Raw genomic sequence first — 144,179 nt, 5'->3', positions numbered from 1 at the left:
CGTATTAAAATATCAGTAAGACTTTAGTGTTTAACTTTTGCATATTAATAAAGCACAAATTAATTATTCTGCATGAGTGTATTTTATATCTCTTTATATACTACCCCATTCCTAAACTTAACAACTACCTTACTAACTCTTAAATTATAATTTTCTTGAGACAAATGTTGTAGTTATTAGTTAATAGTGAGAATATGAAATATATCACTTGAATGAAACCAGATAATTTGCATGTTAACACAGGAAGCAAACCTCAGACTGACCTCATTCAGCTTTTATTTACAATGGAACCGAATCCGTGCATTTTCTGCCTTTTAATATTTGACTTTCTGTGGCACGGAGGACATCACATGCAGCACGTGCATCCAAACACATGCATGTGTATTATTGCAGCCTCTGCAGTTTTGTCTCCAGAAACATGTCTGGGAAAGGTTATATTATTAGTGACCTTTTGGAAACACGTTTAAGTTATAGCAAATGGCCATAGCAGGTAAAGTTTGAGGGGAGACTGAGATTGAGAGAGAGAGAGATGTGATGTATGTCAGACTCAGTGGGTCTGCTGAGAGTTTGATTGTATTTCCTGAGCGTGCTGCGCCGTGCCTAGTCCTGTCCCCTCTCTCCCCAACCACGCGCCATCTGCCTCTCCCACTCCTCATCCTCCTCTCTCTCTCCTCCAGCATCCAAACAGCATTTCAACGCACCCTCGTGGCCTGCTTAGAGCTGGGACAGGCGGTGATGGTGTGACACGAGGAGCGGTTTTCTCCCCTCTAGCACTCTTCGTTCCCTGTTGACGTGTGACGCTCTTACGACAGAACAGGGTGGATAAAAACATGCCGCACAATAATGCCTCGAGTGTGAAAAGTTGCTGGCTTTGTGTGGTGAACTGGGTAATACCCAGACTTGTTTTTGCAAGACTATGAAAACATAGTGATGCATTGCTGCTGAGATCTCATGTGTTTGAGCTGCTCACATATATGACTGATAAAATGAAAGAAGATTAGATGCACATTTTCTCACTGTGTTACACTAATAGGAGATTTGCATGGTGGAATTGACTCTCAAAACTATAATTACAGTCCATCTCTGAGCAGACAGTGGGAACACGCGTTGGCTTTTGTTTCTGCCCTCATTTAGTTTTCTACACCACTGAATTAGTATTTGTTTCAATGTGTGTCTTTGTTTTTTGCACGTCTGGCGAGAAGTTTTTTTTTTTTTTAAGTGTTTTAAAAAGACAGTCTCTTCAGCTCACCAAGACATCATTTATTTGATCAAAACTACAGTAAAAACAGTAATACTGTCAAATATTATTACAATTAAAAATGACGGTAACACTTTATTTTAGAGTCTATTAGCTAGTTTCTTATTAGTATGCATATTACTACAATCTTAGAAAAAAGGGTTCATTGGGGTTCTTTACTCAACTCCAAAGAACCTTTTATGCTAAAAAGGTTCTATAATGACAAGAAAGAACCCTTTTGGCACAAAGGTTCTTTAGACTATTATTCATTCATATATTACATTATTCTGCAACATTTTGTATTTGTAATTAAATTATTGTTTGTAGTAACTTAATATCACATTTTAATCATGCAGATTTTTGGAGAAAAACTGAAATGGCACTCTTCGTGTGTTATTGATTAACTATGTAAAATGATATAAATATATACATTTTCTAACCTCCATATCTTGAATGTTGTGATCATTCACATGCATTCACATGAGCACTAGTATGACTTCATCATGTAACTTTACATTAGCCTAGATGCGTGCACTTTTTAGGCACGATTTGTTTAGTTTTTGAATATAATTCATACTGTTAAAAAGCACATCATTAAAACAAAAAATACGAGTTCACATATCACACCTAAACACGCGTGGAAAACGTAATTAGAACTAGCTTCTAAATTAGTTAAAAATGCCTATCCATATACAGCTATGATTCGTGAACCCCAAACTGACACAAAAGATTCGCGAACCTGCTCCAAACTTCCAAACTGACTCAAATGATTCGCGAACCAGCTCCGAACTCCAGAACTGACTCAAATGATTCGCGCACCCGCTCAGAACTCTCGAACTGATTCAAATGATCCGTAAACCCGCTCCGAACCACCAAACTGACTCCAATGATTCGCGAACCCGCATTGAACTCTCGAACTGATTCAAATTATTCCCGATCCCGCTCCGAACTCCCGAACTGACTCAAATGATTGGCGATCCCCAAACGGACTCCAATGATTCGCTCACCCGCTTTGAACTTCTGAACTGACTCGAATGATTCGCGAACCCGCTACGAACTCCTAAACTGATTCAAATGATTCGCGATCACGCTCCGAACTCCCGAACTGACTCAAATGATTCGCGAACCCGCTCCGAACTCCAGAACTGACTCAAATGATTCGCGAACCTTCTACGAACTCTCGAACTGATTCAAATGATCCGCAAAGCCGCTCCGAACTCCCAAACTGACTCAATGATTGGCGATCCCCTAACTGACTCATATGATTCGCGAACTAGCTTTGAACTCCCGAACTGACTCAAATGATTCGCGAACCCGCTACGAACTCCCGAACTGATTCAAATGATTTGTGATCCCGCTCCCGCTATTCAGTCTGATAATTTCAGGGGGAAAAAGGCAGAAATGTGAGCTTTTTTTCTTTTTATTCTGTTGGTGAAACAAGCTTCCATCATAAACAGCTGCTTTTTTCAGGATTTTAGGATGAATAGAAAGTTCAAGAGGACATCATTTATTTGAAATAGAAATATTTTCTAAACATATTAACCTTTGAACAACTGCATCCATGCAGAATAAAAGTATTAATTTCCTTATAAAAATCTTACTTTTTATCAACCAGAGGGTGATGAATGACACAATTCTCTTTAAACCTTTAAATGCAACATCTTTGGTTGCAGCAGGTGGGTAAAGTTTTATCCTCCAGTCTGACCCAGTGAACTTTCTCTGAAACATTTGCCAGCTCTGCTTGATCAGCTACAATCAAAACAACACAGACTAGCCCAAAACAGACCTCATTCTTCAAGGTGACTTCAATCCACTTTTTCACACCTGCATACAAGCAAAAGACACATATATTTAACAATAAGAGTCTATAATCTATTTCCTCCACCGTCTGACAAAAAGGCCTGTTGAAAGAAAATTGCTCTCATCTCAGGAAAGAAGATGAAATGGCAGCATTCTTTTGAACAGAAGGTACTAAAAGTGATTTACCTGTCTCGTCCAATCTACACTACACTAGAAGAAAACTGTGCGATCGAAACATAAACCTTTCATCGAAAGATACTCTTCAGATGTTTAGGATTGCATGTGTGGTTGCGGTTTATCATGCACAGTATGCCTTGTAGTCAGTTGAAGAAGAACTGAACTGACGGGAACTCTTTGTGCACTTGGACAATGCCATCTAAAGCCGTACATGTAAAACCATTCAATCAGGACTCGAGTCAGATTAACATCTCTTTATTCAAATACCTGGTTTGTTAAATAATACAGGAGGATCATAGTTGTCCCTGTCATGTGAAGACAATAACCCAGTGATTTGTTCTGATGGGACCTACATTATCTTACAGAAACAGGCAGTACGGGAATCTTCTGATTAGCATTGCAGAGTCAGACTGACATATGAGTGAGCTCAAACTCACAGCCGTCCTGATCTCTCTCCCGCTGCTGCTGTGATCTCGCTGTGAATTGTTATGCAGGCCACGGGCAGCTGTTCTCATTCTAATGATGCAGTTAATGCGTCCATGACAGGTCCAAGCGCTATAAACATTAGTAGCAACTGAACCGTCCACTGTCCAGAATTTCAATCAGAGATTATCACGAGTTGCCTAATCTCAATGATTTAATTGCCAGATGATTGGCATTCTGAGTTAATGCAACCAACTGTGTATCGCATTCTTTGAGGAATGTTGACATGCGCCAATGATTCACAGTTCAAAATCATTTACTCATTATGTCGTTTTACACCTGAGGTTTCTTTTTTTCAGTGAAATGGAAAAGGAGAGGTTTAGCACAATGTTCATGCTGCTTGTTTCCATAATCACCGGGTAAGACATGTTCCTTGATCAACATCCCAATCCCTATCTCTAAACCTAACCCTACCCAAAACATTTTCCTCAAATGAGTGAGAAATTATAGCTGATTAACAAGGGTGAAGAAGCACCTAACCCTGATAGTAAGCCTAAAATAAATATTTCCTGAAAGGTTATGTCTCTATTCTTATTGGACCATAAACTCTCTCAAATCATATTTTGTGGTTTATGTAAGAAAACAAAATTGATTTGTAATTATATGAGGCAATGAGATCAAACAATGTTTGAGTAAACCGTCCATTTCAAGGAATAGTTCACCCAAAAAGTTGTGGCCTAATGGAGAGTTGGACTCCCAATCGAAAGGTTGTGAGTTCAAGTCCCGGGCCGGTAGGAATTGTGGGTGGGGGGAGTGCATGTGCAGTTCTCTCTCCACCTTCAATACCATGACTTAGGTGCCCTTGCGGCATCGAACCCCCAACTGCTCCCCGGGCGCCGCAGCATAAATGGCTGCCCACTGCTCCAGGTGTGTGTTCACAGTGTGTGTGTGTGTGTGTGTTCACTGCTCTGTGTGTGTGCATTTCGGATGGGTTATGCAAAAATCTGCTCACCCTCAGATTGTTTATTCACTTCTCACATTTGAAGAAATTTCGACTTGCTCACTAAGGTATCCTCTGTGGTGAATTGGTGCCATCAGAACGAGAGTCTAGACAGCAGATAACCCCTCTCCCCCCAAATTATCCATTCTCCATAACAACTCTAGTCCATCAATTAATATTTTGTGAAGTGAAAAGCTGTGTGTTGTAACAAACAAATTCATCATTAAGATATTTTTACGTTCAGTTTTAACTTGCTTCAGTTGCTTCCATGGCTGAAATAGTCATCTATCCAAAATATTTATTTGTCCAGTGTAAAGGTCTGAATCAGGAGATAAATATGCACAGATCAAACAAGGTTTACACGTGAAAGCAGTCCAAAACAGCTCTAAAAAATATGTTGTTTAATCTTGATGTAAGAGGACAACAGGGGATAGATTTTTTTTTCTTTTATTGGAGGAAGCATTATTATGGATTACAGGTTCATATTTTGGCCTGAAGAAATGGTTTAACGTTTTTTTTTTCTTTCAAACACGCTTCTTTTTACTTCACAAGACATTATCTGATGGACTGGAGTGGTGCGGATTATTGTGATGTTTTTATCAGTTGTTTGGACTCTCATTCTGACGGCACCCATTCACTCCAGAAGATCCAATTTGTTTTGATAAGAAACAAGCTCATCTACATCTTGGATGGCCTCAGGGTGAGTACATTTTCAGTTCAATTTGTACCACTTTGTTATTTCTATATGCTTGTTTTATGGCTGCTCTCATCGGGTGTTTTTATATGTAGCAAAGTAATGCTGGGGCATCTGTAAATGCCCTCATCTGTTTAATTCTTTCTGCTTTATCATGTTAGTAACCACATCATGCTCCTTCTGAAGCCAACACACTGAAATTCACACAGTAATCAATAGTACGATGCAATATTCAGAACAATATTACTACATAAAACTCACCTCGAGAAAAAGTCACAGACAGGGCTTTATGTTTATACATATGATCAGTAAAATCTTGCAGGCGCTCTCGACATCTGAGAACATTCTGCCCTCAGCCTAACATGAAATATAGTTATGGGCAAATTCCCAGTTGAGATGCTTAACAAACTCTGATGACAAGCTTTGATCAGTGTATATTTACAATAAATAAAACAGTACTAGCCAAAATCTTAAAAATTTATGATTGTTTTGGCACAATAAGAATATAATAAAAGCCCTGGAGGAAAGAGATCATTGTTGTGCAGCCTGTTCTCTTAAACCAATCAAAGTCCGACCTTACCTATAAAAACTCCCCGTGCTGTTTACTCAAGTTCATCTAAACATGAAAAGTCTGCCATTAACACACAGCGTTATCGTATCGCTTCATAATGCTTGATGTGTGATGCATGAGTTATATAGACCACATATATGGTGCTTTTGTCTGTTTAATGCCTTTTTGATCACCATGAATCATTGCAGTATGTAAAAAAGCTGCATAAGAGTTTACAGAAAAAAATTCAATATTATTAATTACATTATTTTTTACGACTTGAAAAAAATCTTTAAAAAAATGCCTGCTTCAATTGTTAGAGATATTTGTCATTGATCTCTCATCACATAGACACTCGAGAGACATTTGTAGAAATATTTAGAAACCACATAGATTTTAGATGAAAACTAGTCTAACTGATCATTTTGAGTACAGGGACTTATGATATTATAAATCAACTACTTACTTAATGTAATGACACAACACAACAACAACAACAATGCAATTAAAACTGGTAAACAATATATTTGTTATGCCCCAGTGGCTGCTGGGAAAAGTGCAGATGAGACTGATGAACAAAAATAAATGATTTTTTAGGCCAGTTTGGCGCAGAAAAAAGACTGTTGTGTTTGTGGATGTATCATAAAAATCTGTGTACTGTATATCATAATGGAAAAGTTAAAGATGCTAACTTCAAAATTGTAAGTAAACAAAATATTCAAGCAAATATGTGTGTCTATAATTATTTATCTTTTTCAGTTTATTAAAAATAAGTGCTTCTTGTTAGAGTTTGTATTGTTGTTGTTTGTTTTATGATTTACCTTCCTCAAAAGACATCATATAAAATATAAAATTAAAACTTTTTTAAATTAAAAGCTTGGTGGTTTGCTGTTTTTTAAACCATGTACCTTTATATGTACATTAACAGTATTAATTGGTATTTGATATCAAAATAATATAAATTTTCAATTTGTAAATGTAAAAAAATCTAACACAAACTAGTACATTTCTGTTCAGTTTTAATTATTTAAAAGTACTTTATATATATATATATATATATATATATATATATATATATATATATATATATTAGTGCTGTCAAAATTAGCGCGTTAACGCATTCGATTAATTTGAAATATTTAACGCGTTAAAAAAAAATAACGCAATTAACGCGGTTGCAGTTTTTTTTTAATTCCAGTTGTGGCCTATGTGTGTTCAACGTGCAAAGAAATATGGATAAGACCAAGGAAGGACTTTTAGACGGAAATTTTCAGTATAAAACTCTGCCGGATTACTCTTCAGTCTGCCACAAGAAACATTACTCTTCATTTAGTCTGCCACAAGAAACAGCAACATTAAAATCATGAATTCAAATGTCATTGTTTAAAAAACAAAACAAACAATGACTGTAACAGTGCGTAAATCAGACCTTTCTGTAACGCTAACGTTAATAAGCTTAAACGAAAATAACGAAATAATTCTGTAGCGGAGTATTTTTTTACACAGTGCCGCGAACTGTCAATCACTCCTGTGCGCGTGCATCACTGTCCTCCTCAGCTGCAGCAACTTGCGCTCTCTCTCTTCATCAAGCTTTAAAACAAAAAGGGGACAAAAAGATCATATTTTCTTTGTGCATAGGCTATAGATTAATTAGATAAATGAATGTCTAAATTTGTGCCTTGCCGTCTACGGTATTTTTTTAGAACTTAGAAAAAAGATGCTGCAGCCAATGAGCAGCCAGCGGGGGCTGCAGGACGACTCAACCTCCGCAGACAGTTTTTAATGTTTATCAGACAATAAATACTCAAGATTTTGCTTTAGTATAACTCACAACGAGTTTCACACACCTTCTCTGGCCACGTTGAGTTGTTGACACTTAACAGTGGGAAAAGCGACACATGCGCTATTCACTTGTATAACTTAAGGGTGAATGGGTAATTTAGTTTCTGCTCTGGGTGGGATGAATTAGGAAGCTTGCATTGTGAAGGGCGCTCTGAAAATCGGCAGTGCAGGTAAAAGATTAAAACCTCTATTAAAACAGATGTCCAAATGAGCGTACCGGTACGCTACAAGCACGTTCTGGGCGCACGGAGAGGTGGCGGTACGCTCAAGAGCTATATTTGGAAGTGGCGGTACTGAGTACCGGTGTGTACTGGCCCACTTAAAGCACTGGCAATGACTATACTTTGAAATGTTTTTGCAGTCCACTTAGAATTCAACATGGAAATAATTTTTGTTTTTTATTGGCATTGATTGTTTTGAAATTCAAATGGTACTTACATGCCTGTGTTTTTATTTCTGTAATAAATATGGCTTTCAAGCCAACAGTTAATTTGGAGGATATTGATGGTTTATTGCAGGTATGTTGTTTACATGAGAAAATCTGTGTTACAAGTTAAACAAAAATTCCAATAAACAATCATATTTTGAATTTAAATAGTTTCTTTGTCTTGAGTTTACATTAATTATTTACATTTTACATTTACATATCCAAAAAGTTTCAGTCTTTTAATTGCGATTAATCGCGATTAATCGCGATTAATTTTAAAAAAATTGTGCGATTAATTAGTTAATTTTTTTTAATCGATTGACAGCACTAATATATATATATATATGTCACGGTTTTACGCTGCCTGAAGGAATACGGAGTCGAGGATAAACGGAATAAGGTTTTTAATATATCCAACACAGGGGATATCCAACATGGAGCACAGAGGTAGACACACGTAAGTAGCAAGTGGTCACAAGTGAGCACAAGTGAGAAGACCCGACAAAACAGAACTGAAGGGACATGGCTTATGAACAACAGATAATTGGGGAAACACAGGTGGATGGAATCATTAAATTAACAGGGACATGGAACACATGAGGAAGATAATAGACACACCTGGGAACTAATCACGGAAGACAGAAACTGGGTCACTGGGGCAAAAACATTAAATGAGTCCAGGTGTGTGACAGTACTCCCCCCTCCCGGTAGGTGCGTCCTCGCACCGTAGAAACAACAGAGGGAGGCGTGGGTGGGAACTTGGGAGGAGGTTCCGGTGGAGGACGGACTTCCAGGAGGGGGCCAGCAGACAGGGACCACAGAAGGAGGAGCCAGGGAGGAGACGGAGGAAGGAGCCAGGGAGGAGACAGGAGCAGGAAGAGCCAGATGGTCCACCAGAGACCAGCCAGGACGGAGATCCAAGGTGGAGTCGACGGCGGGAGGAGCCATGGTGAAGGAAGGGTCGACGACACCAGGGGGCCGACAGGCGGAGACTGCACCGGTGGGTGAGGAGCCCAAGATGGAGCAGCACAGCCGCAGAGCCAGGGGGACGTCGAGGTTCCGGAGGGCCTAGGTGGAGCAGAAGGCTCAGGCGACCAAGGCGGAGGCAGGGTCCTGGCAGACCGATGTGGAGCCGGAGCGACCGAGGATGGAGGTGGAACCGGAGGGAAGGAGGAGCCTGACAGAGCCGGAGGGATGGAGTGACGAGGTGGAACCAGAGGAGTGGAGTCCCGAGGCGGCGGATGGTCGACGACTGACCAAGGTGGAGCCGGAGGGACGAGGAAGCCCGGTGGAGCAGGTGGGATGACAGGCCACGGTGGAGACGAGGGAGCTAAGAGCCAAGGCGGAGCCGCTGGGTCGAAGGACCGAGGAGGAGTCCAGGGCTCGGAGGCTGGAGGCGGAGACAGGGCCTTAACACGCCAAGGCGGAGCTGGAGACTGGCAGTCCAGCGGCGAACCACCGCGCCCCGATGGCGCGGACTGAGGGTGAGCTGCGGGACTGACTGGCACCAGCAGGGATGGCGAGGAACTGGCTGGTCTAGGAGGAGGAGAGAGGAGAAGGATGGGAGGAAGGACAGGAGGATCAGGACTGGACGGAACCAGCGAAAGAGGAGTAGAGGGACCAGCAGGTTTGAGAGGAGGCGGGAGAGGGAGGCTGGGAGGGAATACAGGAGACACAGAAGATTCAGAGCTGGGCGGAACCAGCGGAGACACAGAAGATTCAGAGCTGGGCGGAACCAGCGGAGACACAGAAGATTCAGAGCTGGGCGGAACCAGCGGAGACATAGAAGATTCAGAGCTGGGCGGAACCAGCGGAGAAACAGAAGATTCAGAGCTGGGCGGAGCCAGCGGAGATACAGGAAACTCAGGGCTGGGCGTAACCAGCGGAGAAACAGAAAACTCAGGGCTGGGCGTAACCAGCGGAGAAACAGAAAATTCAGGGCTGGGCGTAACCAGCGGAGAAACAGAAAACTCAGGGCTGGGCGTAACCAGCGGAGAAACAGAAAACTCAGGGCTGGGCGTAACCAGCGGAGAAACAGAAGATTCAGGGCTGGGCGTAACCAGCGGAGAAACAGAAAACTCAGGGCTGGGCGGAACCAGCGGAGAAACAGAAAACTCAGGGCTGGGCGGAACCAGCGGAAATGGAGCAGAGGAAATGACTGGAGGAGGTAGGAGTGGGAGACTGAGAGGGTATACAGGGGAATCAGGGCTGGACGGAACCAGCGGGGAAACAGGAATATTAGGGATTACCTCCGTAGACCAGTCCATCAGATCCAGAACTTGCTCCATATGACTTTCAGAGACTGTATACAGCTCACCCTCAGTCGCAGGAGTGTGGGCAGGGCTTTCCTCCACGCCCTCGATCTCCACGAGGACTCCCACGATGCACGGTGTTGCCGGCTCACACACCTGGTCAGTCGCGCTCTCGAGATCCGGCTCCCTGTCGGTGAATGGCTCGGGCTCTGCGGCTGCGGTGGGCTCTGGCTCCGTGTAGCGGGGTGGTGGCTGGCTGGTCTCTGGGTCGGGAGTGGGGCTGGCGAGGTCCTCTATGGGGCAGATGGTGAGAGATGAGCCATTTCTCGCCAGAGTCCACTCCACGTATGCGGCGAAATCCTCCCGAGGACCATCTTCGGGCGACAACGCTCTGCACTTGGAGTTCAGGCTGGTGTTGTAGAAGGTGCAGAGCGCGTTGTCCGGGTAGCTGGTGGCATAAGCTAATAGCAGAAACCGTCTGGTATGGTCCTCGAGAGAACATCCTTCCTGCTTCAGCAGGAGGATGAGGAATTCGGGGCGATAGAGGGGATCCATAGAAACTACGAAAAGAAAAGACTGTGAAAAAACGAAAGCAAAACGGAGGGAAAAACACGCAGTTTTAAACTTTCTTTTTTAGGTCGGGTCTTCTGTCACGGTTTTACGCTGCCTGAAGGAATACGGAGTCGAGGATAAACGGAATAAGGTTTTTAATATATCCAACACAGGGGATATCCAACATGGAGCACAGAGGTAGACACACGTAAGTAGCAAGTGGTCACAAGTGAGCACAAGTGAGAAGACCCGACAAAACAGAACTGAAGGGACATGGCTTATGAACAACAGATAATTGGGGAAACACAGGTGGATGGAATCATTAAATTAACAGGGACATGGAACACATGAGGAAGATAATAGACACACCTGGGAACTAATCACGGAAGACAGAAACTGGGTCACTGGGGCAAAAACATTAAATGAGTCCAGGTGTGTGACAATATATATATATATATATATATATATAGTTAATATTAGTGCAAAATTCCATCCATCTATTAACATTATTGCATAAATATAGTCTATAAATAATCATAGAGAAATATCACAGAGGATTTCAAAGTCTGCAAATAGCCATTAGAAAGAAATAAGAAACAATTAAGTGTCTGTCAATATCCATTTATTTGCTTATTACTTCACTCTCAGAAAGCTGTCTCCGTGGTGGTACCTTTTCAAAAGGCACACCTTTGTACCTAAACAGTCCATATTAGTACCTAAAAGGAACAAAAGTGTACCTCTTGAAAAGGTACTGCCCCAGTGACAGCTTTTATGAGGGTATGGGACTGTACAGCATCACTTTAAAAAAAATAACACACCATGTCTTGGAAGACTGATGATGACTTAATGGAAATATTCACATGATGAGAGAGTACAATGACTTTAATTAAAGTTTAGCGTCTTTTAAGGGAAGCTGAACAGAACGACACACTCTGTTTCACTCCTTCACACTCCTCTGACGGTTAATGTAAATTCAAGGCAAATGAGGTCATGAAGAATCAGAGAAGCACACATTGAGATGGTCAACAGATAAAACAGAGCTGTCACTCAAGTCTGTCAAACCCAGATGAAACTGCTATTTCTAATGATTGATAGTGAACACTTCGCTCTGAGGCAGTGCCAAGAAAGGCTTTGAATCTTTTACCTTGTGGATCCTATGATTAACGGGTTTGATTTCCTTCCTTGCATTTTGCAGGTGATGATTGATCCATTATCACGATATGGTGTGAAATTATGTGAGTCCACAAACTTGCAAAAGACAGGATGTCACTAAATACTGATGTGTACATGCTTAATCCACTCACAAAACTGTCCAAATAAGCAGCGTTTCGAAATATAGATGCATGTGGCTTTCTCTCGTGCCCTTAGGGTTGCACATTTTTCACTTCATCCTCAAAATGCACTTCGGCAAAGTCCACCTGCTGCCGGTGGCCCGGTGCCCACCGTCTGTTGAGTCTTATTTGTGGGCCGTGCCTGCTCCATGTGCTCATCCTCTCTCGCTCCACGGCAGGTCTTGGCACTGAGAGTGGGGTCTGTTTACATCATCTCTGGTCCAAAAAAGTGCCGTTGTACCCCAACGTACAGTTTCGGTCCGTGACTGTGGAGAACTTTTAATTGAGGAATCTGCTAAAGAAATGCTGATCACCTTGCGTCTCAACATGATACGCATTACACTGCCTGAGTGTGAACGGTGATCTCTGTTTACATAACAGTCGAACAAAGACTACATGCTTCAGGCTGTTAGCAGTAGCGCTAACACCAATAATAGGTAATTGCCTTCTGGTATCCGTTGGAGCGGTTTCATGTTTAGATTTTGAGAGTTAGTCAGCCACTGATTTTCTTAAGTCTGTTTCAGTATTTTGTCCACAGACTTCAAAAGCATTGAGGTGACTCCATCTAGCACAATGCATTAGAGACTCTGCACTGTACTCAGCAATATGAAACCTGTGAGCTGTGTGTTTACTTTGAACGGGACTGTGTGTAAAACTTGGAGACCTACCTCGCCCAAAGGCTAAAACAAAGAGAGAGAAAGGGTCCTCCAATCTGTGTTCCCGGCTGATGGTGGACGGGTGTTGGGCTGAGTTTAGGGCAGGGGGAGGGTTTCAGAGGGAGGGACGATGTCATCAGGATTGGGGAGGAGAAGATCAACCTGATTCCTCAGGGAATGAGGTGTCTCAACAGACTTGCAACTCTTTAGTCTCGTGAACATGCTAAATTAGCTGGAACCGTCAATACTGGCTTTTCTGGCAGATTTTTGCTGTTCATTATGGATGAAAAGCGATTCGATTTATTTCCGTGCTGGAATACTGTCATGCCAAAGGTTTGAGGACTTTCTGAAAAGTTTTATGCATAGCAGCAGTCGAGGACCTCAGGTGAGTTTCTGAGTTGTCAAAGGCATGCGGTGTCAGTTTGCTCAACTCCTTTGCCGCATTTCTGATCCAAAAGTGTGTTTGCTTTGTGGGATTTAATAAATAATACTATTTTGCTGTGGTAAGCATTTCTTTGGGCTGCAGTCAGGTTGTTAAGAAATGTTGCAGTTAAGCAAATGTGTTATCACACTGTATTTTAAGGTCCAATTCTTACTACTAAATTTTGCCTAAATATACTCCTAATTTTCTGTTTATTAATAGTTAATAAGGTAGTACTTAAGTTAAGGTTTAAGAAGTTTGGTCATGCAGAATAAGGCATTAATATGTGCTTTATAAAGTACTAATAAACAGCCAATATGATAGTAATATCCATGAATTGGACTTTAAAATAAAGTGTTTTTCATGTTCTATATACAATTAAAAGTATTTTAAATGTTGGTACAAACAAAAAGGTGCTAGTAATTACTAATGTAAAGACTGTGCAAGTGAATTTCACAGGTCTGTGTGTTTATAAAAAAAAAGAGTTGTTAAGGCACATACGAATATTCTTTTTATATTATTATTGTTAATTCAAATGTTCGACTTGTCGTCTAAAACACAGACAGAAGCTCTCCTCTGTTCTAATACATTTTGACTGGGGCCTAAGGTAATCTCGGTCAATATTATTTCTTCCTAAATACACAGCATTTCACATCTCATCCATCAAGGCCTTTAACGTGGTGTGCTCAAAGAGATTATATAATGAACACTGAGTTGATTTACATACTGAACATTTTGTGGTACAAGGTGGTTATAGATGAAGGTGGACAGCTTGACGATAGCAAGAAGGTGGTCACCTTAAATGTCCAGGTCCAAGTAAACTGGGTTTAAGCTATTTGTCTAAACTATCTATACTCTGAAGTCCTCCTAGCAATTTAGATAATTGCCTCCCTGTGGCACTAGGTGTGCATGTGAGGAAATTTATGTGAGGTCCTCACTTAAGAATCCATGTGACAGATGGGGAACTAGCTCACACAAGAAAATGTTGTAAAGATTTGTATTTGTATTTTTTTAAAAAAAAGGATTTAATCTTTTATCTCTGATAGAATACGACAGAAAAGGCTTGTAATCATTGCTTTGCTTTAAACAAAGATAACTGCATTTATCATAATCTAATTAGCAGGTTTTTTTTGGGAGGAAGTTCAATTCTGCGTCATCCGTACTAACAGCCGAACTAGCTCTTCTGTTAAAAGATGACGCATCTTTGGGCATGTTGATGCTTGGCTCTGGCCACAACTTTTGCAAACAATAAACCAACAGCAAGAGCTAGTATAATCCTACAGTAATCCATGCACCACAAAGCAATGATCGTGCAGGGAAAGTAACAAGAACTCGTGTAGAGTATGAAAAATTGCAGAATGTGCAATAGTTGAAGACTACACTTTGTTGGCTTACTTGTGGCTTACAGTATGCATGTTTTAAACACATGCTGCAGTTTGCTTTGGTGTGACTTTCTTGAGTGTTATTAGTACTTGCTGCATGTAAAATTTGATTTAGTACCATTAGAAGACGTCCAAGCACTGCTGAACTGTTCACAGTATCCTTAAATGTCATTAAATCTAACATAACTGGCAAAGTGAGAACTGATTGTGAAACCTGATCCGAGTGTGTGCCGCCTGGTTGAACGTGTGGCGGCAGGTATCTGTGAGAGCAGCACTACTGCTAACTACTGCTAACAGACTCACCCTGAGGGATTTCACAACTCTTACCTGTTGGATTTCATCAGATTTCAAAAGAGTTCAGATGTATTGTTCCTGAAACCCACACAGAAATGCAGGTTTTATTGAAGTCTAACCGGTATGGGACAGATTAATTCTCTGTTACTACCTCTATCCTGTTCTGGGAAATATGGCTACACCACCCCCCCACCCCCATCTTGAGAGATTTATGGCAGTTAGATCTGTTATCATACATCTACATAAATAACCAGCAGACTGACAGAGAATAATAGTTTAAATAAGCATAAAATTAGTTCAGCTTGCTTTTTAAATTCTTTACAGTCTCACACAGTGTATTGTTGTTAAATCAGGGGCATATCAATCCATTTTAGGGGGTTAATACAATACGATATTTTTTAAGTAAAAACATTTGAAATTCAAGCTAATTTAACAAAAAAAAAAAAAAAAAAATTAAAATAAAATAAAGACACGGATTTTCATGGCTCCAAAGCAAAAATATATGGTCACAATTTATTTTAAGGTCCAATTAACAAACCATTTAATTTGACTTTTGCCCAAACTCCTAAATGTTCTGCTTATTAATAGTTAGGGTAGTTTTTAATTTTAAGGCATTGGTTAGGATTAGGGATGTAGAATATGTTCATGCTAAATATGTGCTTTATAAGTACTAATAAACAGCCAATATGTCAATAATAGGCTTGTTAATACACACTTGTTAATAGTGAAAACTGGTCCTTATGCTAAAGTGTTAACATAATTGTTTTTGTGTTTATTAAAAAATAAAGAAGCTGGGTGTGAAATTAAATACTGGGTTAAATCTTGTCTCTAAAATTGCTGTCGAACAAGAGGGAAAGGGAAGCTCAATATCAGGCGTCCCCAAAATAAATAATTTTGGTACCCGATTTGAATAGCAACCCAATGTAGTTTAGTTCGTAAGTTACTAAACCCGTTTTCATATGCTAATTGTAGTTGACTTGTAGTTAAAGAAAACTGGCTCAACCATGTGAAGATGTATCACCTGGTTTAAATGTTCTGGTGTTCTTCTCACAGTTAAACAATGTAATGTTGCTTGTCAAGGCATGTCAAAACGGGACAAAAAATACCTGGCTATGGTCTTTCACAAGGTCGAACAGACAATGAGATGAATGTGTGTATGTGTTTTGTGCTATTTAGTTTCGGTATGTGGTTAGATAAAGGTCATTGTAATATTACTTTGGCATATTGGTTCATGGTAAAACCATGCTGTGGTCTACTTGGCAGTTTTTAATTTTTTTTTCCCCCTTCTCTTCAGGTCTGCGGGTCCAGGTTGACACAGTGAGAATGGCTTTCACAGACACAGCCATAATTCTCAATGTCATAGCAGTCCTAGGAATGCTAACCAGATGTCAGGGGAGCCTGGTTAAAGACAACTCTCTGCTGAGGTTCACCCATCATTTATATAATGCCAGCATTTATGAGAACTCTGCCCCAAGGACCTATACGGAGAGCCCGGTCCGAATGGGCATCATACTATCTGATCCCTTCTGGGATGTTAAGTACAAGATTGTCTCTGGTGATGATGATGGCCTTTTTAAAGCCGAGGAGGTAACCATAGGAGATTTCTGCTTTCTGAGAATCAAAACCCGAAGCAGTTACTCAGCTGTGCTAAACAGAGAGGTACGAGACATTTACACTCTCACCGTCGAGGCTACCGAAAGCACCTATGACAACCGAGCTAGAACTAAGGTATCGATCCAAGTGCTTGACACAAATGATCTGAAACCGCTCTTCTACCCTGCCTCTTATCATGCTCTAATCAAAGAAGACACACCGATTAAGTCGAGTCTGGTGAGAGTGAGCGCAACAGATGCTGATATTGGCAGCAACGCAGAATTTTATTACTCATTCACCACTAGATCACACCCCTTTGCCGTTGATCCGTTCACAGGGACCGTTACACTTATCAAGACGCTTGACACCAGTCAAGACAGGTATGAGCTGACTGTGCTGGCAGAGGACAGGACAAAGAAAATCTCTGGTGTGCAGAAGTTTGGAAATGTGGCGAAGGTTGTTGTGGCCGTACAAAATGTGACAGAAAACTTTACCCTCGTCACACCCACCATTGCAGCGACTCCACAGACGGATGACGACAAAATAAGTGTAAACATCAAAACGGAGCCCAAGGAGAAGGAAAAAGTGGCATCTTTAAGTATAGTTGAAGGGGATCCGCTGAAGTGCTTTCAGATTATTCCATCAACGTTGCATGATGGTGGCTTTCAACTGGTCTCAACACAATGGATTGATTGGTCGCAAAACCAATTTGGACTAAACATTTCCCTTCAAGCCAAAGACAGAGGAAACCCAACTTTGCTAACACCAATAAAAACTGTGCATATACCTCCTCCTTCTCAAGTTAAACCTTTGGCATTCGAGCAAGAGCTCTATTACGTCACTCTCAGTGAATTTTCTCCTCCCAAAAGTCATGTAGTCCGAGTATCTGTAGGTTTGAGTTTCAAAAATATAACCTACAGCATCAAAGAAAACCCAGATAGCTATAAATTCAAAATCAGTGGCAAAACTGGTGTGATAGTGACTTCTCAGACTCTTGACTTTGAAAAGCACTCTCACTATGAGTTTGATGTCACAGTAAATGATGGAGAAGCATTTACCCGTGTCGTTGTGGATATAATTGATGAAAACGATAATGCCCCCAGGTTCACATTGCCCTCATACCAGGCTTCTCTGCCTGAAAACATCCCGATCGGAACAAGCATCTTGACTGTCTCTGCTATTGATGTGGACAAAGATAACAATGGTTTTGTAACATACTCTATAGCAAACACAAGTCCAGTTCCTTTCAATATAGACCCACTGACCGGTGTGATTTCAACCTCTCAGGAGTTCGATTATGAGCTTATGAAGAGATGGTACCACCTGAGAATCTGGGCCTCTGATAGCGGAAGCCCTTTTAACAGAGTAAGCGAATGCTCCGCAACCATCACCATGACCAACGTCAATGACAATGTTCCAGTGTTTGAGCGGGTGGCATGCAATGCCTCCATACCCCAAGACTTTGCTGTAGGGGAAACTATTGCAGAGATGTCAGCACTCGATCTGGATGAGCTACAGCACATTATATACAGGATAGAGTCTGGGAATGATGATGGACTGTTTAAACTTAACCCTGTTTCTGGCTCTATTAAACTTGATAAGGAAATTCCCTCAATGGACGAAGGCACAGAACATCCTTTATATATACTTAAAATAACAGCAACAGATGGCCAATATAGTTCTGACCCCAACACTGTGACAGTGCGTATCACAAGCAAGGGCGAAGTCGCCAGCATACATTACGAGGAGACTGGAATTACAAGGCAGTTGACAGAGAAGCTTATTGAGTCATTTAAGCCGTCTCTCAACGCCAAAGAAGAAGAGTATATCTCAGACGTTCATATAATTAACCAACACTCTCCAAAGTTTGTCACAGGCACACCAAGCTCGATTGATATCAGGGAAGACTTTGCTCTTGATAGATCTGTGTTGCAGTTTAATGCCACTGACAATGACTCTGGCTTTAACGCAAAACTTGTCTATGCAATTTCCAGTGGAAATGAGGATGGATGTTTTACTATTGACATGGACACAGGTGAACTGAAGGTAATCAGTGCTTTGGATAGAGAGCAAAAAGAGTTTTACATTCTAAACATAACCGTGTTTGACCTGGGATCTCCACAATCCTCTACATGGAAGCTTCTTGCCGTTAACGTTCTTGATGCAAATGATAATCCTCCGTTATTTTCTCAGCCAAGATATGTTGTGAACATCCCGGAAAACACGGAGGTTGACAAAAGCATATTCAAAGTCAGTGCAGTCGATTTTGACTCTGAAGACAATGGGGCATTTACATTTTCATTGCTAACCTTTACCGATTTGTTCAAGATTGATGAAGTCACAGGGGTGGTGAAGGTAACTGGCCCTTTAGACAGAGAGACCTTTAGCAGGTACGACATAACAATTGAGGCCAGAGATCAAGCCAAACTGGACCCACAGCTTTTCTCATTTACAGATTTAGTGGTTGTGCTGGAGGACATCAATGACAATCCTCCAAAGTTTGTACCTACTATCTACAGGATCAAAGTTCCTGAGGATGTTCCTCCAGGCACAGTGCTGTTATGGGTTGAAAGCTTTGATTTAGATCTGGATAGCGGAGGTCTCATAAGTTACAACCTAAAGAACAGCGAAGCAGGGACCTTTTTCCTGGATACATCCACAGGGTCCTTGACTCTGGAGCGTGAACTGGACTTTGAGAAGCAGCAGTTTTATAATCTAACAGTTCGAGCTGTAGACCACGGAAAGCCCCGGTCTTTATCATCTTCGTGTTTCATCGAGGTTGAAGTGTTAGATGTAAACGAAAACCTGAACCGGCCCCTCTTCACCGAGTTTGTGCATAACACAGCCGTTATGGAGGATGCTACAGTAGGAACCTCAGTACTGACACTAACTGCTGTAGATAACGACCTGGGACGAGATGGAGTAGTCAGATATTACATCCATGATGGCTCAGGGCTTGGCGTCTTCACGATTGATGAAGAAACAGGTATGATTTTGATTACAACACATCTCACATGCTTTACCTAGATAGAAAAATACGTCATGGATATTGCTGACCTTTTCTATTACAGCACCTGCCTTAAGAATGTAGGATCACCAATGCATGTTCAAACATTTACAGATCAGTCATTACGCATTCCATACATATGTAAAGACAAAATGATACATAGCTTTTTCCTGCATGTTGGAGGATATTAGCCATTTAGCGTTAAGATTACATAATCACTGGGATGAGTTTTGCAGATCTTGTGCACATTGTACGATGAAGTGGTTGAACTGGCCAAGAAAAGGAAGTAAGGAAATTGTTAAAATAGTCTATGTGACATCAGTGGTTCACTGATGAATGAGATCACGTATGTCACATGGACATAAAAATTAAGGCTGAACCACAGATGTCACATGGGCTATTTCAGTGATGTACTTACTACCTTTCTGGGCCTAGAACATGGTAGTTGTTTTGGTGTTTATGGAGGGTCAGAAAGCTCTCGGATTTCATTAAAAATATCTTAATTTGTGTTCCGAAGATGAATGAAGGTGTTATGGGTTTAGAATGACATGAGGGTGAGTAAGTAATGACAGAATTGTCATTTTTGGGTGAGCTATCCCTTTAAGTTTAGGTATGGGGTAGGGTTAAGGGAGTTAAAATATGGTCATGCAGGATAAGGCATGAATATGTGCTTTATAAGTACTAGTAAACAGCTGATATGCTAGTAATATGCATGCCAATAATCAACTACTTAATAGTGAGACTTAAAATAATGTATGACCGAATGTTTAACATTATATGAAGAGAAGAACATATTTATTGTTAAATGTGCAGGGTATTGCTGTTGCTATCAGTTAGTGATACTGAAACAATTACATTTTGCAGGTGTTATTCAGACCGCAGGCCTTCTGGATCGTGAAGCCGTGCCACACTACTGGCTGACAGTTTATGCAAAAGATCTGGGCACTGTACCACTGGTATCCTGGACCGAGGTCTACATTGAAGTTTGGGATATTAATGACAATCCCCCTGAGCTGTCCCAGCCTGTCTACTTTGGCTCAGTACAAGAGAATTTGCCAAAGGACAAATCTGTGTTAAAAGTATCTGCCACAGACATGGACAAGTCCTCTGAGGGGAAGCTTGCTTTCCAGATCCTAGATTCGCAACGAGTGTATTTCACCATTGACGTAAAAACAGGTAAACGCTATATTTCAAAGGGTCCGTCAGAAAGTACTTGTTTATCAGTTTTGGCTTTTTATGAGAATGATGAAATGGCACAAGTTGGTGATTCATGTCATGCAATCTTTGATGGATTGATAAAACGTGTCTAAACACATTATTTATGTAAGTGTGGTATGCCTTGTGAAGGGCTCAATGAATAGGACCTCTAATTACTGTGAATACTGTGATCAGTGTGTGTCATTTTATGTTAAGGGTGAGGACAGTTGTTAAGCAGGCCCACAGAGTCACAAAAACCGCAACACCTCTGACCCTTTTTTGCAGCTCGACCTAGCCTTTGAACACTAGATATGAAAATTAAAACTGCATTAACCAGCGTTGCAAGCTCACACTTGTCTTCACTAAGTCCCATCTCTTTGTTGTTTCGTATGCCCCACCCTGAGCTAATAGTCAAGGATTACAAAGAAGACAGGGGGTTGGGTTGTATTATATGAAGGATCTACCACACTGAAATGTTCATTTATAGATGTTTAAAAAATTTGCATGTTTGCATTTGCATTGTTATAGTGCTGGCGGTTTGGCTGGAAGCTTGAGGTGAAAAGTTCTGTCAAAAACCCAACCGGTGTGAAGCATTACTTTTAAAAGAGATTTCTATGAATATTGTATGCACTGTATGCACCTCCTGAGTCCAGGAGGATCAAGGAGAATGCTAAATGGATATAAAAGTGTAATATAATCAATGCTACATCTCAAGAGCCAGCAGAGACCGCAACAAATCACACATGAGTGCGGTTTAGCTTGCTTCCCTCAGGGCTAAAGGGACTAGAGTTTTTTTGGCGCTCCATGTCAGGACAGGACGGACTTAGATGACTAATCACTAGAATGAACATTATGACTAAGCTAACTGCCTTAACAGCTTAGCACCACTAAAACATAGCATTAATCGAATATGAACACTTTCTAGTAAGTAGGCAAGCCAAATATTTCTTATGTAGGTTGGGAGTTTACATTATCAAAAGCCAACTGCTCTAGAGGAGATTAAGACATGAGAAATGAGACAAAAAGGCCTGCTTTGTCAATTTTTTTTGCATGTTGAAAGTGCTAAAGACGTGTTTTTAATCCATGCAATTGCCTATTGTCCCATGCACAATAAAGCGATCTTTCCACAGGTGGGCATTAATGCCAAAACCACACTTTCAGGATTGCCTGCCTAAATACAGGCTGTCATAAAAGCCCAGCAGGGTTTGTTTTGAGTGCTGCACAAGTTGATAGACACTGTGGGTCCTTGCCAGCCCTTGTCTAAACGACCCTCTTAAGTGTTTATTGCAGTGGAGTTAAACCACTGTCACTGGTGCATTTTGTCCATCCTTAGCTGGAAATCAGCTGTTGACCCTTGGAGCACACTTAACCAAGCCCCTAACACCCAGTTTATAAAAGTGTCTGAAAACCTCTTGTACTAATTCACAACACTTCAGTGGCTCTTAAGCCATTGCTCATTTTCTGTCAGTTTCTTGGCAACTGGGAAGCTTGGTGTTTTGGTCTACGTCTGCGATGGCTAAATCCTCACTGACATAGACTTAAATAATAACCATTGTTCCCATGTCTTGTACACCACAGGTTGACCTAGTATAAACAGTGGAACAAAACAAATAAAGCTTGAAAAACAAAGCTGTGGGAAGAAAAAGTTAAACGGGCAGCCTAGGGTGAACGAACAGGTGTGCCATTCATCTGAAGCTGTGGTGGCATTGATCAACCTGTCTGTTCTTCCTGTGTGTTTGTTTAGGTGTGATCAGCACCCTTGCTCCCCTGGACCGGGAACAAAAAGCAGAGCATATCATTGAGGTTGGTACACTTGCGTTCTTCTGTTTACTAGGTCGTGAACCACAGGCATGAGCCTTTCTCTGGCTGATTGCTGAGAACATGTTGCGGTTAAGTTACACATAAAGGAGAACATGTGAATAATATTCAGGTGCGTCTGTGCTACTCAACAATTCAAAGTGTCCATAAGCTCCAAAGGGACAAAAAGCATAATAAATGTACATATGACTTATTTTAAGTTTTCTGAAGCCAAGCCAAGTTCTGAGTGAAATGTATAATGATTCACTCATAATCATTTCCTCTAGTGTGCTCCTCTTAACTTCAGATCCATTGTGACCGAATCATTGACTCAGTGTTGAATCAGAGAACCAGATCTGTCCAATTTATAAACGAATCACTTTTTTTTTTTCAACAAACTGGTTTATCTGTTTCGCTTATCGTGATCAGTTTGAATCATGTGATATGGCACTGTTGTTTGTGAGGTTAAGAAATGCATTAACATTCACTTGAAATTTATCCTATAAAAAGTAACAGCATTTCAATTTGGGTGAAGTACACTAAGCATATTTGTAGTGTGGTTAATACTTGATAATAATAAAAACTATATTTGATTTGAAACGGAAATGAAAATTCTCCTTAATTTTAACTAACAAAAATTATTTATAAAAAGTTGTTTAATGGAAAGTAAAATGGATATGAATTCTGTGGATATGGTTACAGTGAATGCAAATATAAAGAATATAGCAGTTATAATATTTTATATTTGAACTTTTGTATTATTCGTTATTAAAAATCTCTGTTTTTCATATTTATTTAATGTATAAGCAAAATTTAGTTTAGTGAACCTAAGAGTCAGTTTTATTAGTTTGTCTTGTGTTTGATTAATTACTGTCACACAGTGTTACCTAAAACTATTTAAACATTTTTTTAAATTTCACAAGTGCATGCAACAAAGATTTAAATACTCTGTAAAACAGGTGTTTATTTAAAGATAGATGTGTTTTTGATTTGTGCACATGTTCTTGATGTGGTTTAGGTCATGGTATCAGATGAAGGGGTCCCTCCATTAAGCTCCACTGCTACCGTAGTCATTGAAGTCCTGGATGAGAATGATAACAGCCCTCAGTTCAGCCATAAGCTTTTCCAGGTTAAACTCCCGGAGCTGCAGAGCACGGCTGAGCCTCAGGAGATCTACAGGATGGTGGCCCGTGATGACGATGTGGGGCCCAACGGCATGATCAAATACAGTCTGGAAGACAGCAGTGAGGATCGGTTTGATATTCATCCTGACACTGGGGTGGTGACAGCTAGAGGAGAGTTTGTTCGGGGCAACTACACTATTCTGACGGTACGAATACAAACTAGAACGGTGGACTTTTAGATTGAGAAGATGTTACAGTTTGGTTCAGAACAACCATTTGAATCAGTTTTTTTTTTTAAAATGCATTAAGACAGTTCTGTTCACTAGACAAGAAATATTTCAGTTGTGTCATACTATTATTTACTCATGTGAGTCACAGTACTATCAGTTTTGGGGCACAATCAAACATGTGGTGTAATTTTTTTTAAAATAATTATACTAAGGGTCAAAAGTTTGGAATATTTACGATATTTGAAGTCTCTGCTGCTCACTAAGACTGCTTTGATTTGATAAAAAATATAGTGAAACTAAGATTGTGAACTATTATTACAATTTAAAGGAACTGTTTTCTATTTGAATGTATTTTTTTTTTACATTACTTATTACTGTAATGACAAAGCTGGATTTTAAGCACAAAAGTTTTATGGAAGATATTGTGATATTTGTTGGTATATATATATATATATATATATATATATAATTGCTTTTTTAATTCTCAGTAGTGTTATAACAATTCTGTTTTCAGGTTTTATCGCATAAAATACCACAGATTAATATGATCTTTCTTGAAATATGACTTTTCAATTGAGAAAGCTGAATTTTTAGCATCATTAAACATGATCCTTCAGAAATCACTTGAATAGGCTGATTTGTGGTTCAAGAATTTGTGGTTATTATTAGTAAATCAGAAAATTGTTGTGCTGCTTAATATTTTTGTGGAAACTGTGATACAGAAATTTCTGAAAGAATACGTGACACTGAAGACTGGCGTAATGATGCTGAAAATTCAGCTTTACATCACATCAATAAATCACATTTTAAAATATATTCACGTAGAAAACAGTTATTGTAAATTGTAATAATATTTCACAATTGTATTGCATTACTAAGTGTTTTTAATCAAATAAACAGCTTACCAATGCTGTTTTCTTAAAAAAAACCTAATTATATAAAAAAAGTTATCAGTAGTGTAAATAATTCACAATTCAAAAGTCATGTTTCAAGAATAATGCAAGAAATTTTTAAGCAACATACTCTGATAAAAAAAAAAAAAGTTGTTATAATCCTAAAACATTCTACAAGCATTAACAGAATTTACGCCAACAAAGATAATGTGATATATTCCAATTACACAAAAAAGAAAAAGATACACGTTTTCTTTTTCACGATCACAGATTCAAGCAACAGATCAAGGCAGTCCTCCAAGAATGTCTGATGCCCGTTTGCATGTTGAATGGCAGTCCCAACCTGAGCCCAGCTCCGATGTGCTGGCTTTTGATGAGCCCCCCTTTAACTACGTGGTGATGGAGACAGATCCTGTCACTGACATGGTGGGAATCATCCGAACGGAGATCCCGCAGGACCTTCTCTTGTATGACATTATCGGTAAGCCCCTCTCTATCATTAATTTAACTCAAACAGTAAGGATGTTGGCTATCATGGTACAGTACAGCAGGGGGTCTGGGGTCACTGTGATTCTATAGCGTCCCTCTCTGTGCCAGGATGCTAATCTTAACAGTGACACATTTCTTCAGATGATAAGCCAGAGCACCAGAGGAGCTGTCTTCCTCACAGCCCTGCCATCAGTCTCTCTGTGGCCGTGCAAGCAGCACATATTCGCCTGCAGTTAAGGGCTGAACCTGACCTTCACTCTGCTCCCGCATTCTTACCTTCAGCCCTGCAGACTCACTCCGAGAGAAATGAGCTTCAGTGGAAATAAATCACAAACATTCGTAGTAGGGAGGGAAAATGAATAGCATGGAAAATAGTTCACCTGTTGGCTACATATCTTGTTTTATCTCAGCGTGGTTCTGATATGATGACAGCGAGGCTGGCATTAATTTACATTCGTTATCTTACTCTTAGATACGAACACATTATATTTTAACCAGAAGACTGGGTCAGTCTGATGAAAAAGACTCTTTGATATGAGACCCAGAGTCATACATTTCAGATAACTTACACATAGCTCGGTATTCGTGATGCATCATTTTGTGATTTATTAACGTTAGGTCATAGAAGTGGTTTCACTTTGTGCTTTTAATTATGATTTTTAATTCGATTCTGTACTTGATAAATGAAGCTAGACAGTTTGAAGTGATGTGATTACATAAATGTATAATTAAAAGTGCTAGTCTGTAAACCCCACACTTATTTAATTAGGAAGAAAACCAATGACAAAAAGAAGTAGCTATTGTAATAAGTTATGGATTATTACTTTGCATGGCAGAATTAACTGGGCAAAGTTGATTTGTTCATTAAAGCATTAAATAATCTATAATGGTTTTATGTTAGGACCATTCATGTTAAAAGCAATAATTTACATAAACAGCAGGAAAAATATAGAGAATATTATAGGTCTGAATCTTAAAGCAGTGCTTAGAAGTTGAATGATTGCATCTCTAGTGTGCTTAACTTTAACACTAACCCTGACTTGTCATCATCAAGTTTCAATGCTTTGTTTCACTGTAGCAGCCCATGAGAAGCCAATTATGTGTTCATCAAAAAAGATCAACAGACAGCTTTTCAGAATATATCTCAAAACCTCCATCAAGGCCAGTATTAGAAATCTTCAGCAAAGAGCTAGATCCATTTGAAAGCTTTGTAAAGTTTGGAAATAAACACAGCGAACAGACACCTGAAAATATAGTTATATTAAATCAGGACCGGAAAATGGGCCTTCAGTAGGTGGAATTTTTTAATAACCACCATCTGTTAAAGCAAGCGTGAATTTACCCCCACTGAGTAAGAAGTCTGGTCTTTTTATGCATGTGCCAAATATTGTCCCTTAAACAATAGTGCTGATCTGATGAATAGTGCCATAGGAGTGCCATTGTTTTCTGTCATTATTGTAACAGGATGGGCATAACAACAAAGTCTCATGTGGGTGTTAGAGAGAATTTGCATGATTGGTACCCATACCCTGAAATGTGACATCTACAGTATGCTGGTGCTTTTCATCAAGGCTTTTTCTTTTTTTTTAGAGGATTGTACGTCTATTACAGTTCACCTGAATCTAACTGTCACAACACTTCATGTTACTCAGCCCTAAAGTAATGCATACGGGTTCACCCACAGAGGTTCACTCAGAGGTGTTGATGGCAAACCATCAGATGTGCTTAACATGTTATTTTCTAATGCAGCAGATTTATGTTGGACAGTGATTGTTGACCTACAAAGAACAATGCAAAAGTACACAACAATTTTCTTAAAATCATACACTATAATGCATTAATCTTCATCATATTAATATAATATTGAATTATAATATTATTAATATTAATCTTAGCAGTCAGTAATACAGAAAGCATGCATATAGTCCAAAAATGAAGCTACATTGTTACATACATTTATAATTAAAAGCACTAGTCTGATTACAAACGTAATAAACTATTATTTTTATGGACTGTTGTAATTATGTAATATTGAAATGCATGCATTTAAATAATATTAATTGAATAGTAATTAAAACACATAAACAATGATTAATAGGCCAGCTAGAGAAGCAACAAATAAATAAGCACCATAAAGTTTGTTCGAATACATGCCCTTTGATGAGTATAATACATGGTAAGTGTTTTTAAAGTTGACAAGCCTTTTTTGTGGTTGCATGTACGTTGTTAGTTCAGAACAAACCTCAGACCGATGGGTTGAGAACCACTGATCTAACCAATAACTAATGTTATACTTTACTTTAGGTGGTGATGAAGAGCAGGACTTCTACATTGAGAAGAACACCGGAAGCATTGTGAAAGCTAGACGTCTGGATGCAGGCAGAAAATCTCATTACAACTTAACAGTCAGAGTCACAGATGGATTTCAGGCCATAACCACTCAGGTATGAGCACACATGCTAAATCCATCACACAATTAATGCAGAGTCAATAAATTCATAGTGTGCAAACAGAATGCAAGATGAAAGATGTATCATTGTTATCAGATCAGCATATTAATATGTCTCACTTTATGTCAATGGACAACTGAGAGTGTATTGGTTTGGCTTTCTTCTCTTAGGCCTACATTCAAGTAGTGGATATAAATGAACATCGGCCCATGTTCTTGAAGAGCCTCTATGAGGCGAGAGTGCCAGAGGACACATCTCCATTGATGGAGATCCTTCGCATCAGTGCCCATGATGCAGATGCCAACAGTGGACTTTATTACTCCATCCACAGCAGCCTTAACCCAGACAGCCTCACATACTTTCACCTGGACCAAAGGAGCGGTGTGCTTGTCATTAAAGAGGAGCTAGACTATGAGACCATCTCCACTCATACTCTGATCGTGATGGTAAAGAGACGCCTGACATGACTCATCTAGACTCATCTCAATGTCTTATGTAAATAGTAGCCAGTGCAATCTGTTTCAATTATAGACAAGCTTTGATTAAATGGGCATGAAAACATTTGGTAAATTTTCCAGTTGAATAATATTAGAATTCATTTAATCATCTCGAGTCCCCGACATAATGATATAGATGGGGTCACAGCACAGGGAAGACCATAAATCCACATTCCTGAAACATTCCTGACCTCAATTAAGCACCTAAAAAAAAAAAAAAAAAGTAGGTTATCTAAGGTCATCTTCTTGACTCTTGCACCACACACATTAACCCGTGTACTTTATCATTCCAGGTACGGGATGAGAAGATCCCAATAAAAAAGAACTTTGCGAAGGTTGTTGTGCATGTAGAAGACTGTAATGACCACAACCCATCTTTTCTGAGTACTCATTACGAGGGGACCATAAATAATATGGCACTCACCGGCACTGAAGTGCTAAGAGTCAAAGCCCTGGATAAGGATACTGGGAGCAATGCACAGCTTGTTTATTCCTTTCACTCTGGTAAGACATTTGCCTGGAGCACTATGTTACCTTTGCTTTTTAACAACTTTTGAGTTCATGCAAAGCACAAATACAAGTCTTGCCTTAATACTTCATTTGAATGTGGCATTTATAAATACACTTGTGTGGCAATTAAAAAAGTATAATCATGTTTAATCTGTTTTTGACATTTAACACAAAAATTATATTTTTTGTCCAGGTGGGAATGTAGATGGTGCTTTTGAAATCGACCAGGAGACAGGAAGCATTCGTGTGTCTGATGCATTAGACAAACTTCCGCAGGAGTTGTATCACCTCACAGTAAAAGCCACAGATCAGGGCTTTCCCCAGCGTAGTGCCCTTTGCCCTGTTACCGTCACCGTAAAGCTGTCTGAATTCACACCACCCAGGTTCTCCTCCGAAGAATACATCACTGAGATAAGTGAGGCCGTGCCTCCTGGCTCCCCTGCGCTATCTGTCTCCGCCAGCTGCCCGTCTTCAGTGCTGTACAGGATCACTGACGGCGACCCCAATGGGACATTCCACATCAACATAAACTCTGGACTCTTGTCTGTCCGAAACACTCTCGATTTTGAGCAACACCCTTCCTACCGTCTGACAATAAGAGCTACTAATACAGCGGGAGTCTCATCTGATGCAGTGGTTTACATTTATGTGATAGATAAAAATGACAACGCCCCTGTTTTCCATCAGAACACTTATTATGGGAAAATTAGTGAGTCTGCACCCATCAATAGCATGGTAACAGGGGAGAACAACACGCCGCTAGTGATTAAGGCGTCAGATGCGGACAAAGACACAAACGCTCTTCTGGTCTTCCAAATCCTTGAGCCTGCTGCTCAGAAAGTGTTTCAAATAGACCCAAGCATGGGTACCATCTCCTTAAAGTCTACAGTCGACTTTGAGGCAACACCTGAATTTTTCTTCACAGTTCAGGTGTGGGATTCTGGTGAGCCATCGCTAAGTGCATCCAAACCATGCAGAGTAAACATTCGTGTCCTGGACATTAACGATTGTCCTCCCAAATTTGCTTTACCTGTATATGAAACTGCCCTCACCTTACCGGTTTTTGAAGACATGGATGTGATCCAAGTGACAGCTCATGATGCAGATTCAGCAGTCACCTACATGATTTCAGAGAGCACTATTAATAATGCTTTTAAAATAGACCAGTCCACTGGAAACATCTCGGTGAATGATTCGTCAGAACTAGAGACCCATTATGAGTTAAAGATCACAGCCTCAGATGGGTTATATAAAGACACTACCCTAGTGAGATTAAATATCACCAATGCAACAAAGACTAGTCTGAAGTTCGAGGACAGGATGCATGTAGCCACTGTACTGGAGAACAGTACGTCAATAAAAAATTTAGCTGTTCTGAGAGCAACAGGTAGCTACCTGAATGAGCCCTTGAAGTACACTGTCTTGAACCCACATGGAAAGTTTGCAGTGATCCCATCATCTGGAATCCTGCAGACCACTGGCTTTCCGTTTGACCGGGAGGAACAGAATGAGTATGATGTTGCGGTGGAGGTTCGAGATTTGAGGAATCCTCCGCGTGTGGATGTCACTCATGTTAAGGTCTATATAGATGATATCAATGACAATGCCCCAGAAATATCAAATTTGCCTCATTCGCTGATGATATCGGATGAAACCGAACCAGGGGATGTTCTCTTTCAAGTTCTTGCGACCGACAATGACTCCGGTGAAAACGGATCCATACTATTTTCACTGGAGGATGATTTCAGTCTCTTCAGAATCGACCGTTATCTTGGAGATGTGTCACTACTAAGACCTTTAGATTTTGAGTCTGTGAATAAATATGTTCTCACTGTATTGGCCTCAGATGAGGGTGAGCCGAGTATGTCAGCCGCCGGGACGCTGTACGTCCAAGTGCAAAATCGTTCACATCCCATATTTCAAAGCTTGTACTACCCATTGAAATTACCTGAGAATATTAAGCCATTGACAACGATCCTGCATGTGCAAGCAAGAAATCCTGAAGGATACCGCCTTATCTACAATCTAGAGGAAGACAACGCCTCCAGGTTCTTTAACATCGATTTCAAAACAGGGGTCTTAAGTGTCACTGATTTCCTAGACTTTGAGACTCAAACAAAGCATATTTTGACTGTTCGTGCCACGGATTCGGTGACTGGCACCTTTACCGAAGCCAAAGTAGAGATCGATGTGGAAGATATAAATGACAATGCCCCTGTCTTTCAGAGTCTGTCTTATGTTGTAGATGTGTCTGAAGGCCTTCCAATAGGGACATCTGTTTTACAAGTCTCGGCTGTTGATAGAGATTCAGGCAGGAATTCAGATTTGATTTACCAGCTAATTGACAAAGAAAAATATTTTTGGGAAATCGACCCACTAAGTGGAATTTTGGTGACATCGCAAATATTAGACTATGAAACCTCACAACAGTTCACTCTGAAAGTTAAAGCCACAGATAAAGGCACTCCCAGTCTCAGCGGTGAGGCTCAAATCATCGTGAACGTCCTAGATGTCAATGATAACCCTCCAGATTTTATCGAGCCATCTTATCGGGCCTCTCTTGATGAAAAGGCCACTTGTGGCCACATCGTCATTAAAGTTCAGGCTTCAGACCCCGATAGTAAGGATGACCTCCAATATAAGATCCTGTCAGGCAATGAAGGAAGATTTTTCTCCATTAATGAATCATCCGGACTTATCTCATTCTCAAATGTGTGCAAAAGAAACCTGGATCCGTTTTATAACCTCACTGTAGCGGTTTCTGATGGTGTGTTTCAGAAGACTGCCCCTGTTAACATTGACATGACAAACGGCAACAAGTACAGCCCCTACTTTAGCCAGAACATTTACGAGGCAGATCTGGCAGAGAATGCAGAAGTAGGAACTCGTGTGATCCGACTGGCTGCTATTGACCCGGACGATGGTCCATACGGGAGTGTCGATTACACCATCATAAACAAGCTTGCTGATGAGAAGTTCTCTATCAACGAAGATGGACAAATTGTGACTTCTCAGTCTTTGGACAGAGAAAATCCATCGCAACGTGTGATCGCAATTAAGGTCATGGCTAAGGATGGAGGAGGAAGAGTGGGGTTTTGCACTGTAAAGATTATTCTAACAGATGAAAATGATAACGCCCCTCAGTTTAAAGCCTCCGAGTATCAGATTTCCATTCAATCAACAGTGAACAAAGGCTCACCAGTTATACAGATAATGGCTTATGACGCAGATGAAGGTAAAAACGCTGATGTCACTTACACAGTAGAAGAAGCGGAAGAGGTTACAGAAGATATTATTGAGGTCAACCCTTTTACCGGAGTGGTCAGTGTCAAAGAGAGTCTGGTTGGTTTGGAGAATAAGATTTTCAGCTTCAAAGTTAAGGCTAAAGATGGAGGCATACCCTTTTACAACTCCTCTGTGCCGGTACAGGTCAAGGTGGTCCCACCGGAGGTCATTCTCCCCCAGTTTACAGAGCCACTGTACTCGTTCTCAGCATCTGAGGACCTCCCTATTGGATATGAGATAGGGACAGTCAAGGCGGACGCCGATATGCCACTAATATACAGTTTGGTGAATGGCAACACTATAGACAGCAACAAAGAACATGTTTTTGCTGTCGACAAAGACACCGGTACTCTAGTAATGCAGAAGCACATTGACCACGAAAAAACCAAGACATACAAGATTGACGTGATCGCTCAAGGAAGTCACAATGGCACCGATGTAGCATCTCTTGTATCTGTTCACATAGAGGTTCAAGATGTTAATGACAATAAACCTGTGTTTGAGGCAGACCCCTACGAGGCCTTCCTGGCTGAGAATTTGCCCCCTGGCACCACAGTCATTCAAGTGACTGCTAATGATGCAGATACAAACGTCAATGGAGAAGTCTCATATACGCTTGAGTCGGACTCAGATGATATTGGCGACATGTTTACCATTGATTCGCAAACTGGCTGGATTACTACCTTAAAGAGGGCTGATTCTGAGACAAAACAGCTTTATAGGTTCTATGTGGTAGCCACTGATCATGGCAACGCTGTTAAACTATCCTCTTCTGCACTAGTTGAGGTTACTATCACAGATGAAAATGACAACCCACCTCAGTTTACAGAGGAACTGTACCAAGGGTCCATCCTTGAGAACAGCAGGCCTGGAGAAACCATTGTCACTCTGACAACTGCTGATAAAGATGTGTCTGCAGAACACAGACAGATTGTATGTTATATAACAGGTATGCAAAGTTAAAGGATGCCTTATTGTTTATAGAGATTACAGTTGTCATTACCAAATCTAAATCATTTATAAAACCGAGTTCTGGAAGTTCTTCTGGTTTTACAGTTCAGCTTTGACATTTTAATTCAAGTCTGTTGTATAAACAAGTTTTGCATGGGTGAAGTTGTGTATTTTGGTTTTAAACAAATACTGTTGGTGTTTTCATCTCTGAAGATGGAGACCCATTGGGCCAGTTCTCAGTCACAGCAGCAGGGGAGGAGTGGACAGTAATTTCCAAAAGTCCACTTGACAGAGAAGACAAAGACAGATATAACCTTAAGATAATGGCCACAGATGGAAGGTTTCAAACATCTGCTAATGTGGAGGTCCATGTTCTCGACCTCAATGACAACAGTCCTTTGTGTGAACAAGTAAGTCAGATAATCTCCAGAAGATATGTGTGCTTCTTCAATTATGGCCACTTTGTCTCTAAATGCAAAATAATAATAAATAAATCTGGTGAAATTAATTTTTGAATGTAGGAAAAATAAGCAATGAATGCATGGCAAAAAGTTTCCAATATGTTATTCATAAAGTAGATTGAAAACATTGAAATTCATTCAAGAAAAATCACCCTAAAAAGTGTTTGTAGAAACACCCAAAATTCTAAAAGTACTTGGGTTATTGTTTCCAAATTACACAACTTGATGAAATATGATGTAAATGTTGAAATATGATGGCAACCCATTTTTTGTTGTTGAAAACTTGCCATTTGGAATATATTTAGTAACTTTTTCCCTTTTCCCAGTTACTTTATACTGAGGCTGTCATGGAGAATTTAAAACCACGCTTGTTCATCCTGAAGATATCCGCTTCTGACCCCGACATTGGGACAAATGGCCAAGTGTCATTCACTCTCCATGGACCTAATGCAGACAAGTTCCATCTTGATTCCAGAACTGGTAATTTTGATCTCCAGATCTAGTTCCTCCTGTATTTTCCTAGAAGAATTCACTGTTTAAAAATAGCTAGAAACAGTTAGAGATTGCCTTTGCTTATTACTGTTTTGAGGAAAGTTTGTCAACAACGAAGATAAGAGGCAACTCTTCCAGGGCATTGGGAATTTTTTGAATTCCTTGTAAACAATGAGAGTTTTTGATTTATGATAAGTTTATGTGACCTACCTTCTTCCACAGTATCCTATCTAAATGTAACATCTTTAAAGCTGGTTATATTGGGTTTCAAAGATACAAGCTGCATGAAATGCTTTGGGCAAAGGACTGTGTCCAGCTCTGTAGTGTTAAATTCCTGAAACAGCAACTTTCTTTGTTTTTTGTAGCCATGTTAAGAAAAGAAACCAGTAACTCCAAGTATATAATCTGTTGCACACCTTTATCAAATAAATAACTAGTCAAGACTCGTCTCAGATACCATACATGTTACAACACCTTGTGTTTAACGCTCCCCTGTTATCGTCAGTAAAGCCTTGCTTCGAGCATATGCATTCTTTTTTAATTTTTTTTTTTTTTTAGGAGAGCTATTCACCCTTGCTGTTTTGGACCGGGAGCGGGAAACAGAATATGATCTTGTTGTTAAAGCGACTGATGGCGGTGGCCGCTCTTGTCAGACAGACGTCACACTCATGGTGCAAGACATGAATGACAACCCGCCACAATTCTCCACAAGCCATTATGAAATCACGGTGTTTGACAACACTACGATTAGGACGCCTATTGCTGTCATCTATGCCAAAGACCCAGACACAGGTATGGTACTGCTTCTCTTGTCACGAATGCCTGCTTTAAAGCAAAAAAAAAGAGCTGTTTTCAGCTTATCTACTCAGAAAGCATTAAAAGCCCCCAGGTTTTTTCACTGACCCATTGCATGCAGGTTGAAATCCTAAAAGTATGCAGTGTTTGATGTGGGAATGAAGGTTGTGACAGAGAAACATGATTAGGGAGGGACAGACCACACCTGGAGATGTGTGTGAACATGTACACACACTGACTACCGTCAGAGGGATTCGTGTGAATTTGAAATACTTTGCCTTTTATATAATATGTCTTCAGGTGAATTAATGACATTATCATCTCTAAACACATGTATTATGCAAATGTGCAAAGTCAAAGAACAGAATGTGTTTATATTGCAATGTGACCATCAATCAATGCTAACACTTTCTTTACCAACTAATGTCATTAGAGTATTAGAAAACTGGCTGCTTGATATCTGCTAACACTTTATTCTGACTATAAGTAACTTTGAAAGTACATGTCGACATATTCTACCAACCCTAACTAATACTGAAATGAGTGTTAGTTGACATGAAGTTGCAAATTAATGAGTGTTAGTTGATGTGTATGTTGCAAAGTTACTTATAGTTAGTAGAATGTCTAAAGTAGACTATCAAAATAAAGTGTAATCAAATAACAGTAACCAGTTAAATAATTATGCAGTGACCAATTCTCACTATTAAAAAGCAGGCGTATTACTAATATATTGGCTGTTTATTAGTACGTTTAAAGCACATGCTTTATTTTTATGATCTTATTTTAGATCCCTTTATGCTAAACTTAACTACCTTACTAATTAGGAGTTTACTGATATAAAAGTAATTGTCAGTAGTTAGTTAATAGTGAGAAATAGCATATCACTTTTAAGAAACCGAATCATTTTTAGGCATCTGTTGTGCATCTGTCCTTTCCTGAACTGAAATACTGAGAATATCATGTTATGTAACTCTTCCAGGTATAAACTCAGAGGTGAGATACTCTCTTCAAGGCGCAGACAGCGGCTTCTTCTCCCTAGATGAAATCTCAGGCATTCTGAGACTGGAGAGATCTCTAGCCGATGAGATCAAGTCCACTTATGAGATGAAAGTGAAAGCCACTGACCGAGGCCTCCCTCGTCACCTCTTCTCCTTCGCCACCGTTACAGTACACGTGGTGGTCCTGAGTGATTACCAGCCGCTGTTTCTTAGCTCGGAGTACTCTGTACAGATCCCAGAATCACTTCGGATCGGCTCGGAGGTGATCAGTGTGTCTGCCCTCACCAAAGACGACACAGAAAGTGAGCCTGTGCGATATACTATCATCTCTGGCAACGAAGACGGCCGATTCCAGATAAACCCCATGACAGGTACGGGCTTTTTAATTGCGATTTTTTTTTTTTTGGGATGCATGTAAATAAAACTATTTGATGAAATATACAGCGTCAAACACGTCAACAATTTTACATACTATACAATTCAAAGGTTGATTTAGATTTATTGTTGGTATAATTTTAGATCTTTTATTATGATGAAATCAAAGTGCAACCAACAAGAAACATAAGAAAGTATGGTGAGTTGCATAGTTAAATGTCAACCCCCAAAACAATGATATTTACGACATACTTATATAAAAGAAAAATACCTTACATACCACTCGCATGTATTCAAGGTGTACAGAAAATGTTTTTACCTTTCACTTGATTGTTTAAAGTGATTAAATTGAATATTTTCTTGAAAATGCCATAAAAGTTATAATCTAGTTTTTAAAAAAAAGTTAGGTCACACTTTATTTTAAGGCCCAGTTCTCACTATTAACTCACAGTTAACTTATGACTTTTGCATTAATTAACTCCTAATTTGCTGTTTATTAATAGTTAGTAAGATGTAAATTATGGTCATGCAAAATTATGCATTAATATGTGCTATATAACAGCCGGTATGCTAGTAATATGCATTGGAATCGGTCCTTAAAATAAAGTTCTTATGTATTTTTACTCTTTTTAGGAACCTTTTAACTAAAGAATCTGATATGAAAAGATTTAACTGCAGCCCATCTAACTTGAAGTCAGTGTCACTCTGTCAGAATGTTTGTGGTTTATGTACAGAACATTACTCATCATTACTTGCACAAAGTAGACGTGATATATTAGCATGCTGCCATTGATCCTCTGTGGCTTATTCCTGTTGTGTGAAGCTGGAGTTTTCTTCAGCATGAGTAAATGTTAAACAGAGGGACCTGTGCTGACATGTTCTGAATCCACACAGGCACTTGTCAGCTTGTTTATTCCCATCTGTTCATTCCTCTTAGTCTCTCCTCTCTATCTCTCTCGCTCGTGTCCTCTTATCGCGAATCCTCAGAGCCTTCGTGCTGTAAGACTTTTGTGAGAGATTGAGCCAAACTGTTTATTAGCTGTCAAACAATACACTACTTTGAGTTCTGCTAGCAGGCTTTCTGCACAAATCAATTGGATATTTAGTGATCATTTCAACCCAAAAGCTAGAAGTCCAGTGTGTAGTTGCTTATAGTCTCAGCACATAACAGTCAAGCTCATGTATGCATTAGATTTTGAACTATTTATTTGTGCCTAGAGTGCTATCTAGACAAACCTTTATATGGTATAAGAAAGTAAATAATATAGATGATTTATTGTAGTTCAACAGCATTTTTCCAGTGTTATGTCAGCAGTATATTCTTTCCGTGAAGTAGAATATTTCGTGCAAGTCATGACATAATTTAAATCCGTCAATCATTCATTAAACCAGTTGCTCTGTATTATTGAGCCATTTTCTCATGTTATGCAAGGTGAAACTGAATAATTGTAGGATTAAAAATAAACACATTTAATTTACATCTCTTAAACCCAATTAAATGCAATAAGAACCAGTTACACTGATGGATTCATGAGTAAGATGATTTACACGATGTAGCCATGAATTACAGAAATAAAAATATGACCACGTTAGAAAATCACCTGTCCAACTCTGGTGTAAAAGTGATCATAATTTGATTAACGACATAATACCTCTGACATTTCAAAAGGACTTTAAATCCTGGGGTCTTAATGAAATGTCACGGAAATATTAAAGTATGGACGGATGTCTAATGGCTGTATCGCTGCAAATAGCCTCAGGAAAGAGTTTAAAATATCAGTTTGCTACTGCACTTTTTAAAGAAGAATAACATATAACAATGAAGATGTAGCTGCTTACTTTAGGTAATGAACTGGCAAGTTTGTGCTTGTTCATTAAATCTGGAAGGTCCACAAGGGTTAATATTGTGCAAGTGAGACGTTTTCCAGGTTACTGTCAGCTAATCAACTGCATTACTTTCCCCCACCCATACAGACATAAGTCAAAGTAAATGGCATATTTAAATTATTTTTAATGGGGAATGACAAGAAGGCGATGATGGATAGATGTGAATTTTTTTTTTTTTTTTTTTTTTGTGATCCGGGTGTTGATCATCAGTCAAGTAAAGCCGTCCATGCTCACAATAACTATGAAAACAGGCGAAGCTACTCAACACCGTACTTGTCATTGTGAGCCGAAGGGACATAATCCTTTATTGTCAATAAAACATTCATACTGTATGTGTGACATCAACATTAGAGGATAATAGGAGCTATTATATTATACATTCATAACTGTTTTAAGACATTCTGACATGATAAATCACATGAATTTGTCATTACAGGAACTCATGAATGGGAATACTTACTGACTACTTTAGACATTCTACTAACTTTACAACTACATGTTAACTAGCAGTTAATAATGTACTTTTTCCAGTTTTTGCATCTTCCAGTAGATGTCACAGTTTTACATCTTATTACCCACGGTTCAGCGTCACATTGCATCTCTCACACTTTGATCTCTGCACTGACAGAAAGTGATTTCTGTCCTTCAAAGCAAATGAAAAATATAAATACGATCCGACATAAACTGATGTCTGACACTGATGGTTTTTGCAATTCACATGGACTGTTCATTTTATGAATGCCGAGCTGCATCATTCTCCATCTTACAATTAAATGATTTATAAATGCACATTTGGCCCTAGCGAGCCAATGATGCAGCATCTTCATCAAACTTGACATTGACCAGTGCTGCTTTTGCCTAGACGAGGATTACTTTTGCCGTCCACTTTTGCATTGAACTCAAGCTCTATGTTCAAACACAAGAACAAACACGCCTATATTGACAGAACGTGTGCCAAGGACAAACACGGCCCATAATAATACGGTGGAGGATCTCTAAAAAAGCCATTAAGTGACACAACATAGCCATTGATCTTTAAAAGCAATAAAAAGAAACAGAAGCAATTTTGCACTTGTTGCAAATGGATTCTTGAGCTAAGCAAAAAATGCCAGTTCTTCAGTGCCATCTCGTTTTACTCTAATGATGTAAGCAGAATGACCGGCAAAAGGTCCAATCGGAAACTTTCTCTTCTGGGACATACATAAAATAGCAACGTCTACCCATAATGCACAGAGCAAATCGCACCGGATTTTCAAATGCTTTAGATGAATCAGCTTCTTGTAGGAATCAACTGCTTCGCAAAAACAGAAAAGGCAACGTTGCATAAAATATATCATGCATTCAGTCCAACTCCACTGTGAAGTACATGAGAGTTATTAGTCATGTTGGAATGTGAGTTTTCTATGCGGTCAGCTGATGCAACAATAAAATACAATCAGCTGGTGTTACATTGGAATGAAGTTTCTGTCAGCACTATTCTGTACTGAGCACACAATATGTTAGGATCACAATAAATACAGCGGTTTAGTTTGGATAAATCTAAAGCAGATGAGCATAAACATTATCACACTTCACATTAGGTTTCTCTTCCCCAAGACTCCCAGACCAGCTGGTAACTGGGGAATGCAAAACAAAACTCATCCGACCCTAGAGATTTTTTGTGTATCCTGCCAGCATTGTATTTTGTATTTTAAGCCACTATTTAATATTTTTAATTCTCACTTTTCCCTTTTTCCCCAGAATAAACTTTACTTTTCTTGCAATCACTTTGAACCAGCTGGAAACTGATAAAGAGATGACTCAGGCCTGGATGTGATTTTGTTGTTTTGTGCCACAGGTTTGCTGTCGCTGAACTCTGTGCTGGATTTCGAGCTTCGCCGCGAGTATTACCTGTCAGTGGAGGGAGCAAGGGGCAAGCCGTCGCTCAGTGACATTGCCACGGTTATGATCAATATCACAGACGTCAATGACAACCCGCCTGTCTTTAACCGCAGCAGCTACAGTGCTGTGATTGCAGAGGACATTTCCCCCGGGGATATGGTTCTGCAGGTATCACGCTTTCCCATAACTCTCACTCAACATCCAATGATAAGACTTTTTAGTTAAGGCTCCAATTTTCACTAAAACTAACTATTAACTATGACATTTGCCTCAAATAATGCATAATTACTGCTTATTAATCGTTAGTAATATAGTTGTTAAATATGGGTGCTGGGTAGGATTAAGAGATCTAGAATATGGAAATGCAGAATAAGTGCTTTGCAAGTATTAATAAACAAACAAATACAATAAACTAAACAAAATCTAAATTGTATATAAAGATATTAATATGCAATAACAATATACAGATGTTAAGAGTTATATATTATGGGAATATTATTATTTTGAATTAGGTGCATTTTTTATACCACATCAGAAGATTATATATATATTTTCTTGTTTAAAGCATAAACCCCAATAGATAAAAAAATTAAATTTGTATATAAGCAAGTTACAACTTTACAATATTCTATGCACAACAAACAAACAATGTTATTTTAGTATTATTTATATAAAATTATACTATTTATTAAAATTTCTTTCTTAGTTATTTTTATATTTTAGTTATAATTTAAGTTTCAATCGTTTTATTATGTGGATTTGCCATTTTTTTAAAATATATATTTTACATTTCTGTTTAGCTTTGACTGATTTTTAGTTTGAGCAGTTTTAATACTTTTAAGTTTATTTCAGTTCTGCTAGAGCAACATTTCTCATTTTTGTACATTCTTAAAAATTAATTGAATATTAATTATTTGATTTCAGCTTTATTTCAATTATCACTATTTTAATAGTTTTCTTTTGTTAAAGTAAAGATAGACTTTTAATGGAAAACAACGAAAAGTACTGATTATAAAACATTCTTTTTCGGGATTGTTGACTTCATAGTGTCTCAGACTCTTTCAATGAAACAAAATGAAGCCAGCTGTTGTCAATCTGGTGGCGGGACTGAGACAAGCTATTGTGGCAGCTGTTGAGAGAATGATTTACTGCATCTGTCAGTTAAACAATCAGAAAAACAGTTTGAACGGAGAAATCAGCTAATGGTGATTGTATATGAGCACTCACAGTCAGCTCAGCGATTTTTTTTGCGGCATTAGCTTTGTCTAATGCAGACCGCTAGATTAGAAGAATCTGCAGTAATCCAGAGCTTTAAAGCTGTGTTTAATACCTCACAGGTGTGCTCATCTTCCTTTCACTAACTGTGCATCTGTCTCAGGTAAGAGCCGTCGACCTTGATGGGCCTCCGAATAATTTCATCGTCTACTCTATTGTGAGCGGTGATCCACAGCAACAGTTCAGCATCGATCCTCGCACCGGCCACGTAACGGTGCGCTCCACGCTGGACAGGGAAGAGGTGGGTTTCTCTTTCACTCCTGAATCACTGCCCAGAGCACATACTCATATGTTTAATCAGGGATTTAGATGTATCTGTTGAATCCTCTGATCATAGATGAACATATTAATCACCACTATGCATATTTGACTGCTGTTATTGAACGTCAGTGTCGGGATGTTCATATATTTTATCATATTTCAGATAACGCACTACTCATTAACCGTGCAAGCTGCCGATGAAGGCGATCCCCCTTTATCCTCCGCCGTCCAGGTGACGGTGACCGTATCTGACGTCAACGACAACCCACCGATGTTCTCGCAGATCAATCACAGCCTCGTCCTTCAGGTAAAAACACATGCCCAAAATCTACCTTTTTTGCCTCCCTGCCCAATTAGTCAATGATTTTGTTAATTCAGACAGACAGCTTCAGATGGCAGTGCAATATCACGCCTAATGTTCTAGAAGAAATTCAAATGAGCTCTACAGATAACAAAGTGAAAATTGCATGCTTAAAATTTTTGTTTTATGGTAGAAATGAAAGAATACGTTGACCTCTTGCCACTCCATCATACACAAGGTTCAACCAAACAATTTTCCCTCCGAATTTGCTAGTAAATTTAACAATTAATAAGATCATGCTAACAAGAAAATGCTAGTAATACATTGAATTAAACATTAAACAAGAATAAAAATATGAAATACACTGAAAAAAAAAGATTCATTGAATTTACAAACAAGTATATAATAATAAATAAATAAAAATTAAGGTAAGTGGTTGCAATCAATTTATTTTAGCTACATTTAAATAAACAAATTTAGCTGATTAACGTTTAGCTGCAACCACTTACCTAAATAAAATTGTAGTATAATTTTCTTCAGTGTAGTATTTTCATGTAAACCAGTAGTCTTTGTTTTATTTGTAACTTAAAAACACTTTTGGTAGCACTTTACTATTTTATAGTGCATTATATATATAATGGCTTTAATGCATTAAAATTACATTGTATGATCTCCTGAATAATTGTAACCCCTATTATAATACATTTCTAGTCTCTGTTACACCTTTAGAAAGCATAATGCATTAAAATGCGTTACAAACAAATATTAAGGATTTTTCTAATATAATAGATTTTAATTTTGGTTACATCTACTTATGAAAAAATATAATGCATTACAATGTACATTTATAATACATTTTTAATACAATACACAAAGGCTGTAACACTTTCTTTTTTTTTCTTTTTTTTATCAGAGTAGCAATTTCTGATTGTTTCTACCCAATTTTTTCTTCTTCAATGCACTGAATCACAAGCATAGGATTGTGAGAAATCAAAGGTGCAAAAACCAGGCACGGTTGTCATCACATTTGTGCTCTTAGCTGCACATGAGCACAGGGGAAGCCAAGAGTTCAGGCTAAACTCCAGAATCAATTGCATACCGATAAAAATAAAGAACACATTAATATTAATTGTTCATCTACTTTCGAGAAAGGAAAGCTACAACCTTTCTAAAAGTCTGACGGTATTTTCCAAACACGTGTGGCTTGATTAATGGTGTTTTTCTGGACACAGGAAGGGGAGGCTGTGGGCAGTGGAGTTCTGCAGCTGCTGGTAACAGACAGAGATACGCCTCAGAACGGCCCTCCCTTCTCCTTCTATATTATCTCGGGAAACGAGGACAGGAGCTTTCACATTGACCAAGGAGGACTGCTGTCCGTATCCTCCCCACTGAGGAGGAGAGACAAGCCTCAGCATCTGCTAAAAATCCAGGTGAAAGATTTCATTCATTCATTTCAGTTAGGAGTACAGCGCATGATTACCACACATACTTGTTTTAAGATTAAAGTGGTACTGTAGTTCACCCAAAAATGAAAGACTGTCATCATTCACTCATCCTCATGTTGTTCCACAGCAGAAGAATATTTTTATTTTTTATGCTTCTCCTTTCTTCTATAATGGAAGTGAACAAGGATGAGTCCTATCAAATTGTCATAAAAAATAAAAATAAAGAAAAACACTGTGAAACTACCATAAACTACAAATTGTATGCCATAGGACTATTCCAAGCCTTTAGAAGCCATAATGTGTATTTTTTTTCTTCTTTTTTTCTTCTGCCTTTTAAGCTCAGCAACCTACAGTAGGTCTATTATATTATATTATATTATATTATATTATATTATATTATATTATATTATATTATATTATATTATATTATATTATATTATATTATATTATATTATAGTATAGTATATTATATTATATTATATGTGTTAAATGATAAGTCAAGATTAATTGTAGCCAAAATATAAGTTTTTGTTTTCATAATATATTCTTGTGTACTGTATATATTTATATAAATACACACATACATGTATAATATTTCAGTAAAATATGTTAAAATATATTTATCTATGATGTAAATTATATGTGTATAAATATATACATGTAAATACATCTATGCATTTTTCAAAATATATACTCTATGTGTGTATATTTGTACATGCATAATATATAATATAATGCATAATATATAATATAATCGCGATTAATCGTTTGACAGCACTATAACATACAATTTTGTTATATTATGTTGTAAATGCACATTCCAATAGGTTGCACAATTCTAAGTTCAGGTCTGCCTCTATTATAACCTACACGACCTTAAAAAATTCAGGCGTTTCACAGAAGGTTTTCAGGCGTAGTTAATCCAGCCTTTCAAGTTCAGTCTTGACATACATTCATTTGCTATTTAAAAATGATACTTACTTCAGTCTCCTTGAATTTAAATGTAAAAGTCTAATTTTAAATGATGCTCTCTTTAACTTAAAGGAATCTCTGGTGACTATAAAAGAGTTCCGTGAACATTTGTCAAAACTTCTCCAAAACAAAAACCAGAAGTCATACAGGTTTGCAACAACAGTCCTATAGAGTAAATAAATTATGATAGAATCTTTCATTTTTATGTGAACTATACCTTCAAATGGAATTTGGCATGTAAGGGATAGTACAACCTGACCTAAACTAGTGGTTATCTGTGGACCAGTGCTTCTACCACACCAATCTTCAATTATTTAAAGTGACTCTTCAAAGGTCAGTGCATTGTTCACACGTCGCAATGCTTTTTTCACACATCACATAAATATCATCTCCACAGGTCACTGACAGCGGCCACCCTCCTCTGTCCTCAATATGTGTGGTGAAAATCAGCATCACAGAGCAGAGCCGATATCCACCCACTGTGACTCCTCTAGAGGTTTTCATCACCACCGCCGGCGGGACGTTTTCCAAACGTGTCATCGGCAAGCTGCACGCCACGGACCAAGATCCCCAAGACGTCCTGTCTTACAAACTGGTTTCTGAAGGCCTGGAACAAGGCCTGTTCTCGGTAGACGTAGTGGATGGAAAGATCGTGGTGGAGAAGAACCTGGATCCAGGCCTGTACCGCTTGAACGTGAGCGTGTCAGATGGGAAATTTAGCATCTGGGCGGAAGTGAAAGTCCATGTCTGGGCTGCTGCTCAACACGATCTGGATCAGGGCTTCACGTTGCAGTTGGCTGGACTTTCGGCGGAAGAGTTCGTGTCTGATCACTGGAGAGGGCTCCAGCGCAGCCTGGGCTCGAAGCTGAACATCCCCAGACAAGAGCTGCACATCGCCAGCTTGCAACAGCAGCCAAACGCCATCAACATGGAGGTCCTTCTGGTCCGGAGAGCTCAGGATGGCTCTGTCCAGCCCATGCCTGCTCAGCAGCTCACTAGAGTCCTTTCATCCGTAGAAGATACGCTGGGTTTGAACGTCTTGAGACTGGACCATGATGGTTGTGTGGGTGCTGGTTGCCCACCTCGGGGTTGCAGGAACGCTGTGGTGATGAGGCAGGGGAGAATGAGTAACTACGCCACAGCACGGGCGAACTTCATCACCCCGCAGCACAGCTGGGAGAGCGTGTGCTCCTGCAACGGTAGGCGGCGAGACCACCAGCATCTTATTCTGCATTCCACTAAGGATTTAGACAAACCCGGAGGCCTTGAATTATTATCTTGTTTCTCACGTAGTTGCACCTTTCTGGGTTTGTCTTAAAGGAACAGTTCACCCTAAAAGTAAAAACACAGTCATGTCATTCCTAAATAAGAATACAAAATAAAAAAGTAATTTCAAGCTTTACTTTCAAACTTAAGTGAGGACAAAACGGTCTATATCAGTGGCTCTCAGCCAGGTGGCCAGGGCCCAAAAGATGACTTAAAATTACATAAAATAAGATTAAATAAGATAAACAACACAAAATCCACCTCACCTTAATACTGTGATTTCTAGATTTCTAGAAAAGTCACATTAATTAATGCAATGTTAAAATGCTATGGATATTTGTATAATATTTTATGACCCTGGAGCACAAAACCAGTCTTAAGTCTCTGGGGTATTTTTGTAGCAATAGCCAAAATACATTGTATGGGTAAAAATTATTGATTGTTCTTTTATGCCAAAAATCTTTAAGTAAAGATCATGTTCCATTAATATATTTTGTAAATGTCCTGCTGTAAATATATTAAAACATAATTTTTGATTAGTAATATACATTGCAAAGAACTTCATTTGGATAACTTTAAAGGCGATCTTCTCAATATTTAGATTTTTTTTGCACCCTCAGATTCCAGATTTTCAAATAGTCGTATTTTGGCCAAATTTTGTCCTAACAAACTATATACATCAAGCTTATTTATACTGCTGATGATATATAAATCTCAATTTCGAAAAATTAACCCTTATGACTGGTTTTGTTGTCCAGGGTCATATTTATAAATTTTTAAAGTTGCGGTGACTTAAGAAAGTTTAGATATTTATTTATTTATTTTAAAACGATCCAGTAAATAATGAATGACATGGAGCTGAAGATTGTTTTGGACGACGGAAGTCAAACATTTTGAGAACCACTGACCTATATGACTTTATTTTCATTAGTATAATGTGTCTAAAGTTTTATATGATCAGAAAAAGTTTGCTATTCCAAAAACATTGTCAATCTCATTTCCCTATATTGTTCATATTTAAACTTGAGACATGGAAAATCCAAAGCCATTTGGCATAATTGACATCATGTGTTGGCAGCTGGCACATTATATTGAAATGAATGTGAACTATTCCTTAAAAGATGTCTGTTGTGATGTCCGTCTATAAGCTTGTTTAATTTGATTCCCGTTACAACAAGAAGTGGACAGCTGCTTCACATTTTGCCAAATGTATTTACTATTTATGCTTGCTGCGTTGCAGAATCTGCAGTGAGATTTGACGGCAAGGGTTATCTGAAATACCTCTATCAGATGCAAGAGGGAAAAGAAAATTTCCATCTGTCTCTTCGACTCAAGACGTCTGCAGCAGAGGGCACTGTGATGTCCACCAATGCTTCTGACTGGGGAAAACTAGAGGTACGCCATTTTTTCAAACAGATGGACAAAGGTGTAGGTTTAAATCTAAAACCCCTGCCATCCACATCACAATAGAACGATCACAGGAAACTTCACTCCACCCAATGATAAATGCAATGTCCAAATGTTTGCAGTAGAAGCTTGTTTGTTCTCATGAAAGACTAACTGCACATTAAACGCGTTAATATTCAGGAGCACGTTTCAAAAGGCAATGAAAGCTCTTGTGATGGAGATTTCATCCCACCCTTCGAGAACATCAGGGATAAGTCAACCTGTATTTCTGAAATGAGTGTTATGATGAATTCATGGCTGACTGCTCTCCTTCTTTGACTCTTTGAGTATGTGTTTATTTAAACGCCTAATGCAGCTTTGAAGCTTCAGCTAGAGGAAGTCTGCATAAAAGACTGAAAAGTGCATTCATGTTCTATATATTGTGAGTAAGATAAAGAATGCAGCAAGCATGACTTGAAACGCCGACCTCTGCTTCAAAAACATGTGACACCTTTCCCAGAGGACACTTCATTTATGCACCATAATTGAATATTCAATAGAAATGGCTGGCTACATCAAAAGGGCACTCTCCTTTTTTTTTGCAAATCTTTACCACTGGGTTTTGAAACTTGGCAAGCTGGACCATTTTATTGTTGAAGAGGGGCTTCAAAAGGAATTGTTAAACATGGCCATCCAAGAAATCTTCAGGGCATTCATTTTCACACGTTGCAAAGCTATACATGACATAATTCACGTGTCTCTCTGGAGAATTAACATTCTGGCGCACCTCAGCAAATTCATATATCAGTCTTTTAATTCGAGAGGAGCGACAGCTCGTGCTTTGGAAACTTGTACAATTTGAATAAACTGCTAAGCTTGTACTTTCATTTTTTTTTTTTACCTTTTAAGTAATTACATTCAAATGGAAACTGAGCCTATTTGAGCAAAGCCACCTGTGACAAGGAAAAGGGAAGAAAAGGTGACTTGTCAGTTGAGCAGCTGTAGCATTTATAAATACTGACAGCTGTGATCTAACATCATTAAGAGAAAAGAGATCTGTGGCGGGATAGATACGCTGGAACTGATATCTTTTAATGCAGTGAGCTGTCCGAGCATGAAGGCATTGATCGCAATAATTAGGTTTTGTCCTAACATCAGGAGGTCTGTTACAAAACCTAGACAGAGTTGTAAGGCATTGCACACACAGTCCTGATGCCAAGACTCTTCCGAACAGCAGGAAACATCCAAGATCCATTATTTGGCCAAATTCTAATGCAAGATTGTATGCAAGATGGTAGATAGAATTGAGAAATTTTGATTTATTTATAAATGTAAATATATACATATACCATTCATAAGTTTGGAGTCAGTAAGATTTTTTTTTTTTTTAATTAATGCTTTTATTCAGCAAGGATGCATTATATTGATCAAAAGTGACAGTTTATAATGTTATGAAAGATTTTTTTCAAATAAATTCTGTTCGTGCTGTTTGAAGAAGTACTGTAAAAATAAATAAATATGCAAAGCAGCACAACTGCTTTCAACACTGATTATAATGTAAATGTTAATAAATTTGTAAATGATAATAGATAAATGTTTCTTGAACAGTAAATCATTATATTTGAATGATTTCTGAAGGATTAGTAAAGATGCTGAAATTCAACTTTGATCACAAGAATAAATTAAATTTTGAAATACATTCAAATTATGACCTAATTATTTTAAAGCAAAATAATATTTCACAATATTAATGTTTTTTCTGTATGTTTGGATCAAATAAATGCTGCCTTGGAGACTTCTTTATAACACTTAAAAGTCTTACTGACCCCAAACTAGTATAAATACATTCATACAAATTGAGTTCATCACTACTAAAAGGTATCACTTAAAATGGATATCAGTCCAGTTCCTGTTTAAATCACGTGCTATTTGTTCAAGTGAAGTTACTGCCATCTTGAATAGGATGCTTCCTATATGAATCCAGTGGACAATAAAGCAGAGCTTTAGAAAGCTTTCATCCATCATGCATTGAGGGATAATAACAATAATCAAGCGAGGGATAATAGACAGGCAGTATGAATGTGTATAGGATGATCAGGACATTATCTTTAAATGGTGTGTTTTGCTAAAACGACCAGCGCAGTATACATCATCTCACTTAATACACAGCTGCCTGTCAAAAAAATGAATGCACATTGATTCCCGAGTCAAAATGATTTTTATTTGGCCACAGAATGCCACAACTGACCAACCAAGAACAGATATTCCAGAGAATAAGTTTAACATCATCAGCAAACATAATTTTTGCCATCAGCATTGCCCTCGAGGAACCAAAACTCAGATCGAAAATTCACCCTGGACGAGTTCTCTCGGGAAAAGTTCCTCTTCCTTTTCTGTGCTCATCTCAGCACCAGCATCACTCCACACTCAGCTCATCCCAGCGCAGCAAAATCAAACAGCAGCTCCATCCAATGAAAGCAAATGAGCAAAACCCATGGGCGGACTGGTTTCAGATCAGAGCAAAAGGCTCTGTGCTTCGTTTCTCTCATTGCAAAACTCTCTGAAGATTCTGCCGCAGCAATTAAGAGGCTGGTGTGAAGGAGATGACTGTTAATAATGTATACTCTCAGCATCAGTGTAATACTTTCAAATGTGAAGTGCACACACAAGCTATGTTTTTTTAATGCATAGAACAGGAAACTAATACATGCATATTTAAGTGATCCATTATTTGAGGGTGGATTGCTGAGGAGGCATAATGTCAGCGTCTGTTTGAATGCTTTGCATCACAAAGGTTTTGGTGTGATTGAAGGAGAACTAACTGCATTCTCCCGTGAGCTCTGTCTTTCACAACTATCTTCAGCAAACACAAAGGGCTTCTTATCTCCCACAGAGCGAGCACAGAGAGCACAAGCTTCCAGCTGTGCAGAAACACAACCTATCTAAGCTACCTCAGCAAGAGCTTCGCTGTCTCTCAACCTGGGCACAGTCCGTAAATATGTAACTTTATTCAAGATACAGACGTCAAGTTATAGCTAATAATAAGTGTTTACTTTTGTTTTGATGGTTTTTATTTATTTGCCAGACTGAAGGCGCTTTTCTGCATCAATGACATGATGCACTTTTAAAAAAAATACTTCTGATGTGCAGTTCCTACATGCAGTGACTTGAAATTGTCTCTTTTGTGATGAACATGCTTTACATTTCAGAATCTATACTACAAAAATAGACTTGACTTTATTTCTTTTGACTAATAAAGGTCTTAAAGTTGGCTGAAACATCACTGTTTTAAATAGTCAAGTCAATGTTTGTAGAGTGAGAATTTTTATTCTGAACTTTGAAATTGAGATTCATTGAGTTGAACAACCTCAACAAATTTTTGAGTGTCTGTTTAATATTAGTGATATATTCGGAGCCCAAGTCTGTGGAGTAGTGATTCTTTAGGAGACCGAGTTTGCACATTAGTGATTCACCTGGAGTGGAGTCTGTGAAGCAGTGATTCATTTCAAGTTGGCACAGTAGTGATTCAGCAAGTTGGCACAGTAGTGATTCATCTGGAGTGGAGTCTGTGAAGCAGTTATTCATTTCAAGTTGGCACAGTAGTGATTCAGCAAGTTGGCACAGTAGTGATTCATCTGGAGTGGAGTCTGTGAAGCAGTTATTCATTTCAAGTTGGCACAGTAGTGATTCAGCAAGTTGGCACAGTAGTGATTCATCTGGAGTGGAGTCTGTGCAGTAGTGATTCATTTGGAGTTGGAACAGTAGTGATTCATCTGGAGCAGAGTCTTTGAAGCAGTGATTCATTTCGAGTTGGCACAGTAGTGATTCATTTTTGAGCCTGAGTTTGCACAGTAGTGATTCACCTGGAGCAGATTTTGTGCAGTAGTGATCATGAGCTGGAGCCGTGGCATCAAAAACTCAATCACAAGCTTGCAACCATGACACCAAACCCCATTTTTATAGCATCAAATAACTAACTAAAAGCAAACTTACAAGAAAAAACACTTGAACATACATTATTGAACATGCATTGAACATACAATATTTTGAATTTAAGAATACTTTAAACTTTTTGATTCAAATCAGAACCACATGTTCAAATGTATAATTGAAAGTTTAATAAAGTATAATCAGTTTAGTCAGCAGATTTAACCTCTTTAAAAATTCTATTAAGGTTTTTCAAATCCACATGAAACTGTCATGAATACAAAGAGTGCATAAAAATGTTTTCCTGTTGTTTTTCCAGTTGGTGGACAAGGAGCTGTGGCTCAGATATAGATGTGGCAACATGCTCCCTGCCAGTCTGCATGTTTCCAACCACCCTGTGGCTGATGGCCGCTGGCACCATGTCTCTCTGGAGGTCAACGGCTCAACCCTTAGACTCACCATTGATTCTACCCACTCCAACTCGGTGGTCCTGTCTCAGCCCTGCAGGCTCAGTCAGTCCGGTGGAGCCCTGGTGCTGGCCAGCACCAATCCCAGCGCAGATGCAGAGCACCTGGGCTTCACCGGCTGTTTGGAGAGCATACAGTTCAACGGAGAGGCGGTGAGAAGAGAGGAGGGGATGACTGGCCCACAGACCGTCAGGCTCTTCGGGATCTACCAGTGCTGCTCCGATGTGAAGATCTGTGCCAGTAATCCTTGTGAGAATGGAGGCACTTGTGTCGAAGAGCCCAGTGGAGGTGGGAAAGCAATGTTACTCTAAATTTACACACACTTTCTTCCCTGTTTTACCTGCTCGTTCTTAAAATGTGATATGCAAATTAGGTCAGCAAATCTGAATGCCATTTGCACAACACAGTTTTCCATCTTGCTTGTCAACATTATGGTACACTTTTGATATATGGATGATTGTAATGCTACATTATTTAATCCGCATATGATGAACGACTGCTGACGTGATCACTAGAAAATGTACACAAGCATCTCTGTAAAATTAAATGCAATTTATTAGCACAAAAAAATCATATGTGCAGAAATAATAAAAACAGAGAAGGTTTGCAATGAAAAAAAAAGTAATAATAATTACACTATACAATAAATTTAAATCATTAACATAAGATCATTTGATCATCATTAACATAAGGATGAACAATAGAATTTAACTGCATTTATTAATAGCGGTTGATTTCACAAAAACATGACTATTGTAACATTTCATGTTGTATAGATTAAAATTAATGTGTTATGAATGAACATGAATTAACATTGAACAAAAGTTTTTTTTTTTATAAATGAACACTAGCCTAGATTAATAAAAGCTGTAAAAAGTTTTTTGTTAGTTCTTACATCAGAGGCTATTGCACCAGTTTAGCACACTTTCAAGATTTCAAATGTATTCACCCCTTATATATATTTCACCAGTTTTGTTTTCATCTCTGTTTCATGTAACAAGATTGTGAAGTACGGAATTAATTACTGAATATTAAACAAAGTCCCTTAACAAATTGGTAAGGGACAACAAACAGAAATACTTGAGTGTCTCTGGAGTATTTAAGCAACACTACACAGATATGGAAATAAATCTAGGGAGATAATATTCTCTGCTGTATTTTCACTCAAAAGATCTCTCGCTGCCCCAGTATCAGTCTACACTTTCATCTCAGCATAGAGAAGTTCCTTTGGAAATGTCTTTGTGATCTCGACCATTGCTCTAAGATGTTTTTTTTTTCCATCTGTCCTCCAGCGTTTCGCTGTAGCTGTCCATCGCCGTACTTTGGCTCTCACTGTGAGATCGACATCCTGCCGGACAATCCTTGTGCATCCCAGCCATGTGCTAATGGTTTGTGTATGCCAAATAATCAAGGGTACATCTGCAACTGCTCTACACAAATCGCTGGAAACAGGTGAGACTCACACAGCGAAGCTCTTGAAATCACACATGCATATTATGTCCTTGGTGAAGGCATTGAGAATGAATACTCGCCCACACAGGCTACATGTGTTATGTGCATTTGCCATTTGCTTTGCGCCTTTGAGTTAACAAATTAGCTGAACATTATTGATTGTCCTCATTCATATATAACACCAAAGCTTGAGGAAATTATTCATGGAGTAAGAATTTGAATCAATAAATGTCCTTCTGCATGTCTTTCTCAGTGTGCATTAAAGCATAACACTTAACTGGTCACCACAGCATCACTTATATATATATATATATATGTATGTATGTATGTATGTATGTATGTATGTAAGACGCTTTGGATAAAAGCATCTGCTAAATGCATACCTTTAATTTTATTTAATTTAAATTTAATATAGACATAATGCATGTTCAGATATTCATATAGCAAAATATTCTGATAATTTTGTGAAAATGCAAAAAGAAATAAGAGCTGAGAGAGAAAGAGTTAACCAAAGCATTCTAAGATAAAAATCAGATAAAATACAGAATGAATTAAAAAAAGAAAATACCCTTCACGCCTGAAGGAAGAGATGTGTAGCTGACATTTTTTTATTTAATTTCTCAATATGAAAAGAGTTGTGTGGAAACACCCAGATGATGGCTTGATAACATAACTGTGATTTTCATGCATAAAGAAAATGTAAAAGAAATGCATCTGATACACTGGACCTTTGGAATGAGGAAAATATTCAGTTCTGATATCATGACATATGCCATTTCTATTGAATGGTAATTCATCGGTGGTCTCTGTGAGCGAGTGTAAGAATATCTAGATCAGTGTGGCCCACACACTCTCCTGCATTCAGTCAGTTGTTCCTTCTCTTTGCAGATGTCAGAATGCATGCACTCCCAATCCATGTCTTGCTGGTTTCGCCTGTTCAATGGCTGGAAATTTAATCAACTGTAAACGCACCACCTCCCCTCCGTATGTGGAAATCGCAGAGATCTGTGCAGGCATATTGGGGCTTGTCCTCCTCGTTGTGGCCTTTGTGTGTCTCCGAAAACACTATGTCAGCCGAAAGAAGCACAAGTCCGGCTGCGTTCAAGATTCCAATGGTTACTTCCCAGCTTTGCCCAAAAACATGATGAAAGAAACCGAGTTCAGCTCTCCTATGGAGGACAGCACCCCGATTGGCTCCAAAGGCAATCTGGACAGCAGTCCTTTCCGTTCACTCAAACCTCGAGAACAGCGGGATCTCGGCCCTCAGGTGGGCTCTCGGTCCAGGCCTCAGGGTCCTGTGGTTTGCAGCGTGGCCCCCAATTTACCTCCTCCACCTTCCACCAGCTCTGATAACGACTCTATTGTGAAAAACAACTGGGAGCACGACTACGAAGGTGAGAACTTGAGTTTATTCATTATTTATAAATATAATAATAATAATAATAATAAATGTTTCTTAAGCACCAGAATGAATTCTGAAGGTCATGTGACACTGAAGACTGGAATAATGACTGCCGAAAATTCAGCTTTGCCATCGAAATAAATTACATTTTAAAATATATTAAACACTTTTAAATACAAGTTAAAACAAATATTTTAAATAGTAATACGTTTTCACTCTATTTGTAATCAAATAAATGTAGCCTTGGTAAACTTTTCTAAAAACATCAAAATTCGAAACTTTTTCCATAAATATAAACCAAGTGCAACTGAAGTCATGTGGTACAACTATCTCATCTATTAGTGTCAGAACTAATCAACTAGTGTGTAACCAAGAAATAAACGATTTCGGTAGCACTTTATTTTACAGTCCTGTTCCTCATGTACATACTATTATTATAGTAATTACAATAACTATGTAATAACTAGGTACTAACCCTGAATCTACCCCTAACCCTAACCCTACCCCACTGTAGTTACCTTGTGCTACCAGAACTTTCTTAGATAAGTACACTGTAAGTACACTATATGTACATGTTAGTACATGTACTGTAAAATAAAGTGCGACCACGATTTCTAATAACAGCTCTCATTCACAGTGTATCCAGCTGATCCGGACTACTACGGCCGTCCCATAGCTCAAGAGTTCCCACAGTTTGACATTGTGGAAAGCACCTACTCGACGGCTAACACAGAGTCACGCAGAAACTCTCGCAGAAGCTTTCCTTTCCCGCTGGACCGCGCCGACCGCCGTGCTCCATTACCCCCTTGTTACAGCAATCAGAATTTAGATGACTTCTTGGGGCCGGATGGTCTGCCGCTGCCCAGCTCTCAGTGCCCTAACGAGTACACTGCCATAAGCTACTACCCTACCCAGCACACTCACAGCCTAGACAACGTCTCCAGCGGCTATAAGAGGCTCAGTGTGCGTTTGAGCGTGGCACAGCCTTCCTACGCGGACGGCGACGGCTCTAAGCGGCCTGGATCTACTAGAAGGACACTTAACAGTTACGCTGGCTCAGATATGGTGGAGAGTGACTACGGCAGCTGCGAGGAAGTCATGTTTTAAGAGACCGCGGTGGATCAAATATCCCGTATGAGTGGGGTTATAGAGGGGTAGCTCATCTCGTACATATAGTATATGAAGCTCAACGGCTGAAAGCCACTGAAGCACTATCAGTATTAATAGTCACTTTCAGGGAAAACGAATACATCTGTGTTGAAATGCAACTTTGCCCTTTATGAATCTGTGGAATTATTGCATGACCTTAAAACGTCTATGGTGTTGTTATGAATGATGTTAACAGTGTGTAGAAATGACTGATTGTAGTGTTGCATGTCATTATCAGTTTGGAAACCAGCGGTAGGGCGGATGATTATTTCTATAAAACATAGCTGAGGTGTGTTGTTCCCAGAGCCCGTATGTGATTGCCGAAATCAGCGTGCTATGAAATTTGAAACGTTTTCAAGCGTTCCATATGGTGTAAACATCTTTAGCAATGGCACATTTCACTACAGCGAAAGTACAGAGGTTACATTGATTTGTACATGCGACTGAAGCAGAGGCTGGTTCCCTGCTTTATCAAAAATTAATACACAATGTGAAATATAAGATGTATTTTAATGAAATATCAAATATAGGTCGATGGTAAGTTGATCATTGCATGTTCACTCTCAGGCCTGTAGTTTTCTTTTTTTTTATGGGAACAAATTTGTAGAAAATGTGCATTATGTCACTTGCTGGCCAAGTGAATGGGTGCCGCCCAAATGAGAGTCCAAACAGCTGATAAAAACATCACAATAATCCACACCACTCCGGTCCATCAGTTAAAATCTTGTGAAGTGAATAGCTGCTTGTCTGAAACAAATCCATCAAGGCGTATTATGTACAAATGCTAAATGCATAATGCTAAATTTCTCCAAATCTGTTCAGATGAAGAAACAAACTCATTTACATCTTGAATGGCCTGGGGGTGAATACATGTTCTGCAAATTTTCATTTTTGGGTGTACTGTTCCTTTAAGATGTGTCTGAATTGCTGTGCTTTGTGAATAGTAATTTCGAAATGTGAACTCTGTCTTTATCTGTTCATGCTATAGTTATAAGTTTTCAAAGGCAATCAAACTTACGCCATCATAAGTCTCTGTGCTGCTTTTTATGGCTCAGTTATGCAACTGTCATAATGCTTTCTAATCATTAAAATGATCACAGATATTGCCAAAGTATGAAAGAAACTGAACAGATTGAATAATCATATAGACTGTATGTGTGTGCGAACATCAGAAACAACTAGATTTTATATTCTAAAGCACTTCTGTCTTTGAGCTGTATTCACAACATTGATGTCATCTTTAGGGTTCAATATTTTTTGTTATGAACAGGGATTTCCACTAGAGTACATTTCATAGGATGCATAGATGACCTGAATGCGTTTGGCTTTAGAGACTGGTTTAGCGGACTGCTGCATGTTTTATCAAATGATATTGCATGTGCTCCTTTCCCTCATTGACTGTAGTCTATAGTGTTTCAAATGACAGTACAGTGTTGATGTACATATTATTAGCAAGTATGTTTGTGTAGTGGGTGGTAAGTACGAATGTAATTTTTGTATTTTGAAAGCTCAGTGTGGGATGACTCCCATGTTTTAAATAAGTTCCTCTGTGAGAGAATTTGTGCTGTCTGTTTCATTTCCCATCCATGTAAAAAACTATAAAAATACTATGAAATATATCAAATAAAATTATGTTTAATATACAGAATGTACTCTGTGTTGTATTAATTGTAATTTTATAGACTCTTATAGACTTAAATTTAATAGTAATTAAAAATTTTTTTATTTTTTTATTTAGCTATGCTGCATTGGTCAAGAGTGACAGTAAAGGCATCATTTGTCTTTATAATATGTGACCCTGGACCACAAAACCAGTCATATGTGTCAATTTTGAAAACTGAAAACGTAAGCTTTCCATTGATGTATAGTTAAGATAATATTTGATCGAGATATGACTATTTGCAAATCTGGAAACTGAGGGTAATAAAAAAATCACAGTATTGAGAAAATCACCTTTAAAGTTGTCCAAATTAATTCTTAGCAATGTATACTAAGCAAAAAAATTAGGTTTTGATATATTTACGGTACAAAACATTTTGAGGCAGTAGGGTAACAAATAATTTTTAGTTGAAACAAATTTTTATTTTTAACAGTTTATCTCTGTATTCAAAAATGTATTTAGGTACCACTTGTAGTACACTTGAGCACACTAGTGTATGAAATATATCAAGTGTACTACAAGTATATATTTATATATCAAATATATATATATATATATATATATATATATATATATATATATATATAATAGACAACAGAGATAGTAAAGGCACATTTTAGTTCATATTCACTGTATTATTTTATATCTTATTTTTTTCATTAATTACTAAATTGGTGTGTGAGCACTTTAAGTAAATTATGGAAGTGCACTTTTTTCTCACCTAGGAATACTTATATATAAATATATAATCAAATACAAAGCAGTTATGTCAAACTAATATCTCACAATCCTGTCTTTATTTTTGTCAAATGAATGCAACACTGGTGAGCAAGAGACTTTAAAAGATTTTTAAAATCTTATTGTGTACAAAATATATAAATGTGGTTAATGTGGTAACATCTAAATCATTTTCTTCAAGCCAAAGTATTTGTCCTACTGCCACATTTGTGGACACTATCATCAGATTTCATCAGAACTGTTTATTAATGTTTATTTTTATTTTTCATCCTTCTAATAGCTGTTTTCTGTTTGAAACATCTCTGAATGAGTTAAGCATTGAGGGAGACTCATTAGCTTTCAGACGCAGAATAAAAGCGATTAGAATAATGGAAGAACATAAGCGATCGAGATTGTGAATCAGAGCAGCAACAATCAGAGGAGCTCTGACTCAGCTCGCCACAATTACTGTAACTCAGCAATTCCCCAAGATCTATGCATGAGTGAAAGAGCAGTCCTATGATGTACAGTATACATCCCCTGTCCTGAAGCACGGGAATCTCAAATAACCACATTCTCCATGCCACAACTGGACAATTATGAACAATTCTTGCAGGTTACAATAGGAACAATAGGAAAACAAAGCCATAACCTGGACATTTTAGGCAATTTAGTAAACCCTGCCAGGATATGTGCAGTAAAAACAGGACATGTAATCACCCTGTTTAATGTAAAATGTACCGTATTGTTTTATGCCAACATGAAATTCATTAAACTGTAGGAATGTCCCACTGTGCAGCTGTTTACAACTCAATTTTCAAGTACAAATTGAGCAAAAGACTTTGCACGGTTCACAGCAGAAGCACACGTGGGTCCAGCATGAAAGGTTCGCCTCATACTAACCTTGGGCCAAACCTCTACAATCAGCACAGCCACGGAGAATTATTCAGATGCCAGTCAAGTTCAATAAAATAAAACAACATTGCCCTCGCACATACCGAAACACAGCGGCATGAGTCGTAATTATAACAGGATTCAAGTGAGCTCCCTGTTAATCTGGCTTTGACACTCTCATGTAGCATGATAAACAGTCTTGTGGGTAAACTCGCTCACATCTGGATTGTTAAATACAGAGGCTGGAGCGCAACGCAAACTGCTTTGCATTCATCATCATACTCTGCAAACAAAAAAGTCTGGTTATTAATGTGACCCCTAGTCATTTCTGGGTCAACAGATGGAGGGCAGCAGTGTTTGTGTATTCAGATTAGTGCTTTTGTTGTGCAGTTACAAAAGAGGGGAGAGGAGAAATATACTGTGAATATCATACGACGACAACTCATGTGCGATTACAAATATATGTCTGTTTCTGACATTCTATATATATAATGTTAGAAAAAGACCATACATTAGGGAATTCATACTTATCTCTCAGGTTTGACACATATGTTTGTTTGGAAACTGATAGATGATGTTCAGTCTGGTATATATTGCTTCACAGTGCAGCACGAAACATTGGACATCTTCATATTAATCATGAAATGCAGAAAATGTTTTGCACTTATTTTAAGTACTTAATTGTTGCCTTAACAATTTACTTATTTATTTTATTAAATGAATCAAAACATTAAATCTGCAACACGTTACTATATGTAGTAAGTGAGTGCATGTGTTCTCCTACATGCATTGACACTGGTATTATGACATAAACGTATCAATAAACCAGCCAGGGATGACAAGATAAAGGATGAAATATTTATTGACCCAGCTGACTGACAGATGAAGAGGTAGTGGAATATATCAGGAAAAAAATGTGCCATTACTGAGAGTTTATTATGAGCCATAAGCATCATCTTAAATATGCAGAATGCCACATTTCTTTAATGCTACTGAAGCATTGTAAACTACATAGGTGTGCACAAAAGCCATGATGTGAATGAGACAGCTACGAATATAAATGCAGTTTAAAAAGATGCAAAGGTTTTACATATTTGTTTTGTGACAAAATAAATTATTTTTGAATTGGATGTTTTTTTACGCTTCTGAAATGTCAAAAAATGTAATACATATATGTGTCCCATTAGAAATTCTTTCAAAAAGCATCTTTAGAGTAATTGTGCTGTGTGATAAAGAATGAATGAATGTTGGTTTTCAATGTGGGTCCAATTTGATCAGATGTGGGAGCAGCTATTTTTATTTTTAATGGTGCCTTTTTATTGACTGCAGAGTTGATATATTGTAATTTATAAATATTATATATGTGTGTGTACAATATGGTTTCTATATGGTTTCTTCTAACGCAACTTCTATTCGCCTTGCATTTGTCTAACAGTGCAGTCTTATAAAAGTTTTTACTGTAGATTTTAATCTCTAAAATGTAAGTTATACAAACTTTTAAAACTTCCAGCATTGTGCTTCGATATTTTAGGTCAGCATGCCATGAAGAGCATCAGGTGTGCTCACATGATCAGAACATCCTCAGCATCAGCATCAGCTTCACACGAAGCCAACACTTGTCAGAGCACACGCGGATATAAATGACACATGCCTCTTGATCTCCAGCTGCGTTTCACGACGGTAGCCTACTGAGAGATCTTCTGAAGTTTGGGAGGCGTTTATCCACTCTTTTATTTCCCGCCAGCTTTTAACAGTGAGTGAGGACTGCACCGTTAAAAAGTGAATGAACGAACACGAGTTTACATGTTATGTAGCTATCAGATTTATGAATGTGCGTCTTGACAAGCACAGCGCGCTGCATGCTCTTCAAGTTCTCGCGATCTGGAGAGACGCTGGATTACAAATGTCTCTCCGCGTGCCCTGCAGGATTTTATGTCTAAATACGAGTTTGAATGACAGCTATTTGTTTTAAACGACGCCAGTTTTCATCAACTGACGATTTAATAACTGCTTTGCCTGTTATGATATGGACATGCCTCTGTAGCGTCGGTAAGAGCGCACGGCTGCAGCGGCGGAGGACCGGAGCCCTCTCCGCTGTCCTGTGATGATGAACTGAGGATGGTGGAGGGAACAGACGCCCCTCTGAGGAACATTTCGACAGGAAACCGGGGCAGCAAGTACCTCTCTTTCCCCTGGATGGTGACTTTACTCTCCAGTGTTCTCATCACTACGATTATAGTAGATGTTCTGGGCAACCTGTTGGTCATTGTATCGGTCTTCAGAAACAGAAAGCTCAGGAAGGCGGGTAAATGTCTATAATATCTCTATATCTCTATAATTCATCACGCTGACAGTCATTTATTAAGTCATTAAGGTTTTGGGAAGTATCTCGTTCTTTGAAAATGTGTTTTTCCTTTGACAGAGTAAAATAATATGCATTATGAATATTTATTATTATCACCTGTTCAACTAAAAAGCAAATAAAAGCGCCTAAAACCAAAAAACAGACCAGCCTGACCAGAAAGCGCAGCAAATCATTTAATAGACTGGTTTAATTTTTTTCCAGCAAGACATTATTAATATTTGTAATCTACTTTTTATAATAATAATAATAATAATAATAATTATTATTATTATTATTTTTATTACTAATAGTACTTTGATAATTTTTTTTACTACTAACAATAATTGTTCAGCAGTTATTAGTTTCTTTAATCTTTTTCTTTTTACAAATTATTGTTGTTGTTATTATATTTATTAACAATAACAACTACAATAATAATAATTTTAATTTAACATTTTTTTTATAATTCATATAATAATAATAATTACAATAATAATAATAATAATAATAATAAATAGTAAAAATATTAATAAAAGTCCTGCTGAACAATCATCATCATCATCATCATCATCATCATTATTAATAATAACAACAACAACAAATTAAATTATCACAATTTCCATCTTTGTTTTGGACTGCCTTGCTGTTAAGCAAAACAACAACAACAACAACAAAACATAATTATCGATAAAATACTGTAAACAACACCTTAAAACTTACTTTAGATGTGAACATTTTTTTTTTTTTCAGACTGTGGTGTTGTTTGATGCCACTCTTTAGACCAAACAGTAGTATTCATCTACAGCCTTGATATTAAAGTACAAATATCTTTCTCAGCTCATTATTTATAATTCAGACACAGTAAATGACTCGTCAACGGCGTCCAGACCATCAAGTGTCATACTGAAAAGACAAAAGCCTGGTTGTGTGCAGCTGCTGTGAATGCCTCTGCATGCTGCCCTGTTAACATTGTCAGATTTAGTCTGAGATGCAACATCTCAATCTGTCCTCCGGCCACTAGTCTTATCTCAGGAACACACACAGCACACACCCTGACCTTTTCTTTTTAGAGATTTAAGCTTTAAGTGGTTCTAAGGTGCAGTTATTTTGTCTGACCAACTAATGATTGACCGTTAAAAGATACAAGCACTGATATAATGTTAAGACAAACGAGATACAATACACTTCTCTTAATGAGCTCAGCCCCAGATCTTCTCTGCATAAAACATAAAGTTTCAAACAGAGCTTGAAAGTGAGACTGAGCTAGCATATGCTGCAAACCAGACACATACAGATCCTATATAATCACCTGGCTAATGCAACATGTGTAGTCTTTTGGATACTAAACAGCTCCAGACAGAAATATACTTCTATGAAATGTTTAATTCAGTTGATTATACTCCCTTATACAGAACAGTACAAAACAACATGTTGTTTCCTCTTAAAATGAAGGCATTGAGGATGCAGGAGCTCACTCAGTGCTGGCAGTGAGACGGGTTCATGAACTCCTGACACACCTCCAGTAATTAGAGCTCCAGTCTGTGTGTGGTTGCTTTAGAGACACCAGCACAGTATTTACACATCATTTGGTGCTTTGTCTTGGTGTGCCTTTATTTATTCATTAGTATTTTCATCATGCTTTTCAGTAAAAATATTCAAACATCCTTTAAACAAAATACATTTACTTAGGAGGCCGAATTGCACAAGATAATTAAGGAAAGCTGTTTCCTCCCATGGAATAATAATAATAATAATAATAATAATAATAATAATAATAATAATAATAATAATAATAATAATAATTATAAGTAATTGCTACTTTTTTATCTCACAATTCTGCCCATTTATTTACAATTCTGTGTTTATATCTCACAATTCTTAGAAAAATGAACGAAATGTAAAGATATTAAGAAAAAAATAAAAACCGCAAGATATAAACAGTATTGTGAGATATAAACTTAAAGTTGTGAGATATAAACTTGCAAATGGGAAAAAGTCAGAACTGTGAGACATAAACTTAGAATTGTAAAAAAACAAAAACAAACAAACTTGCAAGTCTGAGAATAGAAGTCTGAATGAAGTCTCAAAGAAAAAAGAATTGTGCAAAATTCTCAGAATTGCAAGAAAAATTCAGAATTCTGTTTATATCTCACAATTATTATTATTATTATTATTATTATTATTATTATTATTATTATTATTTTATAAGAAACAAAGTCTGAATTGTGATACAAGTCCCAATTACTTTATTTATTTTGTATTTATTTTTGTAATTCAGTGATGGAGGAAAAAAAAAATTTTTTCTTAGAGGCAAAAACTTACAAACTACATACTAAATATTGATTGATTGAAGCTAAAAAGATGACAATAACTAAATTTAAGATGTATTTTCTGAAAACAAGTCTTAATAACTTTTTGCTGTAAAAGTAAAAAACGTTATGGGGTCTTATGTGTTGCTAAAAAAGAACATTATTTTGTGTATTTGGTGTAATGAAATGTGTTTATGCTGTTTAAGGTTCAAAACACACATTATTTTCAACATGTACATTGTATTGTTTCTGCTCTCTGTCCAGCCTTTCTGAAATGCATGAATTTTTACAAAGCTCGTCGTTCTGAAAAGTGAGGTGTGCTCTGATTGGCCAGTTATCCAGTGCGCTGTGATTGGCCGAATGCCTCAGGCGTGTGACAGAAATGTTACGCCCCTTATCATACTGTCATGCCCGGTGCGACGAGACAAAAACAATAAAACACTTACAAACGAGGCATTTGTTGCATCCAGTGGGGACATAATTACTGATTATAATGACTTATACTGTCTTTTTACAAGTTGCATTGCATATCATGCCACAAAAAACATAAAACAATGTGTGCATTTGTGATCGGAGAAACGATAAACAGCAAGCACTACTCTACACTGCTCAAAACTCGCGTGAATCAAATCCTTTAAATATGAAAACATACTTACAGGTTGTTAGTCAGAACAGCCGGCATTGTAGGTTCAGGAAACAGTTTCCCGTAAAATGTGCTTAACACATCTGAATATTTGGGTTGAACTGTTCTGGAACAGTGTTGTAAATAAAACTTAACCACTGATTTCTAGTTGTGTGCTCTTTTGGAAGGCCCAAAGCAAGAATCAAAGTTACACCTTCTTTCTTTGTGTGAACATTCAGGTAGTGAGGCATTTTAGGAGGGCGTGGACAAGTCTAAACCCTTTAATAAAGAATATCTCTCTGGGTTTGAGACTGGGTGATGCACAAGGGCCAAATTCAATTTGAGTCCCATTTCCATCACATTCATCGATAGCCAGCAAATTAATTTATAACACATAAATTCATCAGTATTGTTGACCTCTATTCTTGAGACGCCGGTGATGACAGGTCACAGAAAGTTCCTCCATGACACAAGAATTCACATGAAGAACAATCCAGTGCCTCAAAATTCACAAACGTCCATCAGTAAAAGAGTTTCCTACTTTGATCAGCTATCTGAACTCCCAAAACAATGCTGTGAGCTATACATGCATCCTGTCATCACAGATGTCTGTCGAGCAAGACCAGGTAAAATCTGCAAATTAATTGAGCAGTGCTGTGCAACAGAGAAAAACAATAATCGTGCAAAACTAGAACCACAGTTCTTCATCGCGCCTTTCATTTGTCACATTTGTAACCCTTCTCTACATGACTGGGTCTGAAAAGTCATTTAGAGATAGCTGTCCCTAATTTCTGCACCGTGATGACTGTGAAGAGAAGCACCATTAACATGTTCTTTGCTTCATCTGAACAGATGAGTCCTTGAGCTGAAGCTGCCTCGCACAGTGGTGACAAAAAAAAAAAAAAAAAATTGCATTCTCTCATTGATTTGTTGGTGATTGGTTGAGTCGACAACAATGCGTTTCCCAACAATGCACTTAACACAGTTGCACGTAGCTGTGCTTTAAGTGCTACTGTACTTAGGAGTCGCTGTCCGTTTATCAAGTGCTGAAATGTCACGTTATAGAATGGCTCTTAATTGTAGTACACTATTGTTTATTGATGTTAACCTAATGCTGCATTCCAGACAGACAACTTGGATATAATAACTATAACACAATACAATATTATAGTCTATAATATTATACTTTACATAATAATATGTAATATATAATATACTTTAAATACTTTATATATTTATATATTATGTTAGGTAAAAAATGTTAGCCGGAATGCACTGTAAGTCACTTTGGATAAAAGCGTCTGCTAAATGCATAAAATTATTTAAATTAATTTTTTTATACACAACATAGAGAGAGAGTGAGTGAGACTTTATTTCAGATAAAATACATAGCTGGTTTTCGTGCACTTCAGCAAGACATTGACATATTTCTTCCCCCAGTCTTTGAAACATTTACTACTTTACTTATTTTATTCTTTTTTTTTCAGTCATTTAAATGTGTATTTCTATATTTCTGCCCTTTTCTATTATTTCATTTATAAATTAATAAAACTAAAATAAGAAAATGAGTCATAAAGTGTACAATAAAGCACAATCAAATCCTTATATTATAATCACATTTCCGCATGAATCAAGTTAAAGGTGTAATCTACCGATTGTCCTGCCGGTGAATGCATAAATCTGTTTTCTTACGATGCACTTAGGACTTAGCGATTACTCCAGAGCACTCTTAGATATACAATGATTTTCAAGTGCTACTTAAGTTACGATGCTTTTGGGAAACAGACCGTTATATTAAAATCAGTCGTATGATAATTTTAACAAACTTCTGGGAAACAAAGCTTTTGGGAATCCCCGCCCAGAACTGCTGTGCACTGGGCTAAATGCACTAATTACACTTGGTGTTATTTTTACCAGTTGATAACTCACAAAGAACTCATGAAATGTGTTAAGGACTGGAGTCAAAACAGTGGCTGGATTTCCTGATTTGTTTGAGCATTCTGTCCGTTTTAGAGTTGTGTCTGGTGTGACATCACATCCTGTTTTTAGTTCGTTTAGATGTCTTTGATCCATGTTGCATTCATATTTCAAAAGGCCCACCCTTTTAAGGCATCTTGGTTTGTTTTTGAGCACAGGTTCAGATGGCAGCATTCACACTTATTCAAATGAATTGCACTGCTTGTAAAGCAATCACACCAGAGTTTATTTTAATTGAACTCTGCGTCCAAATTGTCATGGGTCCAACATCCCATACTCCTAATACTTCCGTTAGAGGAAGGTGAGAATCATTTGCAGTAAATGTGTTGTTCACTTAGTACAAAACCGGCCGACATGTGATGGATTAACACAGCTGGATGTGAAGCGTGTGCTCAGTAATTCAAAGAATTAAATTCATTGCCTTCAGTCACAGAAGTGGATGCACAAGTCAATACAGCACTTGTTTAATGGAGCATCTGGTACCAGGAGAGTTGAAAACAATTCATTAGTGTGTTGGCGTGAATCTTAGTTTTATTATGAAAGTCAGCCCACTTAAGAGACACCACACATGCACTAAATGTAAAAGACTCGTGTTCAAAGCGCTCCACAGGCACAGACCTGATTTAATTGTTTTATTCGATTTTATAATCTCATTGATGCAGTTAATCAGAGCAAGCAAATCCTTTTATTAAAGAAGAAAGGCCAGGCATTAGTCTTATTATGTGTGCGATCTTGAGCTACATGAGTTACGTGAGAGTGGAGTTATGAAGTCATTGCTCAAACATTACAGGATCCAGTTACAGTGTACTGTAGGTCACTGCTTTGATCTTCCTGGATTTGTCTACTCACAGTTGAATATTGATATTTACAGCACATGAGGTTTGCGACATATTAAGCACTCCTGCTTGTTTTGGGTTTATCACACAGATATGTTGCTGGCATTTATGTTAAAGTAAAGAATAATAACCCATGAAAAAGCAACAAGGCTGGTAATTTCAGGCACCATATTGGCAAGTAGGAGACTTTACCACATCGGTTCATTCAGGTGTGTTGTGGTTTCTCTGTTGTATTACACTAACTCAGACTCAGGCCTGAAACACTAAGTACATGATTGCTTCTAACCTTGCATGCTCAGTTTTATCACCCATTGCATTCTGAAATGTTTCTGTGATACCTGGAGAAAGTCTCAATGGCAGCTGCACGACTGGCACAGAAGCCCCTCAAGAATATACAATTCATTTTGGTGTTATTATTTGTTAAAGTATGCTTTTTTCTTAGCTTGAGCCATTAATGCTTTGTAAACCATTATTTTTACCTTTTCCCAAAATATTATTATGTTGCATGCATGCAACCAAATGGTCCAAGTACAGTATTTACCAATGAGGCCAACCTGGACATGTTAAGATGACTTTAAAACAACATAGACTGTGAAAAAAAAACATATTAGAGAAACACAGACAAATCTTGCATTCTTCTAGTCAAGTCGTCAAGTCAAGTCACGTCACGTCACGTCACAGTTTTTTATATTGTGCTTTTTACAACACAGATTCTACTGTCATAGCAGAATAGAAATAATAGAAATTCTTAATCATGAGACTAATGCTTTTAAATTACACATCACCAGTGCTGGGTGATAAACTTATTATTACATGTAACCAGGATTAGACTATCAGTTTCCAAAAATCAAGTAAATGTAGTTAGATTATTTTGCATTTTAAAATGCTCATTATCAGATAACAGTTACTTTTTTATGGGTAACATATTATTCACTCAAATTGGCAGTAAATAATTAATAATTGATTGATTCTCCCAAATGTAATTTTTTTTAATCAATGTTACAAAATAGTCTTATTCAAGTCTTTGTGATAAACAAAAGTAGCCAGAATAAATTACTTAATATGTGAAATCCAAATGTTACTAACTACAATTTATGTCATGTAATTTGTAATCAGTAATGGACTACAAGTAATCTACCCAGCACTGCACGTCCCATATCACATTATAAGCAGTTGGGAAAATTAATGAATGAATTTAACATAAAAATGGTAAAAATAGATATTTTTTTTATTAATTTTTTTGCGTTGCCATTCAAGAACCACTTTCATTCAGAAATTTAGGAATTAACTTTCATGCTTATTATTATTTTTTTCTAAGTCATACATTTCCATTTGAATCACATTGTAAGAATTTATATGAAATTGCCACCTCCTAAAATTGTTGCATTTCCTAATGAGAAGGTACATAGCTACAGTACAAAGCACCTAGATACCGCTAGACAACCTGGACAAACAACACATCTTAACAGTGCTTTCGGTGATCTTTTACCCTCTTATCCTTACAGGTAATGCCTTTGTGGTGAGTTTGGCGGTAGCAGATCTGGTCGTGGCCATCTACCCCTACCCGCTCGTCCTGACCGCCATCTTCCACGACCGCTGGATCGCGGGTGATATTCACTGTCAGATCAGCGGCTTCCTCATGGGGCTCAGTGTGATCGGCTCTATTTTCAACATCACAGGCATCGCCATCAACCGCTACTGTTACATCTGCCACAGCCTCAAGTACGACAAGCTCTTCTCCAACAAGAACACAGTATGCTATGTGGTCCTGGTCTGGGCGCTGACTGTCCTGGCGATCGTCCCAAACTGGTTTGTGGAGTCTCTGCAGTACGACCCACGTGTCTACTCATGCACCTTCGCCCAATCGGTGAGCTCGCTCTACACCATCACGGTGGTGGTGGTGCACTTCATTCTGCCCATCGGCATCGTCACGTACTGCTACCTGCGCATCTGGATTCTCGTCATACAGGTGCGCAGACGGGTCAAGCCCGACAGTCGGCCCAAGATCAAGCCTCATGACTTAAGGAACTTTCTCACCATGTTTGTGGTGTTTGTGTTGTTCGCCGTCTGCTGGGCTCCGTTGAACTTCATAGGCCTGGCGGTGGCGATCCACCCCAGACTCGGTCAAGCTATACCCGAGTGGCTCTTCACTGCTAGCTACTTCATGGCGTACTTCAACAGCTGCCTCAATGGAGTTATATATGGAGTGCTGAACCACAACTTCCGAAAAGAGTATAAAAGGATTATACTTGCTATTTTCAAGTTTAATTGTTGAGTTTTCGGAATGAGACGAGCACTGTGTTTTTCTTAAAATTTGTAAGTTATGCAAAGCAATTGTAATGATGCATCTTTTGTGATTCGAATGTTTTTATTTGTCATAGCAAATATGGACGTATACTTTGATTCCCTGTATTTACATCCTAAGATTGGCACAAAATGACATGCGTTTGAACTTGAGTTCCTTGTTTACATTGCCATCTATACAATATGTTCTTATTTAAAAATGTAATCTGCATCTAAATGTGGAAGATCCCAACACTAATCAAAACCTTGATAATGTCTTTTTTTATATAAATGAAAATCAATGTACTTGATTTTGTTGAATATTCAAATGTCTAAAAATTCAGTGTTTGAATATAAAAAAAAAGTTGAAATGCAATTGCTTTAAAACGTCGTGATTTTTTATTTTATTATATATATATATATATATATATTAAATTGAATGCACTGTAAGTTGCTTTGGATAAAAGCGTCTGCTAAATGCATAAATTTAATTTAATTTTATATATATTTATCATAACAGTAATGATGGTGTCTCATTTTTGTTAAATATTTGGGAGGAAAAAACTACAAAAACAATCAAGAGTACAAAAGTTTGAAGTACTAATGGAGCATATGGAATCAATGAGAGGATTTTCAGATTATAATTAATGATGATTATACTTAAAATATAATTTTATCCCAATTTGATTTACTCAGCCAATTACATGTTATTAAGGTGATAGAAGTCATATATTTGGAGAGACTTGGGATATTATTAAATAAGAAAAAAATATCTGAATGAATTAAAGTTATCATTTATTAATGAGGATGTAAGATAGGAGATTTTAATAGATTATATATATATATATATATATATATATATATATATATAGAGCATATTTTTTCCTGAGCTAAATGAATTTACTCTATTATCTGATACCTCAACTGCAAAAAAGAATGTATGATGTACTCTATAATATTATAGCTTGTTTTCTGGTTAAAACAAAGAAAATGAACCAAAAGTGGAAAATTAGAGCAGTTTATGAACTAATGTTGCAAAACAATTCTCAGAAATATGAACGGTTTCAATGGAAAGCACTTCCATATATCCTACAAATATTAGTTTTTGTGTATCTAAAGGTGGAAATCAAACAGTGTAATACTGTGTTATTTGAAATCTCCACTGCACATTTTCTAAACAAAAATTTATTAAACAATCATATTTTTATATGTAAACATTCCTATGAATGTACATCTGAGTGCTGCATTCATGTTTAATAGCAAGATGTCTTAATAAAATGAATCACTGTGCAACGTGTCAAAATAGTCACTTCTCTGTGGGAAAACGAAGGGGTGTTTTACTCATAATTATAAATAATTTTTATTTCTGGTGTGCTTGTTTTCATAGATGAACACCACAAGTACATGTCTGACAAGACGTATGTTGGTTTCAGTGCCTCAGGTGTTTTACAAACAATACATACAGGTCTAGAAAGACACGATTGCCCGGGGCAGTTCTCTTCACGGTGTGCTGCCAGTCATCATTATCCATTCAGAGCAGGTATAGATCTCTGACAGGGAGCTTTGGGGGTCAGTGAGGACAAATAGCTTGTAGATGCTGGATTTCTGCCTCAGGGTTTGAGATGAAACCAGGGAAACATCACGCAGATGCTGAGACTCACACAAAGCCCAAATCACAGTTTTACTGGCCCCACTTTATATTAGGCTGGCCTTAACTACTACTTACATCATACGTATTGTGTTAATATTGTATTGCAAAATACTTATGCTGCTATTGAGGTGGGATACGGGTACAACAGTGTAATTATAAATGTAGAAACAGAAATTATTTACCGTAAAGATTAAGCCTATACGCAAGTATTTTTTAAATATAAGTACAATGTAAAACAATAAGTGTAGTGTATCAAATGATTAATTTAAGTGTAAGTACACAGTAATTAAATTTGCTAAAATTTGGTTAGATATGTTTGATTGTTGCAGGTTCAGTGCAAGTTAAGCTCTATCGACAGCACCATTACTACAGAAAATCATTGTACAAAGATCACATTTACAGTGATGCACTTACAGTGGACATGTATGGGGCATGGCATCTGACTGGAATATTAAACTTTAAAATACCTTTTTCAAAGCTTGACGAAGCAATTTTGAAAGCCGCATCACTAATATCATACGGTGTTATGTGATGGGGGCTTTCAAAGTATGCAAGTCATTTTTAAACCATTTATTCAGCGCATGCATAAAAATTGCCAGTCACATGATCTCAGTAAATGAGGCTCCATTATGCCAGAACTATTCTGAAATGCCATATTTTGGTATTCTCTATGAACCCAGGAACCTATTGTGACATCATCTCAGATTAAAGCTGCAGTAGGTAACTTTTGTAAAAATATATTTTTTACATATTTGTTAAACCTGTCATTATGTCCTGACAGTAGAATATGAGACAGATAATCTGTGAAAAAATCAAGCTCCTCTGGCTCCTCCCAGTCGTCCTATTGCCATTTTCAGAGATTCATCCACTCCCGGTAAAAAATAACCAATCAGAGCTGCGGTCCGTAACTTTGTTTGTGTTAAAAATGTAGAAAAATGTATATAATAAGCGAGTACACCATGAATCCATTTTCCAAACTGTGTTTTTAGTGTGTCCTGAATCAATAGGGTGCACCTATAATAAGTGTTTATATTCTGACTATTTTAGATTGCTTCGGGGGTACCGCGGCGGAGTAACCCAGTGCCTTTGTGATTCTTCATAGACATAAACAGAGAGAAGTAGATCCGGCTACAATGTTCTTCGCTCTGTTTTATAAGTTTTTATGAAACTAAATAACCTTCTTTCACCACAATGAACCTTTTGTGAAAGGTTCTTCAGATGTTAAAGGTTCTTTATGGAGCCATTTAGACAAAAAGATTCTTCTATGGCATCGTGAAGCACCTTTATTTTCCAGAGTGTATACAGACACTTCATATTCGTGTTAGAGGGTGTAATTCAGTTTTAGTTTGTAAAAGGTGTGTTTTTATGCATTAATGATCTTGAGAGTTTTGAGTTTTCATTGCATTTCTACTGTTCTGACCATCAGAAGTGTGAATAATTTTGTAAAACAAAAGTCAAAGTTTCAAAAAGTCTAATTTCTGTCAAATATGAAAACATCTCGAAAACTTGATTTGTCAATAACTTCATTCAGCCGACGTCAGACATCATATCCAAATATTCAAGCTCAGCTAATATTCTGTGCTGCATGTTAACGCACTCATCCAGGTAAATTAATCTAGCACTACCTTTATGTCTCTTTTATATCACCGGCATCTAAAGACTTGATTATTAATATTATTGACATTATTGCAGGGATTGCCTTGTTCTAAACCAAATGTTTTGTAAAGTGTAACAGACATTTTTCTTATAATGTAAATATTTACATTCATTTATGTAGCAGTCACTTTTATCCAATGCAGCACAGAACGTGTTAGAAATACAACATGTGATTGATTCATCTTAAGGAGTCAATGGACACTGGAAACTTTTAGTAATCCTAGAACAGGAGCGATTAAGGAATAGTGAAAACACAGAAGAAACTTGTTTTATTTGTTACTTATTAACTTCATAAGTAAGACCCTGCAACTTTCTCATGAAACATGACACGCTTCACATTTTGTTGACGTCAAAAGCTGAGTCTAAACTCACAAAATTCATCTGTCTCTTGGTGGATGCCAGCCAAATTACACAGAAGCCAGCATGACCAGGTCGTATCATCCTCTCATCCATGAACACAAACAGGTAAGAGAAAACACGACCCAGTCTATATTAAATCCAGCTTCACTTGCTGTGAGTATAAACTTGGTTTGTTCCTACCACAATATATTCTGTGTGATGAACTTCTGTCTGCCGAGAGCATGAAACCATGAAATTACACAATTAACCATTTCTGTGTTGAGTCTCCACTTGATGTTCAGCGTAAAAGCTGGGTTTGGAAGCTAAATCCATTGTTAATGTGGCACCTCAAATAACACTCACTATTGTATGGAAGAATATCAACATTTTGTCAAAAACATGCGTGCCAATTTTTTTATTGTATTTTCCCATAGGCTTCCAAAGTTACTGTGTACCTCAATTGCCACAGATGCTGTATTGAACCAGGAAGATTTCTGTATTTCTGTTTTGATGCAAGTCATATATTACTTGACCTTTATACACAGTATTGAGGATGTCTGCTCTTATCATTTCAATCAACCAACCAACCAATCAAAGGCTTTACCATGATGCAACTTCAATGAAAGTGTTGTAGATTATAAATCAAGATTCTCAGCTTCTTCATTTAAGCAAACGTAACATAGAAAGGTAATATAATTTAAATGTACAAGTAACCAAAGCTATAATTCAAAGAAACGGTCTACAAAAGTCTGCAGAAGGTAAACACGTTATCACAGCTGTGCTGATATTCAGTGATGAATTTAGCCTCACAATAAGTTATATTCTGTTTGCAGTGCTAGAAAGATAACTGGCGAATTGTAATCAGTCACTGTTTTCAAATTAAGTGATAAAAACGGTAGTTTTACGTAATCCATTACATAGCACAGTTGTAATATAATCAGACTACTTTATGATTATATGATCTGGTTTTTAACTCGTTTACCATGCTGATTTAAATAGGATAAATGTGCACCATATTGCTATTCAAAACAAAGAGAAAGAAAATATATTTCATTCGTTGTTGTTAACAACATGAAATGCATTAGACAGTCTATTATATCGGAATTGCAAGGGGGTTTGTGAATTTAATAAAAAGTAAATAATTAACCAAATCATAAAAACATGAAATTACCGGTCAACTGTTGTGTTTTGTAAATCAAACTAACCAGTAGTGTTGGTGACTAACTAGTAACATAATTTAATTATAAAATAAATGTAACTGTAATATTTTACAATTACTTAGAAAAATGTGTTATTAAATTACAGTTACTTATACAAATGTTAATGATTACAAAAGAGGTTACATCTGAATACTTCTTGTATGAATATGTACTGTTTCTTATGATTTTAAATCTGTATTCAACGTCAAAAGTTGAGTAATCAAATGTAACAAGTTACATTGCTTTAACAAAGCAATTGAAATACAGGTAGTTACACTATTTATTACATGTTCAGTAATATGATCTGTAACCCGTTACATTACTAAAATAACCTTCTCAACACTGGCACTAAGATCAGTGACTAGTCAGCAATGTCCACACATACGCCTAGATTATTTTTGAAAGGTAAATTTAAAAGATGAAAAGAAGAATCATGAATAATTCTTTGCTATTTTGTTACTATGGAACCAATAAAAGAGTACCCGTAGTCTGATTACAATTACTTTAAAATCCAATGTCATCTAATTAAAGGCACTTTTTTTAAAGAATCTGATGGTAAGTTACTGCCCAGCCCTATCTATTGGTGTCACAGACAAGCATCTCGAACTAATGAGAACTATAGAGGAATGAAAGCATGTGTTCAGTTCATCTGAACTTTTCACAGATTTCCTTTCTGTTTTTATAAACCGGCAAACCAAGCACTAACTTTACAAAGTGTTGCCCTCCCAAACATTTCTGAAAATTAATGTGACTAGAGCCACTTTTAACAGCCGGACTCGTCTGCAAACTGTAAAAACATCAGCTGAGACAGAAATTATTTTAGCATTGTTTTAAAATATAGACTTTTATCAAAGCTAAATATTACCAAGTACCAGTGCAGCATGCATGCTGTTGGTTAGAAAACACTGTCTTACAACAAAAAGAAATGGTAAGAAACACATCACATCTGAGGAAGAGGCAGTAACATCTTTAATTCAAACACAGAGCACATAGCGGCTCTCAATACCTGCTGTTTTACATCAACTAGAAAGACACAATGACGCAGCTCAACAGGTGGACCTGGAAACTCTCATGTCGATGATTAACAAATAAATGATCTAGTAATGTACAAAAATGAGCAATGTGATGCTTATCGGTTTGTAGAATCTTCCCTTTATATATTTAATCTATTTTAAAGTATTTATGTTCATTTTCAACAAGGTGAGCATGAATTAATGACTTACAGCATATGTACAATAAGGCAAAAAAACACGAAATCAAAGTCAAAACAATGCAATTACAAAAGCAGCAGCTGAGTGCAACTTAAAAATGAATGTAAATTATATATTAAAAATAAACCCTCCAGGCAATAACTTTGGCATGGCCAACAATATATACATAGCAATTTCATACAACTTAAAAATTAAATAAAAAAAATTCAAGTGCCACGGTAAAAAGTGTGTTTAACAACAGTACAAGTTACTCAACGTGCGTCCAGTTAAAACACACTTCTGTTTTGTGTGTGCGAAACAACAAGAGATCTGGAGCCGGTTTACAAAAAATAATATACTGCACATTTCGGAAGAAAATCTAGCCATATGAAAATACCGATAAAAACTACAGCTGGTAGATGAAAAAACAAATCAAGTTATATCAACAGACTTCTCTGCGAGATGACTAACTGACGGCACCTGTTGAATATAAAACACTGTTCGATGTCTGAGATGGCACAAATAAACCTATAAAACATCACTTTAAAAATACAAATCAATAAAACAAAAACTAGAACAGCAGACAAAGTGCAGATAACATCGTTGAAAGACCACCGTTCCGACTAATCTTTTGATTGTTGAGACTGAGGTACTGTAATAGTGCACTTTGACAATTTTCCACACTTTTAAAATCAAGTCTAGGTTGAGTCTGTGTGTAATATCCAGAAGTAAATAACTTGCCTTTTATCTTTAATACAAGAGCCCTAAGAATACATTCACAGAAATGACTGTTCACGTCACTTCGTTCCAATTGCAACTGCTCCGAATGAGTATGTGACCCTGTTCAAGGGATCGGTTTGTGGCATTGAAACCCTGTAAACAAGACATGAGCTATATAGATATTATTCCATTAATATTCATCTAAAATTTGGGATAAAAGGCTGTTTGAGTTGAAAATGAGTTCTTTGAAGCCAAGGCAACTTGGGAACTTGATATGAAGAGACTACAATGCTGCAAAAAACGAAGGACAAAAACACACACAAAAAAAATGTGGAACCAAATAGAAATCAAAGAAGCATGTAGGGTCTACATTTAATCAATTAATCACCCTACATACAGGTTTGTGCTGTTGTGTCTGATGCTGTTGCGTGCCACAATCTCCTGGATGGAGATGTACGTCCCTGCCACAAAGCCCACAAAGCCAATGAGGCTGATCCCGATGTCCTTGGCAATCTCCCACGGCTTCAAGCCTTCATTATGGAAGGTGATGATCTGAAGCAGGGGAGGGAAGATGAGGGCCAGAGCACTGCTGCTCACGGAGCCCACCAGAGAGATGACCAGGTCAAGCTCTGGGATCAATATGGCCAGAGCACCTGCGGTGAGACAGCAGAGGAACATCACGTTAAACTTCATCATGTTTGCATTGTAGAAGACTGTTGCAAGAGTGCATATATTATCCCAAACATGTTGTGCAGTGATCCTGTGATACTATAGAATAGACTTTCCATAATATAACCCTAATATGTAATACATTTACATATTCATGTACTTAATCAAATACCCTGGGATTGTACTTTTAGTATTGTAAACTGCTAATTTAATTCACTTTAATTGTGCAGAAGTAGTGCTGCAGTTTAATTTAAGATATTCTACATAATATATTTGCAGGTATACTTCTGGTACAATTTAAATATTTTGTATTTAAAGACTGATGTTATTTAAAGATCATACAATTCTCATCAAAAGTGACATTAAAACACATTTAAGACTTAATATTACTATAAGTTTATAGTGCACAACTAATACGCTGAATAAAGTCTAATTATAATTTTTATAATGTCAGCAAGTCTTGAGTTATCTGTCAGTAAATATGTTAATGGATTTGAAGTATACTTGCTATGAAATAAATATATTTTATACTAGAGGACTCTGTGTATATTTCAGGTTTGTTTAGAATTCCTCTATTAAAATATCTGTCAGTGGGGTGAGAAAAATAAATTATTATTATTATTTTTTTTTAAACAAGACTTTACATCTGAATCCATTTTCCTTGTCAAGTAAATGTATCTTGATTTAGGAACATTTAGATATTTTTAATGGAAAATAGGACCAAAATACTATGAAAGAAGTAGTTATTCTTGCCATTCTGTTTCATGCATTTACTTGAAAGTAAACTTTTGTAACTTATGTTTCTTGTAGCCCGTCACAAGAAGGGAATACTAAAAACCAGGGCCGTCCTCTACTAGTTGACTACGTTAGTTGACAAAAGTCGACCATATCTAAATTAGTCGATTGGTTGTGAAAAAAAACTAAAACAGGAAGTAGCAAAGTCACACAGTCTGTGACATAAACCTCTTAAGACACGACTAATGTATATTTATTTATACATTTTTATGTAATGTATCCTATGGACTTGATGTAGCTCCGCCCCTTTTCAGCACTGCGCGTGTCGTCTCCTGTATTAAGGTTGTACTAATTTATGACTGAACCACTTGTTTTAAAATCTTCCTGGTCTGACATTTATGAAATCCCCTTCGAACATTACAAAGCACATGATAACTTTCGTTAACTCAACAAAAAATAAATCCCCTTCACCAGCTAATAACTCTTCAGTAATGATGCTACAGAGCTATTGATAAAACAAACAGAAATTCAAAGAAAAAATTGGTCACACTTTCTTTTAAGGTGATCTTGCTAGTGTAATTATACATACTTATTTGTTATTATAATAGTAAAAACGTTATGTAATGTGTAACAATGACACCTTAAAATAAAGAGATACCAAAAAAAAAAAAAAAAAAAATGGCTGCACACTTGTTTCTCAAGTGTCTATATGCCTAATAATAGAGTAATTATTTAAACAGATACTATAAAAACTAGCATACATTTTGCATTTCAAGCAATCAAATCCTTCTAAATATCTCCTTATATCCCTTTATAAAGGAAAACAACATTATTTGATACATTTTCACAGCACCTGTAATGTGCTCCTTGGGAAAAACGTAAGCGTCAAGCCCTTGAGAGGGAAAATGTAAAAATCCAGAAGACAATCGTAATGCTGATGAGTGCATTTCATGTTGAGTAGAGGACAGTGGCCATGCTGCGCACTGCTTTGGGAAGGAGTTATCTTGATCTGTCACTAAGAGGATTGAAGTAGGCAATGTTCTCCCCCAAACAAGCCTCCGCTGATGTCTTCCGAACGTTCCTCTGTTCTTCACACTGTGCACGGCGGGAATACACCGCAGCTTTTAAATCTTCAAACGATCACATGGCAAATCCCTGTCTGTCACACATGAACACACAAATTCAAGCGCACACCCACTTCCTGTCACTTACTATTATTTCGTAGGGGTTGTCAGCTGTTCACTTTCTTCTCATTTGGCACAAAGACTTGGTCTTTTTGAAGCAGGATATCTGGCAAATCGACACTGAAAGGCTGATCTTTTGAACGCCATGCAACAACCCACACTCTCTCGAAGACTTAGGCAAGGGGAAACAAACTGAACCAGACGGCCTGCTTTCGTCTTGAAATTTGGCCTTTGTAATCTGGTTGGTGTCTGCAGCTCAAATCTTCAAAGCAGACACAGGTGACAATTTCCCTTGGGGACCGAGAGCAGAACAAGGCTTTAAAAGCTATTGCAAAGTAAATTCCCATTAAGGACATGTGCTGGATCAATTGATGGATCCTACGAAGCACAGCTCTTCCAGTAAACTAAATTGTCAAGGCGTCTACGAGTGCTCTGCAGGTGACTCATATGTGGCTCACTGTGATGATGGCAGGCATGAATTTGCAGAAAGATTAGACACACATTACAGAAAGACTATTGCATGAGTCAATGACATGGTGCTAATTGTTTTATTCAGAAACAAATGCAATTACAATGACTTGAATAAAGCTCTACTATAAGCATGTTTTTCTCATTTCTGAATTATTATTAAGGGAATAAAGTTGAATAATTCAGAGTTTTGACAAAGAAAAAGAAATAATCCTCATTGTAAACCTTTTCATAATTGTTTAGCTGAATCTTTTGTATTGATTTCCTTAAAGAAAATTGATTTCTGCTCAAATAAAAGTAGTGCCGTGCAACCAACAAGAAAACCAACAAATAAATGAATAAATAAATACACTGCTGTTCATCAAGATTTTTATGTTTTTTAGAGAAGTTGCTTATGCTCATCAATGCTGCATTTATTTGATCAAAATACAGACAAGCTTCAAAACAAAAAACTTAATATTGTGCAATATTATTGCAATTTAAAATAATAATTTTAAATTTTTATGTACTTTAAAATTAAATTGAATCCTGTGATGCAAAGCTGAATTTTCAGCTATATTACTCCAGACTTCAATATAGATGATATTAAAGACAGACAGTAAAGACTTTGTTAGAAAAGTTAAAAAATGCTGAAAAAAGCATCACAGGTTCCAAATATTAAGCATCAAAAGAAATTTTCAACATTGATAAGAAAATCATCATATTACAACGTTTCCGAAAGTGATCATCTAACACTGAATTTTTCTGATCAAATAATCCGGTGTTGATGAGCATAAGAGACTAATTTAAAAACATGTGATGAATGTTGAATGAATCTTACTGATCACAAACTTTTGAACCTCAATGAAATGAGTGCAGAGAAAGACGATATTTGATCAGACAGACCCGTCCCTCGCGCTCATTAACTGGACGTCAGGCACATCCCCAACTGTGCTTTGAGGCAAATTGATTTATGTACAGAAGAGAAACTCAAAAAGTGTCAAGCAAAATGGTGTAAAATGAATCAATCATTTCTAACCCCAGAGCATGGTTTTACAGGTGTATATCAAGAACATTTGCTATATGGTTTAAAATGGCATAAGCAGACGAGACTTTTGCTCTTGCGGAGTAAAAAGGTGAATGCACGTGTAACTCGCCATAATTCTCTATTTCTTCTGTTTCATAAGCTGAGTTGCTTATAAAATTAAGTGAACACTTTTTCACAGCATACTGCATAATATTAGGTGACTCAATGTTTAAAAATTAAAATTGACATGTTATTAGTGAAATAATATAAATGATGCTATTTAATATAATTTGTTCATCTGTTTAAGTATCAAGGCCTGAATCACTGATACCATACAGATAATGCTAGTAGGATTTTTTTAAAACATTCCTTAGGATGAATGAGCAATTGTAACATTAAATATATTTAAAAACCCACATTTATTACTTTTTAAGGCCTAAAATGCAAATTATTAGATTACTGATAATATAATTATGAATTACACTAAGATTGGGATTAGTAAGACTCTTTTTTTAATGTTTTTAATGTTCACTGAAGCAGTTTTTTTAAATAAAAAATACTGTAATATTAAGAAATACAATTTAAAAACTTTACATATTTTTCAGCATCCCCACTTTAGTCTTCAGTGTCACATGTCGCATGAAAATAAATACGTATATGTTTTAACTGGCACCTTTAATCAACTGAATGCATTTAATAGAGGTTTTTAATTCTTTAAAAATAATATTTATAATTTTTAGCATTTATTCTAGAAAATTATCCGTCTTAAAGCAACTTAATTTTAAATGGACTTATACATAAACACATTATAAAGGTCTAGTCTTAGGTAGCTTTGCCTTTATTTCATGTAAAATATCTCTAGCTGATGCATTATTTGAAAACAGAATTGATTCACTTCAAGTTCATTATCGAGAGTATCAATGCTTTAGGATGTCTCCACCCAACCAATTATTTCCTTTACACTCATGAGCACATTTAGAGGAGGTGAGATGCCTGTCTGGAGATGACTAGTCTTGGTGGGAACATTACGAGATCTCTGGCTTTTTGTTGCAATTACAATGCAAACGACACAACAGGAGCAGGAAAGAGCACAAGGCAACAATATTCAAGGCCATATAAATGTTACACATCCTTAGTCTCTTAATTACCAAACGCAGTGAACCTCAGGGACACATTTCACAGATGTAAACACAGAAGACATACAGGCATATCTGCACTTCCCAGCATTTAGAGACACCAGCAGACCAAAGTCAGCTCTGGGTCAGAGCGAGGGAGTCCACGTTAAGCCTTTCGCCTTCTTCTGAAAATATTCCCGGCTCTGATTAGCAGAACATTGGTTTGCTGAAGTTGAGAAATGGCCAGGCTAATTTGTTTATTTCCAGCTTTGAAAGTGTCTGCGGGTTCGGACCACACAAGTGAGATCATTTAATAACAATCCGATCTGCATTGGTGCACAGGGCAAATCCCCTTCTGCCATGTGAAGATTTCTAGAGGCGGACTGTGACAAAACTACAGAGGGGAGCGCAGACGCTGTGACAAATTACCCATTATTCCCTTGTGAACAATTCTTGACTGTCAGACAACGACTGTTTGAAATACAAATAGAGGCTCATCATGGGTTCATTGTCAGGAGACGTATGCGGCGGCCTGTATTTGAGCAGTAATGAATGTTTGCGTCAATGAAAAGTATGCATGTGAATCTCCACGGACAAAATATCCCCAAAAATTGAACTCCATTTATAAATATCTGTTGTCTGAAGATCACGAACAGTAGGCAGCTGTTGTTGGATGCAACTTTCTCTTTAATTAAAGTATGAAAGCCGGATGACACACTGCTTACGCGTCACATTAGATGTCAGACTAACGTTTTATAGAAATAGTGTTTTTCTATATAACGCATCAAAAGCAAGTAAACCATCACCCATTACGTTATTACAGACTGGATGCACAAAAAGATCATTCTAGTGTGAGGAAAATGTATGTCAAGGCCTTTGCCCATTCTTGCAAAAATAAATACATGCATATTGTCCGTAACAAGTCCACTGAGATGTTCCCAATGAATCCTTTCAGTCCAGTAAGAAGGTCTGTTGTCAGTGGCCGTTATACAAAATTAATAAGTTCATCTCAGACATATCAGTCACAGGGCAGCTATTTATTTCTCAGCAGCATTTCAAAAAGAGCAACTATTAAACTGTCAGAAGCACATGGAATATGTTGTTTGGGATAAAAGAGCCTTCAAAGGTGGGATGAAACACAACATAACGCCTCATTACAATGTCTAGGACAGTTAGTGTCATAAACACAGTGGTATCAGTCTTGAACCATAGTGTTTCAGCCTCTCTTAAGGCACTATGATCAGAATGAGAGGCGATAATGAAGCTGAGACTATAATGTCATTATAAATGAAATCATGAGTTGCATTTTAGCTCCACAAATACTCCAGGTACACAATCATAGAGCTGTATGTATATTACCATCTCATCAACGCATATGTGAAAACAATCTAAGATTAGAATAAGTTTAGTGTATTTAAATATTGATCATCAAAATAAGCCTCATATGCTCAGCAGCCAGCATGTGAGGACTAAAACTAATGCTCATGCATGTCATTTATTTGGACAAGTTTAGGCAGATTTTAAGCTTGCAACTTAATTTAACCTTTAAATTAAGCTGCAATTTAAGAATATTCTGGTTTTTATCTTTTTAAGACTTTTTGGTAAGCAGAAAAAGAACATTTGTAAATTATAGGATAAAGAGGGTGAAGTTTTTAGGAGGTGACACCGAGCATCAAGGCTCAACTTCCTGGAACACATGCAAAAACCGTTAGGTCACAGCTCTTAAATGACCCTTTTTATTTTAGCAAATGCATAGCATTTACGTCTGATGAAAATACCCATAGGTTTACTTTAAAGAAAGAGCTTATACAGTGCCCTAAGCAGAACTGTATGGTTGTGACCCCTCCCCAAAATATTATGGAAGTAAAAAAAAACTAAAAAACAACTACTATAGAGGTCAAAATAGAACATTATATATATATATATATATATATATATATATATATATATATATATATATATATATATATAATAAATAAAAGTAAAAACATAAAATTTAAATTAAACCATTATTTACAAATTTGTAACTGTAGGATTTGGCATTTGTAATAATATGTGATGGACATAAACAATTTTTGTATTACATTATGTATTTTAACAGTGTTATTGAATAAAATCATATGATTATCAATCAATCAATCGATTAATCAATCAAATCAGATCATTATTGCCTCATTGTTTTTAAATAATGCATTTTAAAGGCTGTTGTTCCCTTAGGTTTGTTTTAATTACCACAAAAAAAAACAACAACAACAACAACAGCAACAACAACAACAACAACAACAACAACAACAACAACAACAACAACAACAACAACAACAAATATATATATACACATTTTTTTTTTTTTTTTTAAGGAAACGAGTATACTATATAAAAATTTTTTAACTGTTTACACACAAAATGTTTACTAGTGACAGTTTCTGAATCAAAACTAGAGCCCGACCGATATATCGGCCGGCCGATATTATCGGCCGATATGAGCTTATTGCATTTAAATCGGCATCGGCGTTTATAACGGCCGATGAATGATGAGAAACAGTCTCATGCTTTACTCATGTTATGAGTGTTGCATAGTTTACCCACCAGAGGGAGCTCTGCAGCTCCAGAGTTGACAACAGCGCCAGAAATCCACTAGCGAAGAAAGCGATCAGCCAAGCCAGCCACGGAGATTTTTTTTTCTGTTTTGACGGTGAGTCTGTCGTTCTTCATGTGAAATGATTTAGTTCATACACTGTATATACAATGATGTGGTAGTTCTAGCTAACGGTCCTATCATTATCACTTATAAATATTCTGTAACATCACTTACAGCCGCTTAATGCATTGCTATATTAGATTAGCCACAGAGCTAATACCATGTTTATCAGTGGAAGAGTGCGAACGTTAATAAGAGGTCAAACTATAACGTTATCGTTTAACTTATTCTAAATATATCTGCAGTGTTTCCCACATAATGACCGGGTAACTGTGGCAGGGGGGCAATGACTAGAAGTTATGTTCAGCGTGCCTCGAAAAAACAACAGCTGTTATGTTATTGAATGAATTCATTAAAAATAGGTCATTGCACTTACATCAAATCACGATATGGACGAATATCTGTAAGTATTAAGCCGGAATAGTCTTTTTAAATATGAATCCTGCATGTTCTGCGTGTCTCTGTTAATGAATGGCGCAGAAGCGCCTCTTCATTCATTAAACACACGTAAGCGCATGAATTAAAAAAAACTCGCAGTGAATTCAGCGTCTGCTGTCTCACTAAATAATCACGTGAACACATGAACAACATCTCCAGAACTGCTCTGACAGTCACTTCATGAGCATTTGACCGTTTGATTTAAGTAAAAGCAGCATCACATCACATACACAGAACTGTAAATGTACGCCAACCCGTCAAAATAAAAGTCCAGTTAAAGACTGTTGTTCAGCAGAATGTACAAAAGCCTATCATAGACCCGATTACTAAAATATTCGATAGCTACAGCCTTATGTTATTCTAACGCTAATATAGCTTCCTTTTTAGCAGGCCCCTTAAATGCTTGCTATTAACTTGATTGAAGGTGGTTCTTCTCAAAATTGACAGCGGTGTGTTCATGACACTAACGTTAACCATTCAACTTCGACTAGATGCGTCAGAAATGATTAACCAGATAGGACATGTAAATAAATGTGAGCTGAACAAGCGCTTTTTTTATTTTATTTATTTTTATTTTTTACAGATTGTTTCAAAGCAGCTTTAAAGACATAACAGGAAAATGTTGTAATATTGTTAAATAGAAGTAGGTAATAGGTAATACCTATTGGTTGACAAATAAAATATATATATATTTCTCATTTTTGCCTATGTAGGAGATCCCTGTTTATTATAATTCTAATTCTAATGATGACACGAGTAATGATACATGGTGATATTATTAATACACATGCTTATTCTTTCTCTGTCTCTTTCTGCCCTACAGATGGCTGAAAAAGGGCATGCTGTAGCAGCAAAGTGTGGGACTACTTCTGCAAATACTTTAACTTTAGTATTATAATTTATTTACAGAACACACACAGACTGTTAAAACCAGCTTCAACTGGAAGAAAGTAAAAGTGTTAAATGTTTAAAATCAGGCTGTTTTTTTTATCATTAAAAAATATATACTTTTGATGTGCAATTGTTTAGTCATTGAGACTATAATCTAAGGCTTTTTTTTTTTTTTACATAATCTCTTCTGGAAAATGGTTTATACAGCCCACATACATAGAACAGGCAGATATTTTGCTATTGAATGTTGTGTAAGTGCAGTATATAGGAAATGGGTCTAATATCCAGTTTATTTTCAAAATCAAAATATCGGCTTATAAATCGGCTCTTTTCGAGTTAATATCGGCATCGGCATCGGCCCCCAAAAAACCATATCGGTCGGGCTCTAATCATGACACTCAAACACCCGAACCTCACACCAAATCTGTAAAACCATACACTAATTGTCAGCCTTTAAGTCAATTTCATAAAACACTTTTTGCAAAGCACAACACACAATTCTCCGTTTAAAACACAAAAATCTAACAGGAAGTATCTTGATTTCCTTTTTTAAACACACTAATTCATCAGTGCCTCACACTTACTCTTCACATGTGCTTTACTAAACACCAACCAATCAGTGCTTTAGAATAGGTCTAAGAGTACACATCCACACATGGTTGATGCATTTCTTTTCTTTCGTACTGTATAATACTGCATTCACAACCACAAATGCTCATCATTATTCTTACTCTTAAAATAGATTTTTCCCTCCAAATCGTGTAGCCACGATAATAACCATCTGACTGTACAGTATCCCTCACTTAACAGGTGAAAAATGTTAAGTTCAAATATATACAGTAAAAGGTCATGTTAAGTGTGTCTGTATAATTGACTAAAGGTCAGATCGTCACGTGAGCGGAGAGCAAGTCATCACGCTAGTCCATGAAAGTAGATCTGAAGACCTTCACTCTTTACTGGATGGCATTTTCAAAGACCTTTGGAGCCGCATGGTTCAGGTGTCTGCTTTAGTTTCAGCAGGACCGAAGCAAGCAGGTTTGGAGCCTCCCTGGGGCTGCGGGAGGTCAATTTCAGCAGCTCCTGAGGTAAAGCAGAGGAACACGGCGCAGTCAGAATGCCCTGGTGCTCATGTGTCAGCATGCTGTCAGCTATAGCACTGCACTCCCGGAAAAAGTACAGGACCAGAGGGGGCTCACGCACTGTCCATTCCACTTTCCATTAAGAGCGAACACGGGGACGCTCGCACCCTTGGAAACACAGTAGTCCCGCTCTCATCTTCGCCCAGCTTTGATGTGCTTGTCTGTGAAGCTGATTTCAAACAGACACTCCACTGTGAAAACTAGAGTTGTTCCGATTCCGATACTAGTATCGGAAATATCTCCGATACCACAACAAATTCTGGCATCGGCATCGGCGAGTACATGAACCCATATACCGATCCGATACCATTTTCTTAAAAAAGACCTAGTTATGACCGCAAGCTTTGCCTAACCGCTGCACGGTTCTTCTTCGCTGCTCAAAATGCATTGAAAACACAGGAAGTTGTGCTGTGTTGCCACAAGCAACCCCTGTTTAGAGCAGCGAAGAAGAAATGAAAACGCGTTAGCAGCCCTTATCTATATATGACTGGATCACTCATCACATTCTAAACTGCCAAAAGACAGTGAAGCCGCTACTATATTATAGATCAGTGGTTAGCAGTATGTCTCTGTAGTACCGGTAGTTACAGACTCTCGAGTATATTCAGTACCGGCAACTGCGTTCAGTCGCTTCCGTGTAAGTCAAAACGCAGGGCTCCAGACAGTAGCCGAATATATACTAGTGTCTGTGAATATTAAACTGCAAAATACTATTTAAATATTACTCCCGCAAAATCTACATCTCTGTGGGTGACTGGCACAGATGCGCGAGAGCTCGCTGTTTTGTAGTCTCTGCTGTGTGTCATGAGGACACGAACGCATAAACCGTCACTTCATGAGAATTTACCGTTTCATTTGAGAATACTGTCATATCATAAACACAGACACTCAAAGATCTTCATGGCAGCCCATTAAAATAAATGTTTGGTTTACATGAGTAAATTGACAATATATAAAGCTACTGTTGTAGCCTACAGTAATAATAATACATCTCTATAATAATAATAATTATGCCTAGATGGTTGCTTGTTTTTTACTTGTTTTTTACTTGTTAGAGATTATCTGATTAATAGATCTTTTTTTATATTCCTAGACTTATTTGTTGCAGTTTTTTTATACAGTTATATTGTAAAACTTAAATACCTTTTTTAGTTTGCGGTGTTAGATTTTTGGCTGCATTTGAAGTTCTTTTTTGCATAAGAAAATAAATAATACTGTCAAATTCATGTTAGATAATAAAAATACTGTAATAAATACAGTAGTTCACCATGTATTTGTTCATGTTTTATTGAGGGATCTGTCTGAAGCACACCATAAAAAAATTCTAGCAATTTACACAGGGCTAGTAGTATATACAGCTGTATATACAGATATACACCCAGGTATCGGATCAGTACTCGGTATCGGCCGATACCCTGAGCCCAGGTATCGGAATCGGTATCGGGAAGAGAAAAAGGGTATCGGAACATCTCTAGTGAAAACCAAGGCTTTATAATAACTATAAAATGTGTTAATTTCTAGTTTCTGTGTGTCACACACCCACTTCATTCCCACGGCTTTCTTCAGGACAAATTCCCCCAATGGGAAAATGCAAAGCCAACTGAAGAACTTTCTGCACTTAATTCATCCAAACATGATTCCGGCAGAAGAGATTCTTAAACAAATGAAAGACAGACAGCTTCCTCGCCTCAATAAATCAAAGCAAGACACAATACTGTGACACTTACAGAATGAAACTACTCAGAACGCTAAGCTCTGACGGCACTGTTTGAATGCACAATGCCTTTAAACAGCATTAAAGACAGAAAGGATTTCGAACTCTGAAGAGCCGTGTTGCTGTGAATTAGTCATTTGAACAGGAGTATTGCAGATGGCATATATCACAGTATGGATGGAGCATGTATTTTAACAGAGTAACTTGTATGTGCCTGCCACATGCATACCAATGCTTGCAAGGACTAGACAGAAACAATAATGTCACATCTCAAGTTGCATGTGCATGCATGCTGACAAATATGAGAAGATTCGAAGAGGAGGAGAGTCCTTGATCCATTTTTATTCATTATTCATCTCTTATTTTTATGGTCTATTTCACTGGCACACTTGGCTGCCGCAGGACAAGATCTCTCAAATTTCTTGGTTATTGTAAACAACAGATATTAAACTTTATGACAGAGAGAGTTCTTGGGATTTAACTTTCTGTTTGGCCTTCGGCATATCTGCTGTTTTCAAACCAGGACACTTTATGCTCTACACATTCCCTGCCAAACACAGTGAAACCAACTGTGACATGCATGTTTTGAAAATCACATGCTGAAATAAATCAGGTGAATGCATAATTTTTTCAGACCACGTAAAGTTAAGTTTTAAATGCAACATACTCAGTGGCTTTGTTATAAATCCTTATCATCATCATAGGAATAGTATGGGATCATATTCAGGCCTAATGTATTGCAGTTGTGGACAAAAAAATAACAAGCGTGAAATTAAAATTAAAAAACTTTAATTCGACAAAACGTATACATTTTTAGATCGGTGATATTAATATCAATATTAATTTTTGTGCAATTTATTTTTACTTGCGTCTTTAAATTTTGGTTTCATGCTTAATATTTTTTTTTTTATCCATGACTGCAATACATCAGAGGGGAATTTGAGCCCATAGGATAGTTCACCTAAAACGTTGAAATCTGTCATCATTAACTCCACCGCAGAGGATCCATGGGTGAGCAAGTGATGTAACGCTACATTTCAAATCTGTTCTGATGAAGAAACAATCTACGTCTTGGATGGGATAAAGGGTGAGGTCATTCATATTTTGGGGTGAACGATTCTTTTAACCCTACTGTATGTTTCACACAAATTGCAGCTTGTGTACAGCTTTTCATTTAAATTATGAGGTGCTTCAGTGAGGATGTTGGCAATAGGACAACACACCTGTAGCTCAATAGTTTTGGTTACACTGTAGTGTACCCTTCATAATATTTGCGTTGCTTGATCTGACGTCTACACACTCCACTCTTTTCTTCAACCTCAATAACATAAAAACATTAAAAAGGCTGAAAACAGAAGTAAGTTGTAGTCCTTTTCATAAGACCTCATTATTCTGAAACATGAAAAACACTTTCCAAAACCAAGTCAGTGATCATGAGCCAAAGGACAAGGTAAACTAGGGATTTTAACATCCTTTCAGGCCAAACGCTACATTCATCTCATGTTCCCAACATATTGCTTTAAATATAGCAGAAGCCTTTGAGAGGACGGATGATAGCCTTATCTTTATGATACACGTGTCTGTTTCTGTTGAGTGACTGATGTTCTTAAAAGGTTTCGTGATTTCAAGAACACCCACTTAACTGTTGCATGTTTTATAACAGCAGTCGGATCAAGTCTCCTTCAGCTGAGACGCTGCCGAACACAGATGAAGCACATCATGGCCGTGGTCTCATCTCAATCTGGTATCTTTAAACAGGATTGACTTCTTAACAGCGACGTGATGAACATGCACTACTTTTTTTGTCCATCTCCTGCTGTGCATTTCCACGGCCTTTGGGGTTCATCTAAGTACTGTATACAGCTGGGGTGATGGAGGGAGGCGCAGATCTATTTACTCATTCATCTGGAGAGATACAACTACACAGTCCCTGCTGACACACCAGCTACAGCCCAGAGGATCCTGCCCTGACTCAACATCAAACAACCTTGAGAAGCTCTCATTAGTTTCTGAAGTTACCAGTTGATCGACAGTTTCAATCTTTCAGAAAGAGGCCATATGAAGAGAGGGAAATATTAATTTCTTAGTTTTCTTTGGTCGGTTTCGCTGGGCACTACGGGACACAAATGTGCCAAAAGTTAATGCAACCTCACATCTGGGGCTGTTTGTCTTAAGAAGTACATAATGGTCTCTATAACTCTACAAAAATGAATATGCTTGTGTTGTAGTTTAAAGAAGTGTTTCTATAAAGAAAAAGGTCATTAATATGTTAAAGTCAAATTCTGCACTTAAACTTTGCTATTTATAACTTGATTATTTACCAAATGGCAAAATTTGCCATTTTATTTATTTATATATTTTTTTTTTGTAAGAATGTGTCAAATTGTTCAATGTAACAGTATAAAAAGAAAAAAAGTAATGTTACAAAAGATTTTCCATTTTAAATGAATACTGGTCTTCTGAACTTTATTTTAAAAAAGGAAACTAAACTGTTTTCAACAAATGCTAATTATAATAAATGTTTTTATAGCAGCAAATATAAAACAATTACTTAAAATTGTTAATTATATTACTAATTTTTCTGTATTTTGTCAAATAAATGCAGCCTTGCTAAGAATAAGAGACTACTTCCAAAAACATTTCAAAATCTTAACCAAGTTTTGATATTATATTATTATACAGATTTATGATATTTTATTAAACAGGATGCAATGCTTGAGTGAAAGAAACAAACTGATCAAAGAATTCATGAGATCAATTGCTAAAAAAGACTTCTGCTAGTTACACGGATATTAGAAACAGACTAAGGAGCTGTTCACACCAAAGACAATAAATATAAAGTTTTCATTGTACCAATTCTTTGAAAACAGGAAGTCTATGGTAACAACGTCACACAGGAACAATAATGTTGAAATCATTTTCACAAAAAAAAAAAAAAAACAGGCTGACCACCAATCAGAAACCATCGATAAAAAAAAAAAGCTAATTAATGAGTTAATTCTAAATCCATACCTACATTTTCGTAAATTACAAATTTTAAAACTATTACAAATTGTTCCTCAGCTTTTCTTTGCAAGTTTCCCTTTTATGAAAAGAGGGCTTCAGCGTAATATAGCCTAAACATTGTGTAATTTCCACACACAAAAAAAATAACACCATGCAATTAAGCAAGGCATTTGCACCTCACAATATATATCTCAATACAACTACACAAGCTCCAAGAGGTTAATTTGCTTTTAGAGAAAACCTAATCGATCATGACATGTCAATTAGCCTTCGAAAAGAATCTATCAGTCCAAACTGAAATACAGTCCCAAACTATTCCACAGTAAGAGAGACGAATGGACAATATAAACACTGCTGGCAGCCCTTAACGTCCACATTCAGCAACTGCTTTCATTCAGGAGATCCCTTCCCTTAGCTACTGACTCGAAGCATCGGTCTAGATGTCACTTACTCTCACTGAAATGGAAAACACACTTTTTCTTTGAATTTGCATGTCAATTAAATTAAATCCTAAAGAATGATATAGTTTAAAAGAGGAATTAGGAGAAAAGCAGCATTTGAAAAGCTTTTATTTATTGGTAAGCTGGGATGCTTTCCTTTGAAGTCTGTTTTGAAATCAAACCACAACATGAGAGCCTGAAAAAATGGCAAATACATCTTTAATCCATTACAAATTTTCTGTACACCAAAACCTGAACTGCTAAAACTAAAGTACAGAAAGGAGAATAAAACATCAGATCAGACAGGAACGGTTCCTTGACGGTCCAAAATGAGGATTATTGGAAACACTGAAGCAATTGCACTTGTTTAAAAAGAATATCACAACACAGACAAACTGTGCAACGTCTCATGAATGAATAATAAACTTTATCAGTTTGTGTCAGATGATTTTTAGAGTTAATTGGGATTTTACACTCTACAGATGAGAAATACGTCCCATTTCTGCAGCGTTTCAACTCAACAAACCAGGACAGTTTCCTAAAATCTCGCATTACAACATGAAGACTTCGATTCTTTTGTATTGTTAAAAGAATAGTTCACCCAAAACTGAAATTTCTCATTTCTTGTCCCAAACCTGTAGCCTATGACTTAGGCTACTTTTTTTGTGAAGCACACACAGATTTGTAACACAAGGTGTTAACTAGTGGATTACTTGTGATGTTTTTATCAGCTGTTTGGACTCCCATATTCTGACGGCACCCATTCACGGCAGATGATCCATTGGTGAGCAAGTGATGTAATGCTAAACATCTCCAAACATAATGCAGAAACAAACTCATCTATATCTTGGATGATCTGACTATTTAAGGTAAATTTTCAACAACTTTTAATTTTTGGCAAAAAGTGACAAATAATAAAGCCCTTGTGACAACTTTCAACTTTCAACTGGAACAACTAACCCACTCTCACCTACATATTTGGATGGTGTATGTTGATGTGTTTCTGGCAAGTGTATGTTCTGTAACCGATCCCTCTTTTTGAAGTGATGTCATTCTTTTGCACAAACAGTACTCTAAGGCATAAAGGATCTGTCCTCTTGCCAAACTCAGTGTTTTTGTCTTCTGACGTGATTCTCTGCGACACATGCTTACTGCATCCGCACTATCAGCACCGCTCAGCCACTGCTGGCCTTTGATGGATTCTGCATACACTTGTGATCATACGAGGAGGAAGAAGAGCCTCAGCTCTACACACTAGATGAGGCCCTCCAGCTTCTCTCTGGAGATCTTCCAATCACGTCATATGCTGCACACTCTCGGTCTCTCTTCATCTCCAAGACAAAGCACTTTCAACCACATCTGTCTGCCCTCAATGAGGCAACGCGCAGAGTCTGCAGTGTTTGATTTTGGATTCAGAATTAAACCAGGAAGGAACCGCGTTAAGAGTAATGCTACAGAGTGAATATTGATGTAAATTGCTGAGCAGACAGAAGAGCGCTGTACTCTATTCTGTGCTTACACTGAGATCCTCCCAATGGACTGAAAACTTCCAGCGAAGCTGCAAACTAAGGACAGAAGTTGGAAAACACAAAGACTGAAGTATCGAGGGGTTGTCGCAATGAGAAATGTAACCAAGAAAAAAAGTGTAATTACTTTAATTAATTTCAATAATCTAAACATCCTTAAGGCAAAATTTGCATATTGGTACTTGTGACTATGTATATATTTTTCCCCCAATTTATTGATTGTTGCTCTTTTGTTTAAAATTGTATGCAAGTGTGCTTTTCAATTACTGTAAGTTTTTTTTTTGCACAGGTAGTCACACATTATGACAGCTGAGACAGGAAGTTTAACTGTATTAAGCACAAATCTATTTGTTGGCTCCACAGCTTTGAACCGAAGTCAGTGGCGTTCAAATGGAGGGCGAGATGGATGACTAAAGATGTCTGGTAGCTGAAGACCGTCTGAACTAAATGGTTACTGGAGCGTCCAGCACTCGGTCAAAGTATCATTCGGAGGAAATGACAACAGATTGCAGTCGGCACCAGCTTTGATTAAGTACTCCTGGACATGCGCATCTGTAAAGCGTGGAGGGGAGCGTGCATTTGCGGTGGCTGGGCCACGAATCTGGAATACCCTGCCTTTAGAGATCAGACTGGCCCCTTCCTTGTCTATTTTTAAGTCCTTGCTAAAACCTTTTTTCATTTCCTTAGTGTACTGACTACTGTGGTATGCTAAATTTTAAATGGGTGGTTTTAAATTTTTGTCTGGTCTATTTTTCATGTATGTGTAATATTCTTGCTCTTCTGTAAAGCACTTTTGGTCAGCCTGGAGGCTGTTGTAAATGCGCTATACAAATTGAAATTGAAAATTGAAATTAACGCAGGACGTTGTGAATAATGAAGGTGCTTCGACAGTATCTTCACCTCAGAGACTTGAATCCTGTGAGATTAATATTCAGAAAGCTCACACACAATCACAGGCTTTACACCCTGTAATTGATCTGCTAAATCACAACCCTGATTTTAACACGGAGAAACAATTTTTTGCTGCTAGTTTATTTAGTCTTTGGGTTGTTCGATTTAATGCATATTTGAAACCTAAAAATGAGATATTACTCAAGGCTGGAATGGAATAAAATGAGTATTGTTTTTAAATAATGTAATAACCTATAACAACAGATGGGTGCTATTGAACATTCCTGCTTCATAACTTGTCTTCCAGTGAAATGGGTGCAAAAGAAAGATTGAACTACACTTTTTGTTACAATTTTACCTTTTCAAGCCAAAGTCTCATTGTTAAGGCAGCGTGCCTCGGATTGTTATGCACTCTCAGTGATGTGCTTTAAGCAATGAATAACAACAAAGGTTTTTATTCTTGCCATTTCATTTGAGATAAACGTGAACACCTAAACTCACTGTGAACTGTCAGCATCTTCCTTTTTTTAATTGTTAGCGCTTTTATTAAAAGTGTAGCACATTAAGCGATGAAAGAGAAAAGGCATAAAGAGATTGTTCACCTAAAAATAAAAATTCTGTCACTCACCTTCAAGTTGTTCCAAACCTGTATTAATTCTGTTGAACACAAAAGACGTTATTTTGAAGAATGTTGGCAAACAAACATTTGACGGCAGCCATTGACTTCCATAGTGCCTTTTCTATACTATAGGAGTCAATGGCTACCATCATCTGCTTGGTTACAAATATTATTTAAAAATATCTCATTTTGTGTTCAACAGAACAAAGAAACTCGTACAAGTTGAACAACTTGAGGGTGAGTCACCCGAAGTCAGTTTTCTTCTTTCTGCTAAATAATATCTAATACTAACACATATGTTCATACTGGGTCATGTATGAAGAACCATTCAGGTGAGGAGATAAACATGCATTACACTCCACATCACATCTACTGTAATCACATGACATTTTCATTCACTTCTATTCTCAAAAAGCCAAATAAAAACATCAAGCACAATGCCTTGGCCGATTTAAAAATGAAAGGCACATCTCTTCAGGCCCCTGCCGTCTATCAATCCTGTGACGTTATCACACGGGAGTTTGCAAAAAAAAAACAAAAAAAAAAAAACAATGTTTAAAATGCTCAATTTAACTAATAACCAAATACAACTTCGCAGCTGCACATCCGACTCCATGCCAACACCACAATGCCGACAATTTAGTTTGAAAGCCTTTAACATGAGCAATGAAATGGTCCCTGCAAATACTGCTTTAATGTTTCTGCTTTATACCAGTTCAAAGCAACTAGGTCGACAGGAGCCACAACACAGAAACACGCAGAGCATATGGATTTCTCCAATTCTTCATACAGTCCTTTTTAATCCATTAACAAAAATGTTTTCAATGCATTTTACACATTGTCAGATAATGGATCTACAAATGCAAATCTACTGAAAACTGTCAAGAAAATGTCTGGTTCATATTGTACCCCAAAAATCAAACAAAACAACAAATAAAATGCCTTAAAAAAAAAAATGTACACTAGTGTTCAAAACTTTGGGATTACCGTGATACTAAAGACCAGAGTCATTCTATGGAAGCTAGTTTTCGCCACAGAACAAATGAGATATTAATATGTAAGGATAAAGTTTACAATCACAAAAAAAAAAAGGAAAAAAAAATTTGAATTGAATTTTGAAAATTGTGAGATATAAACTCAGAATTGTGTGTAAATCTGACCCATATTACATTTTAAATTAAACAAATGCAGGCTCGGTTAGTAAAAGAATTATATAAATATGATCTACCATCTAAAGGATTTGTGCATGTTTTCATATTTTTAAAAATATATTATTTCGAAGGGGGAAAAAAAAGAAAGATAAGTAGTTATGTAAGTAATGTTGGGTAAATTATAAATTAATAAAATTAAACTTAGCAGTAAAGTGCATTAATATGTAATCTACATGTTTGATCCTCATGTGATAGCTCAGACTAAGTAAAGTATATTAAGATTAATAGGCTGCTCATAAGTGAAAGCTGTGTTAACAAGATGAAGGAGTGTTCAAGACTGCCTCCTAGTGAAGAAACACGATCCGCTGCTGCTCATGTGAGATCACTCCTCACGTGTCAAACAAGAATAATCAACCTCAGGTTTGAAAGGAAATCAATATTTCTAAAAAGATGTTTAAATCTGTAGGATGTGGATGTTGTCCTGTAAGTAGAGTGATCTGGTTGAGTGTGTGAGCCATTCACAGCTAATAAAAAAAATAGAAGGCATGATTCCCTTCATTTACAGATAAAGAGGCACACGTTCATGTTCACTACCCACCCACCCCATCAAAATATCAATCGCACGGCTGAGTCACACGCAGAAAACATTCGCTGTTGTGTTCAAGGTTCGGCTTGTTTCAGAAAAAGTGAAAAAGGTAAAAACAGACTTCTAACAATGACAAACGCTGTGTGAAGTGGCTGAACAACCTTGAGCATGAACGCATTCACAAGTGAATGAGCTGTTGAAAACGCTCCTGACTTTTGACGCAAGCGGCTCAACGGCTGATGGTTTTAAGTGAAAGACTGCTGGAGTTATTTTAAAGGGTTAGTTCACCCAAAAATGCCCATGTTTTACTTACCCTCAATGCATCCTGGGTGTATATGACTTTCTTCTTTTAGACAAATCCAATCGTAATTATATTAAAAATGACCCTTCTTCTTCCCATTCCAAGCTTTAGAATGGGAGTGGATGGGTGTTTTTTTTTTTCAACAGTCCAAAAGTAGTCAAATAAAGCGCATCCATCCATAATAAAAGGTGCCTCACATGGCTCCGGCCTCCTGTAGTGAATTGATGTATTTTTGTAAAAATAAATTTCATATTTGGGTAACACTTTAGAATAAGGTTCCATTAGTTAATGTTAGTTAACTACTTTCGTTAACATGAACTAAGCAAGAACAATCCTTCTACAGCATTTATAAGTCTTAGTTCATGTTAATTTCAACATTTACTAATGCATTATTTCAATCAAAAGTTGTGCTTGTTAACATTAGTTAATGCACTGTGAATTAACATGAACTAACAATGAATAACTGTATTTTCATTAACGAAGATGAATAAATACAGTAATAAATGTATTATCCATTGTTTGTTCATGTTAATTAATACATTAACTAACATTAACTAATGGAACCTTATTCTAAAGTGTTACCCATATTTGAAATGTAATAAACACTTTTCTCTCACTTCTGCTATCTGTCATATGTGCAAGCCGTTCAGGCGGATGATGTTGGACGTATGTGTCACACACACGCCTGTGAAATATGCTAGTCTCGCGAGTTTTGTTTACAGAAGCAAAGTTTTCTTACTTTCCCAAAGGAAAACCAGTCTCCTCTTGGCTTATATCAAAGTTCTCGGACATTTTTCTTTAAAATTCCTTGTTTTGTGCTCCTAAATAGTGAATGGCTTTTTTTGTTCTCTCTCCAAATTTGTCACTTACCACTTATGCGTGGCTGCACATATTTAATGTTTTAAAGATGGATATTCTTTAAACAAAAATGCATCTATTTGCTACAGGAGGCCTTTATTCACCCCCTGGAGCTTTTTAATTATGGATTGATATTGTTTATTTGAGGTCTTTTGGACTGTTGAAAAAAACACCCACCTACTGTACTTCCATTGGAAGAGAAAGCATAGTTTTAATTATAACTTCCATTGGATTCGTCTGTAAGAAGAAATTTTTATAATTCGAGGATGTTTTGAGGTTGAATAAAACAAGAGCTAATTTTTAATTTTCGGGTGAACTAACTCTTGAAGGTGTTGTGTTGCAGCACGACTTACATGTGAGGCCTACGAGAGCCGCGCGGATGCCGAGGTCCACCATCAACGCCCATCTGGGACCACAGCGAGCCACCGCCGGCGGGATCAGGATCTCTGCTGACACGTAGAACTGCAGCGCATACGTGATGTAGATCCCAAAAGAGTACAGCAGCTTCACGCTCTGATATAACCTACAGAACAGACAGATATTAGACTGCAGCCACTGATGTCGAACTGATCATAGAATATCAGCTAGACCTTCTAATCAGGAGTAAATGTAAAATATGAGAACTGTAATGACAAATGAAAGCATCGTACAGGTATCGCTGCTATCTTCAATAATCATGAAAGAGCATTGAGTTACACATCAGTCACTAAACTCACTAATAGAAACACAAGACTGACACTTCTGTGATTCTGCATGGAGTCTACAGCTTCTCCTCTGCACAGGAGTTTGTCAGCAGGGAACAGAGATGTCATTGGGTGTATTTGGGTCTGTTCCCAGTTTCAGTCAGCTATTTTGTCACCTGGGTTTAGTGACCTGTTCAAAAAGCTTGCTTTGTATTCGCCTGAAGTGAATAAGCCTCAAAGCATCGGAAATCAGCTGCCTTTAATTTCCAAGCTCTAGTACAACAAATTGCAGCAAGTCTCAGTTTTTGGTAGAAACAAACAAACGGTTTGTTTGTTTGTTCTAACATCTAGACAGACGTACTGCAACTTCTACAGTCAAAAATGTGGGTGTTATATTAGACAGCAACTTGAAAACTTTGGGTATTTCTGTGGACAACAGAGACTTATTTTGCATCTTGTAAAAGGGGGCATAATAGGTAACTTTAAAGATGCCCTGGCACTCACCAGCACAACGGTAAGTTCAGTGTGATGCTGCCCTGGATATGCTCTCCGAAGCCAATGTAGCCGATGGTGCCCAGGGTGATGTAGAGGGTGGTGACGATGCCCATACCCAGATACAGGACCGTGGTGAAGTTTCTGGGATTCTGCATCTTATTCTCAAGTGGTAGCACCTGATTAAGATAGAGTATGTCAGCTATTTAATTTAAACTTTTTTTCACTTGCATAATATTTCTGTGGTGACAAACATAATATGAGAGCAAAAGAAAAACTTACAACTCCAATTCCCTCAAAGGCGAAAATTGCTGTCCCAAAGAAGAGAGGATAGTCGATTCCTCTTCCTGCCAGCGGGAGGTTGATAGGGTACGGGATATTCTGACAAGAAGAAAAAGAACGTCTGACAATCTGTGACACGGTCAACATTTTAAAAAGAACGGGAAAAAAAAAAATGTTTACATGAATGTATTGTGGAGTTCAAAAAGTCTGAGACAATGAATATTTTACATTTTCTCTTTTTCCTTTTGCATTTATAAAAAATACAGTAAAACAGGAAAATTGTGAAATACTGCTTTTTAAAAAAAGAGCTTTTTTTTATGTTTGAATGATTTCAAATTTAATTTATTCCTGTGATGCACAGCTGTATTTTCAGCATCATTCCTCCAGTCTTCAGTGTCATGTGATCCTTCAGAAATCATTCTAATATACTGATCTGCTGCTCAAGAAACTTTTCTGATTATCAATCTTGAAAGCAATTTGTGCAAACCATAATATTTTTTTTCAGGATTTACTGATGAATGGAGAGTTGAATAGAACAGCATTTATTTGAAATAGAAATATTTGTAAAATTATAAAAATCTTTACTGTCCCTTTTTAATAAATTGTATGCATCCTTGATAGATTTTTTTTTTTTATGTTCTTACTGACCCCAAAGTTTTTAAGTCATTAACTAAAATATTTCTTATTAATTATACACAGTAAACAAAATGGTTATATCCCCTGATAAAATAATTATATAATAGAAATTCCATATTTACAAAGTCTCAGACTTTGGGACACAGTATATATATCAGATTTTAAATAAAACATTTTTGGAGCACAAATTAAATCATGTCTTTAAGCCGTGGTGTAAATTAACAGTGATTGCATGATGTTCAAGATGCATTTAGATGTACATTTTACATGTTCATACATTTTATGTCTCTGCAAGCACTTTTGAAACCCTCTACAAAAAATAAAAAAATATTATGTTTTCCAAACAACAAATCAATTTGCAATCTCTAGCCAGCCGTTTCCACCATGACACATTTTCTTTCCTTCCTAAAACAAATGTGTTACCTTCTTGCTTGTTTCTCAGTAGCTGCAGACGCAGGGGCTGATTCAAGGCATTTTAAACTATTCAATAAGAAAAGCGCTCTAAAAAACAATGCTGAAACCTGTCATTGATGCTTAACTCTTCATCCATAACATCAGAGTCTCAATCAGCAGCTCGCCGAGAGGCCTTGGTCCTGAGCAAAGTATCTATTGTTTCAAACCTGACCAACTTTTTCAAACATTCAGCTTGAAAATGGATCTGGGTTATATATGTGTTTAAAATACACTACACTTGGTATAATATTTTTCTAATTGTATTATATTTATACATTATGTGGCTTAAGTGTACTTTTTGATCCCCCCAGGATGCGGTACTGTGGACTAAGTATGTATCATATATGACACTAATCACATTACATTAAAAGTCATGCAATGCAATTCAGGCCATACACTGACACACTTTCACCATATTAAGTGAGTGCTGTGTGTTTAATGGGTCTTACCGTCAGACAGTAGTAGTATATGAGGACCAGGCTGACACACATGGAAATGTTTGCGACAAACGACAGAGGGGCCAAGTACTTGAGGTTGCGGATGAACACCAACACGATGATAAAGGGCAGGAAGAACAGCATGTAGAGGCGAGAGTTGTAGCTGGGGACAATCACTGAGGTTTGGTTGTTGTGACAGTTCCCGGTCGTCCCGTTTGCAGTCTCAACCACCTACGATGTGCAAGTCAATGGAAAGATTATTTTATGGCAGTAACAATGATCCTTTAACAATTCGTAAGAGAATTTTACATGTGTAAGTTCTAATTATAGAAAGGGTTTTGGGTTGATGCAAATATGTGTGAACAGAAAAGCAATGCTGCCCTCTTGTGGTGAGCAAAGACATTTGAATCAGAATTCTTGCAAAAGGAAAGAACAAAATATTATGCTTTTAAAGTTTATAAGTTCACTGTAAATTCACACGTTATACCAGTTGGCCTAGATGAAAACTCCTGCTTTCATGGTTTCTTATTTTTTTAATAATATGACATTCTGTGTGCATACTGTACGATTCTGAATATTATTTTAACATGGACAAAACCTTTATTCAAATCTTCTTCTGTATTTAAAGCTCTCTCACCTGTTTGACATTATCACTGAGGAACACAAAGTAAACGCAGCAGAAGCCCAGCTGAGTTATGTTGAGGAACATATTCACCACACGCCTGAAAAGCCAATAAACAAACAAATCTATAAGTTCAGGTAGCAATCAAAATATTCTTTGTAATCTAAATGTCACCAAATCCAGCCATTTACACAAGAGATGGGTTATACAACTTAGTTTGTTTTCGATACAATACTGATACTTTTAAAGGCAAGTATCTTCAATATCGATACCGATATTGATACCGATACTAATAAACTGAACTTTTAAATCAGAAAATGTATTTAATTACTAAGAATAAAATGGGTAAGGACAACCACTTAACTTTATATTTGAAATGCATTTTAACATTCAATAAGCCTTAATTGCAATTTACTAGATTATATTTTTGTTTACACGTAGTTAAAATATATTTACTGTAGTGGTAACCATTGAAATCCACAAATGGCTAATTATAACCACTTAACTTTATATACAGTCACTTTAATTAAACATAGTTCATTTATAAAAGGAACTGCCGGCGAAATGCTGTTGCACACATAAAACTAAACCTATCTTTTAATGTTTAATATAAATAAATGTAATTGCACAGACTATGTAGACTATTGTTTCAATTTGTTTATTGTGAAATAACACTAACATATGTTTGTTAGTTTTTTTCTTGTCCTCTAATGAGCATTGTTCATGGCTGCCGTTTCCTCAAGCTTTAATGCTTTCTTATTGAAAACAGTTCTATCTTACACAAGTGTTAGCTAACATAGGTTGTTCGTCCGAGTAAATGCATAATTTTTTTTGTTGTTAAATAAACTAAATCTCTGGTAAATAAAACAATAAAACATCAATATTTTTTGTTTGAGTATCAGTACGTTCGATACTCGTGTCAGTATTCATATATCGATACTTTTAATCGATACACCCATCCATACACTACTGTTTAAAGATTTGGGGTCAGTAAAGATTTTTATTTTGAAGAAATTAATAGTTTTATTCATCAAGAATTAATCAAATTGATCAAAAGACATTAAATATATTTTTATTTAAAAGATTTCTATTTCAAATAAATGCAGATTTTTTCTTTCTAGTTTCTACTCATCAAAAATAAGTTTCAACTAAAATATGCAGGAGCACAGCAGTTTTCAACATTAATAATAATAATAATAATAATAATAATAATGTTTCATGAGCAGGATCATGTGACTTTAGAGACTATGAATTTAACTTTGAAATACGAATGAATTACATTTTAAAATGCATTCAAATAATGCAAACAAAAAATATTATTTTGAATTAAATACATTTTTCACAATACTCCAATTTTTACTGTATTTTTAAACAAATAAATGCAGTATTGGTGATAATAAGATACTTCTTTCAAAAATCTAACCACCCCAAAACATCTAGAAAACACTCTTAATTATTGCATACAAACATCTTAAAAATTGTGGTTTCATGAAAAATATAATATTATCAAATGATCTTTTAACGTTTCACAGGGGACATTTCATAACCACAGATTATAAAAGCATCTATGTGCTATCATCTGTAAGATGTGAAACAGTGAATTTGCATGGAGATCAGGTGCTGAGAGAGTCATGTGACAAATGGTTATAAAGATTACGGAGAGAACAGCACAAACACAAGTCAACTTTAATATAGTGCTCATATAAAAACTGCTCTGTAAGCAGTGAAACAGAGACGTTCAGTGACTGTACCTTCCCCACAGAGAGTGTCTGCTCAGCCACGGCACGTTCTCCATGCCATACTCCACCGCATCTCCGTAGGAAAGAAAGGGCTTGCCCAGCCTTAATATAGACAACATTTCAAATAGAAAAACAGAAAGAAATGCGTGTGATTTAACATACAAAGCAGTATGTTAGGTATCAAAACACTTGTCAAGGACATGAGGGGCAGCATTTCTAAAAAATAATGTTTATTCTTACTTTGCACTTAGATGATGTGCACATTTCACAAGGAGGTTCATGCAATGTACAGCTACGATTCCCATTGCCAGAAGACTTAAAGGCCCCACCTGCAGAAAGAGAAGAGATAGAGAGTAACAAACTATTGATATAGCACTTTAATCAACTAGAACACTGGGGAAAAGTGTTTTAAACAATATGAATTTCAAATACAGCCCACCAGGAACAGTCTGAGGTTTAGTGCTTTAACATGGCACTCAACATGTTAACACAGTTACTGATTTCAACTGATCTAATTTAAGAGGTAGTTTATTTCTGTGATCAAAGATGAATTTTCAGCATCATTCCTCCAGTCTCCAGTGTCACATGATCTTCAGAAATCATTCTGATATGTTAATTTACCGCTCAAGAAAAACTGATTACTTTTAATGTTGAAAACGTAATATTGTTTTGGAAACTGATTTTTAGGATCATTTGATAAACAGAAAGTTTAAAATAATAGCATTTATCTGAAATGTAAAATTGTCATGACTGACAGATACTGCATTTACAATTTGTCAGGAAGTGTTTTATAAAATAATGGTGTGCAACTACCGTATTTTCCGGACTATAAGTCACACTTTTTTTCATAGTTTGGCTGGTCCTGCGACTTATAGTCAGGTGCGACTTATTTATCAAAATTAATTTGACATGAACCGAGAGAAATGAACCAAGAGAAAACATTACCGTCTCCAGCCGCGAGAGGGCGCTCTATGTTGCTCACTGCTCCTGTAGTCTACCAAAGAAAACATAGAGCGCCCTCTCGTGGCTGTAGACTGTAATGTTTTCTCTTGGTTCTTGGTTCTAAATAAATGCGACTTATATATGTTTTTTTCCTTGTCATGATGTATTTTTGGACTGATGCGACTTATACTCAGGTGCGACTTATCGTCCTAAAAATACGGTACATATGTAACAGGACAAAGCAATTGATAAAAAGGTCAAAGCATAATATTCAAGTGTGGCAGTGAAGCAGAAAGCATCCTTGAGGGACGTGTCCACACGTCTGGCATCTTTGATCCGGTGGAAACACTTGTCAGATTGTGTCTTGTTGTTCCTGTGTCCTCAGCTGATGCTGAGAGGTTTTAGAGGTCTACAGAGGCTGAAAACACGGCTCAGTGCAATGACACAAGCAGCTGAGTCAGACACGCAGAGGGAAGTCGCAGAAAGAGGTCGCTCAGCGATTTGTTGCTTGCAATGAAAACCACAAAACTTCAGATGCTAGTGATTAAGGCTTTAAACAACCATAACCTTTAGTTTCAAACTTCGTTTGTGCTATGGACATGAATGAGGCCTCAAATCAAACACACTGTTGAGAAAGGGTACACTATTACTCTTCAATTCGATAAAAGCCATGATTTGATTTGGTGAATAATATGGAAAAGGAAAAAAAAAAATTCTCAAAAAGGACACAACATACAATAAAAGCATGTATAATGTCACAAAATATCTCTATTACAGATCAATGCTGTTCTTTTGAACGTTCTATTCATCAAAGAACCCCAGGAAAAAAGTTGCATGGTTTCCACAAAAATATGAAGCAGCATATTAGAATGATTTATAATATATAGACTTAATGTATAGATGCTGAAAATTCAGCTTTGACCACAGGAATAAATTACATTTTAAGATATACTCAAAAAATAATAATAATAATAATTTTAAATAGTAATAATATGATAGAATTTTACAGTTTTTATTGTATTTTTGATCAAATAAAAATGCAGCCTTTGTGAGCATGAAGGCCTTGTTTATAAAACATAACCCTAAGCATCTGAATAGCAGGGAAAAACATCTTGGGAACAGAATATGAAATATTACATCATTTAAGATGTAAATAAAAGGTTATTAATTCATTATTATTAATATTATATATTTTTTTTGCTTAACAGTTTCACTTGCATTGTCTCTTCAAAACCCAAAAGGTGCGTTAGGTGTGGAAGTTTTTAAAAATCATAAAACTTATGAGAAATGGGAGAGAAATTTTAATTAAACGCTGACATGATGTTGACATAAGTAGATCATGTCCAGATAAGTACATACAGCTGCCACAATCACTCAACAACAAGATAAAGCTCAGAGGGAAGCGTGCACACATTTTACTGCGATGATATAGGATTTTATAAAAGGTCAGGACAGTTCAAAATATAATATCATGAGCATTCATCTCCAAACAAAATTTTCTGTCCTACCAGGAGTCCTGCATTCTTGACAGCCAGAGGCAAGCCGAGGAGTCCAGTACCAATATTTCCTTTAAGTAAATGAATTAAAGTCTGAGAAAACCTAAACAAATGAACACAAAATTAAAACGGGTCCAGGAACATGAAAGTTGTAATAGGTGAAGATGACAGTGCTTACGAGGATCCAGTTCTTCCTCCAAATCGTTCATATTCGGACTGTCGTTGGGAACTGGGTGAACGGACGGGCTCATCGTCAGCAGGACTCACATCTCTTCTGGAAAGGTCCGGGCCTTGAACCAACACACAAATATAGCTTTAACATGATCTTAAACACTGAACAGAAAACACAGACGCTTCCCTTCAAACGTTTGGGGTGTGTAAGATTTCTTAACGTTTACAAAAGAAGTATCTCACGATCATCAAATCTGCATTTATTAGATCGCAAACATACTAAAAACAGGTTATTATTAAAAACTTTTATTACAATTTATTATTAAAATGTAATTTATTCCTATGATGAGCATCATTATTCCAGTCTTCTGTGCAGGGTTCTTTATTGAAGAGACACATTTGATTGAAAAATAAATAAATAAAAATAAATAATACAAATTACAAATTAAATCTAATAAAAAAAAAAAAAAAAAAAATAGTATGCCAGTGATACTAAAACAATCCAGCTTAAGTGCCACATGATCCTGCAGAAATCCTTCTAACACAATATTTGCAGCTCAAGAAGTATTTATTATTATCAGTTTGAAAATAGTTATGCAGTTTAATAAATTATGGACACTTAGTTGAACTGAAAGTATATAAAAAAAACAGACATTATATATTGACTATCACTTTTGATCAATTTTCTTTGCTGAATACAATTCAAAAAAATTAAAAAATTAAAAGTAAACTAAAATAAATAAATGAGTAAATAAAGATCACAGTCAATGTCAAATAATGCAAAGGAAATTGGTTTACCATCCTGATAGTTGATCTCAGAGGCCATGCTTGTTTTGGTGGGGTGTAATTAGCCTCTGATAGCTTCACTGATCACACACTTCCCTGCGGAGACGCTGCATCTACAGGCTCTGTGATCGCAGACAAATGAACAGAGTTAACACACCAGTGATGCACAGTGTGCCCTTCTGCGTCATTATATTCTCTATGGTCTCTTGAGGCTAAAAACCATACGAGGATTTCAAATATGCCAAATGATATTATGCAATCAACATTAGTTATATCTGACACTTTAATATGGCTATGAGAATTTAGCAGAGAGGCTCAAATGAACCACTGTATCACTCACAGCCACCATCTGTATTATTATTATCACCACACATAGCGTTTATTAAAGGGGACCTATTATGCAAAATTCACTTTCACGTGTTGTTTGTTGGCAGTGTGTGTGCACAATTAAAATTAATTAAATTAAATTCATGCCTCCTAAAAGTGGCAATTTTACCAAGATATTAAAAATGATCTGTTAGGTTTTCTGAGTTAAAACGTCACCTACACGCTCCGGGGACATCAAAGACTTATTTTACATATCGTGAAAGGGGGTATAATCGCTAGGTCCCCTTTAATGCTTTGTCAAATATGCTTTTTTTTTTTTTAAACCTGCAAACTCTATAGACACTGTTTTGTAGTGGTGAAGACAGGGTTGTCATATGAAGGTGAAATACACCAGATGTATGTGTCAACAAGATGTCTCAACTATTTGAAACCATTCCAAACCACACATATGCGGAACCTTGCAAGACAATTCAGCAAACTCATTCAGCTACTGAACAGTAAAAGCGAACTGACATTAAAACACAGAACTGGTCTCTACAAATATGTAAGTCATCCATGAAATAGTATAATTATAACCTGAAGCTGTGAATGTTTCAGGTTAAAAATTAAAGCCTAATTCTTTTGCTACAGATAGGTGTGCCTGAGCAACCATGCTATCTTATGATAATGCAAAGCAGCTCTATTCAGTGCTGTCAAATCAATGATTGACTTTGTAGTGGACACTTCTTTCCCTTGAACACATTTCCTACTGACAACTTAATGTCTAGGTATGCAAAAGTCAAATCAATACAGAAACAGCTCAATGGGAAGAAAGAAGTATTTCATGACCATGCAGTTGACTTGTTATTGGTGCACATTTAATAAACAGGTTGCATAGAAGTCTTAGTCAACAAAGTAAAACTACATTACCACAGTTAGGGGATCTTTAAAGCAATGCAGACTTCAAGAAACACAGAACATCTTTTGAAACTCAAGTATCTTTGTTGTAACAGTTTAAACAAGAAGTTGCATTTCTTAGTATTGTAACATTGTGCAACAAAATCCCATCTCATCCCATACCAACTACCATGACCTAACAGTTATTAATATTTGTGAATGTTAGTAGGAAATGTAATTGCTCATTATTTGTTTGTTAGTTCATTCATTTTTTTAAGTTATAATAGCAGATATTGCAATTAACATTGACTAATATTAATAAAGGGTGTAGAAGTATTGTTCATTGTTAGTTCATTGTTAACTAATGAAAGCTTAACTGTAAACATATTGCAAGCATAACTAACGTTAGGTAAATATATTGAAGAAGAGACACATTGAAACTTACACTGTTTTCCAGTCTTAACAGGTATTTTCATTTACTGTCTTGTTCATGACCAGATTAAACACATAAATAGTACGAATTTCATAAACAGTGATGTACTGTAACGCATCATTTAGCCTTCAACGGTCAATGCTGTCACACCAACTGTGCTGTATGCTAATACCGTGCTACATGAAGTGACAGATTTGTACTTACCGTCAGCACAGTTAAACGATGTACTATAACAGATCTACTATGTTAACACCAAGAAGTCCATATCTGAAGCCGGGGATGCGATGTCAGCACAGAAGCGGACAGATAAGCGGACATGCTATGATTTGAAACCGCTTTCCTCATCGGATCCGCGTCCGACTGTCACGTGACCATCAACAGCGCGTCAGTCAGCTGATTTCACTTCTGCTGAACAAACTAACTTGAATAATGATTTTGTTTCTGTTTTTAAAATAAAGACTTTCACTTTTAGAATTTAGTCACATTCCAAAATGATGTTAAAACAGAGAATACATTAAAAAAATATATATTCAATTGGATTTATTTCAATTTATTGTTTAATTTTATGCCGGAAGGGGGCGCTTCGTAATAAGGGAGCGTCTAAAATTTTAATATTACGTGTGTACTGTTTAAAACGTATGAGCGCATTTTAGTGCCTCATTGAAAAAGATTACGAGATTAAAGTTGAAAGTAAAAGAATAAAAGTAAATAATGAAGTCGAAATGTTTTGAGAACAAAGTCGAAATATTATGAGAATAAAGTCGAACTACTACGAGAATAAAGTCGAAATGTTTCAAGAATAAAGTTGAAATATTACGAAAAAAAAGTCGTAATTCTATGAGAATAACGTTATCACATATGTGGGATTATTAGCAGAAATAATACCATGTGTCATACTCGCAGGGGCAGTATGCTTGCCAAAAGTCTTCCATTGCATTCGTTATTTGCAGTGCGCCAGCCACCCAACAGTAATAAGATTTTTGCTTCTGATAGACCTACTTTTAATGTCTCAGCTTTCAAAATCAGTTTTAAAGCGAAACACAAATTATGTGTTTTACAATAATGTTTTTTCAAGCTCTTTAATGACCAGATAACTGTATTTATGTGAAACAATTCATTAAATGATACTATTTTCTTTGTGAAAATTCCAAATAGGCTAAGTGAAAATGTATTCTAGTAATATTTCGACTTTATTCTCGAAACATATCGACTTTATTCTCTTAATATTTCAAGTTTATTCTCGTAGTATTACGACTTTTTTTCTTGAAATATTTCGACTTGATTCTTGAAACATTTTAACTTTATTCTCGAAATATTTCAACTTTATTCTCGTAATATTTCAACTTTATTCTTTAAACATTTTAACTTCATTCTCGTAATATTTTGACTTTATTCTCGTAATATTTTGACTTTATTCTCGTATATTACAACTTTATTCTCAAAACATTTAGACTTTATTCTCATAATATTACGACTTTATTCTTGAAACATTTGGACTTTATTCTCATAATATTAAAATTTTATTCTCGAAACATTTCGACTTTATTCTCGTAATATTTAGACTTCATTCTCATAGTAGGCCTATTACGACTATATTCTCAAAAATTGTGACTTTATTCTTGTAATACTTTGACTTTATTCTCGAAATATTATGACTTTAATCTCGTAATCTTTTTTTTTTTTTTTTTTTTTTTTTTTTTTTGTCAACGTGGCACTAAAACACCGTCGTAAAAACGCTTGTCCATTTATCCAGAAGTAACTAATTGACTCGTAAAACAAACATGACAACTAGGATAGCACAGTTTTCGCACTGATCTAATATATTTACACTAAGTTCTGTATACCTAGTGATTCAAATGCACGCTTTGTAAGATAAAGTAGTAATTTAGTGATGTTCCCTAAATTAAACAGCGCGTCATCATCAGACTGCACCGCTTCAGTCCAGCAGCAAAACCAAGTTTTGACTTGAGCTCGCAGCGACAATCTGATCGATCATGACGGTAATGTTACATTTATTTAAAAACTTAACTCATAAAGATCTGTTTATATGTTGCTACCTGATTTGTGGACATGTAAAATCACGTTTATTCGGCATAACTCCTCAGACACTTAGCGTTGTAGCTAGCTGGTGATTGATTCTCTTATAAAGCTGAATTAAACATGTTTTCTTTTCTCGTGACAGACTCACGAGTTTTTTGTTGACATGACATGTGAGGGATGCTCTGGTGCGGTCACTCGAGTGCTTAAAAAGCTAGGTATGCTTGTGAATATTTCCGATTTCAATTAACTAAACTGTTCATTTATATGCCTAAACTATTTCAAACCTGTTATGTTATGTCTGTGAAATTACTTCATTTCTCACTTGTTTTAGTGTGCTGCTTTGTCATGTGGGAACATAGTTCATAGTTCAGGTGTGTTTCTCAACAGATGTCAAGTTTGACATCGATCTGCCCAACAAGAAGGTCTTCATCGAGTCAGACACAGACACGGATGTCCTTCTGGAAACACTGAAAAAGACTGGCAAAACTGTGACCTACATTGGTCCAAAATGAAATATTATACATTGAAAAACTCAAAGGTGAGAAGCAGATGTTTAAAAAAAAATGCAAGTGAATAATTTTGTTAATTGCAAAGTATTATGGATTGTGTGGACAGCGAATTATGAACCTAATAACAAATATTAACTGAAGCGTTATGTTAAAGTTGTTTAAAATGAAGTTGGTGGAAGCTTGTATAGAAATATCTTTTGATTCAATAATAGTGTTTGACGGGCAAATTAGGTTTCTTTATGATCACACGCCCTAAAGTTTTCAGTCTTGTGATCAGACAAGCCTGACTTGAAAGTCCAAAGTTGTTGTTTTGAATGTCACAGTGTAACATAAAGAAAGGTTTCATCCTCCTGTTAATTCACCAATCGAGTGTTATCTCTGATTTTGTATATTTTAATCCTCTTAATACACCTGGATATATTTGGTTTTATGAGTGCATGGTCTCTTCTTTCATTCATTCCGGTAGAGAAACTCCAGTTTTTCATTTATTGTCACTTTTATTCTGATCATAGTGATGTTTCTGCAACACATGAATAGTGCATTTAAGATGACCTAAAGTGGACTTGTGTTCAATATTTGTTTCAATAGGTCAGAATCATGCTGCTTTGAAGATTATGAAGTGGGACTCCCTCATCGGACCGTACATCACTCGTCAGATGAATTATTACATATCTTTGGGACCACTGAAGGAAATCTGTTCAGCAGAGCATCATGAAGAGCAGCTACCAGGCTGATTTATATATTCTATATTTAGAGCATTTTCTATAATCTATAATCATTTACAATATGGTTGTTTTCCTGCCACACATACATATTTGTAATTGTATAAGTGTCTAGATGCAATAAAATAAAAGTGAAAGTGTCTAGATGTAAAAAAATAAAAGTGAATGTATTCACTGAGAGGGAAGAAAATCTGTGTGAGTTAATTGAGTGAGTGAGTGAGTGTGTGTGTGTGTTCATGTGTGTGTATGCATGTATGTATGTATGTATGTATACAGTACAGACCAAAAGTTTGGAAACATTACTATTTTTAATGTTTTTGAAAGAAGTTTCTTTTGCTCATCAAGCCTGCATTTATTTGATCAAAAATACAGAAAAAAACAGTAATATTGTGAAATATTATTACAACTTAAAATGATAGTTTTCTATTTGAATATACTTAAAAAATATAATTTATTCCTGTGATGCAAAGCTGAATTTTCAGCATCATTACTCCAGCCTTCAGTGTCACATGTTACATCCAGTCGATCACATGATCATTTAGAAATCATTCTAATATTCTGATTTATTATGAGTGTTGGAAACAGTTCTGCTGTCTAATATATTTGATCAATAAAAGGTTAAAAAGAACTGCATTTATTCAAAAAAAAAAAAAATTCTAATAATATATTTTCTTTACTATCACTTTTTATCCATTCAACACATCCTTGCTGAATAAAAGTATTGATTTTATTTAAAAAGAAAGAAAGGAAAACAATTCCTGACCCTATATTACTGATCAGTAGTGTATATTGTTATTACAAAATATTTATATTTGAAAAACATAGCTTCTTTTTTTTTTTTTTTTTATTCATCAAAGTATCCTAAAAAAGTATCACATGTTCTGAAAAAATATTAAGCAAAAAATTCTAAAAATCCTAAAAATTCAGCTTTGCATCACAGAAATAAATGATAATTTAAAGTATAATAAATGTAAAAACAATTATTTTAAACTGTAATAATATATCACAATATTACATTTTTTTCTGTATTGTTGATCAAATAAATGCAGGCTTGATGAGCAGAAGAAACTTCTTTCAAAAACATTAAAAATAGTAATGTTTCCAAACTTTTGGTCTGTACTGTATATATATATATATATATATATATATATATATATATATATATATATATATATATATATATATATATATATTCTCGGTTTCAGTGCCAAGGCTCTTAATGGAGTAATACATCTGGTTGCAGCAGAAAATCCAATTTTTATGTTTTTAAACACACATCATTGGACTGGGCTTATATTTTTAATTGCCCTCAGTTCACCAGTAGGGGGCAATGTTACCCTGCCATTAAAAAAAAAAAAACCATTTCAGCATGCAGCATTCTAGAAATCTGATATCTTCATGCTTTTTCAGGCCAATGACCCTTGTCGGGGGAGATACGTAAATATTAATGTAATGTATTTATATATTGTTATCATTACTGCTGTACATTGTAATGTACTTAAATGAAGGTGGGACATTTAAACACTATATAAATATTAGTTTTCTAACTTGAAATTTATATTACATTTTTGTACAATGCATAATTATATATTTTTCTGTTCAAAAATTTGTTAGGATTGCATATACATATATAATATCTCCTACAAAGAAGAGCTATATGAGCTGTACATGTTGTACTTTAGAAATGGGTTTTGGCTAGATACCAATATGTCCAAAGCACTTTTTTTTTTTTAAAGTATTATCAGCTCCGTTTAATGTGTGGAAAACAGAGCCACAAAATAAAAGTGAATGTATTATTCTCATTGACGTAGAACAGGTTCTTTCCTGAACAGAATCTGAAAGAGTGAATCACCGGCTTGCCTTCTATTGTTCAAGCTGGTATAATTGCTGAGGGAGTAGTCTATAAAAGCACAGGACATGCTGACAGGCAATGCAGCTGTACTGAACCAGGGCCGTCGTCAGGGGTACACAACTGTCATGAGGGACCCTTGAATTTTAACAACTGCACTGTATAGCTATAGAAGCTATATATATATTTATTTTCTGATGAAACAATATCATTTAATTCCAAGAACAGATTCCAGTCCTGACAGAATGCAGCAATGTTGCAGTTAGATATCGTTCAACATCTAACCAGAAGACGAGAGTAAAACCGTCTTCTGTTATTCTTTTCAAAACCTCTCTGGTTTTAATGATGGAAGCTGAGATGGAAGCTCACTCGTGCTGCTGTGATATCAACACAATTGATCTTTTGTTGCCTGCAATGGCTAGTGAAAAGAGAAAATGCAAGGAATGCACAGGATCCAGGCCGTGTTTAGTGACTGGAGACGCAGACTCAACTGTAACAAGTGTCAGAAAGATAAATCAGTTAATGGCAAGGAAATCCCTTGTATACAACGAGGATAGAAGTGTGCATTACTGACCTCTTTTTTTGAACAAAGAGCAGGTGCTCACTTTTCTTTCTCTTTGCATGACAAATGAAGTATCACCACAAATCTGCAGTTCAGGGTAAATCCTTGATTACTATCAGGAACTTTGTCTCAAGCCCATTCGTTTCTTTTGAATTAATGAATCAGTGTAAGAGACTGACTGTGTTTTCAGTGTGAATCTGCAGATCACAAACACAGGCCATTAGCAAGTTATTACTGTGATCATTTCTGGGTGATGATATAAAACAAAAGCTTGGTTTTTTTATGCCACATTTAGCTTTTCCCTTTTGTGACTTAAGTGGGCTTTGTGTAATGTTAACTTATAGATGAAACCATACACATTTTTGACTTTATGAAATTTGTTTAAAATAACTTTCCCCAACACTGCACACTGGTTTGTAGAACATATACAGATTTACCATTTACTGCGCTTTTATTCTAGCACTAATGCAGCCAAATAGCTTACTCCTGTGTTGCAAAATAAAATGATATTAAATTGATGAATATTAAATTACTTAAGTGAAATGCAAACAGCAATTAACACTGACGACTGTCACACTCAGAAAGACGTGTCTGTTCGCCATCATCATGTTGTGCAGACAGAAATCACCAGACACAACATGTCTGCTCCATACTGTGATATGAGGGCTTCGTGCTCACTGCATGCGATTTAATGTGTATTAATTATTATTAGCACTTTGATCAATAAAATCCAAAGAATTTCAGTGAAATTCTGAAATGTAATACTTAAATATACAACACATAAAACATGCAGACAAAAGTAACATGTTCAGACACAAGCGTTTAGTGACAGGCTCAGACAGGGCTTTCACAAATGAACTGCTACTGGTTCAGGACTCAGCATCCACTCACTAAACTGAGTCCTGGCCAAATCTGCTCTCAAACAGCTGCTGCTCTATAGAATACTTGGACTTTTCGCTTTGGTGCTTCTGAAAACAGTACCTTTGTTTTTTTTTGTTTTTTTTTTGTTTTTGCAAAGGATAAAATCTGCTGAAAAATGCCTCTTGGGGCACTGAAAAAGAATTCCATCCTTTCTCAAGATTTTGTGCCTGGAAGACGTGACTAGAGTGAGATGCCATGCAGGTAGAGACAAGTGTAATCATGCACTCATCAAGGCCAGAAGCATCCAATATACTGTAGCAGAAGCACAGCAGCTCAGAACTTTATTCATTTATTTATTTATTTTTATAACGCACATTTAAAAACAACCCAGGGTTGACCAAAGTACTGTACAGATGATAGAAGTCAAATAAAAATACAAATCATAATCTCTCAAGCAACAAACAAAAAACACTAAAATAAATACATTTGTATAATTGTTGTGCAGTCTTCTTAGCAAATGCCCAGCGTTTTAAAAAATGAGAAATCAAATAAGAGATTACTTCGATTTATGCTTTAAACAACTATCTTCATTCACTGAGCTCAACATAATTTGAGAGCAGTGGTGGAGGGTTGAGTTTAGTGACGAGCAATCAGATTATTTATTATTATTTATTTTATATTTATTTTATTTTTTGCAGTATGAAAGGGTAAAAAAAAAAATGAAACTATTAACCTCAATTTATAGTCCATGGGTAAATTATAACAAGTTTGCAGGTATTGGTTATGTGCTAAAATAGCTGTTAAAAAGCTTAACAGATGGAGCCAAAACTGAAGCTAATTATGAACACTAGGGGTTGATTAAATGCCGCTTTAATTTCTGTCTTTAAATGATGTTTTGTAGGGAGACTCTATGGATTATTCATTCCATTTAGATTTGAGAAGAAAGCTGCTGAGGTGGCAACACAAGGACATTTTTATGAGATCATATTTCTTCTCTTAATGTTCTCGTCATTGGCACTGTCAAGTGTTTTAAATGTCTTCTGTATCGAATCCTTGTGGGGATTATTAGGGAATAACTGGCCTTCAGGAATGTCATTTTAAAAATAACTGATTAAAAATGAGCTGCACTGAAATGATAAAAGTGTTGTTCACACATTTGGAGAGAAAATGGAAAAAAGTCATTTTGCAGTTCTTAGCCTGAACGTTTTAATCTCTCTAGTTTAAGTCATTTCATTTCGGTTAAATATAATGTGGGATCCAGAAGTCTAGTGAACTATTGTTCTTTGTTTAGAATTTTTGAGGTTCGTTCATTTCAGTTAAATTGAAGTTTTAGATCCCAGAAAAGACGTTCACACTAATTCTATACGCTAGTAAACAGAATCCTGAATTATTTAGCTTCACGTTTCAAACTAGGTTAGTTTTCTTTTACCATTTGACATTTTTCTCCTCAAACAATAGTTTTTTATAACCCCGGTTACAAAGCTAAGCTAAAACCCTGTTTCTAAATTAGTCTGAACATACTACCCAGGGTTAAAAGTGGGAAATGATTATAACCCAGGGTTAAGCACATTGTAAAAAGGCCAGAGTCCGAGCTAATGCTCACAGCTCAGTGTATTATGAATATAAGTTGTGTACATATAAAAATCACCCTGTAACTCAATGTCAAGTATGATATTTGATAAAAAGATGTTATTATATTTGGCGACAGCTAGATGTTATCCAAGACCTTCATGTGCGTGACTCACTTTTATCAGTTTAAGTACACCCTGGACATAATTCCTGTGCTTCATCTGGTCTTTAATGTCCCAGGTCACCTTCAGCAGCAGATCAACAATGCCTGCCAATAACAGCATCTCATGCCCACACCGCTACGCTCTGATCCAGTTAGTCCAGCGCACAATCATGACGCCCAGATGTTTATCTGGCCAAGTCTTCTGTGGAGAAAAGGAAATAAGGGATACAGAGAAAGGGCTGTTGTATTTTGACTAGCTCACTATTGCGTTCTGCTTCTTCATCCGTACAGAGTTCTGTCCACAACACAGTTTTCTTTAACACCTCAACATGTCTTCACTGTCGGATTAGATGACCACTTTATAGTCACAGATTACATTTAATCCTACACTCAGATAGATTTGCAGCATCACTGACAGTGCTGTTAAATCATCACTGTTCAATCTGCCCATCACAAACCATAGTTTATATGTTACAAAAGCTTAGCATTAAATAAATACTTACGTGATTTTGCTACTTAATTTGTGGACCTCATCCGCATAACTGAAACCGGTTATGCTTTCGTGTCTCACTTGTTTCATACAAACACAGTTACAATATATATATATATATATATATATAGCTTTTTGGAAGCTTTACATGATCTACATTCATTTCATGCTGGCTATGGTAAGCTGTTTTGACTTTTTTAATTTTTGATGTGAACAATTACATTTTCACTAGTTGACATTACAAAGCTTTATATCAGGTACTGCATTTTTACTTTATATCACTCACAGAAATCACTCAAATTCTTGATCAAAAACTAGTAAAAAAAAACATGTAGTTATTAATCTGTAATTGCATTTTAAATAGCATTAAATATTTTGAAATGTGTAATACCTTTGCATGCGATGAGTGCTGATGTCATTGCTGATATCAAGAATTAATTTTTTTTATTTTAAATAAATAATTAATTCCGGATATCAAGAATTCCCAATATTACTAGTGAAAATTCCATTCCTGATATCAATAATTTCCATTGTTACTAATTATATCAAGAATTATGATTTGTACTAGTAAAAATGTAATTCATGTTATCAAGAATGATAATTTGTACTAGTAAAAAATCAATACTGGATATAAAAAAATCCCATTGCTACTATAGTGAAAATTGCATTCCTGACATCAAGAATATAATTTTTTTAGCTAGTGAAATTTGAATGGTTGATATCAAAGATTGATATCATGGGAATGATTTGGTTAGCTGTACATTAACCCTTTTTTAAATATACATTACCTTGCCAATGTGTCGTTTTCTGGCAGACAGCAGTTGTGAGCTTTGTGTAGAGGACACAAAGTTTATGTTTCAGATCAAGGAATGTGAGTTAATTAAAATCCACCCTTGAACAAGAGACCTGTCCTCAAAGTTTAGACAGTACTATATCTAGACTGAATCTGGGTTGAGTGTTTGCAGTATCTATAATACTATGCACCTGGATCTCCTAAATAGAGCGTGTTTTGTAACAGAAGTTTACACAGTAGCCACACTGGCAAAGATGAAGCAAATGACAGAGCAGCTCTTCAGACAATGAGATGGTTCACAGCAAAGACACATTCAGTTTGTGTGGGCTTCTTTCAGCTGACGTAATGACAAAGAGAGCTTTCTCTTGCCAAACACATTCTGTCATTGTATTTGCCATCACAATTTTTTCTTTTATAGGGATGAAAATGTATTGCTTTACTTACTGGTGTTATAAGTTACATAATACTGTATGCTGGACTCTAAAGCCACCTGGACCTGCTCTATAAAGCATATGATTTTAGTGTGCATCCATGTGTGGATGCACACTAAACTATTAATGTGTGATGATATATTCCTGTCCAGTGTTGATATTACTTACTGATTCAGTTTATATGAAGTCTAAACAGGAACTAGCATGAAAAGCCACCTTGTTCCTTAAAGGATGTGAATCTTTGAAGAGCCTGTGGAAGTTTATTGAGGAAACGGTGGTCGAAATCCCACCGTCTGGTGTGTAATTCAGAATCCAGCTATTTTCAGTCAGGCCCCATGAGAGGTGTTTCCCGTAAACCAACCAAAGAAGGCTTCTTTAAAAAGAAGTCAGCATTTGTGATGCAATGTTTTGAAACATTTTCCAAACACACTTTATGACTTAAGCATTAAATATGTAAAAAAAAAAAAAAAAAAAAAAAAAAAAAAACTTTTTATGATAATACAAAAAAAAAGCATTTTATAATTTGACTATAATTTTACTTTATACTGTATATACACACACATACGTTTTGTTTCTTTTATGCATTCTGTTTCTTCCATTATTTCATATTCTTTCTAATAGATTTTACTGTTTGACATTGAAATGTGTTTCAGTTCCTGTTCTAAATTTCAGGGAGTCTGTGACCCTCTGTGATCTTCTCAGATCCCACAGACAGCGCCACGTCTGCAGTGCATAGAATAATTACATCTCCTCCGTGGCCCTGCTTTCAGTGTCTGCAGAGGCCAGAATGGAAAATGCCACGTTGCAGAGAAACTATTTTTTTCCAGCGTTGTCTCATCCAGATGTTTCTTTCCTTTCTGCTTTGTATACTCAGAAAGAACAGACATTAGCAATCTACAGCAGAGTGAATCTCTGTGACTGTGAATTTAGGCAGACGTCTCATGGGTGGGATGAAATGGTAGGTGTGATTAGTTTAGTCTGCTGGTCAGGAGACACAAAACTAAGAGACAGTACAGTGGGATGGGCCCCTGGAATTTCAGACTGGAATTTTTTTGGGATTCAACCATTTGAAACTCTCGGTCCAACATAGAAAAAAAAGTGCTGCCCATTTGAAATACATGCTACATTTACAGTCAGCCACTATAGATCATATGTGAACCATTATCGGATCATAAATGCATTTTAGGATCATATATGAGTTTACTTCGCTAACTCATTTGACCTTAGTTGAGTTAACACAGAAACATTTTAAGTCCAGGTCATTTTGCTTTCTCTTTGATGAAACAAAAACAAAAACAGGACAAATATAATAGCGTATAATAAAGCAAAGGAATTTTTTTTAATCAAATATTGTGTTAAAGTAACAATTTGATTTATAAAATGATCAATAAATGTAATATTTTCCTTACATAAAACAAATAGAGTTTCATACAGGCCTTTATCATGGCTCTTTAAAAGGAAGTTGTTTATTTTTTATTTTATATTGTAAGGAAATAATAACATTTATATCAGTAGTTTTTAATTAACTTTGCCTAATTAGAACTTGTTTTAAACTTTAGTCTACTTTGGGGGGCTTTATTAGTTTTAACAAAAGTGTAAAAGACAAGTCCAAGCAGACAAACCCAAACCAGTTTTCTTGGTTATTCAGTCTTTCTTTCAGACCTACATGATCCGACATGAAGCTTAATTCAATAATACGTAGCTGGAAGGGAGAGTTTTTGCAAACCGGCCACAAATTATGATCTGGCCTGTTATGCTGCCCTAAGTGTTTTTTTTTAGCAATAAAATGTTAATATGCAGAGCAGTTAGTTTTCCTGAACTTTTAGAAAAAGTAATATCTAACACTGAGATGAGAAAATGAATGCTCACATGTCTACACTAGAGTTCAAACATGAACTAGTTTAAAGTTTGTGCTGGAGAGTATGCATGTGAGTTGCATACACAGAGTTAACTGTGGGACGTCCCACCCTAACCGAGTGACCTGCCCACAGCAAATGTCTTCTGTGTGAACTTGTGTTGCTTTTTAGATAGTTTCAGACCCTTTGACCAGCTGACTTCTCCTCTGGCTTCTCTGTTAGACGGACAGAAGGTAAGAGCGTTCATTTGTGTCCCATTCTAACATCATGAATATAAAAACCAATGAACTCTAACGGTCAAGTGTTGATTTACTAATACTTTAAAAACCATTGCCGAAACAATTCTTACTTGATTTAGCTTGATTTTTGTTTTTATCCTATTTGCATGTTAAGATGATTCTACAGTTTTAAAGATCACGTTCCTGTGTGCGTGTAATGAAAGCACAGATTTACTGAAAGCACTGATCTTACTTCCATTGGAAACAGGTGTCTGGTGCTTTATAGGAACTCCATGTGTTGTGCATGAAATGTTTGTGAAATGCATGCAAACAAGCTAATGCTCTTATTGAAAGATCGAAGCTAAACCGTGTAGTCTGGGGCTCAGAGCAGCACAATGTTGAGGTATTGTGTGCCACATATGCAGACGGACGGGTGAACACAGAGTCAGGGATGGGGGGGAGGGGAGGCCCCTCCTCTTACAATTACTCCCATCCAAAGGAATGTGTGTTTCCATGGCGACTTTTCACCAGCTGTTTGAGACCATATCGAACCGAGGCAGATGTTCCTGCTGTAGACAAACAAGAATCGTGTGAAGTCAAACTGTCAGGCTACAGCTGCCAAAAGCACCCTTATTGTTATATAAAGTTAAGATAAAAAGTTTGAAAATCCTTTGCATCATGTTTTTATTTATTTTTAACTTTATTGCAACATTTAATGTTACATTTACCATACCACCTGCAAAATCTTACAAGATCTTATTAGAAATGTGTGGTACGGCATGGATAACAGAGAAAAATGAACATTTTTATCAAAACTTGAAACGTTGGATGTGCCTTTGGGTGAGATAGAAAAGGTTAAAGGTGTTTTTAATCAATTCTGTGTGCAAGGGGATTGTAAACCGCACAAATCAGGCTAGTATTTACAGCGCATACAGATTAGTCAATCGGAAAAAAAAAACTAATAAGTTGCAGAAACTGAAAAGAGCAACAAATCAGGTTAAGAATGTGGATCTGGTTTTAACTCGGCGGATCGTGACTCGCGCTCACCTCGAGGATCAGATAGGAATATAAACGAATAAGTCATATTTTCTCGGCCACCGATAAGGTCTTTTCAAGGTGATACGCTTATATTTATAGGGTGAAATTCATTTTCTTTTTCACAGACAGTTGTTCTGCTCTTTGCACTGGATGAAGGAGTGAAATCACAGAGTGGTTTAATACCAACAGCGGCGGGGGGAGGGGGGGGGGCGACTTGAAAAGGTCAGGTGATTGTTAACTCGAGTTACATGGATCTTTTTTTGCTCAGTCGCTCTCTTTTGACTGTCTTTTGTCTTCCTCAGAGGACCCTGTACTCCTTTTCAGCAGAGGAGGAAATTTCCTCTTCCCTCCCACCTTGTTTTTCAGCACAAGGTTTAGCTTTTAATAGCGATTCCTCGTTACTACTACAAAAAAAAAAGAAAAAAAAAAGAACGAGATCGGGTCACAGAGAGATGAGTTTTCATTTCCTGTGAAACAAATCCTCGGGAGTAAAAAAAAATCTAATAAAAGTGCTGATTTGTCAATGCAAATTAGTGTGAAACCCCACTTTTCTCCCGTAGACTCAGATGTGACTGCAGTTCTAACCGGTTCACTGTTTGTTTCAAAGGATGCTTTCACTAAGGTTTTCTGCTTAGTGCTAAACGTCGCACAGATGCACGCACGTAATTGTGCCGTAATGGACAGGTGGCTCATGCAGAGGTTTGCTGCTCATGCCAAGTGGCTTCCTCCTCCATAAATCAAGCATGCCCACCATGCCAAACTCTCTATCCCAGCACTGGACACTGATGATGCTCTTCTGTTTGTGTTTAACATGCTAAGTCTATACCTGGGATGATATTAGAGTAAGCACAGCCAAGGTATGTTTGTTCGGAAAATCAGATGCATGTATTGTGTAGTGTTTCAATTTGCATTGAGAGATGCACTGGCAGCCAGTCAAATGTCATGGATGCAGCTTTGCAGCTCATTTGTTTATCTAGAGACTGAACCACCTGTTTTGTCGCTCCGGAGAGAACTACGTCAGCAGAGCTCCTGGAAAATGACCTTTTGGGAAAAAACGCAGAGTACTGAGCTGCTGTTTTCCTCCCGGTTTACGCCCAACAATCTGCTTACCTAACTAAACTCTAAATTAAATACTGGGTTGAGAAGGCATCCTTTATACCGCTGACTTTCCTTCAGCTCGAGCATGTTTGAGTTTGAATGCGACCTTCCAAATAAAACAAGTTGTTTTGCTCTAAAGTGAGTAATGGACTTATACTTCAGCCAAAAAATGACTTGCATAGACGTGCCCAGATGTCTTCTGAAAGGAATAGAGTGCACCTCTAAATTAATTATGTGACATGATGTCAGGTCATTTCCTCCGTCCTATGACTCACACAGCCTCGGCCTGTTAAAATAGGATGTTTTTGTTGACAGAAAGCGAAAAGATTCTTTGTCTGCCACATTTTAAAAAGACGTCAGAATTTGAAGAGGGTGACAGAGTCACTGTAGCTTTCCTCGTTTAAGTCTAGAGAGGTGGAGCGTCTGACCCCGGTCACCTTATTTTCCTTTGCCAGAGAAAACCATGAAGGGCTATTGAAGGGTTCACACACCTGCTTACACAGTTCTTTATGTGCTGATCACAAAAGATCATGTGCATGCATTCAACAACAAGAGGTCTTCAGTGAAATGACCAACAATATAACTCAAAAATCAAATCTAATGGAGGATTTATGGATTTCCATGATGTATTATTTGAAACCTAAATCCAAATATGACAACACAACCATCTCAATCAATCAGAGCTGAAATGTGCATCCAACTTTTTTCTGTTAAAGTAGCATAAGATCTTTTCTTCCTATCTATCCTTCCTTTTCTTCTTTTCTTCATTGTAAGAAATGCAAGGCTTCAAGTGGACAAAATAATGGGGGAAGTCCAGCATACACCACCAGAGAATAGTCATATCACTAGAAAATCAAGTTGTTATATTTTGATTAAAAATTACAAACTCAAATAAAAAAAAAAGACAAGAGAGACAGAAAGCAAGCAAGAAAGAAACATGGTTAAATCTTTTACAATGAAATCAAGATGCATTTAGAAAATGGACTGAATTTACAATTAATGCCAACTTTACTTTCTCCGTGGGTTTTTCTTGAAGAAACAGGGAATTTTTCAACCTTGGGCAATAAGCCATAGAGATTCCCAGCAGTTGCTGGGCAAATTATATTCAGGTCAGTGGTTTCAAGAAGACCCTTAACTCATTCTACAACTCGACCAATTATGAATGCACAGATAATATGCAGTAATCCCACCCATTATCTGCTCGTGCACAAATGGCCCACCACAGCTTGAGGGTGGGAATTAACTTTGATTTTAATCGCCAGAGGGCAAGTCAAACACCAAATATGTCGTGATTCATATTCATCATACTTGCAACAAGAACTTGGCTGATGGATGCTCCTTCACAACCAATAACTTTCATAACCAAAACACAGTCATAACAGTTTTTATGCAGCATTAGCATCTCAATCACATTAAGAAAAGTGCCTTTCATGTTTAGAAAAGGCTGGGTGTCTTTTGTTTTGCAGCCAGTTTCATTTCTTTTTATAGAAAAACAATAGTCTGGCTTTGATCTTTAGTGCAGTAAAAATGCAGATGTCTACCTATGGCTGCTTTGAACCTTCCAGCCATAAACAAAATATATCTATATTGATACAGAGGAAGAGGGATCTCTGGTACAGAGAGAATGGACAAGAGAATGAGTGCTTTCAGACGAGCAGCCCCTATCTCCCCGCAGGAGAGTGTCGTTTCTCAAGGAGAACATCAGTCAGTCTTCCAGAGGAGAGCAGTCGAGCTAGCAGAACAAAGACAGACTGAGCTCTTATCTCAATCAGCTTCTGTGTCTGGAGAGAGCATACAGAGCAAGTCGGTGGCCGAACACGTCTGAGGTCTTGAACTGATGTGTTATTGATCTCAAGCCATATATAAAGAACATAAAGATCTGAGTAGCATGCATATGTGTGATTCTGATGTCTACAATACTTACACTTCAGGAAAGCACACATTACATGCATAAAACTATACACGATAATGTGTAAGTGCAGTGTAAATCCTCCAGATTACCTCTGGTTTTTGGTGTTTTAGATATACAGGATGACGTGATTTTATTTTTTATTTTTTGCTTAAGGCTGAAACTCAAGATGAGGGTTTGGATCTTCTTCCTGTTCTGCCTCGCTGGCAAGACTCTGGCTGCTCCGGTAAGTACATACACACACACACACACACACACACACATATATATATATATATATATTTCGATTTTTCTATATTTTTTAATTACTCATTTCAAAATGAAGAATACTATAATAAAATTGCATGGGGGGTAAAAAAAATCTTTGTATAAAAACCAAAAAGCATTTTAATGTCCTCTTTGACATTGCTTTGTGACTAAACCTTCTCTAAAGTCCACATACATTTCATTTTACAGACCGAAGAGGAGCCAGTTGATGAAGAGGTATGTTTTATTAAATTAATGTTGAAATCTTTTCAGAATCTCTTTGCTTAAATCCAAACTGCATTTTTAAGAAGATAGAAATTCGCCAAACATAGACAACTCGCCCCCATTATGGAACCAGATGTGTTTACATATGCAGCTTCCTGTTACATCCCCCCTGGGGACTGAAATCCATAAAGTTTGAAAATATATCAGAAAGGGAATAATTACAATTCACTGCTTCCCCACATGTGCACACAGATGCCAGTTGTGTCAGACACAAAAGCAAAACTCTTGTAGTGGCTGTTCAGTAATATGGGTCATGCGCTTCCTTTAATCCATATAAAGTTTAACTTGTACATATTTTCCTCGAATAAAAGAGGAAAGCAGTGTTTAAAATTGGGCTTGGTTGTCTCATAATTCAGGAGCTGGAAGTGGGAGCCAACCCAGTCCAGGTGGAGACCGGAGAGTTTGACGAGGCCATTGAAGTCGTGGAGGATGTTATTGCTGAGAGTGAGTTTAATGTCTTTTCAGATTTCAGAAGTTACAGATTTATTTCCTCTCGAGAGATTTATCTGCTGTTTGCATCATGTCTTCTGTCTCTGTGCAAGCGTGAAGTTGTGATAACGTGTGTAGATTACATTGTAGAAGTACACGAGACTATGGGTAATAACAGGCTGCAAATAAGTCAAAAGTAGACAGCTGTAATTATGTGTTCAGACAGACTATGGTTATACAGGACTAAGTTGATTCCAGTGCCAGTCTCCCAGCCACATTCCCACCACAAAACATCTAGGAAAGGGAAAGAAATGTAAATCCATTGGTCAAGGACATTTTTGAATATATGCCCTTAAAAGGAATTTTATATATATATATATATATATATATATATATATATATATATATATATATATATATATATATATATATATATATATATATATATATATATATATATATATATATATATATATATATATATATCCAAAGCGACTTACAGATGAAGACAGTGGAAGCAATCAAAAACAACAAAAAGAGCAATGATATATAAGTGCTATAACAAGTCTCAGTTAGGTTAACACAGTATACGTAGGATGGGTTTTTAACTAATATAATAAATAAAAAGAAAACAGATAGAATAAAAAAATAAAAGAATAGAGCAAGCTAGTTAGAGGTCTTTACACACACACACACACATACATATACAATTGCGTAATAAATGAAAAGAAAATAGAATACAAAATGATTAGAAAGGTAGTTCGATTTTTTAAAGATTATATATATATATCCACACACACACACACACACACACACACACACTCATATATAAATAAAATATAAATTAATAATGAAATATAAAGAAAAGTATATATTTATGACCTTTACAAATAGGAACAATATAAAATATAAAGTAAAAGAATTAAATTATATAATATATATTAATAACAAAATAAATTACAAATAAAGTATAATATGAAACAGATATCCATAAAATACATTTTGAATATAAAATAAATATACTACATTATTTAAATGAAATATACTAACTACTGTATATATCACAAGTGACAATCAATAAGTACATAAGCAAATATTTTTTGTCTTTAATGCTTTTTCCTTATAGACCCCTGCCTAAACCATCACTGCAAGAAAGGCAAAGTGTGTGAGGTTGATGACAGCAATGAGCCCATGTGTGTGTGCCAGGACCCTCTGACCTGCTCCGCCCCAGTCGGAGAATTCGAGCATGTGCGTGTCTTTAATCATTTCCTTATTTTCACATCTGTCTCATGTCTCCGCACGTGTGGTGACAGCAGTGCCTGGAGTACATGCACACCATTTGTGCAGATTGATTGAAATGTTGTTTTACGCATTGGGCAAATAATGTCAACAAACATTAGTATGATACGGTAGGGAAATCAAACCTGTCAGGCTGACAACTGTGGCATTTATGGCTGCTCATATTTATGGCTTTTATTTCACAGGTCTGTGGCACTGACAACAAGACCTACGAGTCCTCCTGCCACTTCTTTGCCACCAAATGTGCACTGGAGGGCACCAAGAAGGGCCACAAGCTGCACCTGGACTACATCGGACCCTGCAAATGTGAGCATGTAATAGTGCAGTAAAACAAGGCAGACTTTGAAAGCAAAATCTAGACCACTCACAAACTCAGCCGTGAATGTAAGTGGAATTGAGTGCTCTGGAGTGATTGATGTCTTGTAGCTTTGAGGCGTCCCTGCTACCCCTTCAAACACTGAGCACAGGATGAGTCTGAGCTTGCCAGTGCTGCTCCATAAAGCAGACCCAATCCCCCTAAATCTTCCTCATCCAGCGCTGCTGTACGCCTGATGAGATGAGTCGGGACTGAAGGGCTCAAATGGAGCTCCTGCTGTGGTGTAGTCTCATCGCTAAGCAGGGTGTCTCAGTCAGAGACTCAAAAATGTGTTTCTGCCATAAACTAATTTGATCCTAACAGCTATGACACTAATATTAGCCAGAGGGCTGTAATATGGTCCCTTTCAGAGTATAATGCTAAGATGTGTGCATTAGGCATGCTGTTTGTGTTTATTACTTATTTCAGATCGATTGATTTAATATTTGATTTTTTCCTTAAGACATTGCCCCCTGCATTGACAATGAGCTGAAGGAGTTTCCACTGCGCATGAGGGACTGGCTGAAGAACGTGCTGGTGACCCTATACGAGCGCGATGAAGACAATAACCTGCTCACCGAGAAGCAGAAACTCAGGGTCAGTTCAACTCTTTGCTCTTTATAGTCCGAAAAACCTCTGAAAATGCCAGCGTACCATAGTAGAAAAAAATAATTAGGGCCGGGACTCGATAAAAAAAATTAATCTAATTAATTAGAGGCTTTGTAATTAATTAATCGAAATTAATCGCATTTTAATCGCATATAAATATTTGACCTGAGAACAGTGAGAAGTAATTTTTTTTCACATGGATTTATAGTATACCATTGAATAATGACTGAATACATAAGCTTAAGCAACAAAATATTGTTTATTTTTGTTCAACCAAGTCTAGCAGACCAGTGCAATTTTGCCATGAAGTGTAGCAATAGCATATTTAGAAACAATTTAGAAATAGTACATTTCAGAAATTCAGGAAGCTTATAGGTGCTGGAACCTTCTGTAAAGTGTTTTTTTAAGTAAAACACAATACTGTCAATTACATTCAGAACATTGGAAACACTGACTATTAGAAAACATCTCTCTGTTGGTTCAGAGGCCATAACATACTAAGTCCAACTCTCAATAACCTTGGCCAAAACAATAAAGAGTTTAACATAAACTGTTGCACCAACAAAATAATAGATAGTTCAACATAAAGTGTAAAGTCCACGCTAGCTGCTATATGTTTTGCGTCGAGGTGATACTTGAGGCTCGATGTGCTGCGCCTGCGGTGATATGCGAACGCTAGTTGGTGCTTCAGTGTAATCGGTCCCGCCGAAACTCATCCAGTGAGAAACGTTCCGCGGTGCAAAAATAAGTTATTAAAAATGCGGGAAATTTTTTTCTGTAACGAATTAATCTTAATTAACACGTTATTTTTTGTGTAATTAATTAATCTCAATTAACGCGTTAAAGTCCCGGCCCTAAAAAAAATCTATGCTGCTTTATTTAAAACACATATATTTCATTCTAAGAATACTTCAAATCCATTAACATATAACATTTCAAACCTACTGATATAAAACTATAATTAGACTTTTTTTGTAGTATTTCTTTACTGCACAATGCACATTTCCTAATATTATCCCGAAAATGTAAAATCACTATTAACAAGGATTGTATGATTTATGCAAGATATTTAAAGTCTATATCTAAAGTATGCTTGCATTAGATCAACTTTAGCACAATCAAATACACTTCAGTAGATCTTTAGTTCGACTTTATGTGCAATTAAAATGCATAACGCAGACAACTGGTTGTTCCAAATTAACTGACTTGAAGTGTATCAAAGGTACAGTTGCAGGGTATTTTTATTAAGCACGTAAATATTTAAATGTAAAAAAATGTATTTCAAATACATTTTAGTATTTGTATTTTTCACTAAGGTAGGCTCATTGGAAAAATGTGCAACTACTTACATTTTAACGTTTTCATCACCTTACCAGATCCATTTGTATGGCTTGTCTAACATAGTAAACTTGCTCAGAAGCTCACCCGGTACAGTCCTGTGAAATCACAATACAAAAAACCCAACATAGAAGACATAGAAGCAAACTAAAATAGCATGATAGTTAATGCATTTCAAACTTTATCGGTTATGTCTTTAACTTTATCGGTTAGGAGGTTTGATATTTTCTAACATGACAGAGCATTAACCTTTAGCAGTAACTCGCCAGACATTTTGTTTCTGAACTGCTGCGATGTTTACAATAACCAATGTAATAAAACTCTGCCAGATTTACGTTCATCCAGGAACAGCACTCACTGGAGATTTAATTTTAAAAGTATTGCAAAACGTGCAAGAAGCAACATAATATAATTTTGCAGAAATGCCACCACAGGCAGGTTTTCCCAATGAGCTTGGGTTGCAAAATACTATTTTTTTGTTTTTTTTTGCCTCCGGAAATGTCCATTGTTTCATGACAATGTAAAGAAGATTTGAACTGAAGACAAGTTCAACAGCAGCCTTATCTTAGGGAAGGAAAAAAAAAAACACTAGTATAATTAAACAATATAATCAAGTCCAGATGGCAAAACTTCTGAATTGCCTGCAAACTTCATGCTGTGTTTGTAGATAAAGAAGATTTACGAGAACGAGAAGAGGCTGGAGGCTGGTGATCATTCTCTGGACCTTCTGGCCCTGGACTTCGAGAAGAACTACAACATGTACATCTTCCCCGTTCACTGGCAGTTTGGCCAGCTTGACCAGCACCCTGTTGATGGGTATGTTAACTCATTTTCACAGCTTACATATTTCTGAAAAAGCTGTTTGGAAATGACCTTGATGGTTCAGTTAAGGGCTATAGTACGAGAGGCAGTTATTGATTTAAATGTGCATGTGTTTGTGTGTTATATCAGCTTCCTGTCCCACACTGAGCTGGCTCCTCTGCGCGCTCCTCTCATCCCAATGGAGCATTGCACCACCAGCTTCTTTGAGCAGTGCGATGCTGACCAAGACAATTACATCGCTATCGAGGAGTGGGCCAACTGCTTTGGAATCAAAGAGCGTGAGTTTTTCACCATGCCGTTTATATTTTTGTTACGTTAGGTTTATTTATTTGCTAACTTTAGCTGTTTTCTGCTTTCAGAGGACATCGACAAGGACCTTGTCATCTAAGCACGTCTACCATTGATGCTTCCTAGTTACTATCGGGGCGAGGTGCTAACCCTTAAGTTAAAATCAAAGTAAAGGTGCTAATTGCGATTTCTAACAAACTCCATATACCACTAAACATTTTTAATGTTTAAAAAAAAAAGTGCACAATCCACACAGTAAATATCACAATGAGTGACTGAACACTACCGTTTTAAGTTGGCCAAGCAGCTGTTGGGAGTTAAATATGATGAACTATGTAGTTGCAACACTTTGTCGGAAGTGGATCCACAAATGCTTTTTACACTCAGAATCAGGTCTTGAAATGTAAGTTTGCAGTTCTGATGGTGGAAATGTACAAAAACGAAATAAAGTTTCCAAATAAATGTTCTTTCTGCTTGCTTTATAAACTTTTAGTTTTGTTTGTTGCACTCTGGTGGTGGATTTCTTGTTTTGATGTCTTTATTAAATATGATAACATCTTTTGATTTGAGCCCTGAATATCTGCAGGCTGATGTTTTTATTTGCATATTGTTTCTAGTCAGAAATCAGGGCCAAATATTGAGTGTTTTAAAAGTCGAATAATAAAAGGAAATATTATTTGAATTCAAGAGGACAGAATCTCGCAGGATGAGATTTCTTTTTTTCTCCCTCTAACATGTTCACATACATTTGCAGTATTTGTGAGCCCTATGAATCTCTTTACATGAATAAAAGCTACTGAAATCTCCAAACTCAATCTTTGCATGCATTTCTCCATTTATCTTGATCTGTTCCCCCCAGATATATAATTGCATAACCCATTTATACGTCAATGTTTGCTATGGGCAAAATGAAAAACATCGTGAAACATGATGTTTGCAGATCATTTGTTTTATTCAGGCACCCAGGATCATTTTAGCATTGGAGTAAATATGAATATGACTATATAAACACTGTAAATGTGCAAAGAAAACAATGCTGCTTGGTCAATGCAGGGCTAAAAATCTGGAGAACATATGTTAGTAGTTTCCTTGAGGGTGGAGTGGATGTTTACGTAATTTCCCTCTTGCCTTATATATAAATATATTTTAGGACCCTGTATTTTTTTTAGGATTATTACGAGCCAGTGTGGCTAGCTCAGTGTGTAATCCTGGTTGAACTGAACAATTACAGTAAATGCTAAAAATGTAAAGAAGTCAAACTGAACCAATCCTGTATCAAGCATGTATTTATTGATTTGTAATAATTGTCAATCATTTAGGCTAAGAATATTTTCTTAAACATTTTAGATCATTGCAAATCCTGAAAGCAGGGCGATTCTAATAGTTTTAAGGTTTGTTTTGTGTGCTGTAATGTTTCATACTGCTATGTTCATATTTCTAAACAGCTACTAATTCAGGCTCTACTATAGTTCAAACTAAAGCAGATTCACGTTTACTGAAGTATGTTGCATGTGCTGTATTGTATGAAGCAGTTGGAAAAATAGTGCATGGTCTCATTGGGAATAGACAGTCATGGGAAAGCAGAGCTAGAGAGAGCAGGATTTACCCAGTCACCAGGCTTACCCTTCCAGCCAGACACTCGCGTCAGGAATCTCAAACAATGGCAGAGCTCCAGCCAGAACACTGCGCTGCAGTCCAGCCCTCTTCTGCACCGGGGAGGGGGAAAAACACTCTTCTCGGCTGCTTCTTAACTCTGAAAACAGATCACAAAAAAATGGAACATTACTAACACAAGCCCTAAAACCCCAATAGGAACCACTAGACATAAATCAACAAGTATTTCAGCTGATTTTCTCTTTATTTGATCAACATTATGACATGCGTTATCACTCACTAGCAGTGTCAGATATTATTGAGAATGACTTCTTCATGTTTTAGAGTTGATTTGAGTGTTTTCATCCAAAGAACATTTGATATTATAGCTACACACTCAACATCACTCGGCTGTAAGTACAGATTTAAATACAGAAAACCATCATAGACCTGGAATAACAGGATTGTATCTATATTTGATGCCATCCACTGCACCCCCCCCCCCATTAGAACCCTATATATACACATACATTGTATTTAATGCATTTAGCAGAGGCTTTTATTCAAAGCAACTTGTGCATCCAGGCTATACAATTTTTACCAGTATATATATACTGAGTGTTAGATATCAGTAAAACAGAAATCAGAAGAATGTATTTATGATAAATATTTGGCAGCGATATCATTGACTTGATTGCAAACTGATTGCAAAGATACTATTTAAACTGAACTGAGCTGAATGATGACATCACTGAATTCAATGATAAACTGCCTTTAACTATTATTTTGCATTTCCCTATTTAACATTGGACCTTGCTCGCTACTCCTAAAACAACTTTTTTTTTCACACTGATAGAATAATACATAAAATATATATTATATACTTGATGTAAACTTGAAATATAAGCATGCTTTAAAAAAAAATCTACTGACAGAAGCCAGTGTTTTCTTTACAATATATAAAATAAGATTTCACAGCTGCGTGCATACTTTTAAAAAACACATGAGAGATTTATAAAAAAAATTTCACTTGAATTTATGTTTACAATAAATATTTGATGCATTTATACTTATATATATATATCAGACAAAACTGATATTGAGTGACAGAAGAACTACTCCAACATTAAATACCACAGATCATGTTGAACAAATTATTCCAATATTATTATTTTCTGTAGTTTGCAAAAATCCTTTTTTTTTCAACTCAGCTGATTGCAATAATAAATACTTTTTTGATAGATTAGCTGAACTCACTTTTTAACCCTTTATTCTCCCGATCCGATACAAACAGAGCCCAAACAGATTTTTTTTTTTAATGAAAATGTTTGGTTAAATTCAAATTATGAATAATGTTGATAATCTGCTGGGATTTATTAGTCATGGATTTCTGGTAGATATTCCTTTAAAAATGCAAACACAATCTGTATCGTTTTCAACCGCAAATGTTTGCATCTATGAGAAGCGTGTCGCCCCCTAATGGACAATATAATATCTCAAAATATTCACATTTACAAATCATAATTTATTAAAAAAAAAAAAAAGTTCGATTGCAGTTGTGCGGAATTACGTGTGCAAACACTATAAAAATATCTGCTACTAATTTTCCCCACAATGTCAACCAAAAGGGTAAATCACAAGAAGCCTCCAAATTAATACTAGGAAAACTCAACAAAATATATAAAATGAAATAAAAGTTAATTCAAAAATAATGCAAATAAAATAAAATAGACATATAAACAATATTATTCAAATTTCAAAATGAAAGTGATGTATATGTGTAGGGCCATTAAGATATTCAGAAGCAATTAGGCTTCCTTTCTTTCAACATTCGTTATTTTCAGGAAATGAATTAATCCAATATTATTACTATTCAAATATTCTGTCCATATATTTACTTTACCCTTTCTACTAATTTCCTACTATACTTCAGTGAAGCAATAACGTTGACATATAGCATATTTGTTAATCAGCATAATTTAAAGTCAGTAAAACAAGTATTACCACGAGGCATAAACGGGGTATTTAAATTATTTTCAAATTGCTGTAATCAGAGCGCTTTAGATTTTTTTTCTTTTTTTATTATCTAATATTTTAATAACAACAAATAGGTAAATGTTTAGTTGTAATAAATTGATATCCCATTAATTATCATATTAACTATGCAAACGTTAACGGTCTTTAAACTGCCTTGCTTTAAGTGTTTTTTTTTTTTTTTTTGCATTTTAATTTCTGAAGTGAAAAACCTGCATTGCACATTTGCCACACACGCATTCTTAAAAAAAACACCTTGATATGCTCTTTCGTCATTTTAATGTTTTCTCACGTGACTTAGAATGATGGTGTAACGTTTGTAATAAACAGTTTCTAATGTGCACAGATATCACCTAGTTTTGCAAACAAACAAATAAACGTTTAAAAGCAACGACACGACACGAGCAGCTGCTGCGCAACATTGTTCACGTCCACGCGGGCCTAACAACCTTGTTCTCAGTCCTCCTTTCTTTCACTCTCGTTTTTGCGAACAGTCGGTATAGTTGACGTTTAATTGGTGGATTTGGGAGGCTTTGCGAGAGAACGAGTTCTGATAGGATGCGCGAATCCACTGCGTCGATCTGATTGGCTGTTGGGTTCTGCGATTAGGCGGGCCTTTGATTAAGCACGAGCTAATGTGTAACCGGCAACCCGCCGCCACACGCGCTGCTGCCAGTGTCTGAGCTCAAAGCCTCACAGCGACCGGCGCTTCAATAAAACCACTTCAAATTCAACACAAACACATATTACTGATTCCCTCTTGGTAAGTGTGGTTTTGGGATTTAATCTGTTGTATTAAAAGATATAAAGCGTTTGTCTTTTTTGCAGCCTTTTTGTGTAATGGTGCGGTTAGCGTACTGACTGTTAGCTCGTGCGCAGCTAATAGCCATGTGCTTTAGATGACGAATATGTTTTCTATAAATGCACGATTTCGCCGGTTTTCATAATTAAATCATTTAGATGATTAATATAATGTTATAATTACCGAATGAAGTGATAAAACGCGCCGTTGGGCCGCTGGGTGGGGTTTTGTTGCTCGACGCTCTGAGGATTAGCTTTAGCCGCGTTTCCGTTGAAGAGAGATCCCGCGTTTATCACGGTAAATTACACGTCTTTTATAACGTATTTCCACGTAAAATCACTTAAACTCATTTTCCGTGTACAATGTGGTCATTTATTATTGATATCTATAATCTCATCCAAGCTTATGCGCTGAACACGTGTCTGATTCGTTAACGACGATTACAGAAACAAGTGTTTGATTGAAATCGTGAACGTATCTGAATAAATGTTTGGTTTTTGATATCGTCATATGTCTCGGTGGGATCACAAAGGATCCGTGTTTAAGATCGTAACGCATCGTGTGATGATGAGGCCTAGTGAGTTCACTTTATATTGGTGGCAATGAATGTCCCACCCTTCACGATGAGCAGCTAAACCAGTCGATCTGGGAGAGTTTTAATGCTTTTATTTTAAGTGTGTCTTAATTTTCCATTTGTATACACTGGTATCGACATTGAAGGCCTCGTTGCGTTTCTATCTTACTGGGCTTAACAAAGGGATCCGTTTCAGTTTCACTTGAGCAGTCCTGGGTTTCCCTCGCCATAATCTATTTTACCTTTTATAGCAGCTGAAGTTTAATAGTTAAAATAAATTGTTCAGCCAGAAGAGTTAACTGTCATTCCCTTCTTGTTCAAACCCGTACGACTTGTTAAGGAACACCGAAGGAGTGGTCCCTTGGGTTTGGGGGTTAGTGTTATGGGTTTGGGACATCATGATTTCTACTTTAGAGGTGATTTTTAACGTGTCATTTTGTTTCAGCTGATACCAGTTGACCAAAGAAATGGTGATGGAGAAGCCAAGTGCCCAGCTTGTCGGGCGAGAGTTTGTCCGACAGTACTACACCCTTCTGAACCAGGCTCCTGACTACCTGCACAGGTCACAATTTGCTGCTTATATATTTATTTTGATAGATACAAGTGAGGTTTGTGCCAAGTAAGATTGGAGATCCCTTACTTGTTTAAAATGTGGCAGTTCATATTGCAATGCAGCTAAACGTTTCCTTTGTCTTACAGGTTTTACGGCAAGAACTCGTCTTATGTGCACGGTGGTCTGGACAATAATGGCAAACCGGCTGAAGCGGTCTATGGACAGTCTGTGAGTTTTAATACAAGTGTTTAGTTTTCAGGATTCAGTTCAGTAGCTCAATGTGATTTTATTTTCTTTCTGAACAGGAAATCCATAAGAAGGTGTTGGCTCTGAGCTTCCGTGACTGTCACACTAAGATCAGGCATGTCGATGCTCACGCCACTCTGAACGAAGGAGTGGTGGTGCAAGTTTTGGGGGAGCTGTCCAATAACATGCAGCCCATGAGGAAGTTCATGCAGACATTTGTTCTGGCACCTGAGGTATGAACATTTTGTCATGATTCATTTTAAGAAATTAATATTATTTTCTAATAATTAGGCATGTTGAAACACAATTTGGTAATGATACAAATATATGGTGAGGGTGAAAAAAATAAAACATTTAAACTTGTAATTTTTGTTAGTTAATTGATGTAAAAAAAACATTTCATGATTTTAATTACGATTTTTAGTAAAAATGTAATCTGTTAAAGTGAGTAGAGATGTTTTTAACGAAAGAAAAAAAAAGCAATCCAGAAAAAATTTAAACAGAATTTGGAATAAAAATGTATTTAGGAGGAAATAAAACTGACTTCATAAGGCCCTTCATTCCAGAGAGGGGGAAAAAAAAACTAACGTAAGATTGCAAAGTCAGGTGTTTTCTTTCGGGTTAACAGATGAATTGTTCACCACAAGGTCAATAATTTGTGCTAAAGTAAATGGGACCAATTGTCTTCACATGGCCTTTAAGAAATGATTTGCTAGATATTGATCCTGAGTGGAGTTAAGCTTACTTGCAAGCTGTAGCGTCCAGATTGTGTACGCCCTATTTCCACATTCAGTTTTCTCCATTCATTGACTCAATTGAGCTTGTTCACATTGATCTGGGTGATTTATTGGGATCTATTTGAATTATAATAAGTCCCTGTCCAGTATTGTAAAATGACTAAAAAGGTCCAGTAGCTGAAAAGTGTGGCAACCTTGAACTCAAACATTTTAAGTCTGTTTTTAATATCACATTCCCTAGGGTTTTTGTGTTATGAAAGCATCCGCTTGTTCTGATCTTCATTATTTGATTAATGCAAGAAATTGCTCATTAATAAATACAGTAATTTCTGAGGCACAACAAAAATATTTCCTTTCAGGTGATGTTCTGTTACTCATTACTCTTTACATTGCTGTGATCTTTGTAGGGATCAGTTGCAAACAAGTTCTACGTACACAATGATATCTTCCGGTACCAGGATGAGGTGTTTGGGGACTCAGACTCTGAACCCCCTGAGGGTGAGCAGCTGATATCATTGGTGTATTTCAGAGTAATGTCTCCAAATCGCTCTTGCTGTGAGCAGAGGACTTCATTTATCTCCTGTTGTTCACAGAGTCTGAGGAGGATGTGGAGGAGCTGGAGCGGGTGCACTCTCCTGAAGTGGTCCAGGAGGAGTCAGCTGGGTACTACGAACAGTCACCTTGGTAACTAGCATTCGTTTTTACAGCTCATTTAATTTAATCTAGTTGTTGTAAGTCATTTGTGTAAGGCAGGATGCAAGCTATGCAGGCGTGTTGTAGGCCAAAACAAACCCTACACGCTTCATTTTTGATCTGTCATTACATAAGAAACCCTTCAGTAACCGGTCATTTTATTTGATATTATTCTCTCAAGACAGAGGGGTGATAGTTTGCAAATTTTATACATAAGTTTGTGTTTACAGCGTGGAGCCCGAGGGGCCGCAAGAAGAGGTGTCTGTTACCCCAGAGCTCCAGCCGGAGCCAGAAGCAGAGGTGGAGCCTGAGCCAGCAGATGTGCAGCTGACGGAGCCTGTCAGCGAGCCCGAGGTTCACATTGAGGAGAAGATCCAGAGATCTCCCCCTTCACCCACACCTGCTGACACAGCACCAGCCATGCCAGAGGACAACCGGGTAAGACCACCCTCATCACGGTCTGTTGGGTCTCCCTCGTGTCAATAGACCTGTATTTGTGAAGATGTGCAGTCATCATAAACCGGATAAGAGCGATCACATTTCAAGTCAAATGCTTTATTTGTTTCAGCCGTCTACATGGGCTTTAGTCACTAGCAAGAATCTCCCACCAGGAGGAGTGGTCCCCGCCGCAGGAGTCCCTCCACATGTTGTCCGAGTCCCATCTGCGCAGGTAGACATTCACAACCAACCTGTTCACTCCAGGAATTATTTTTGGGTTATCCTGGCTATTAGTTGCTTTTTTGTTTATTATATTAGGTCTCTTTATGGACCCCTCTGCTTTTAATGCAATTTTAAGATCTCTTAATAATAATTGTCCATTTTAAAACCTCTTAAATTAACGTGTTTTGTTTTTATATTGTTTGAAAAAAAAAAAATCACTCGTACAACTCCTGTGACCCTCCGGTCTTAATACTGCAATATCTTAAGTCATCAACAAATGGCAAGATCAGTGTCTGAACAAACTGTATGAAGTTTATCCTACTGTGGGTAAAAGTCTTTCAATCTATGGGATCCGATCCCAGATTTCTACTAGATACCTGTAGGCTATATTACTTTACTGTAAACCTGTTAATGGGGTTTCATTTCACAACTTGCTGTAGAATAAAAATTTAACAACCGTTGTAGATCATTTTACATTTTTATTTTTCATTTTAATCAGTTTTATTGCACCAGGTGATTTAAAACATTTTTGTGATCCATAGCCACGCGTGGAGGTGAAAGCAGAAACACAGACCACAGCACAGAGACCCCAGAGAGACCAGAGACCCCGTGACCAAAGACCAGGACCCCCTCCGGCAAACAGAACAGCAAGGCCAGGAGGTGTGCAAGAGTCTAATCAATCTTGTACGGGTGCACATGAACGTTTTTATGAAAAAAGTACTTGATTTTGCAATCTATAAAATCTTATTTGTTTTGGCAAAACTGCTAAAAGGTGGGGTAAGTGATTTCTGCTAGCCAATGTTGACGAATAAAATCACTAAAACAAACACGCCTCTACCCCAAAAGGGTCTCGCACCTATTTTGATAGCTCCTCCCCACACATCAGTGATGCTGTCTACACTATAATATACATCTGTGGTCTACCCTGGATGTGGCACCACATGACAAATCCCAGACAGAAAACTGCTGCGGTCTTGTATTGACTGACATTTACAATAATTAAATGGTCACTTCGTTGTGTCTGGTTTACTAGACAGACTTTAGCTGTTGCAGCACAGACACGGTGTTACTCGCCTATAGAAAAAAAACAAAGCAACCTCTGCATCTGATCACAGGCCCTCCACTCCTTGAGATCTGTCCAGCACTGGAAAGCTGATCCGATATTTACACGGGTCCTACTTATTGCTTTAAGCCACCTTTTGTTCCCCAGTAGTGCTCCTCTAGTTTTTTATATATATATATATCCGTCATCTCTATCTTTGTTGCTGAGCTAATGTCTGTCCTCTGCTCTAAACGCTGTCCCATCCACATAATAGTAGACACGCCCCTTACTGCCGATTGGCTACAAGTTTTTGCTACTCAGCCCCCGAAAACGTTTTCTGAAGCGTTTTTGAAAAATTGCTTACCCCACCTTTAACGCAACCCGAGCATTGTAATGAATCTCATGTCTGCGTATAAACAGCATCTCACACAAAATTGTAAGTTACATTTAAAAGCAAACATCATGGCTGGACCACTATCATCCTGAAAGTGTAATGTATTTATTGTTTAATCTCTGGTTAGCAGTGCGGGAGGGTGAGAGCGCGGAGTCAGAGGTGCGTCGAACGGTCCGGTATCCCGACAGCCACCAACTCTTTGTCGGAAACGTACCTCACGACGTCGATAAAAACGAACTCAAGGAGTTCTTTGAACGTAAGTGATGCAAAGATTATTCTTCGACTTGAACTGATTTTAAAATGTAGATCAGCTCCTCCTGCATTGATGTGCTTGATCACTTCTTCCCCGCACAGAGTTCGGCACGGTCCTTGAGCTGAGAATCAACAGCGGCGGAAAGCTGCCTAACTTTGGATTCGTGGTGTTTGATGACGCCGAGCCCGTGCAGAAGATCCTCAGCAGTCGGGTATGTGTGGCTTTCAGATGTTGTGCAGTACAGGATGTTTAGACTAATGCAGGATCACCAGAATGACCTTTTCTTTACGCCGTAGCCCATTAAACTGCGAGGAGACGTTCGGCTGAATGTAGAGGAGAAGAAGACCCGCTCGGCCCGTGAAGGTGACCGGCGGGACATCCGCCCCAGAGGCCCGGGGGGACCACGTGACAGGGTAGGTGGGTCAAGGGGACCACCCACCCGTGGAGGCATGGCTCAGAAACCTAGTTTCGGTGCTGGTCGAGGCACAGGACCCAGCGAGGGCCGCTATGCAGGACCACGTCAGTGAGGCAGCTCCCCATCATTCACTGCTGATGCAAGTCACCCTGGTTAACACCGATGGCTTCCCTGTTCCCCGTCTCCATCCCTCACTCCAGGACCCAGGAGTGCGATTGTTCTTCTTTATCTGGACTCTTCCTTTTATTTCTGAGATTGAACTTGAATTTGTTGTAGAAAAACAAAACTACTTGAATTGGGGAAAGGAGAAACCTAGCATTTGGTTTAAGCGTTCTCTCCCTGTTTCTTAAAGGAACGTGTTTTTACTGCTTGGGCAATCCTGTGTATTGCTAGCACCCGCTTTCAGGTCAAGTTCAAGTATGGTTTTATTTGGATTTGTTGCCAAGTCAAATCATGGTTGTGTGTGAGTGACTGTCTAGCATGTTAAGAATCCTGTTTGCCTTCTACTGTTGCACTTCATCAAGAATGACAACATATTTTAACAACTCCACTGTTGAGAGAACAAAATAAACTCTATGTACTATTTTGAAGCATGGGTGTGTCTTGACTGGGAGATTGAGAAACATTGACAGGGTTTTCTATAGCCATTGGAAAATGTGAAAATACAAGAATTGGACTTTAAAGGCATGGAACTACAAATGAATGTAGTGTTCTTGTAGCTTCTAGACAGTGGAAGGTATTTTCTGCTAATTTTAAATCAATTAAACTGAAAATGAAAAGATTAACAATTTTTATTACAGAACTGCACGCAAAATAGGTTTTTTTTTTTCATTTTAATTTGTCGTCCATGTCAAATTGGAAAATAAAATGTGGTTTGTGATTTATCCAGTTTTTTTTTTTTTTTTTTTTTTAAGAACTTTTTTTTTTCACTTCCCTTCATATCCAGAATATTTGGTTAAAATTGATGTTAAAATGCTTATGCAGCAGTAATGAATGATAAAGTCATGAAAATTACAGGTGCTTTCAATATTTCAGTATTAATTTAAGTTTTACACATTAATAAATTGTTTTTGTCAAGAGTCATCTGAATAGTGTCCTATTGATATCATGTGACCTGTGTAGTTTCATTGAATGTTGGAGAGAATCAGTTTGTGGCCATAAGAGGGGAAGACAAAAAAAAATCAGAAAGGAAGATTTGATGATGGAGAAAGTGACATGATGCCAAAGTTGCTTAATTTTTGTCGGACAGGTAAGGGATTGTTTTAATTTACAGTGCTGGGTAGATTATTTACGAGTTGTAGTCTGTTGCTGACTACAGATTACATGTTGAAATTGAAAACGAATTAGTAATGTAACAGAGTCACTCATTTGGGTGTTTTTACCACTTTTTAGATTACTTTTTATCTAACTTGTTTTAAAATGTCCATTCAAACACCACACCATACATATCAAAAGAGGAATATATAAAATTAAGAAGTGCATTAAACATTACACCAGCGTTTCCCAAACTGTGCTTAATATAAGAATTGCAGTGGGTTTGTAAATTGATAAAAATCTAATTAGAAAAATGGAACAAATAATAACTTGAACACAAAAAAGGAATAGGCTATTTTATTGAACCGCATGTCAATGAGACCATTAATTAAATCTAAGAACTGTAAGCTTAAAAATGTGTTTAATTATTTAAATATTATTTAAATAGTTTAAATACTAACTAAACTATTATTTTAAGCAGTTTTTTTTTTTTTTACAAATCTTTTTTATATGAACAAAGTTTACTAATTTGCATAATTATTTGTTTCATGCATGGTCTAATTGCTTTAGAGGTTAAGAATTAGGGAGAATATATTATGATTAGTTTACTGCCACTGTGTGAATAACATGAAGTCATAAAATCCATAAAAATTTGTATCAGTATTTTGAAATGAGATTTACTCATTGGAATCTGACTATGTAATCCATAATACATATAACTGGTTACTACCGAGCAAAGGTTTTAATGTAATTTACTGAAAACTATGAAAACTTATGCTGGCACATGAAGATGATATTGAACACCTTTGTGGTTTCAGTACTTAAACAATAGCCAAAGAACTACTGAATGCATCTTTAATTGGCCAAACATTGTGGGAACCCTGGGAGATATAGTATACATATCTACATTATATCTCTCTCTCTATATAATCAATGTGTGTGTGTGAGATAGAATATATGCAAATCTAATTTCTTAAGGCTCCAGCACCTGAAGATCCTCATAGCATCGGCTCAATCTTTCTTCCATTACTGCTGGTCATAACAGAAAAGGCAATTTTGCACCTATAGACATCCATCACCCAGCCACCGAAATGATGAGATTTTGCAATATTGTGCTGCCACTCTCAACAAATATCAATATGTTATATTGCCCCAGCAGTGTTCTTTACAGATACCTTATCCCGAGGCACACGCCGGCCAATCACATTCCCATTTTCGCTGTGTGATTGCATTACTGAGATTACTGGGCCTAATTATGAATTCATGTGCTTGCACCAGACTCACAACTGTAGCACCTTGTAAACTGGATGAACAGTGAGTATGATGAGCTGTAGCTGTGATGTTGGGTGTGTTGAGCAGCAGGTAGCCCAGCATTAGTATTCATGAAAGGGACAGTGCAGCTTCTTTCCGCCACCTAATTTTGGAGCCCTACACCCCCCATGACCCACATGAGCTCGAGATGTCCTCATACAGCTGGCCAAACCCAGCAAACATACGGGCCCCCAGCTGGACCCTCACAAAGCCTTGGGCTCCGCAACACAACACACACCGGCACAGATAGTTTTGGGTTAGTTTACCCAAAATAAACTCACCCCTCATGTTGTTCCAAATGTTATAATTTAAAATGACTTTTTTTTTTTTTTTTTTTTTTTTTAGAATTGTATTGGCTGCTTTTGTACTTGCAATTAATCAAAATTTTTTGCTGTTGCTTTTATGCCTTAAAAGCAACAACAACAACAAAATACAAGTCTTCTGCAACGTTTGTGAGTGCGAACACAGGAATTAGCTACTCTTTAATTTATATCTGTGCATGCTGCTTAGTTAATAGTTCATCTCATTTCAAAAATAGAAATTTGTGGAAATTTTACTCACCTTCAGGGTCTCCAAGATGATGATGTGTTTGTTTCCCTCATCAGAACAGATTTGGATGAATTTAGCATTAAGTTACATCACAGGGTTTGAATTTCAGCGCACGCATTAATCACATTATAACATCTTATAACGAGGTAAATTCCCACAGTTCCGATATATCATCAAATGATATTAAGCATTATCAATTTAACAGTTTAAACACTCACTTAAACAATTTAAACGCAAGAAGACGCGAGAGAGAGATAATGCGCGCGCGTGTGAAATAGCACGTGCGTGACTACATATTTGAATCTTGTTTTTATACATGATTGTGTGTAAACGGCCAGATACATACACAATGATGGCTTAATGGCTGCCTGTCTTGGCAAGTATTCAGGTAAACACAGTCGGTTTATATAAACAGTCCATATACAGGCGAATGTAAGTGAATGTAAACGACTGAAAAACAATACCCACGTAGATTGCGTGAGGTCTTAAAGAGACAGCTGCCTAAATAAACCTGCTGCTGTGTAATCAATATTATACAGTGAAGTGCCTATACAGTTACTATAAAGTGTTTTTATACAGTTTAATAAGTTATTCCATTTTTGTAGTAATTCAGTAGCTGAATATTAGCCTACCTGAAAAACTTAAAACACCATTAATTTTGATTTGTATCTTAATATTGTATTTATTTGTGCTATTGCTTGTAATTAATATATTTGTTCATATTTTATGACTGGACTGTTTACTTGTCTTTTTCAATTAAAATAAATTCATTTCAGAGTTTAAAATCAGTTTTCTTTTAAGTATCTTCCTAACAATATAAATATGAATCAAAAAAATTATAAATTGTTATTCACAGACACTAATTGATGGATTAGAGTGGTGTGGTACTTGTGGATTATTGTGATGTTTTTTATCAACTCTCATTCTGACGGCACCCATTCACTGTAGTTGATCTTTTGGTTATAGGCTGAGTACAGAAAATGTTCATTTTTGAGTGAATTAAGTCTTAAAAGTGTCTCAACCATTAAGATGAACAAATTTCACACTTAGAAGTATTACAAAACTCGTATCTGGTAATTTTAAGAGCTGAATTTATTATATTTGCATGGAAAAGAGTGACCTTCACATTCTTCATTATGTATCGATTAGTGTTCCACAAAATAAATTAATGCAAATAATAATAAGAGATTTCATTCCATTTTTGAGTGAACTATCGCTTTCAAAACATTTCACCTCCAGAGTTTTTATTTTTTTGCAAAGTTTTTAATAAAACAAAATGATGGAAATTCCCAGCTCAGACTCAAAATATTCATTTCTCATATATTGAGGGAAAACACTTCCTGTCACAGCCTTCATGTTTCACTGGTTTCAGGCCCCGCGGCGGTTTTCAGTGTCAGCTGTAATGTAATTCCAGGTCCAGTGTAAAGCGTGAGCCGGGCCGTCAGAGGGGCCGGCTGGTCTGGAGATTACTCAAGCGGGGGGAAAAATTGACTGCGCTTTTGTGGTTCATAATCCACTTGCATAATTTAAAAGCCTAAGCGAAGATGACCATAAGGCCGGGTATGGATGGATTCAAATGCAGTCATACGGGGCCTCTGGGAAATGTGTGCAAAGTGTACTTTCCAGTGCCTGAATCTGAATAATTGAGTTTCCTCTAAAAATTGGTTGGGGTATATAAAGCTCCAAACATACAAATGCTTCAAAATAAGAATATTACAAACTATTCAAATAACATTCAACATGACTTTTGACTTTTCAATTTTGAAAGAATATTACTGAGCAATTGACCAATAATCTAAACAGACCTTCTATCTTCTCTGATATCACTTT

General features: G+C 36.8%; 6 protein-coding genes and 2 long non-coding RNA genes across 13 annotated transcripts; 6 read left to right on the top strand and 2 right to left on the bottom strand.

Annotated features, from left to right (window-relative positions):
• Positions 1 to 13,124: 13,124 nt before the first annotated feature.
• Positions 13,125 to 56,901, top strand: LOC127971679 (protocadherin Fat 2-like). Its single transcript, XM_052574873.1, has 24 exons — positions 13,125 to 13,326; positions 16,333 to 19,617; positions 20,503 to 20,814; positions 22,580 to 22,638; positions 23,651 to 23,962; positions 25,150 to 25,360; positions 27,673 to 27,812; positions 27,989 to 28,264; positions 28,609 to 28,819; positions 29,019 to 33,059; positions 33,275 to 33,471; positions 33,849 to 34,002; positions 34,573 to 34,806; positions 35,789 to 36,178; positions 39,907 to 40,118; positions 41,329 to 41,466; positions 41,650 to 41,793; positions 43,020 to 43,217; positions 44,602 to 45,403; positions 46,711 to 46,865; positions 51,103 to 51,538; positions 52,543 to 52,702; positions 53,591 to 54,096; positions 54,742 to 56,901. Exons 2-24 carry the CDS (start codon positions 16,362 to 16,364, stop codon positions 55,209 to 55,211), a joined length of 13,014 nt encoding a protein of 4,337 aa, XP_052430833.1. The 5' UTR covers positions 13,125 to 13,326; positions 16,333 to 16,361; the 3' UTR covers positions 55,212 to 56,901.
• A 3,530-nt stretch (positions 56,902 to 60,431) lies between these two features.
• mtnr1al (melatonin receptor type 1A like) lies at positions 60,432 to 69,145 on the top strand. The gene is made up of 2 exons (XM_052574886.1): positions 60,432 to 60,829; positions 68,118 to 69,145. The coding sequence occupies exons 1-2, from the start codon at positions 60,643 to 60,645 to the stop codon at positions 68,885 to 68,887; spliced, it is 957 nt and encodes a 318-aa protein (XP_052430846.1). The 5' UTR covers positions 60,432 to 60,642; the 3' UTR covers positions 68,888 to 69,145.
• Positions 69,146 to 74,687: 5,542 nt separating this feature from the next.
• On the bottom strand, positions 74,688 to 107,833 carry LOC127971681 (proton-coupled amino acid transporter 1). 2 transcript variants are annotated; one of them, XM_052574879.1, is made up of 12 exons: positions 107,665 to 107,833; positions 105,837 to 105,946; positions 105,046 to 105,157; positions 104,880 to 104,970; positions 102,670 to 102,758; positions 102,442 to 102,531; positions 100,706 to 100,790; positions 100,081 to 100,299; positions 98,543 to 98,641; positions 98,273 to 98,439; positions 97,439 to 97,608; positions 74,688 to 76,303 (listed from the first exon to the last, which is right to left on the bottom strand). In XM_052574879.1, exons 2-12 carry the CDS (start codon positions 105,862 to 105,864, stop codon positions 76,035 to 76,037), a joined length of 1,419 nt encoding a protein of 472 aa, XP_052430839.1. In that variant the 5' UTR covers positions 105,865 to 105,946; positions 107,665 to 107,833; the 3' UTR covers positions 74,688 to 76,034. The 2 variants fall into 2 exon arrangements, with proteins under 2 accessions (XP_052430839.1, XP_052430840.1); XM_052574880.1 differs by lacking the exon at positions 74,688 to 76,303 and adding an exon at positions 97,282 to 97,322.
• On the top strand, positions 83,261 to 84,980 carry LOC127971688 (uncharacterized). The gene is made up of 2 exons (XR_008156892.1): positions 83,261 to 83,519; positions 84,787 to 84,980. It is a non-coding gene; the product is annotated as an uncharacterized LOC127971688 (long non-coding RNA).
• A 1,471-nt stretch (positions 107,834 to 109,304) lies between the features above and the next one.
• LOC127971685 (copper transport protein ATOX1) lies at positions 109,305 to 110,911 on the top strand. Its single transcript, XM_052574885.1, has 4 exons — positions 109,305 to 109,460; positions 109,643 to 109,715; positions 109,888 to 110,038; positions 110,598 to 110,911. Exons 1-3 carry the CDS (start codon positions 109,455 to 109,457, stop codon positions 110,010 to 110,012), a joined length of 204 nt encoding a protein of 67 aa, XP_052430845.1. The 5' UTR covers positions 109,305 to 109,454; the 3' UTR covers positions 110,013 to 110,038; positions 110,598 to 110,911.
• Positions 110,912 to 119,417: 8,506 nt separating this feature from the next.
• LOC127971683 (SPARC-like) lies at positions 119,418 to 130,049 on the top strand. Its single transcript, XM_052574883.1, has 10 exons — positions 119,418 to 119,538; positions 123,725 to 123,794; positions 124,025 to 124,051; positions 124,456 to 124,543; positions 125,655 to 125,776; positions 126,013 to 126,133; positions 126,646 to 126,779; positions 128,797 to 128,945; positions 129,081 to 129,229; positions 129,311 to 130,049. The coding sequence occupies exons 2-10, from the start codon at positions 123,738 to 123,740 to the stop codon at positions 129,337 to 129,339; spliced, it is 876 nt and encodes a 291-aa protein (XP_052430843.1). The 5' UTR covers positions 119,418 to 119,538; positions 123,725 to 123,737; the 3' UTR covers positions 129,340 to 130,049.
• LOC127971687 (uncharacterized) lies at positions 124,538 to 133,354 on the bottom strand. Its single transcript, XR_008156891.1, has 3 exons — positions 133,159 to 133,354; positions 130,863 to 130,992; positions 124,538 to 124,822 (listed from the first exon to the last, which is right to left on the bottom strand). It is a non-coding gene; the product is annotated as an uncharacterized LOC127971687 (long non-coding RNA).
• A 108-nt stretch (positions 133,355 to 133,462) lies between these two features.
• LOC127971680 (ras GTPase-activating protein-binding protein 1-like) lies at positions 133,463 to 139,825 on the top strand. 5 transcript variants are annotated; one of them, XM_052574878.1, is made up of 12 exons: positions 133,463 to 133,629; positions 134,688 to 134,804; positions 134,942 to 135,023; positions 135,101 to 135,274; positions 136,186 to 136,276; positions 136,372 to 136,462; positions 136,702 to 136,909; positions 137,040 to 137,141; positions 137,674 to 137,791; positions 138,698 to 138,823; positions 138,922 to 139,031; positions 139,117 to 139,825. In XM_052574878.1, exons 2-12 carry the CDS (start codon positions 134,710 to 134,712, stop codon positions 139,345 to 139,347), a joined length of 1,428 nt encoding a protein of 475 aa, XP_052430838.1. In that variant the 5' UTR covers positions 133,463 to 133,629; positions 134,688 to 134,709; the 3' UTR covers positions 139,348 to 139,825. The 5 variants fall into 5 exon arrangements, with proteins under 5 accessions (XP_052430838.1, XP_052430837.1, XP_052430836.1 ...); XM_052574877.1 differs by having other exon boundaries at positions 138,695 to 138,823; XM_052574876.1 differs by having other exon boundaries at positions 137,674 to 137,815.
• Positions 139,826 to 144,179: the final 4,354 nt, after the last annotated feature.

The sequence above is a fragment of the Carassius gibelio genome, chromosome B14 (assembly GCF_023724105.1).
Source record: "Carassius gibelio isolate Cgi1373 ecotype wild population from Czech Republic chromosome B14, carGib1.2-hapl.c, whole genome shotgun sequence".
NCBI lineage: Eukaryota > Metazoa > Chordata > Actinopteri > Cypriniformes > Cyprinidae > Carassius > Carassius gibelio.
Note: the sequence above shows the minus strand (reverse complement) of the source record. Positions and strands in the feature narration are given on the sequence as shown.

Excerpts from the sequence above, each read along its gene's own strand:
- LOC127971679 (XM_052574873.1), top strand. The coding sequence starts at position 16,362 with ATGGCTTTCACAGACACAGCCATAATTCTCAATGTCATAGCAGTCCTA. Across the intron at positions 34,003-34,572 it reads CCATCTTGATTCCAGAACTG|GAGAGCTATTCACCCTTGCT; the intron begins GTAATTTTGATC and ends TTTTTTTTTTAG. Across the intron at positions 34,807-35,788 it reads TGCCAAAGACCCAGACACAG|GTATAAACTCAGAGGTGAGA; the intron begins GTATGGTACTGC and ends TAACTCTTCCAG.
- mtnr1al (XM_052574886.1), top strand. The coding sequence starts at position 60,643 with ATGGTGGAGGGAACAGACGCCCCTCTGAGGAACATTTCGACAGGAAAC. Across the intron at positions 60,830-68,117 it reads CAGAAAGCTCAGGAAGGCGG|GTAATGCCTTTGTGGTGAGT; the intron begins GTAAATGTCTAT and ends TTATCCTTACAG.
- LOC127971681 (XM_052574879.1), bottom strand. The coding sequence starts at position 105,864 with ATGGCCTCTGAGATCAACTATCAGGATG. Across the intron at positions 102,532-102,669 it reads GCACATCATCTAAGTGCAAA|GCTGGGCAAGCCCTTTCTTT; the intron begins GTAAGAATAAAC and ends GTCTATATTAAG. Across the intron at positions 76,304-97,438 it reads GGCTCTCGTAGGCCTCACAT|GTGCTCTGGCCATATTGATC; the intron begins GTAAGTCGTGCT and ends GTCTCACCGCAG.
- LOC127971685 (XM_052574885.1), top strand. Across the intron at positions 109,716-109,887 it reads TCGAGTGCTTAAAAAGCTAG|ATGTCAAGTTTGACATCGAT; the intron begins GTATGCTTGTGA and ends GTTTCTCAACAG.
- LOC127971683 (XM_052574883.1), top strand. The coding sequence starts at position 123,738 with ATGAGGGTTTGGATCTTCTTCCTGTTCTGCCTCGCTGGCAAGACTCTG. Across the intron at positions 124,052-124,455 it reads AGGAGCCAGTTGATGAAGAG|GAGCTGGAAGTGGGAGCCAA; the intron begins GTATGTTTTATT and ends CTCATAATTCAG. Across the intron at positions 124,544-125,654 it reads GGAGGATGTTATTGCTGAGA|ACCCCTGCCTAAACCATCAC; the intron begins GTGAGTTTAATG and ends TTTTCCTTATAG.
- LOC127971680 (XM_052574874.1), top strand. The coding sequence starts at position 134,710 with ATGGTGATGGAGAAGCCAAGTGCCCAGCTTGTCGGGCGAGAGTTTGTC. Across the intron at positions 136,463-136,701 it reads TACTACGAACAGTCACCTTG|CGTGGAGCCCGAGGGGCCGC; the intron begins GTAACTAGCATT and ends TTGTGTTTACAG. Across the intron at positions 137,849-138,694 it reads TGAACGTTTTTATGAAAAAA|CAGTGCGGGAGGGTGAGAGC; the intron begins GTACTTGATTTT and ends ATCTCTGGTTAG.